This window comes from Haematobia irritans, chromosome 5 (assembly GCF_050003625.1).
Source record: "Haematobia irritans isolate KBUSLIRL chromosome 5, ASM5000362v1, whole genome shotgun sequence".
Taxonomy (NCBI): Eukaryota; Metazoa; Arthropoda; class Insecta; order Diptera; family Muscidae; genus Haematobia; species Haematobia irritans.
The window spans coordinates 75,310,638-75,448,632 of NC_134401.1; the positions used below are offsets into that span (position 1 = coordinate 75,310,638).

The following is a 137,995-nucleotide window of genomic DNA, read 5'->3' on the forward strand; positions in this document are numbered from 1 at the left end:
ATTGGATGGACAAGTGGGTTTCGGAGTATATTCTAATGATCTGGAACTTCAAATAGCGAAAAGATTACCTAATCACTGTAGTGTTTTTCAGGCTGAAATATTAGCAATAAGAGAGGTGGCGAATTGGCTGAGAAGTAATGTTCCAAAAAATGTGGGCATTAATATATACTCAGACAGTCAACCTGCAATAAAATCCTTGGACTCTGTGTTCCTCAACTCGAAAACGGCCATCGATTGCCGCAAATCTCTCAATGAGATGGCTGAGCAGTACAATATTCACCTAATATGGGTGCCTGGCCATAGGAACATACCGGGGAACTGTGAAGCGGATGAGTTGGCAAGGCTAGGGACTACCTTACATATTCCAGGGGAACTAGAATTTGTTGGTATGCCCCTAGCTACCTGCAAGCTCATGCTGCGTGAGAAGGCTGTTATGATGGCAAATGTTCGATGGGAGAATTGCAAGGGTTGTAACGACACCAAGCAAATATGGCCCCATTTCAACTTAAACCGCACACTAGATATGCTAATGTTCTCGAGACGTCAGGTATCACTCCTGATATCTGCTATAACGGGTCGCTGCCTGATAGGAGATTTTGCAAAAACTATTGGCGCGAAGTATAATGACTATTGTATGAGCTGTCATGATGCGGAGGAAAAAGAATCAATTAAACACCTCTTGTGTGAGTGTCCTGCATTTTGTGTAAAGCGCAAGCAACTTTTAGGAGCATATAGCTTCAGATTACTGGCGGATCTGGAAAACGTTAACTTAAGCAGTCTGCTAATATTTTTGGAACAATCTGGTTGGTTCAACAAAGAAAAATAATCAAGAAGGTTCAGCGGTTAAAACTAGAAGTGCCCATATGTAATAGGTACTTTTAGTTAATGTGGTATCACAATGGACTGAATAGTCTAAGTGAGCCTGAATCTTAATCGGGCTGCCACTTTAACCTAACCTAACCTAACCTAACCTAGGAATAGTTCATTAACTAGAATAAGGCATGGAATTTTACTCATACTATTTTCTTCGCAGGGTATAAGAATTTACTACTGAACAAGAAAATTTTATTCACCGATAACAAAGCATTCGTAAAAATAAACAAAAACCGAACTAAAACCAAGTTTCCTCAAAATTAGTAAAATTTCTTATAAAATGATAATTGCGACTTCCTTTATAATAGAAAGTTTTTCATACATACGCACAACACTTGGCATAGAAAAATATTTTAGTATGGAATCCTTTCAAAACTTAAGAAAACACACTAGTTAGAATATAGGAAATTTTCCTATATTTCTATTATCTACCTGTAATCGATACCTGCCATCGTAATCGATGTGTTTGCGCGTGGGTGTAATCGATATGTTTGCGCGTGGAATGTTTTTTTAGTTGAAATCGCGTTGTTGTGGTATACGGAGAGATTGTTAAAAAATAATATGGTAAAATAATATAATAAATAACAAATAAAACATATAAATATTAGTTATTTTAAATTAGTGAGAAAAATGTTCGTTTTTTGAAAATAAATCTATGAATGTTCGTGATGCTGTATAAAGAAAGAAAACACCAACAAAATAACAACCCTTTCATTTGTCATTTTGGAATCTTCAATTATCAGGTAATATTCAGTGACGCTAACATTTTGTAACAAAAATGGTTTATGATTTTTTATATTTGTACACTCAAAAAAAAAGTGAACCCTATATTTCACTAAAGCTGATTTAATTCTCTTTTAGTTCATGGAATTATTACGTTTTAAGAAAGTTTCCATGCCATCAACAATTTTTTGCGTACGTAAGTTAACTTAACTAAAGCAGAAGAAAAAATTATACACAATTGAAGTATAATGATGAACTAAATTCGTGTCTCCCACAAAATAGTTCAGAATTCCTTAATATTTGTAAATTTTACCAATAATGCGTCCATCATGAACTTCGTATGGCACTAAAGACATTTTTGCAATTTTTAACTCCAATTTTTTCCTTCAAACTACGAAATTTTCTTTAATAAATGAAAAATAATAATTTTGTCTAATAAATCTTCTTAAATTTGTCGAAAATTTTTTACTTGTTTTTGCGAAAGGACAGTCGATGCGGTTGATTCTTAATAAATATATTCAATATATTAATAAAATATGTCTTTTATTGAAGATAAAATTGCTTATATAAAAAAATAAAATTGTATTTAAAAACGAAGGTAAGCAGTTCTAATTATGAAGTAAAAGTTTTACCACAAATATGTAAGATTTGTCCAAATGAATGAAAAAATATCAATAAAATCATTCCATATATGAATTCAAATCAGTTAAATTTTTTCATTCTGTAGTATAGTTGTACATAAATATAGGAAAATGTTAACTAATATATGGAATGCATTCTACCTAATTTCAACGAAAATCACATCGTTCAAACAAATAAAAATGTCTTTGGCGCTATACGAAGTTCAACTTTCTTCACAATGAGTTCATTTTAACTTAAAGAAGGGGTCACTTTTTTCTGGGTGTAGAACATAAATTTGTATTACCAACACGGTTGTCACGTTGGTAGAATTCTACCAAAAATAGTAATGTTTTCTTAAATCTCTATAGAAAAATATTTAAAAAAACAATTAAAAAGTTTCCATAAACATTTTTTTTTTTGAGAATTTTCTATAGAAATAAAATTTTGAGAAAAAACTCCATAGAAATAAAATTTTTGAGAAAATTTTTATAGAAATAATATTTTGAAAAAAATTTCTATAGAAATACAATTTTGAAAAAAATTCTATAGAAATAAAATGTTGACAACATTTTCTACAGGAATAAAGTTTTGACATAAATTTCTATAGAAATATTTGTTTGGTAGATTTGTGGTAATCTTCAAATTTTGTTAGAATTTTTTTTGGCACGAGTGGTAACTGTTGTTACCACAAATTGTTAAAGATCAAGCCTTGCCGGCTTCTAATTTCCTCCTCTAGAGCCACCAAAATGTAAAAATTATTACAAATTGTGTTGAGTGAAAATGTCCCTACATTGTGGCCCTACGTCCTACAAGACGCTAAATATTAGAAAAAAAACTACATGTAGGGAATTTCCCCTACTTCTCTACACGGATGAAAAAGACTGTTTTTCATATGTTTGGCTATAAACATTATATGTTTGGAACACAAACACAATATTTTTGAGTGCAAGCATATAATGTTCATAAACTAGCATAACATGTTTGGGACATATATGTTAATATGTTAGAACATATTATGTTTGGGACATAAAATGTTTGTAAATATAATATGCTTGGATGCAAACATATATTAATTTAGAAATAGCCTATAAACATATATGTGTTTAGTAGCTTGGAGCGCTATTTAACAGGGAGCGATATTGAATTAAGTTGGTGGTTGTTGCTTGTTATTACAAAATTAACATTTTATTTTTCCTTGGGCAATTGATCAGCTACTTCTTTGATCCTTACAAACTGTGTGGTCCGCTGTTCGAATCCCCGTCCGGCAAAAGGTAAAATTAAAATAAAAAAATCATAAAATTGAATAATTTCTTCTACAATGTTTGTATTACAGAAAAAGGTGCTAAGAACTAAAAATCTCGTGGAAGTGAGAAAGATGTCGGGGAATATACAATTGGGCAGAAACAAAATTTTGAGCATTCAGGTCGAAAACCTATGTTGTTAGCACCTATATTACCTGTTTATTTTCATAATTCATTATGATTGTAAATATATAAATAAATAAATAAAATTTTGAGCACAATATTGTTTGGGAGAATTTTTTTTAAGCATATAATATTTTTGGGTGCAAAATGCTTCCAAACATATTATATGGTCACATAATAACATATTGTTTTTTGGAAGACAACATTATTGAATTTGGATGCAAAAATACAAAATGTTTGGAACTTAGACTACCCAAACATATATTGTTTAGACCAATATGCTTTCAAACATATTGTATATTGGTAGAGATCAAACATATAAATGTTTGGGCAATACCCAAAAATGTATATGCTTGAAGCAAAATATGTTTGGGAGTATATGTTACTGAAGCGATTTTTTGTGAGGGTGTAGCAACACTGGCTGTAGTTGATATTGCACCTACGGAGTAAGTATGCCACTAATAATATTGAGTCCATTATTAAAACAGAGAAAATCGCTCAATTATTGTGGGTAATAAATCCAAATTTGTAAAAATCGAGGAATATTCTTATGTAATAGCTACAAGTACGTATAAATACGATAGGTTAGTAAATCAAAATTTGTTACTCACATTGGTTAATAAATAAGAGTATTATGGCCAAATTTGGGAAAATCGAACGATGCATATATATGGAAGCTATATGTAAATCTGAACCAATTTGCATAATGTTTTGCGGGTTTGATTAATACCACAAAAGGTTACCTTGTGCAAAATTTGAATAAGATCAGTTAAAAAATGAGGCCTCTATGGTCAAACATAAGGTTATTAGGGGCAAATTTTTCATAATCGGGCGATACATATATGGGAGCTATATCTGAACCGATTTCGATGAAATTTTGCACATACTGTTAGTACTATAGAGGATTGGATCTAGCCAACTTTGAGTAAGATCGGATAATAAATAAGGGTTCTATGGGCAAATTTGGAAAAATCGGGCTATACATATATGGGAGCCATATCTCAATCTGAAGCGATTTCGATAAAATTTTGCACATATAGTTAGTGCTATAGAAGATTTGGCCAACTTTAAGTACTATCGGTTGATAAATAAGGGTTTTATAGCCAAATTTAGAAAATTCGGGCGGTACATATATATGGGAGCTATAGCTAAATCTGAACCGATTTCGATGATTTTTTGCACATATAGTTAGTACTATAGAAGATTACATTTAGCCAACTTTGGGTAATTGTATTTTGTATTTATTACAAAATTAATTGTATTTTGTATTATTTTGTTTTGTGGCCAAATTTGGGAAATTCGGAAATGTTGTCTTCCAAAGCTGGAATAGTTGCTGGCTTATTTCTGTAGACTTTAGACTTGACGTAGCCCCACAAAAAATAGTCTAAAGGCGTCAAATCGCATGATCTTGGTGGCCAACTTACCGGTCCATTTCTTGAGATGAATTGTTCTCCGAAGTTTTCCCTCAAAATGGCCATAGAATCGCGAGCTGTGTGGCATGTAGCGCCATCTTGTTGAAACCACATGTCAACCAAGTTCAGTTCTTCCATTTTTGGCAACAAAAAGTTTGTTAGCATCGAACGATAGCGATCGCCATTCACCGTAACGTTGCGTCCAACAGCATCTTTGAAAAAATACGGTCCAATGATTCCACCAGCGTACAAACCACACCAAACAGTGCATTTTTCGGGATGCATGGGCAGTTCTTGAACGGCTTCTGGTTGCTCTTCACTCCAAATGCGGCAATTTTGCTTATTTACGTAGCCATTCAACCAGAAATGAGCCTCATCGCTGAACAAAATTTGTCGATAAAAAAGCGGATTTTCTGCCAACTTTTCTAGGGCCCATTCACTGAAAATTCGACGTTGTGGCAGATCGTTCGGCTTCAGTTCTTGCACGAGCTGTATTTTATACGGTTTTACACCAAGATCTTTGCGTAAAATCTTCTATGTGGTCGAATAACACAAACCCAATTGCTGCGAACGGCGACGAATCGATATTTCACGGTCTTCAGCAACACTCTCAGAAACAGACGCAATATTCTCTTCTGTACGCACTGTACGCATTCGTGTGGTTGGTTTAATGTCCAATAAAGTAAACTGAGTGCGAAACTTGGTCACAATCGCATTAATTGTTTGCTCACTTGGTCGATTATGTAGACCATAAATCGGACGTAAAGCGCGAAACACATTTCGAACCGAACACTGATTTTGGTAATAAAATTCAATGATTTGCAAGCGTTGCTCGTTAGTAAGTCTATTCATGATGAAATGTCAAAGCATACTGAGCATCTTTCTCTTTGACACCATGTATGAAATCCCACGTGATCTGTCAAATACTAATGCATGAAAATCCTAACCTCAAAAGAATCACCCTTTATATGAGAGCTATATCTGCAGACTTGAAGGGCGATGAAAAAGATTACCTTTTGCCCAATTTGGTGACGATCCGTTTGTAAAAAAATCGGGCGATACATATATATGACAGCTATATCTAAATTTGATCCGATTTCTTCCAAATTCAACAGCGTTCGTCCATGTGCCCAAAAAACTCCCTGTACCAAATTTCATCAAAATCGGTTAATAATTGCGACCGGAATCCTGTAAACAACGAATGCATGGACAGACGGACGGACGGACGAACGGACACCAAGCGCTAGATCGACTCAGGAGGTGATTCTGAGTCGATCGGTATATATTTTATGGGGTCTAAAATCAATATTTCTGGTATGCACATTTTTTGGCAGATCAAACTAAAATATGGAAAATGTGAAGCGAGAGAAATTTTAATGTAATTGTACAAAAGAGCATTTATTTATGATTTATCAGGCGATACATATGTATTCGAGATATAGGACAATTTAAGTAATATTTACAATTTTTGCTATTCATCAGTGGCGATTTTACAAGGATATTGGTTAGATCTCGCCAAGATATGTGGTCATATGGGGAAATCATCGCAGAATTTTGTGTAAAGTGTGGGAATTTTGGCCATATTTGTATAAACCGGAAAAACGAATATATGGAGGCTTTATCTAAATCTGAACCAAATTAGATCAAACTTGGCACGCTTAAATATCATATTAAATATATTCGCTGTGGAAACTATACAGTCAATTGGAGGAAAATCCCATTGCAAATGGGTCTAAAATATGAAACCGTCTACCATATTTCCCCAACTCTGGTGTACGTATATATGGGAGCTACATATAATCTGAACAGATTTTGACTAAATTTGGCATGCATAGTTAGAATAATAATCTCTGCAAAATTTCACGTAAATGGGTGTATAACTTTGGCCGCCGTGGTCATATGAGTGTAAATCGGGCGAAAGATATATACGGGAGCTATATCTAAATCTGAACCGATTTCAACCAAATTTGGTACACTTACCGATACTATTAAACATATTCCTTGTGCAAAATTTCAATTGAGGGCAAAACTCTGGCTTTTGAGGCCATATAAGTCCAAATCGGGCGAAAGATATATAATGGAACTATATCTAAATCTGAAGCGATTTTAACCAAATTTGGCACACATAACGACACCATTAAACGTACCTCTTGTGCAAAATTTGAAGCAAGTCGGGGCAAAACTCTGGCTTTTGAGGCCATATAAGTGCAAATCGGATGAAAGATATATATGGGAACTATATCTAAATCTGGACCGATTTCAATCAAATTTACCAAGCATTGGTAGAATGTCAATTCTACTCTCTGTGCAAAATTTCAATAGGTGGTAAACTTTGGCCTCTGTTGCCATATGAGTCTAAATCGGACGAAAGATATATATGAGAGCTATATCTAAATCTGAACCGATTTGGCTGATACTTTGCAAGTTTTTCGAGACTTTCGAGACTAAAATATTCGGATGTACGGAATTTGAAGAACATCGGTTGATAAACACGCCAATTGTGACCAGATCGGACTTAAACTGCGACCTGTACTTTGCGCACAAAAATACATGAACAGACGGACGGACAGACATCGCTAAATCGACTCAGACTTTATTTCTAAGACGATCGGTATACTAAACGATGGGTCTCAGACTTTCCTTCTTGGCGTTACATACAAATGCACAAACTTATTATACCCTGTAGCAGAGTAGTGGTGAAGGACCAATTAAATATAAGACATCTCAAGTGAATTCACAATTCAGTGATTTTTTAATTTGGCTTTATTTTTGTTTTCTTTCCTTTGTTCTCTTGACGAAACACCAAATATTGGAAAAACATATAAAATTCTATACATCCACACCTTTTTTGTAATGCAAATTGACTGATTTGTACGATAATCTCGTTTTTCAAAAAGAAATTGAGTCACTTGACTGCGCAATTGAGTGGAATGACTGCGCTCTGCATATAAACAAAACCATGGTGAATTATCAAGGTATGTCTTTATTTTAATTGGTCTGTGGACATACTTTGATAATTCACCATAGTTTTGTTTAATTGCAGTGCGCAGTCATTCCACTCGATTGCACAGTCAAGTGACTCAATTTCTTTTTGGAAAACGAGAATTACCGTACAATTCAGTCAATTTGCATTACAAAAAAAGGTGTAGATGTATTGAATTGTATATGCTTTTACAATATTTGGTGTTTCATCAAGAAAACAAAGGAAAGAAAACAAAAATAAAGCCAAATTAAAAAATCACTCAGTTGCAGACCTCTACGGTGTGCAGACAAACTACAGCGCTGTGAATTCACTTAAGATGTCTATACCTTCCTTGGTCTATGATTTTGTTACCTCGATATCTGTTTACAACAAAAAAATCTAAAATACAGATTTAAAAAGACTCCGATTTGGTGTACAGCAAAGTTTCGATGTTTGACTGTTTGAAATCATTTTTAATCTGCAAAAGTTAAAACATGTTAATAGTTTTTATGGCCACCTTACAGCATTTTATGTAAAAAATAATTTTTACACAGCGTTATTAATATAGAAAAAATATTTAGCAATTACAATTAGTATATTAATTATAGAAGTGCACGTGATTCAATTAATTTTTTTTTATGACATCACAATAACTCTATTGACTCAGACATGATTCACGACTCATATCATTGCTTTTCACTTGCACATCTATACTCTACATTCATTGTTAACTTTCTTAAATCTTCACTTGACTGCGCAATTGAGTGGAATGACTGCGCACTGCAAATAAACAAAATCATGGTGAATAGTCAAGGTATGTCTCTATTTTAATTGGTCTATGATTGTAATCGATGTGTGTTAAAGTTAGAAAGTTAGACTATCCCCAATGTTCTGGTTTACGAATTCGCAAAATTTTGGATTGTCAATAACTTCTGAACCATTCCATATTTTACCAAAAAATTCTCCCAATAAATTTCCATATCCACAGGAACAGTGTGTTAAAATTTCGTGGTATATATCTTTTTAGTTCGAAAAATAGAGGTTAGGGGAAATTTAGTGTTTTGTGAATTCGTAAACCAGAACATAGGGCATGTTTTATTGAAAAAAAAAATCGATTAAAATTTGATTATTTCCATTTTAAATTGTTATTTTCTGATGACCTACCGCAGGAACAAACGAAACAAAAGCAAACGTGGTACTTAATACGAATTGTTTTAGACCGGACAGATATATAATCCCAAGTAATAATGAAAGTTCACCCAAAGAAAAGTAGACTTCTAAAATCAAGTTTCAAATTCTTATTTCTAGCTTAAAATTTTAAGTACGCAAATACTAAGTTATACTCATATTAAGTACAAAGTGATCTTATTTGTGCAATACAAGTACTTAAAGTTTGATGTAAGCTTGTTTTGAGTTAAAATAAGAACATTTTTACTTAATTCGTCTGTGAGTGTTAGCTAATGAGAGCGCAAAATAAAGTTTGCTCTCCTTGATACTCTCATAGATTTTCAACCCCCGAAAACTGTTTTTTATACCCTCCACCACAGGATGGGGGTATATTAACTTTGTCATTCCGTTTGTAACACATCGAAATATTGCTCTAAGACCCCATAAAGTATATATATTCTTGGTCGTGGTGAAATTCTGAGTCGATCTGAGCATGTCCGTCCGTCTGTTGAAATCACGCTAACTTCCGAACGAAACAAGCTATCGACTTGAAACTTGGCACAAGTAGTTGTTATCGATGTAGGTCGGATGGTATTGCAAATGGGCCATATCGGTCCACTTTTACGTATAGCCCCCATATAAACGGACCCCCAAATTTGGCTTGCGATTTGGTACATAGTGTTAGAATATGATTTCTAACAACTATGCAAAAATTGGTCCACATCGGTCAATAATTATATATAGCACCCATATAAACCGATCACCAGATTTGACCTCCGCAGCCTCTTGGAAGAACAAAATTCATCTGATTCAGTTGATATTGGTACGTGGTGTTAATATATGGCCTCAAACACCCATGCAAACATTGGTCGAAATCGGTCCATAATTATATATCCCCCATATAAACCGATCCCCAGATTTGACCTCCGGAGCCCCTTGGAAGAGCAAAATTCATCCGATTCGGTTGAAATTTGGTACGTGGCGGTAGTATATGATATTTAACAACCATACCAAAAGTGGTCCATATCAGTCCATAATCATATATAGCCTCCATATAAACCGATCCCGAGATTTGGTTTTGGAGCCTCTTAGAGGAGCAAATTTCATCCGAGTCAGTTGCAATTTGGTACATTGTGCTAGTATATGGCCCTTAACAACCATAACTAACAAGGTCCATATCGGTCTATAGTTATATATAGCCCTCAGATAAATCGATCCCCAATCACACAAAATTTGGTCCATATCAAGTTCATAATTGTATATAGCCCCTATATAAGGGATCCCCATATTTCAATTCTGGCTCCCTACGTACCGTGCAATACACGCACAGAAACCCCATGTTTGGACATGGTTGCCGCATTCATTTAATGCTTATCTAGAGCATGTAATTGCCGCGAAAACCATGTGTTTTGTCTTTGTAAAAATAGTATTCGAGCGGAGAAAAATGTATGGTGGCAATAAGCAATTGAATGGTTCTCAAATACCGCAAACATGTTCTATCATTTAAATGATAGAACCATTACATTTTTTTCGTGACCATTTAATTTTTAACTTTTTTTGCAGCGAAAACAATTTTATAAAAACATTGAGCAGGTACACACGATTTTCATTTTGCGCGTCAGTCATGTGTTGATTGTTTCTTGGAATGGACGGAGAAAAAGGATTTACTGTGTTTTGTGTTAATTTATTTATTCAGAAGTGGCACGTGGTTTTATGTGAACACAAAAAAAGGAAAGTGTAATTGAAAAAAAACTGTGTCTGTTTTTGTTCTGCATTTTGATATATGGTATAATTTAATTTTATTTGCAGTTACATGATGCCTGCGTTTGTATATTTGATGGGCACGATGTAAATATGGAATAATTACTTATTGTTGAAATTGAAATAATATAGAGTGTGTAAAAATATATGATGTTTGCTTGAACGGCATTATAAATACAAATTAACAATGAATTAGTTTATAAATAAATAAAAACAAGTAAATAAAGTTAATTTTGTGTTTTATTTTCTCAAGTGACGTCCTTTTTTCGACGGTGAAAAAAGTGACCATGTTCTTTTAACTAGAAGAAAAACATTTTTAATGAATACCATAACATTTTAAATCATGACCATTGTCTTTTCATTCAAACAAAATTCTTTTTATCAATATAATAACATTTTAGATGAGGACAATTATATTTTTCTTAGAACCATGTTCACTGAGCCAACAAGGTTGCAGGTTAAAATGTTACATGGTCGCCGCAAAAATAGATCCTATCATATTATTTTGCTCTTCGAATATGATTGTGACAATCATGTTTCTTCTCTGCGTGTAGTCCATATCGATTCGTAATTATTTGTAGACTTACCTACATATACCTTTTTTTGTCTAATAACAGGTTGGCTGATAAGTCCCCGGTCTGAAACATAGATGGCGTCGTTAATATTAAATGCATATTATTTTTATATAGTACCAACCTTCAAATGATTCGTGTCAAAATTTGGCGTCTGTAAGTCAATTAGTTTGTGAGATATAGCGTCTTTTGTGAAGCAACTTTTGTTATTGTGAAAAAAATGGAAAAAAGGAATTTCGTGTTTTGATAAAATACTGTTTTCTGAAGGGAAAAAATACGGTGGAAGCAAAAACTTGGCTTGATAATGAGTTTCCGGACTCTGCCCCAGGGAAATCAACAATAATTGATTGGTATGCAAACTTCAAGCGTGGTGAAATGAGCACGGAGGACGGTGAACGCAGGGGACGCCCGAAAGAGGTGGTTACCGATGAAAACATCAAAAAAATCCACAAATTGATTTTGAATGACCGTAAAATGAAGTTGATCGAGATAGCAGAGGCCTTAAAGATATCAAACGTCATTGTGTTGGCCATATCATTCATCAATATTTGGATATGCGGACGCTCTGTGCAAAATGGGTGCCGCGCGAACTCACATTTGACCAAAAACAACAACGTGTTGATGATTCTGAGCGGGTTTTTCAGCTGTTAACTCGTAATACACCCCAGTTTTTCCGTCAATATGTAACAATGGATGAAACATGGCTCCATCACTACACTCCTGAGTCCAATCGACAGTCGGCTGAGTGGACAGCGACCGGTGAACCGTCTCCGAAGCGTGGAAAGACTCAAAAGTACGCTGGCAAAGTAATGGCCTCTGTTTTTTTGGGATGCGCATGGAATAATTTTTATCGATTATCTTGAGAAGGGAAAAACTATCAACAGTGACTATTATATGGCGTTATTGGAGCGTTTGAAGGTCGAAATCGCGGCAAAACGGCCCCATATGAAGAAGAAAAAAGTGTTGTTCCACCAAGACAACGCACCGTGCCACAAGTCATTGAGAACGATGGCAAAAATTCATCAATTGGGCTTCGAATCGCTTCCCCACCTACCGTATTCTCCAGATCTGGCCCCAGCGATTTTTTCTTGTTCTCAGACCTCAAAAGGATGCTCGCAGGAAAAAAATTTGGCTGCAATGAAACTGAGGCCTATTTTGAGGCAAAACCTAAGGAGTACTACCAAAATGGTATCACAAAATTGGAAGGTCGTTATAATCGTTGTATCGCTCTTGAAGGGAACTATGTTGAATAATAAAAACGAATTTTGACAAAAAAATGTGTTTTTCTTTGTTAGACCGGGGACTTATCAGACAACCTGTTATATACCACGTACACCCAGAAAAAAGTGACCCCTTCCTTAAGTTAAAATGAACTCATAGTGAAGAAAGTTGAACTTCGTATAGCGCCAAAGACATTTTTATTTGTTTGAACGATGTGATTTTCTTAGAAATCAGGTAGAATGCATTCCATATATTAGTTAACATTTTTCTATATTTATGTAGCACTATACTACAGAATGAAAAAATTTAACTGAATTGAATTAATATATGGAATGATTTTATTGGACTTTTTTCGTTCATTTGGACAAATCTTACATATTTGTGGCAAACCTTTTACTTCAAATTTAGAAATGCCTTCGTTTAGAATTACCTTCGTTTTTAAATACAATTTTATGTATTTATATAAGCAATTTTTTCTTCAATAAAAGACATGTTTTATTAATATATTAAATATATTTATTTAGAATCAACAGCATCGACTGGCCTTGAAATATTAAAACACATTATTTTCTTCATCTAGTACCTTTCACTTTGAAAAAGTCCACCTTTTACAATTTCAATACCTACACTCAAAAAAAAAGTGAACTCTCTATTTCACTAAAGCCAATTTAACTTTATTTTAGTTCATGGAATTATTATGTTTGGAGAATGTTTCCTCTACTCTAATAATTTTTTGTGAACGTTAGTTAAATTAACTAAGACCGAGGAAGAAAATATACACAAATGAAGGATAAAGATTAACTAAATTCGTGTCTTTCACAAAATAGTTCAATATTTCTTTAAATTTGTAAATTTTACTACAAATGCGTCCATCGTGAACTTCGTATGTCACTAAAGACATTCTTGCAATTTTTAACTCCAATTTTTTCCTTCTAACTACCAAATTTTCTTTAACAAGCGAAAAAACTTAATTATGTCTAATAAATTTTCTTGAATTTGTAGAAAAATATTTACTTATTTTTATGTCATCGGCGTGATGCCATCGTTTGTTATACTGTTTAGTTAAAATTTTCTAAAAATATTCAAAATTTTCTAAAATTAACCGAAATTTTTCTTCCTGGTGGGTTCACTGTTTTTTCAGTGTACAAATATAAACAAAAAAAATTCTAAACTAATTTTTTCACAAAAGGTTAGCGTCACTGAATATTACCTGATAATTGAAGATTCCAAAATGAAGTCCAATGAAGGGGTTGTTATACTGCTGGTGTTTTCTTTTTTTATAAACCAATTTTCAAAAAACGAACATTTTTCTCACTCATTTAAAATAACAAGTATTTTATATATTTTATTTGTTTTTTATTATATTAATTTACTATATTATTTTTAACAATCTCTCAGTATACCATAACAACGCGATTCCAACTAAAAAAACAACCCACGCGAATTTTGTGTTTTACCGAGTTCCGGGGTTTTTTAAAAAAATTAAATAAAGGTGTACGTTGTGTTTCGATCAAATGCCCAGATCAGACTCATTCTTTATTTGTTTTCATTAAATGAACTTACTTCTTAATTTTACAATTTTGCTTACTATGCTAACGTTTGACTTAAATATAAATTCTGCTTATTATTTGAATTAAATGGAAATATTATGGTTTGCCCAATACCGGATACGGTATTGGGTTACTGTCTGGCTTTTGAATTTCTTTAAGCAATTCATCAATTTTATCAGGTAACTCATTTTTTATGTAGGTCTGGGGGTTTGCATATGTAACTACCCTCCCCTTTAGACCAGAATTCTCCTGAATTCTATTATTCAAGTTAATTTTAATTTTATTAAATTTTGTTTTCCACAAAATGATTATTAAGACAATTATAACTATGAGAAAAATATTACATGTGTATATGATTTTATTATGAATTTTTAGGTTTGAAATATTTTGAAAATTAATTTTATTTTCTTCATTTATTTGTTCAAATGTTAATTTTTCTGTAAAATTTTGTATATCATCGTATCGCAAACTCATAATATTTCCTTGTACATTTTCAATTAAGTTTGAATAATAATAATCATTTATTTTTATTGAACAATTATTAAATTGAATGATATAATTTCCACTTAAAATAGTATTATTTTTATTACATGTATTGTTTACAAATAAATTTACTGAATTTTTAACCATTATTGTTTTTTCATCTAAAGGTATAATTTCCAAGTCTTTATTTGTAACAAGTTTACAATTTTGTGTTATTATACAATGAGTGCTCGGTTTTAATTGTCTAAAATGTTTATTTTCTTCAAATCTCATAGTTTTATTTTTATATGTAAAAACTTCTTCTATTTGAGCATCTATTTCTTTTTGTTCTTTATTTGGTAATGGTATAATTTTTCTTATTTTAGCTTGTATAAATATTTTTGGAATTTTTATACCCAAAATTAAATAAGTATTATTAAAAGTTGCTATACCGAGTTGTAAATATTTTAATTTATTAAAATCAATATTATATTTGGTTATTTCTTTATTTGTTAAAATATTTGGGTGTATTAATCCGTACTTAGCAGAAACTACATTATCTTGTATTTGTTCTATTTTACTTTTTATCAATTGAACTTTTGTAATTTGTTGTAAATACATATGCTCTTGATATTCTTGATTTTCAAATTTATTTATTGCATTAAAACTTTTTTCAATTTCCATTCGATCATTTTTTACAATATTTTTAATTTGTTCTATAGCTATATTAAAATGATTATTTATAGATATTTGTTTATTTACTGTGTCGTCCGTCTGTAGAAAATGTTTTTGTATAGTCTGTCTGTCGTAATCGTCCATTGTACCAAATGTCCATTTTGATAATGTTCCTATAGCATTTATTAGTCCTCGTTTTTGTCTAATTTGTCTAGGTATAAGCGTCATTAGTTTATTACGAGCTTCTAATAATTCTGATTGTAATATGTCGTTGTTACTAGCCTTCATTAATATAATATCGTCTGTCATTTCATTAATGATATTTTCTATTTCTTTAACGTCAATTATGTGTAGTACTATGTCACTGTCCAAAACTATATCCCGATTTTTCAATTCCAAGTCAATAAATCCTGTTTGGTCCACTAATTCTGTCAATGTCATTGCTGTTTCAGTCTGTCGAGTCATTATCATCATTAGTATCATTATTAATATCGTATTTACTTTAAGATTTGCTACTTTTTTGTAAAGTTGATGGGGCTCTACATCTGGTCGATACCTCAGCTTCAGGGTTTCCTTGATCAGCAACCAGTTAACCGGTTCGGGGATGTTGATTATTACATTTTTTGCTGGTCCTTGAATAACTCTGTAGAATATAGTCCTGACTGCCTCTTTTCTAGTTTCATGGTTGGTGATTGTTGACAGCAAGTACTCTATGTTGCTAAAGAATGAATTTATGGTGATTTCTCCAACTCCGGTAAATGTGGGAAGGCTATTTATCATTTTTAGGATGCTTTCCCTTTGGCCTCCATCTACGTTGTTACGAAGTTCTAGATATGCCTGTCGCATTTGCTCCAGTTGTTGATCCTTTCTGGCTAGCTCCTCCACTAGCTCTACTGGTGGTAATTGAGTCTGTCCTTCGGTCATCCTGTTTTGATCGAAAGCTCGTTGCCTTTTATTTTTTTGTGAAAATTTTGTTTGTTTTCTAACAATTTAGTGTTCACTGCACAGAAAATTTGTTTTCTGTGACTTTAGTTTCTTTGGTGGTACTGCACAGAGATCTTTTTCTTCTGTGGCTTCAGTTGATATTCTTAAGTTTTCACTTCACCAATTTTATTTTCTTTTTAGCGTTCTCTTTAATTATAAATGTTCACTGCACTTCTTTTTCGAGTAGTGTTCACTTTAATTATTTAGTAGAGTTCACTGTAAAAAGCTTTCTTTCTTTATTTTCTTTTTAGCGTTCTCTTAATTATAAATGTTCACTACACTTCTTTTTGAGTGGTGTCCACTTTAATTATTTTTTAGAGTTCACTGTAAAAAGTTTTATATATATTTTTTTTTCACAACTTATTTATTTTTTTATTAACCCGATTCGTATCACTGGATCCTTATATACGTTTTATTAAGGATCCTACCGACTGCGCCAATTTTGTGTTTTACCGAGTTCCGGGGTTTTTTAAAAAAATTAAATAAAGGTGTACGTTGTGTTTCGATCAAATGCCCAGATCAGACTCATTCTTTATTTGTTTTCATTAAATGAACTTACTTCTTAATTTTACAATTTTGCTTACTATGCTAACGTTTGACTTAAATATAAATTCTGCTTATTATTTGAATTAAATGGAAATATTATGGTTTGCCCAATACCGGATACGGTATTGGGTTACTGTCTGGCTTTTGAATTTCTTTATGTAGGTCTGGGGGTTTGCATATGTAACTCGCGCAAACACATCGATTACATCGATGACAGGTATCGATTACAGGTAGATAAAAGAAATGTAGGAAATTTTTCTATACTCTAACAAGTGTGTTTCCTTAAGTTTTGAAAGGATTGAATACTTCTTAGTACGAATGAACTAAAATATTTTTCTATGCCAAGTGTTATTCGTATCTATGATAAGCTTTCAATAATAAAGGAAGTCAGAATTATCATTTTATAAGAAATCGTACTAAATTTGAGGAAACTTGGATTTAGTTCGGTTTTTGTTTATTTTTACGAATGCTTTGTTATCAGTGAATAAAATTTTCTTTTTCAGTAGTAAATTCTTATACCCAGCGAAGAAAACAGCCATGCCTTATTCTAGTTAATGAACTATTCCTAACTGCTTTCAGTTTAGGATTTTTTTTATTTCACACAAAAATTTAACTGAATGGAAATAAAATGCCTAAACTAAATTGATGAACATTTTTTCCTTTAGTTTCGAAGACACTTTTTTCTGGGTTTATGGACTAACTCACAATTTAGAAAACGATTTAAGATACCACAACCCAAGTAATTCGATTGTGGATTACAGTCTTTCGTAGAAGTTTCTACGCTATCCATGGTGGAGGGTATATAAGATTCGGCCTGGCCGAACTTACGGCCATATATACTTGTTTTTTTAATACTTACAGAGAAATTTCGATTTAATGTTTGGTTTTTAGTGTTAGTGTTGTTGTTTGGCTTGCATTTCGTTTGCTATACTAAGCCGACTACGGCTGAAAATAAGAAAACTTTAACTTGACATTCCTTTATGAGTCATAGCAAATCAGAATACAAAATATGTAAACTTTTTTGGTTTATCGAAATGTTTCATTTCGAGCTTGTGTTTTTTGGCTTCGCTTGCATTTTGTTTGCCAAATTCTTTTAGTATTATTATGTTCTTTGACCATAATTGACTGCGAACCATTTATTGTCTCCTTAAAAAAGGTGAGAAGGAAGATAATTAATAAATATTTAGAAAATGGAAGTGCATACAATATTTAAAAGGTAAGAAATATTAAAGTTTATTATTTTAAAAAGTGTTTTTCTATATATATTCCATGCATGTTACATTTTTCAGTTTTAAAGGAGCGTCAATGGATTGGTAAATAGGAACGCGGTTTAACCCATTAGCCTTCGCTTTTACACTTTCTATATCAAATTTAATGCTATGTGATTGAAGGTGGAAAATCCCCAGAATAATCCCCAAATCATAACGTTATCCCCAGTCAAATCCCCAAAGTGAAAAAATATCCCCAACCGCGAGAAAAAATCCCCAGTTTGGGGAAAAATCTCATGTCTAAACATGGTTTTTCTGTGCGTATGGAAACTATCTAGTCAATTGGAGAAAAATCTCATTGAAGAGTCTACCATATTTTCCCAATTTTGGTGTACATATATATGGGAGCTATATATAATCTGAACCGATTTTTACTAAATTAGACATGCATAGTTAGAATAATAATTCGGCTATCTCTGCAAAATTTCACGTAAATGGGAGTATAACTCTGGCATCCGTGGTCATTTGAGCGTAAATCGGGCGAAAGATATATATGGGAGCTATATCTAAATCTGAACCGATTTCAACCAAATTTGGCACACTTACCAATACTGTTAATGACACTCCATGTGCAAAAGTTGAAGCAAGTCATGGCTTTTGAGGCCATATAAGTGCAAATCGCACGAAAGGTATCTATGGGAGCTATATCTAAATCTGAACCGAAGATATATATGGGAGCTAAATCTAAACCGATTTCAACCAAATTTGGTACACTTGCCGATACTATTAAACGTACTCCTTGTACAAAATTTGAACCAAATTATGGCAATACTCTGCCTTTTGAGGCCATATAAGTGCAAATCGCACGAAAGGTATCTATGGGAGCTATATCTAAATCTGAACCGATTTCAATCAAATATACCGAGCATTGGTAGAATGTCAATTCTGCTCTCTATGCAAAATTTCACGAAAATCGGTAGTGAACTTTGGCCTCTGTGGTCATATGAGTCTAAATCGGACGAAAGATATATATGGGAGCTATATCTAGGTTAGGTTATGTTAAAATGACAGCCCGATTGCGACCTGTACTTTGCGCACAAAAATACATGAACAGACAGACAGACGGACGGACAGACAGGCAGACGGGCATCGCTAAATCGACTAAGAATTTAATTCTAAGACGATCGGTATACTAAACGATGGGTCTCAGACTTTTCCTTCTTGGCGTTACATATAAATGCACAAACTTATTATACCCTGTACCACAGTAGTTGTGAAGGGTATAAAAAGTGGTGGTGGTAGGAAAGACTATCTCATTCGTTTCAACTTCGTGTATCTTACAACTGACCTTCGTATAACACAAAGCTGTTCATAACAGGGCTGTAAAAGTTGGTAGAATTTTATTAAATTTGATACATTCCACTTCCCAAAAGTGCAATTGTACCACAATGACCTTTTGGTCCAATATAACATATATATTCAGCTTCTCTTAAAATGCCGTAGAAGTAACACTGGCAAAACGGGTTATATGGGTTAAATTTTCGAAAATTAAATGCAATATGGACTCTCCACATAGACCACTTTTTCTACAGCTTCAAATGGATTAAAAGAAAATATATTTAGGATAGTATTGACATTGAAAGTTAGTCTTGATACTGACGTCATGGATCACTCCGGAAGAAGATGTTTGCAAATGAAGAACCGTTCACTTAGTTAATAAAGAAAATATTTCTAATACTGAAATCCTGCTGTTATTAAAAGCGATATTATTTCTAATTTTTGCACAAACAAATCTACTGCGATATTCGGTTTAAATTTCCAAAAAAAAAAACATTGGAAGTAAAAAGATTTGGACTTTTGACTCGTTATGATTAAAAAAAAATACTCATTTCCCACGAATATCGAGGGTCCTTGATATTGTAGTTCTCCAACCTAAATATTCAAAAATATTAATAATAATAGTAAGTATTACGAAGAATAATTCTACAACTGTTACGATATTTGAAACAAAAAATGATTTTATGGTTTTCGGTTAATACCTCATTCACATTACACTTCTAAAATCCACTTTAACTAGATTTCAACTGTCATTTGCTTTATAAAAAATTGATTTCAAATCTACTTTTAGTAGATTTCGAGCCTAATGTGAATGGGGTATAATAGATCTTACTCTACTATTTTGAATTTGTGAACCCAAAAAGTACACTTTTTATTCTCGTTGATACAATTCAAAATTTTGACTTTTCATCCCTGGTTCATAAATATCGACACAACAGAGCCGAATAATTTTTTAAAGTTTGTTTAGGGGAGCCACCGTGGTGCAATGGTTAGCATGCCCGCCTTTCATACACAAGGCGTGGGTTCGATTCCTGCTTCGGCCGAACACCATAAAGTTTGTCAGCGGTGGATTATCCCACATCTCACTGAAAAAAAACAGTGAACCCAACAGGAATAAAACTTTCGGTTAATTTTAGAAAATTTTGAATATTTTGAGAAAATTTTAACTAAACAGTATTACAAACGCAGGCATCACGCCAGCGTTGCCAGAATTATTTCACCGAAAACCGCTAGATTTGCAAAAAAAAAATAGCTAAAAAAGCTAAAAAATAGCTAGAAAAAAAGCTAAATTTTTTTGTAGCAAAAGTCACATTTTTGATTGAAATTTAACAAACCTAAAGGCTTTATTTTACTTAAAAATGCATATTATTTTCATTTTAATTCCACTTCTGTGAGACTGTAACAGTATCTAAGGCATATTAGCACAATTTTTTTACTGGAAGTCCTTCGTTTTGTGGGAGCTACCTTCCCAACACCTCTTTTTTATTTACTTGTTATTTTAAAATATTAAATAATCTAAGCATGCTTTGGATTTGGTAAAAAAAATGATTTGTCATTTTTTTAAATAAAATTTTAGTTTGGTTTTGAAATTGTGAGAAATTCGAAATACATTACTTTTATTTAAATTGTAGAAAATACCTACAGTTTACATTTCCCAGTAAAAACATTTTCCTTTTCTTCATGAGCTATCAAAATGCTTTAAAAACGTGCCAACCTAGATTTCCAAATTCAGACTCGACTTCAAGTAGAAATTATTGTATGTATAGGTTTTTAAAATAAAGTGTTGAAAAACATCTTCTATTTTTGAACGCTATTTTGGTTTGTGGTCAAGATGCAAAACCTCCTCACATTTAAAGACTATTTCAGTAATTCTTCCTTCTTTCATGAAAAGATACCCATTTTTAAGTTGAATCACTTAATTATAAGGACAAAATGACTTTATCGTCTTTTGGACAAGGAAAACAGTTTATATAAGAGAAATTCACAAATGCTATTATAACCAAAATTCGCGTTCGTATTTTAAGGAGATGAAATCTTTGGCCTCACGACAATATTTTTTCAGTGCACAAAGCAATTCACACACCGAAAAAAGTGAACTGTTTTGTAGGAAGAATGAACTACCTCGAACGAAAATTGAACTAAATTTTGCTCCACATTTTGAGATTTCCACAAAGCGTTGATAAAACCAGGAAATTTTAATGCCCTGTTGTACTTTTTAACTGCAGTTCACGAAATTACATCCTCTCATAGAAGAAAAAATTAACTAAAAGTAAAGAAGAAAATCATTGGCGCCAAATCATGATCATTTTAACCATACTGTAGTTCATTCTTACTATTTTAGGGAATCGTACGAAAATCTTCTTTTGCTTTAGTTCATATTGAACTTATGTGTATGGTCATTGAACTTTATACTCACGATTAGTTCATAAAATTTTTGAGATATACTTAAAAAAAGTAAGATTTCATTAAGCTGTGGGAAATTTCGATAAAAATAATAAAATTTAACTACTAGCAAATAAATTTTTTGCAATAAAAATAAGTTAAATTTAGCGTTAGTTTAACTACGGAAATTTTTTCTGTGCATCTACTATTTTAATTTAGTAATAACTTTAGAATATTATAATAACATAAAAAGGATAAACGAGTCAAATGCTAATATTCTCAATAATTTACTGACAGTTTATCTAACAAATTTGTATGGTAATAGTAGATTTAAAGTTTACGATAACTTTTATGAATATGATGAAAAAACTTTACAACAAGGTGTATTTGCTACAAAAATGCCCGCATAATAGCTGGAATCATTATTAATGTTTCAACTGAGCTTTGAAATATGAAGTAACCCTTATTCTTGCAGCAAGGCTTAGATAAAAACGCCGTTTTATCCATATTGCAATAGAAACATGTCGAAAATAAAAAAAGCAAAAAATAGCTAAAAGGGTCATGCAAAAAAGCCAGAAAAAAAGCTAAAAGCTAAATGCATTTTTTCCCCGCTAAACGTCTTCAAAAAAAGCCAAATCTAGCGGGAAAAAGCTAAATTGGCAACGCTGCATCACGCCAATGTCATAAAAATAAGTAACTATTTTGCAACAAATTCAAGAAAATTTACTAGACATAATTAAGTGTTTTCACTTGCACCCAGAGAAGGAATATGATCACCTCAAACATGTTTTAAGAGCAAAATGTTCTTTTTGGGTGGTGACCATGTAACATGGTTTTCGCAGCCATGTTATTTTATCGGAAATCATGTATCTGATTTCGGCATGCAGGTTATATTTGACGAGAAAATAACATTTTAGTGACAAACATGTTACATGGCCACCGTACAAAAATAACATTTTGCTCTTAAAACATGTTTGAGGTGATCATATTCCTTCTCTGCGTATGTTAAAGAAAATTTTGTAGTTTGAAGGAAAAAATTGGAGTTCAAAATTGCAAGAATGTCTTTAGTGACATACGAGGTTCATGATAAACGCATTTGTAGTAAAATTTACAAATTTAAAGAAATACTGAACTATTTTGTGGTCTAATGGTGTTAGAATCTGCACTTTTTAATAAAAACAGAACTATAACTTATACGTTTTTTAAAGATATCACTTGATTTTTAATAAAAATATTTGAGAGCCGTTATTGTTTTAATTCATACGTTGACTGAACTACAAGAGCACCTTAACACATAGATGGAAAGAAATAACAAAACAAAACAATCGAAGAAAGAGGAAGCACGCTCAAAATAAACCCAGCCAAATGTACAGTATGTAACGGATATAAGCACATCTCATATAAGAAAATGTAGCAAAAACACCATGTCTTTTTGCCGTGTTTTGGTGCGAAAAATGTTTCATATAAAAATGTATAAAAACTGATAGAAGAACAATCTGGCAAACACACAAGACGATAATCGCACCATAAAAATTTCCTACAAGAATTTTTTTATCTGTAGAATTGTCTAGTTTATTGTTGTGCTGTTTATTTTATTATATTGAAGTTATTTAATAGCCTTTGTTACTTTTTATACCCACCACCATAGAATGGTTATGGGTATAAGTTCGGTAGGGCCAAATCTTAAATACCCACCACCATGAATCAAATATTATAGTTCCCTTTGAAATTTCAGAGGGGTTTGATGCATAAGCGTAGGAAGGCCTCTGGGGAGGGGGCTTAGACCCCCCAGAAAAATTTTAGCCCCCCCCCCAGAATTTGAAACTCTATTTAGGATTTTCCATTTTTCAATAAATGTCAATAGTTTTTTAATTTTTATAAAAATTAAACAAGTATATACAATCGCACAAAGTTCCTCTAAAGACTTTCATGAACAATCGAATTACTTGGGTTGTGGTAGCAGTTGCCGATGGCAATGTTTCAAGTCAGATATTTATGAAATAAAGCTGTGGTTGAACTTATGATTGATTTAGTTTAGTCAATTTAATTAAACAAATAGTAATTGATATTAAAACTATTTTTTCATAAATTAATATCTTAATAATGCTGCGAAAAAGCGTCGCCAAAAAAGTAGTGAAAATGTTCTTTTTGGTCTAGAAGTGGTGCAAAATTGGCGGAGAAGCAATGAATGTAATATGAGCTTGTCATAGGATAAATGTCCACCGTTTCAACAGTCGTTGCAATGAATTTGCATCACTTAAGGTAAGATCCGAATTCAGTGTTTTCAATGTGAATTAAAAAATTTTGTGATATTTTCCCAAATAAATAATTTTTATATTGTTTTTATGATTTTTAATGCATTCTGACGCTTGTTTGAAACGTTTTTCCTCGGATAATTTCCAAATTTATCGATTTTTCTATAAGGGATTTAGCAGTTTTGTGGCAAAATTTGAATAATTTGTACCAATTTATTTATTCTTACTCTTTTTTAAACTATTTGAAAAAAAAGAAAACAAAAAATTACACATTAAAATATGAAAAAAATGAAGTAAAAAAACTTCCTGTGTAGTTAAAATAATTGAGGACATTTTTGGAAGTACTTTTAAAGTTGTGCCTTAAGAACAACTCACAATTTTTTTGTTGGGAACTACTTTTAGTTGCTTTATTATAAATTAATTGTCGAGTTATTTTGATGTCTAATTTTCATTCAATTTTATAAAATAAAACATTAATTGAACCTATAAGTTCAGTCTATAAATTTTTAGCTAGGGGGGCTATAGCCCCCCCTAGGAAAATTGTCTAGCTACGCTAATGGTTTGATGACAGATATTCTACCAAACAGAGCAGTTCAACTTGTACACTTCCCGAAGATAAATTTAAAGATTTTACCTATGAAGACTATATTAGATTCTGGATTTATAAGAACCATTTTTGTTTGAGTTTTAGAGGAATCAATAACATCTCTTGTAAGTGTGATAGAAAATGATGAAATAACGCCTTGATTTGAAATCTAAAAATTTTACCCCAATTATTTAAATGATTGCGAGAAGTAAAATCTAGAAAATTTACATTCAGTAATTTTCATGATCAGTGCACCTTCTGTCCACTCAAGATCTGAAATCGGTCTATATAGAGGCCTTACCAAATGGACCGATAAAAACTAAACCCGAACACGATTTTGTGAATCTAAAATACCAGTATATTTAAAATTTCAGGCTAATCGAATATAAACTACTGTTTCTAGAAACCCAAGGAGTAAAATCGGGAGATCGGTCTTATGGGGGCTATACCAAAATACCAATACTCACTGTTTTCGGCACACCTCTTTATGGTCCTAAAATACCTCTAGATTTCCAATTTCATGCAAATTTGACAAAACCTACGGATTCTAGAAGCCCATGAAGTAAAATCGCGAGATAGGTCTATAAGGAGGCTATACCAAAAAATGAACCGATACTCACCACTTTTGGCACACCTCTTTATGGTCCTAAAATAACTCTATATTTCCAATTCCACGGAAATTGGATGAAGACTACGGTTTCTATAAGCCCAAGAAGTTAAATCGGGGAATCGGTCTATATGAGGGCTATACCAAAACATAGACCGATATTCACCATTTTTGGCACACCTCTTTATGGTCCTAAAATACTTCTAGATTTCAAATTTCAGGCAAATTGGACAAAAACTACGGTTTCTAGAATCCCACCTATTTATAGTCCTAAAAATTTCCAGATTTCGAATTTCGTGCAAATTGGTTTCTATAAGGCCAAGAAGTAAAATCGGGAGATCGGTCTATATGGGGGCTATACCACAACATGGACCAATACTCACCATTTGTGGCACACCTCTTTGTGGTCCTAAAATACCTCGAGATTTCCAATTTCAAGAAAATTGGATGAAAACTAGAAGCCCAAGAAATAAAATCGGGAAATCGGTCTATATGGGGGCTATACCAAAACATGGACCGATACTCACAATTTTTGGCACACCTCTTTATGGCTCTAAAATACTTCTAGATTTAAAATTTCAGGAAAATTGGATAAAAACTACGGTTTCTATAAGCCCAAGACCCCAAATCGGGAGATCGGTCTATATTGGGGCTATATCAAAACATGGACCATATACCTCATTTTCAAAACACGTAGTTGTGGTCCCACAATTCTTTTAAATTTCCAATTTGATAAAAAGTATGCATTTTAGAAGCCCAAGAAGTAAAATCGGGATATCGGTCTGTATGGGAGCAATATTAAAACATGGACCGATGCTCATCGTTTTCGGCACACATCTTTATGGTCCTAAAATACCTCTAGGTTTCCAATTTCAGGCAAATCAGATAGAAAATACGGTTTCTAGAAGCTCAAGGCCCCAAATCGGGGGGTCGGTTTATATGGGGACTATACCAAAACATGGACCGATATGGCCCATCTTCGAACTTGATCTGCTTGGAGGCAAAAAACGAGTTTTTGCAGAATTTAAGCAAGATAGCTTTATTATTGAAGGCTGTAGCGTGATTACAACAGACATCCAGAAAGACAGACGGACATGGCTATATCGTCTTAGAATTACTCCCTGATGAAGAATATATATACTTTATATAGTCGGAAATCGATATTTCGATGTGTTACAAACGGAATGACAAACTTATTATACCCCCGTCACCATTCTATGGTGGTGGGTATAAAAATCATTGTTGTCACAGAATCCGGAATTCCATCGGAAAATCAGCATTGCTAATGAGGCTTATTCCACTTAGGTGCCTGCGTCAATAAGCAAAATTATCCTATATGAAGGTCAGAAAGAAGGTCAAGAAGCATCCTCAGGTTACGACTGTTTGGTTATCTGGACAACGTTTGCTTTTAACAAGTACGCGCCACTCAAGCAACCAAACCGTTGCAATTTTGCAGGAAAGGCTTCCGGAAAGCAAGATATTGCGATTCAAAAACGTTTTAACTAAAATGTAAGTTACTTTCGCCGCCAAATATTTAGGAATGTATTATGTAACTTTGTTAAATAAATACGTTGCTTTTCCATCCGTATTACGAATAATTATACCCTTCACCACTACTGTGATACAGGGTATAATAAGTTTGTGCATTTGTATGTAACGCCAAGAAAGAAAAGTCTGAGACCCATCGTTTAGTATACCGATCGTCTTAGAATTAAATTCTGTCCGATTGTCCTAAAATTTCGTATAGGGTCCTGTTTCGGCTCAAAGACGATCCCTATTGATTTTGGTTAAGATTTAGATATAGCTGCCATATATATTTTTCACCGATCTGGTCATAATTGGCGTGTATATCAACTTGCAAAATATCAGCCAAATCGGTACAGATTTAGATATAGCTCTCATATATAGCTTTCGCCCGATTTACACTCATTTGCCCACAGAGGCCAAGTTTTTGCTCCGATTTAGTTGAAATTTTGCACAGGGAGTAGAATTAGCATTATAGCTATGCGTGCCAAATTTGGTTGAAATCGGTTCAGATTTAGATATAGCTCCCATATATAGCTTTCGCCCGATTTACACTCAAATGACCACAGAGGCCAATTTTTTGCTCCGATTTAGTTGAAATTTTGCACAGCGAGTATAATTAGCATTGTAGATATGCGTGCTAAATTTGGTTGAAATCGGTTCAGATTTAGATATAGCTCCCATATATAGCTTTCGCCCGATTTACATTCATATGACCACAGAGGCCAATTTTTAACTCCGATTTAGTTGAAATTTTGCACAGGGAGTAGAATTAGCATTGTAGCTATACGTGCCAAATTTGGTTGAAATCGGTTCAGATTTAGATATATCTCCCATATATAGCTTTCGCCCGATTTACACTCATATGACCACAGAGGCCAATTTTTAACTCCGATTTAGTTGAAATTTTGCACTGGGAGTAGAATTAGCATTGTAGCTATGCGTGCCAAATTTGGTTGAAATCGGTTCAGATTTAGATATATCTCCCATATATAGCTTTCGCCCGATTTACACTCATATGACCACAGAGGCCAATTTTTAACTCCGATTTAGTTGAAGTTTTGCGCAGGGAGTAGAATTAGCATTGTAGCTATGCGTGCCAAATTTGGTTGACATCGGTTCAGATTTAGATTTAGCTCCCATATATATGTTTTTCTGATTTCGACCAACATTTTCCTTGTAAACTCGCCACTACTTAGTCTAAAAGTTGTAAAAATGACTCTAATTTTCCTAAACTACTAATACATATATATCGAGCGATAAATCATAAATTAACTTTTGCGAAGTTCCCTTAAAATTGCTTCAGATTTAAATGTTTCCCATATTTTTTTACTAAAGTTGTGTTCCACCCTAGTGCATTAGCCATCTTAAATTTTGAGTCTATAGATTTTGTAGAAGTCTATCAAATTCTGTCCAAATCGAGTGATATTTAATTGTATGTATTTGGGACAAACCTTTATATATAGCACCCAACACATTTGACGGATGTGATATGGTATCGAAATTTAGACCTATAAAGTCGTGCAGGGTATAATATAATCGGCCCCGCCCGACTTTAGACTTTCCTTACTTGTTTTTTATATAAAGAGGTGTATGTCAAGTCTTTTTAATGTGTTCTTGATTTTTTGTAATATTTTGGACCGTAGTTTACCCCAACACACAAAAAAATAAAATATGAATTTGTACATAAATTTGTACATTTTTATAAATTTATGGACTTTTTCATAAAAATGTGTACACTTACATAAAATATTGTTTTCATAAATACTTGTAATGAAATTATGAATCTTTTAATAATATATAGAAACGGTTTCATAAAATTAATGAAATTTTACTTAATATATCAAAAATACTGGTTTTCTCGTAGCGTGAGAGAGCCACGACATAGAGTTACTCTCATATGTATACAATACAACCATATAATACGAGACAACAAAAAAACTAAACATAACGTTTTGAAGGTAACACGCGAGTTTGATGTATTTGAGTTTTTCAGTAAGTTTGAGTCGCCGTCGCGATTTGAAGATTTTTTATTGCTGTAAAAAAATTTACGAAAAAACAATATTAACTGGAGGCGTTGGTGGTCATGTTTATCAATAATATAAAATATTATAAAATTATGTTCTTTGCTGGCTGGACTTTAATGCAGGTTTTAATAAATGTGTTCATACATTTTGACCAATTATGCAGGCGTTAAGAACCAGGGGAAAAAAGTTAAAATAAAAGTTGCATATAATGCATGACGTTTTTAGTATATATTTTTCAATGACAAAAATATGTATACTTCATTCGTAATACTAAAATTTCCATTCAATATTATGTCCACATTCATAATCAATGAAAACCTGTAATTTTGATTTTATGAATTGTTTTCATATAATTTATGAATCCCGTGTTTGGAAAATTTTTGTGAACACTATTCATAAAATAAATGTATTATTTTTTGTGCGTATATTGTCAGATATGATGCTATATATACCATATCTTATTAGATATAGTGCTATACATGGTCCTATCCAAGCATATATTATTATATATGCGAGATATAATTAGATATTACTCTATATATGATGAGATCTGTGATTATATCTAACCAGATCTAGCACCATATATAGCATATTTTTGCAGATCTAATTAAGTCTGGACCAATATATGAACAAATCCAATTAGATAAAGTTTGATATTATTAGATAGAATTGGATCTTCCAATTTTTACATGGGAAATTATATTTTATCTTAATGGGGTATGATCAAAAGCAACAATTGAAAAAGTTCATTTTCTTTAAAATGAATTATTAAAAGAAAGTAACCGTGAAGTGCGATAATGCCAAGGCATTAATAGCGGCATTGTAGCGGAAAGCACAAACACATGATAGACGGATAACACAGATTGAACTTGCTATATCCTACTAATAGACGCAACTAACTTGTCTATAGAGATGTGCATGTGCTTTTCACTCACGCACACTAAGGATGGAGAATTTTTACGTACGCTCAATATTTGTGATAGAAATTACGCCCAAGTACACTCACTATGTGAAAATCTATTCGAGAAGAGGAAATCCTAGCAGTTTCATGGCTCACGATCACGAGTGTCACAATATTACGTGTTCAGTGCACTCTTCTACTTTTCGATATTTTTTATTATCATTGTGTTGTGTTGCTCTTCAATAATTCTTCGAATAAATTAAACTGATGAGTTCTCCATCCGTGTGATGGACTAAAGTACACAATGTTGTCGTAGGGACGGACAGCAATAGTTATTAGCACTTTTTACGCTTTTTTCAAGATCATGTGAATTGTGCGAACGATTCATTTCAAATGCTTTGAAGTTACGGCTGTGTCTTATGCTCTCCTCGTACATTTATTCTTATTCATTTTTATTGGAAGTCATTACATTCAAATTTATGATATTTTCCATGAAGTGCATAATTTCTTCAATTTATGAAACAATGTTTTCTTGTAAATTTGTTCATTATACTTAATACGCTTTAATACGAAATGTGTAAGAAAACGCAAATTCTTAACGCCGTAATCGAGCACTAGTCGACAACAAAATCGATATTTGTATTAAATTGTGTGCCCTTACTGAAAAGAGATATTTAAATAATATGATGCTTTTAATATGTATGACTGTCATAAGGAGTGACCTGATATCTGAAGACACTTGACCCTCTAATGCCCCACAGAAAAAAAGTGTCTTGTGAATTTAAGGACCATTTTAACTTCCACATAGTTCAACAAATTTACTGTAATATAGTTCATTTTTCGTAACCACAACGAAAATTAACTTAGCTAAAGGAAAACTTATAAAAATTCAGCAAATGTTTTTTAGTTCACTAACTACGAAATGGGAAGGATTTTTCCTTAAATAAATTTCCAACACAGTAGTTAATGCATCGTTGATTCTATTATAAAAATACATGAGCAATATAAAAATCTTACTACGAAATGTGGACAATTTACTAAGAAAAAATTTTGTATGGAAAAAAATTTTTGTAGTAAAAATTAACTTAACGACATTACCGATTCGTATGATGGCTACCTACAGATTATTTCCCTTTTTATTATAAATTGGAGTGTTTTTCCTCACATTGAAATTTTTAGATAATGTAGAATAAAATGTAGTTAATAAAGGGTGATTTGTTAAGAGCTTGATAACTTTTTTTTTAAAAAAAACGCATAAAATTTGCAAAATCTCATCGGTTCTTTATTTCAAACGTTAGATTGGTCCATGACATTTACTTTTTGAAGATAATTTCATTTAAATGTTGACCGCGGCTGCGTCTTAGGTGGTCCATTCGGAAAGTCCAATTTTGGGCAACTTTTTCGAGCATTTCGGCCGGAATAGCCCGAATTTCTTCGGAAATGTTGTCTTCCAAAGCTGGAATAGTTGCTGGCTTATTTCTGTAGACTTTAGACTTGACGTAGCCCCACAAAAAATAGTCTAAAGGCGTCAAATCGCATGATCTTGGTGGCCAACTTACCGGTCCATTTCTTGAGATGAATTGTTCTCCGAAGTTTTCCCTCAAAATGGCCATAGAATCGCGAGCTGTGTGGCATGTAGCGCCATCTTGTTGAAACCACATGTCAACCAAGTTCAGTTCTTCCATTTTTGGCAACAAAAAGTTTGTTAGCATCGAACGATAGCGATCGCCATTCACCGTAACGTTGCGTCCAACAGCATCTTTGAAAAAATACGGTCCAATGATTCCACCAGCGTACAAACCACACCAAACAGTGCATTTTCGGGATGCATGGGCAGTTCTTGAACGGCTTCTGGTTGCTCTTCACTCCAAATGCGGCAATTTTGCTTATTTACGTAGCCATTCAACCAGAAATGAGCCTCATCGCTGAACAAAATTTGTCGATAAAAAAGCGGATTTTCTGCCAACTTTTCTAGGGCCCATTCACTGAAAATTCGACGTTGTGGCTCGTTAGTAAGTCTATTCATGATGAAATGTCAAAGCATACTGAGCATCTTTCTCTTTGACACCATGTCTGAAATCCCACGTGATCTGTCAAATACTAATGCATGAAAATCCTAACCTCAAAAGAATCACCCTTTATAATCCTTGCCGGGTGTATATAATTTTTTATAGATTCCTCATAAATTTGGTATATATTTTACCTTTACTTATAGATAGAATTCCAACTATTCCAACTAAACGTGGTACTGGAAAATGAAGTGAGAAGAGAGTAATGAAATCATTGCATCATGTGAGGGAGTTTTTAGAGACATTTTGTGTATACCTCGTTGTTTGTGTTTGTTATTGCGTCATTTATGCCGTTGTTGGTTGCAGTGTTGCCAGTAGTTTCCGAGCTCTTGTCCCCAAATTGGATTGCTTTTATCCCCAAAAATCCCCAATTTAATTTAAAATTCCCCATAAAAATCCCCAAGAAATTTTTGGCAAGTTTTTGAAAAAAAAGTAAACGAATAGACTCTGCTGTAGAAAATCCGTACAAAACAAAAAAAAAATAAAAATAAAGAATAAAATAAAAATGTGGAATTGAATGAAGATTTCAAAACACAAAACCAGGAGACGGGTGCTCAAAATATCATCCGATACCAGCCCCTATCAGAGTTAATTATTGGTATAAAGAGTCATCGAGTCATCTTATGCAAATCCTCGCTCGAGAAATAAAAATGGGAGTTCGGTCAACATATAGGCAAGAAATAAAATTGACTTATCGATCAAAATGCGTTGCTGTCCCGATATGAACTCTACTCTGTATGTGCGGGATATGGGATACATGTTCAAAATCAGTGATGTACGCATATGAGTCCTTACGAAATAATTTCACAATAGGAAAAAGAGTAAATTGTAAAGAAGCTCTTGGGTAACCCAAATAAATTCCGTGGAATAAAGAGGAGGCAAGTTTTTTTTATTTTTTTGAGAGTCTCTGTACTTCTTTAAGCATTTTTTTTAAGCATGTAAAGAATTTCATATAAACCATAGTTCTTACTGTGATAATTACTCGTATACTGAACAAATATCGAAAATTCCCCACAAAAATTCCCAAATTTGTGGAAATTCCCCACCAAATCCCCAAGTCCCCAACTCGAAAATGTTGTCCCCATCCACGAAAAAATATCCCCGATTTGGGGAAAAATCCCCAATACTGGCAACACTGGTTGGTTGTTTTGATTCTAGAGCCAATGGAATGTTCCTTGTGTTTTGTTGGTATCTTTTGTGGTGAGAGTTGTTTTCTTGCAATAGCGAGATCAGAAAGGGATCGTGCGTGTGTGTGTGTGGAGTTGTTTTTCTTTACGGCAGGTGTGTATCCTTTATGCAGTGTTGCCAACTCCCCAAGGCCAAAAAGCACCAAAAATATATTATAAATTCTAACATACCACCTTCCACCACAAAATCGAAAATTAAATGCTCTACTAAAAAAAAAAACAAAAACAAAAAAAAAAACAAGTATAAACGGCCGTAAGTTCGGCCAGGCCGAATCTTATGTACCCTCCACCATGGATTGCGTCAATCGAATTACTTGGGTTGTGGTATCTTAAATCGTTTTCTAAATTGTGTGTTAGTCCATACGTGGTATACATTAGACAAAAAAAAGTATGTGTAGGTAAGTCTACAAATAATCACGAATCGATATGGACTTTTGCACGGTACGTAGTGAGGCAGAATTGCAATATGGGGGTCGCTTATATGGGGGCTATATACAATTATTGAGGGCTATATATAACTATAGACCGATATGGACCTAGTTAGGCATGGTTGTTAACGGCCATATACTAGCACAATGTACCAAATTTCAACTAACTCGGATGAAATTTGCTCCTCCAAGAGGCTCCAAAACCAAATCTCGGGATCGGTTTATATGGGGGCTATGTATGATTATGGACTGATATGGACCACTTTTGGCATGGTTGTTAAATATCATATACTACCACCACGTACAAAATTTCAACCAGATCGGATGAATTTTGCTTCTCCAAAAGGCACCGGAGGTCAAATCTGGGGATCGGTTTATATGGGGCTATATATAATTATGGACTGATATGAACCAATTCCTGCATGGTTGTTGGATACCATATACTAACATCACGTACCAAATTTCAACCGAATCGGATGAAGTTTGCTCTTCCAAGGGGCTCCGGAGGTCAAATCTGGGGATCGGTTTATATGGGGGCTATATATAATTATGGACCGATTTCGACCAATTTTTGCATGGGAGTTTGAGGCCATATATTAACACCACGTACCAAATTTCAACTGAATCAGATGAATTTTGGTCTTCCAAGAGGCTCCGGAGGTCAAATCTGGTGATCGGTTTATATGGGGGCTATATATAATTATGGACAGATGTGGACCAATTTTTTCATGGTTTTTAGAGACCATATACTAACACCATGTACCAAATTTCAACCGGATCGGATGAAATTTGCTTCTCTTAGAGGCCTCGCAAGCCAAATCGGGGGATCGGTTTATATGGCGGCTATATATAATTATGGACTGATGTGGACCAATTCTTGCATGGTTGTTAAAGACCATCTACTAACACCATGTACCAAATTTCAGCCGGATCGGATGAAATTTGCTTCTCTTAGAGGCCTCGCAAGTCAAATCGGGGGATCGGTTTATATGGGGGCTATATATAATTATTGACCGATGTGGACCACTTTTTGTATGGTAGTTTGAGATCATATACTAACACCATGTACCAAATTTCAGCCGGATCGGACCGATGGACCGATGTGGCCTCGCAAGCCAAATTTGGGGGTCCGTTTATATGGGGGCTATACGTAAAAGTGGACCGATATGGCCCATTTGCAATACCATCCGACCTACATCAATAACAACTACTTGTGCCAAGTTTCAAGTCGATAGCTTGTTTCGTTCGGAAGTTAGCGTGATTTCAACAGACGGACGGACGGACGGACATGCTCAGATCGACTCAGGATTTCACCACGACCCAGAATATATATACTTTATGGGGTCTTAGAGCAATATTTCGATGTGTTACAAACGGAATGACAAAGTTAATATACCCCCCATCCTATGGTGGAGGGTATAAAAACTTCCGAAGATGTACCTATTATAGAACTTTGTGAATTGAATTTTAAGAAGTTAAGGTGGGTATTAAGATCGAGTTTAGCTGCTAAAATAATCATTTTTTTGACAATTACAATTTCTTTAATAATTCATTTTAAGGAATACAAACTTTGTGAAAATTTGCTTTTGGCTATTCCCCATCAAGTTATAATAAAATTTGCAGCAAATATGCATACTTTTATGCCTTTTTTACTGATATAGTTTTCACTTTAGCGGCAAAACTCGAACTTAGTACTCACCATTATGAACCGCTATTCAAGTATACACTTTGATCAGTTTTAATGCTTTCGTCCAATTCATTTTGATTAGTGATGTTTTTCAACTTTCAAAATATTAATATATGGAAGGAGTCTATATTAATATATGGAAGGAGTCTTATTTCAGTTGTGCGTGCTTTTGTGAATTTAATACAAACGTTTTTAATGACATCTTTACCAAATTCGAAAATTCGACACTCATCGCTCAACTTTCCTACAGAATACCCTAAATAACAATATTAATTAAAAAATAATCAATACCAACTTCAAAACAAATAAATTATATTATTTGACAATAAATTTTAGTTTCTTCGGCTCTTGAAAGTCTAATCAAAATTTTTGTATCAATTAAACTTAATACTGTTCAAAATAAAAAAGCACCAAAAGCACTAAATGAAAATGCCAGAAAGCACCAAGTTGGTGCTTTTTTTGAAAAGGCACCAAAAAGGCAATTTGGTGCTTTTTAGAAATCAAAAAGCACTAAATTTGGTGCTAAAAGCACCAAATTGGCAGCACTGCCTTTATGACTATTTGTATATTTGAGTTTTATTGCTTCATTCAGTTCTGTTGATGCATTTATGAAGCGCACACGTGGATTTAATTTTGCAAAATTGTACGTGCGGTATTGGTGTTTATTAAAGAAAATACATTTATTTAGAAACTGAGAAGTGAATGATGTGATATTAGAGAAATCAAAAACGCTTTTTATTGATAAAAACAAATAACAGATTAGGGACCTTATATTTCTGTTAATAGTTTAAAATTAGTGCGGATTTTTAATTGATTTACACACCCAGAAAAAAGTGCCTTCGAAACTAAAGGAAAAATTTTTCATCAATATAGTTTATCCATTTTATTTCCATTAAGGTAAATTTTTGTGAGAAATAATAAAATTTACTGGTTTCAGTAAAAAAAATCCTAAACTGTAAGCAGTTAGGAATAGTTCATTAACTAGAATAAGGCATGTAATTTTACTCATACTGTTTTCTTTGCTGGGTATAAGAATTTACTACTGAACAAGAAAATTTTATTCACCGATAACAAAGCATTCGTAAAAATAAACAAAAACCGAACTAAAACCAAGTTTCCTCAAAATTAGTAAAATGTCTTATAAAATGATAATTGCGACTTCCTTTATAATAGAAAGTTTTTCATACATACGAACAACACTTGGCATAGAAAAATATTTTAGTTCATTCGTACTAAGAAGTATGCAATCCTTTCAAAACTTAAGGAAACACACTTCTTAGAATATAGGAAATTTTCCTATATTTCTATTGTCTACCTGTAATCGATACCTATCATCGTAATCGATGTGCTTGCGCGTGGGTGTAATCGATATGTTTGCGCGTGGGTTGTTTTTTTAGTTGGAATCGCGTTGTTGTGGTATACGGAGAGATTTTTAAAACATAATATGGTAAAATAATATAATAAATAACAAATAAAATATATAAAATATTTGTTATTTTAAATCAGTGAGAAAAATTTTCGTTTATTGAAAATAAATCTATCAATGTTCGTGATGGTGTATAAAGAAAGAGAACACCAGCAGAATAACAACCCTTTCATTTGTCTTCATTTTTGGAATCTTCAATTATCAGGTAATATTCAGTGACGCTAACCTTTTGTAACAAAAATGGTTTATGATTTTTTATATTTGTAGGTATTGAAATTGTAAAAGGAGGACAAAATCGTTAGGCAGCAACTTATTAAAAGTGAAAAGTACAAGAAGAAGAAAAAGTGCGTTTTACAGTTGATAATATCACATGGAAATGGAAATAGTGGAATAATAAACTAATATTTCAAGGAGATTCGATGCTGTTGATTCTTAATAAATATATTCAATATATTAATAAAACATGTCTTTTATTGAAGATAAATTGCTTATATAAATAAATAAAATTGTATTTAAAAACGAAGTTAAGCAGTTCTAATTATGAAGTAAAAGTTTTACCACAAATGTGTAAGATTTGTCCAAATGAATGAAAAAATTTCAATAAAATCATTCCATATATGAATTCAAATCAGTTACATTTTTTCATTCTGTAGTATAGTGGTACATAAATATAGGAAAATGTGAACTAATATATGGAATGCATTATACCTAATTTCTACGAAAATCACATCGTTCAAACAAATAAAAATGTCTTTGGCGCTATACGAAGTTCAACTTTCTTCACAATGAGTTCATTTTAACTTAAAGAAGGGGTCACTTTTTTCTGGGTGCATAAAAAATATACAACATGAGTGGTAATAGGATAATCTATATTTATTCTACATATGGATCACAGGTTGGAGATGCAACCATTTCTTTTAATCTATATTTTTTATGTTAGGTTAGGTTAGGTTAAAGTGGCAGCCCGATTAAGATTCAGGCTCACTTAGACTATTCAGTCCATTGTGATACCACATATTTTTTATGTTACAGCAATTCCTACAGGTGAGTACTAAGTTCGAGTTTAGCCGCTAAAATTAAAAATAAATTACTAAGAAAAGTATAAAATTATACGTCTTGGATACAAATTTAAATATAACTTGATGGAGAATAGCCCAAACCAATTTTTTTATAAAGATTATTTTTTTATAATGGATTGTTAACGAAAACTTATCATGAAAATTGCGATTTTAGCCACTAAACTCGAAATTAATATCCACCTTAAATACTAAATGCTATACTGACAAGTGGAAATTATGTCTAATTTTATAATATTTTTTATTTCAAATATATTCTGAGAATAATTTCAATAACGTCCCATTAGTCCATGGATATGATTCCAATAATGTACCTACTGGATGGATTTTTCAATGTGGTAAGTTTTTCTATAAGCGGTATTTTGTCCGTTTTTAATAAAACCAAAATTTAAATTTATTAAAAATAATTATTTTTACTTGCAGGTATACAGGCCTTGTAATGGTAATTTTTTTTTTGGAATATTCTTAATGTTTAATGCTAACTAAGCTGATATCCTTATTGGCTCTAGGAAATAATCTTGAAAACCGTAAGTTAAAAATCAATATGTACGATAGAATTTGATAATATTTTGTATAACTTTGCAATTTCAGATGCTTATAAGGCAAATCCGCCCAACAAAAGTTAGCCAAAATCGATGAAATTGGACAACAATTCAATGAATATAGCAACTTATGCCACATATATCTTTCATATGGATAGAAAACATGGAAATTTAAATTAATTAGTTTAGTCCTAATAACATAGAATATTACACATTTGAAAAAGCAATTACTAACTACCGATAAGTAACTGCATCCAACGCACGAATAAAAATATTTCCTTTATTGTATATCATAAGCCATAGTTTTGTGTAATATAATAAAATTTTTTTGAAATAAAATACTGGTGGTTATAGAAAATTGACTTGTTTTGTACGAAAAATTTCTTAGTTGTATACAGGCTTGTTGTACCTTTGATTCCTCAATTTCTCTACTTTTTTGAAAATTATACTGACAAACAGTTTATTTCAAACCAATTTCTTAATACAGGTTTCCCAAAAAATTGTTCATTTTTCCGGATAGCAGGAATATTTTAAATGAGTTTAAGTATATTCTTCCCACAGCATAGTAATAATGAACTAAAATACGATGCAATACATGAACTAATTGATAAAAAAATCATGATGAAAAAAATCTTTGGCGCCAAATCATGGTAATTCTTACTATGGGTTGGTTCATTTTTCATAAAAAATAGTAAAGTTTTTTTCGGTGCCCAATTTTTTCCCAGCTGATTAAATTTTTATTGTTAACGAGACAAAAGCAAGAAAACTAAACAAGAAAAATTTATACTGTAAAATTCAGTATAAATATGCTGCAAAGCTTCTTGAATAGTTTAAACTAAGTTTTCTTTCTATTTTACCCTATTTTGTTGTCTTAAGGTGTGTTTTACTAAAAGCTTCCTTATTAAATGAAGCCCGCCAAAACGTGGGATTGGGCATTAGAGGGTTAATTCTATGCTTCATGCGTTAAAAGACACTGGTCCAGGGACGATATTATTCCTTACCAATATGGGACGAATGCTTGGGGTCATTCTCTTGGACAAACACAAATCCGTCTTCCTTACCCATTTTTTGGGCAGATTCCGCCAATCTATTCTTCAGAATATGTAAATTATGTATTTTGTTTGGGGGTAAAAGATATTTTTTACCCTCAAAAATCCCCCTAAACGTGAAAAAACCCTCTAAAGTTGTGGGGGGAGGAAACCCATAACCTGGCAACTTTGCATAGTACCTACCTTTACACAAAATCCAGGACACTCACACAACAGGTGTTCAATTGATTCCTTTTCCTCCGTATCATGACAGCTCATACAGTAGTCATTATACTTCGCGCCAACAGTTTTTGCAAAATCGCCTACCAGGCAGCGACCCGTTATAGCAGATATCAGGAGTGAAATCTGACGTTTTGAGAACACTCGCATATCTAGTGTGCGGTTTAAGTTCAAATGGGGCCATATTTGCTTGGTGTCGTTACAACCCTTGACATTCTCTCATCGAAAATTTGAAATCATAACAGGCTTCTCACGCAGTAAGAGCTTGTAGGTAGCCGGAGGCATACCAACAGATTCTAGTTCCCCTGGAATATGTAAGGTAGTTCCTAGCCTTGCTATGGCCATGGCCAATCACCCACATTAGGTGAACATTGTACTACCCAGCCATCTCGTTGAGAGATTTGCGGCAGTCGATGGCCGCTTTCGAGTTAAGGAACACAGAGTTCAAGGATTTTATTGAAGGTTGACTGTCTGAGTATATTAATGCCAACATTTGTTGGAACATTTCTTGACAATTCGCCACTTCTCTTATTACTTATATTTCAGACTGAAAAACACTACAGTGATTAGGTAATCTTTTCGCTATTCCAAGTTCCAGATCTTTAGAATATACTCCGAAACCCACTGGTCTATCCAATTTGGGGCCATCAGTGTAGAAATCTATATAACGTTCACTTATGGGAATATGAGTTTCAAACTTTTTGTCGAAAAGTGGTTTCGCCAGGGTGTAATCCACCACGTTTGGCACATCTGTCCTTATTTTGAAGACCGAACTGAGGCCGTACATTTTTTCCGAACACAGCGACATCTCGCGCAACCGTTGTTGCAGCCAGGGATCCGGAGCGGTCCATTTTTTTCGCTCCGCTCCGCTCCCGCTCCGGAGAAATAAAAACCGCTCCGCTCCTCGCTCCGCTCCGAGAAAAAAAAAATCGCTCCGCTCCGCTCCACGCTCCGCTCCTCTTCGAGAAAATTATAGTACAAACATTGAACCGATTTCGATGATTTTTTGCACATATAGTTAGTGCTATAGAAGATTACATTTCGCCAACTTTGAGTAAGATCGGTTGATATATAAGGGTTTTATGACCTAATTTGACAAAATCGGGCGATACATATATATGGGATCTATATCTAAATCTGAACCGATTTCGATGAAATTTTCAGACTTAAAGGGTGATACAGAAGATTATTTTGTGCTAAATTTGACGACGATCGGTTAGTAAAAAAAGTGCAACGTGACCCCATTTGTCGAAATCGGGCAATACATATATATGGGAGCTATATCTAAATTTGATCCGATTTCTTCCAAATTCAGTAACGTTCGTCCCTGTGCCCAAAAAAACTCCCTGTACCAAATTTCATCAAAATCGGTTAATAATTGCGACCGAAATCCTGTGAACAACAAATACATGGACAGACGGACGGACGGACGGACGCCAAGCGCTAGATCGACTCAGGAGGTTATTCTGAGTCGATCGGTATATATTTTATGGGGTCTAAAATCAATATTTCTTGTAGGCACATTTTTTGGCAGATCAAACTTATTATACCCTAACCACTATGTGGTTTAGGGTATAATGACTTTAAAACAATGTGTTGAAATATTTTATTAATTTTGAAGATTTTTTCAGAAATATTAAATCCATTTTGACTTCATTAAAACGAAATTTGCATTCATGTTAGGATACACATTTTTATGTCGAATCACTTAGCTATAAGGACAAACAGACTTCATTGAAAAGTTTAGAGACTTTTAGACAAGGAAAAACTTTTTTTCAGAGAAATACGTCATCTATTCTAAGCAAAATTCGTATTCGTATTTTAAGCATGTGAAATATTTGGCCTCCCGACAATATTCTTTGCGGTGCACCATCTACTATTTAATATGTGATAGAAACCAAATTTATGAAAATGGACCAAAATGGACCAAATTCTGTTTGGTCTGACCATCGGACCAAATTTAAAAATTAGAAATCTTTTGGACCAATTTCGGTCCGATCGGACCAAAACGGCAACGCTGATTGGAATTGAAAGTCTATACACAGAGTAGAAGTAACTACTCTCCGAAAGTTTTTTTATACCCTTCACCACTACTGTGGTACAGGGTATAATAAGTTTGTGCATTTGTATGTAACGCCAAGAAGGAGTAATCATAGACCAACCTTTTAGTATACGGATCGGCTTAGAATTAAATTCTGAGTCGATTTAGCGATGTCCGTCTGTCTGTCTGTCCGTCTGTCTGTCCGTCTGTCTGTCTGTCTGTCTGTCTGTCTGTCTGTCTGTCTGTTGATGTATTTTTGTGTGCAAAGTACAGCTCGCACTTTTAGTCCGATTGTCCTAAAATTTGGTATAGGGTCCTGTTTCAGCTCAAAGACGATCCCTATTGATTTTGGAAAAAATCGGTTCAGATTTAGATATAGCTGCCATATATATTTTTCACCGATCTGGTCATAATTGGCGTGTATATCAACCGATCTTCCTCAAATTCCGTACATCCGAATATTTTATGAGTCTCGAAAAACTTGCAAACTATCAGCAAAATCGGTTCAGATTTAGATATAGCTCCCATATATAGTTTTCGCCCGATTTACACTCATATGACCACAGAGGCCAATTTTTAACTCCGATTTAGTTGAAATTTTGCACAGGGAGTAGAATTAGCATTGTAGCCATGCGTGCCAAATTTGGTTGAAATCGGTTCAGATTTAGATATATCTCCCATATATACCTTTCGCCCGATTTACACTCATATGACCACAGAGGCCAATTTTCAACTCCGATTTAGTTGAAATTTTGCACAGGGAGTAGAATTAGCATTGTAGCTATACGTGCCAAATTTGGTTGAAATCGGTTCAGATTTGGATATATCTCCCATATATAGCTTTCGCCCGATTTACACTCATATGACCACAGAGGCCAATTTTTAACTCCGATTTAGTTGAAATTTTGTACAGGGAGTAGAATTAGCATTGTTGCTATGCGTGCCAAATTTGGTTGAAATCGGTTCAGATTTAGATATATCTCCCATATATAGCTTTCGCCCGATTTACACTCATATGCCCACAGAGGCCAATTTTTAACTCCGATTTAGTTGAAATTTTGCACAGGGAGGAGAATAAGCATTGTTGCTATGCGTGCCAAATTTGGTTGAAATCGGTTCAGATTTAGATATAGCTCCCATATATATGTTTTTCTGATTTCGACAAAAATGGTCAAAATACCAACATTTTCCTTGTAAAATCGCCACTGCTTAGTCGAAAGGTTGTAAAAATGACTCTAATTTTCCTAAACTTCTAATACATATATATCGAGCGATAAATCATAAATAAACTTTTTTGAAGTTTCCTTAAAATTGCTTCAGATTTAAACGTTTCCCATATTTTTTTTACTAACATTGTGTTCCACCTTAGTGCATTAGCCGACTTAAATTTTGAGTCTATAGATTTTGTAGAATTCTATCAAATTCTTCCAGATCGAGTGATATTTAAATTTATGTATTTGGGACAAACCTTTATATATAGCCCCCAACACATTTGACGGATGGGATATGGTATCGAAAATTTAGATCTACAAAGTGGTGCAGGGTATAATATAGTCGGCTCCGCCCGTCTTTAGACTTTCCTTACTGGTTTTTTTACTAACATTGTGTTCCACCTTAGTGCATTAGCCGACTTAAATTTTGAGTCTATAGATTTTGTAGAATTCTATCAAATTCTTCCAGATCGAGTGATATTTAAATTTATGTATTTGGGACAAACCTTTATATATAGCCCCCAACACATTTGACGGATGGGATATGGTATCGAAAATTTAGATCTACAAAGTGGTGCAGGGTATAATATAGTCGGCTCCGCCCGACTTTAGACTTTCCTTACTGGTTTTGTTTTGCAACAGACGTAGAGAAGAGGTTTTGTTATATTTGTAATGTGTGTGTGTATGTTTATGTTTGCAACAACCTCCATCGACATCAGTCCGTGGTATACCTACGAATATTCTTACTCAGATCTAGTGTTACCTAATTTCGTTTTTTCCCCTTTATTGTATAATAAATGTATATGCACACATTTTTCAACCAAAATTGAAACTATCCATAATTTTAATTAAATTTTCGAGAACTAATATCAGAAATAAGAGAATGCTAGGATATAGTACAATAGTAAAGCAAATGTGAATGAAAAAAGGCATGCCCGGTTCCAAAGATTTTGTCTACTTTAACAGTTTGGGTATTAATTCCGAGCCAAAGAAGCAGAGAATATAAGTAAGGATACTTTAAAGACGTAATTCTCTTTTAAATTTGGGGGTTATGTACTTGCTTCTAGAAAGCAAATGTTAATTTTTAATTTTTTTAGATTTTTTCGTCAGTTGTTATCAAAATCCTTTAAAAACGAGTTAACGAGTTATTTTTTTTTCCATATTAAGACTCGACTTCCAGTAGAAATTATGCTATGTTTCAAGTAAAAAGTGTCTTTAAAATAAAGTGTTGAAAAACATGTCTTATTTTTTAACGATTTTTTGCTTTGTAGGCAAGATGCAAAAAGGAAACAAATTTAAGGACAATTTTATTAATTTTAAAGAATTTTTCTTAATTATTAAAGTCACGTTGACCTTACCTCAAAAATTTTATCTTTCATGTTATGATACACATTTTTAAGTAAAATCACTTAATTATAAGGACATTACAACTTCATTCAAAAGTTTATTGCCTTTTGGACAAGAAAAAAAAAACTTTATTTTAGAGAAATGCGTCTTCCATGTTAAGCAAAATTTGCATTCTTATTCTAAGGACATGGAATCTTTGACTTCACGACAATATTTTTTTCAGTGTAGAAAACTAAAAAATTAAATATAAATAAGATCGTTTAATTGCATTTATTTGACGTTCATTACAAATATCTTTGTAGTATTTAATACGGGATGAAATTGATCGAAAGTACTGTTGTTACTTTTACAACACATACTAGATATATATTTTGACATTTGCCGTTCTTGAAAACAATTACTAAAAACACGTTGTGTTTTCCCCAATGTGCGTACGTACAAAAATACATATCGTACATTTTAAACGTTTACTCACACTACGCTATATTTGAAATTACCTACACAGTGTAATTTCAAAGTTACACATTTCATTCAAGTAATATTTTATTCGGAGCGGAGCGCTCCGCTCCGGATTTTAGAAATGCCGCTCCCGCTCCGCTCCCGCTCCGACAAAAAAAGGGCTTGCTCCGCTCCGCTCCACGCTCCGCTCCGGATCCCTGGTTGCAGCTGACTGTTTGGCGAAAATGTCTAAAGGCAATAGATGCAGCATGACATTAAGGGAATCTGTTACTGAATGCGCCTGAGATACACAAGCACAACAACACCTTATCGCATTATACATCTAACCACTGCTGTGTATAGCCAATGCACAATTTTCGGTTTTAGTCCCCACTTTTTTTCCTATTGCCTTTTTGCACAAGTACAAAGCTACCGTAGTTTTTTCGCCTTTTCTTCAATATTAAGCTTAAAGTTCAGCTTCCTGTACACTCACCATAATGAATTTCAATACCCCCTAAGAATATGGACTTAATCGTGGGAATTTTGCGATCTTTGCAGTTCTGTCTTTGCAAGATTTACCCCAAGAACCCCATATATATTCGGATACTGCACTCAAACCAGGGATCCGGAGCGGAGCGGAGCAAGCCCTTTTTTGCCGGAGCGGGAGCGGTATTTTTAAAATCCGGAGCGGAGCGGTTTCCAAATGAAAAACCGCTCCGCTCCGAATAAAATATTACTTGAATGAAATGTGTAACTTTGAAATTACACTGTGTAGGTAATTTCAAATTTAGCTAGTACTTAGCGTAGTGTGAGTAAACGTTTAAAATGTACGATATGTATTTTTGTACGTACGTACATTGGGGAAAACACAACGTGTTTTTTTAGTAATTGTTTAAAAAAACGGCAAATGTCAAAATATATCTCTAGTATGTGTTGTAAAAGTAACAACAGTACTTTCGATCAATTTCATCCCGTATTACTACAAAGATGTTTGTAATGAACGTCAAATAAATGCAATTAAACTATCTTATTTATATTTAATTTTTTAGTTTTCTACACTGAAAAAAATATTGTCGTGAAGTCAAAGATTCCATGTCCTTTTCCTTTTTACTTGAAACATAGCATAATTTCTACTGGAAGTCGAGTCTTAATATGGAAAAAAAATAACTCGTTAACTCCTTTTTAAAGGATTTTGATAACAACTGACGAAAAAAATCTAAAAAAATTAAAAATTAACATTTGCTTCCTAGAAGCAAGTACATAACCCCCAAATTTAAAAGAGAATTACGTCTTTAAAGTATCCTTACTTGTATTCTCCGCTTCTTTGGCTCGGAATTAATACCCAAACTGTTAAAGTAAAGACAAAATCTTTGGAACCGGGCATGCTTTTTTTCATTCACATTTGCTTTACTATTGTACTGTACCTAGCATTCTCTTATTTCTGATATTAGTTCTCGAAAATTTAATTAAAATTATGGATAGTTTCAATTTTGGTTGAAAAATGTGCGCATATACATTTAAAGGGTGATTTGTTAAGAGCTTGATAACTTAAAAAAAAAAAAAAAACGCATAAAATTTGCAAAATCTCATCGGTTCTTTATTTGAAACGTTAGATTGGTCCATGACATTTACTTTTTGAAGATAATTTCATTTAAATGTTGACCGCGGCTGCGTCTTAGGTGGTCCATTCGGAAAGTCCAATTTTGGGCAACTTTTTCGATCATTTCGGCCGGAATAGCCCGAATTTCTTCGGAAATGTTGTCTTCCAAAGCTGGAATAGTTGCTGGCTTATTTCTGTAGACTTTAGACTTGACGTAGCCCCACAAAAAATAGTCTAAAGGCGTCAAATCGCATGATCTTGGTGGCCAACTTACCGGTCCATTTCTTGAGATGAATTGTTCTCCGAAGTTTTCCCTCAAAATGGCCATAGAATCGCGAGCTGTGTGGCATGTAGCGCCATCTTGTTGAAACCACATGTCAACCAAGTTCAGTTCTTCCATTTTTGGCAACAAAAAGTTTGTTAGCATCGAACGATAGCGATCGCCATTCACCGTAACGTTGCGTCCAACAGCATCTTTGAAAAAATACGGTCCAATGATTCCACCAGCGTACAAACCACACCAAACAGTGCATTTTTCGGGATGCATGGGCAGTTCTTGAACGGCTTCTGGTTGCTCTTCACTCCAAATGCGGCAATTTTGCTTATTTACGTAGCCATTCAACCAGAAATGAGCCTCATCGCTGAACAAAATTTGTCGATAAAAAAGCGGATTTTCTGCCACTGATTTTGGTAATAAAATTCAATGATTTGCAAGCGTTGCTCGTTAGTAAGTCTATTCATGATGAAATGTCAAAGCATACTGAGCATCTTTCTCTTTGACACCATGTCTGAAATCCCACGTGATCTGTCAAATACTAATGCATGAAAATCCTAACCTCAAAAGAATCACCCTTTATTATACAATAAAGGGGAAAAAAGCGAAATTAGGTAACACAAGATCTGAGTAAGAATATTCGTAGGTATACCACGGACTGATATCGATGGAGGTTGTTGCAAACATAAACATACACACACACACACATTACAAATATAACAAAACCTCTTCTCTACGTCTGTTGCAAAACAAAAAAAAAACTTTCGGAGAGTAGTTACTTATACTCTGTGTATAGACTTTCAATTCCAATCAGCGTTGCCGTTTTGGTCCGATCGGACCAAAATTGGTCCAAAAGATTTCTAATTTTTAAATTTAGTCCGATGGTCAGACCAAATAGAATTTGATCCATTTTGGTCCATTTTCATAAATTTGGTTTCTATCACATATTAAATAGTAGATGGTGCACCGCAAAGAATATTGTCGGGAGGCCAAATATTTCACATGCTTAAAATACGAATACGAATTTTGCTTAGAATAGAAGACGTATTTCTCTGAAATAAAGTTTTTTCCTTGTCTAAAAGTCTCTAAACTTTTCAATGAAGTCTGTTTGTCCTTATAGCTAAGTGATTCGAAATAAAAATGTGTATCCTAACATGAATGCAAATTTCGTTTTAATGAAGTCAAAATGGATTTAATATTTCTGAAAAAATCTTCAAAATGAATAAAATATTTCAACACATTGTTTTAAAGTCATTATACCCTAAACCACATAGTGGTTAGGGTATAATAAGTTTGATCTGTCAAAAAATGTGCCTACAAGAAATATTGATTTTAGACCCCATAAAATATATACCGATCGACTCAGAATCACCTCCTGAGTCGATCTAGCGCTTGGCGTCCGTCCGTCCATCCGTCCGTCTGTCCATGTATTTGTTGTTCACAGGATTTCGGTCGCAATTATTAACCGATTTTGATGAAATTTGGTACAGGGAGTTTTTTTTGGGCACAAGGACGAACGTTATTGAATTTGGAAGAAATCGGATCAAATTTAGATATAGCTCTCATATATGTATTGCCCGATTTCGACAAATGGGGTCACGTTGCACTTTTTTTACTAACCGATCGTCGTCAAATTTAGCACAAAATAATCTTCTGTATCACCCTTTAAGTCTGAAAATTTCATCGAAATCGGTTCAGATTTAGATATAGGTCCCATATATATGTATCGCCCGATTTTGTCAAATTAGGTCATAAAACCCTTATTTATCAACCGATCTTACTCAAAGTTGGCGAAATGTAATCTTCTATAGCACTAACTATATGTGCAAAAAATCATCGAAATCGGTTCAGATTTAGCTATAGCTCCCATATATGTACCGCCCGATTTTTCTAAATAAAATAAAACTCAATTGAACAAATAATACAATGTTTGTACTATAATTTTCTCGAAGAGGAGCGGAGCGGAGCGTGGAGCGGAGCGTGGAGCGGAGCGATTTTTTTTTTCTCGGAGCGGAGCGAGGAGCGGAGCGGTTTTTTTTCTCCGGAGCGGGAGCGGAGCGGAGCGAAAAAAATGGACCGCTCCGGATCCCTGACTCAAACAATAATTCTTTCCTTTCTAACGAAATTTTAAACAAACAAATATCGTTGCCAGTTGTTTTTCGTTCTATGGAAGATTCTTTGGAAGAAAAGTATAATATACAGTTTTTGTGATAATCGTTGTTTCTTTTACAGGATGTAAAAACAATTTCATAAGGACTAACTCAAAAATATTCTGGCGAACTGATCTTCCCTCACATCTTTCTCACTTCCACGAGGTTTTTTCGTTCTTAGCACCTTTTTCGTAATACAAACAATGTAGGAGAAATTATTCGATTTTAAATTTTTTTTTTTAATTTTTCCTTTCGCCTGGACGGAGAATCGAACCCTACATCTATCCACTGGGCTACGTAGCTGTTATTGTCATCAGCAGACAATTATCGCTATATCTATCAAGTCGCAAGAAACGCAAACAATCAATCAGTTATATTATAAAGTATAGTTTTCGGCGCCCACGAGCAGATGTAAAGAACATTTATTTGATAGAAACATACCTTTAGTTGGCCACTGTGGAGTAATGGTTAGCATGCCCACCTTGCATGCAAAGGGTCGTAAACCCTGCTTCGATCGAACACAAAAAAGTTTGTTTTACATATATTCCAAAGATATTCGGAAGATTCCGGAAAGATAAATCTTTGTACAAACATTTCTCTTTTCCTTTGCCAATTTCAAATCATCGATTTGAGTGCAGTTTGACTGGGTTTATTTTGAGCGTGCTTCCTCTTACTTCATTCGTTTTGTTGTTCTTTCATCGTCTATCATCAGCTCGCTGTGTATATGAAAAAACTTGGATGGGCAGTTATTGATCATATTACTAGATAAGCACATTATCTTTTACGCAATAAAGCAAAGTCAATTGAATTGAAATTAAATTGCCAAAAGTGAGGGAGCCACCGTGGTGCAATGGTTAGCATGCCCGCCTTGCATACACAAGGTCGTGGGATCGATTCCTGCTACGACCGAACACCAAAAAGTTTTTCAGCGGTGGATTATCCCACCTCAGTAATGCTGGTGACATTTCTGAGGGTTTCAAAGCTTCTCTAAGTGGTTTCACTGCAATGTGGAACGCCGTTCGGACTCGGCTATAAAAAGGAGGTCCCTTATCATTGAGCTTAACATGGAATCGGGCAGCACTCAGTGATAAGAGAGAAGTTCACCAATGTGGTATCACAATGGACTGAATAGTCTAAGTGAGCCTGATACATCGGGCTGCCACATAACCTAACCTAACCTAACCTTGCCAAAAGTGAATTTTATTTAATTTGGATTTTAGACTCGCACGTTACAAGTTGGAAAAAGCTCCTGCTTCACTATAAATTTTCGAAGAAATTCAAAAATCTTTAACAAAAGAAACACGTTTTCTCATTTGTGAGCCAGAACAATTAACTTTTTGTGTGTCGTGAAGTAAGTGTATAGTGTGGTGTACACTGTGGTGAGACTCAGAACAGGCATGAATATTTTTTTGCTCAAAATGCTTCCAAGTATATAATATGTTCACATAAAACAGGCTTGCGAGATGGGTATCTAGCATTTTCTTTTGAGTAACTTAATAATGTCAATTCCCTTAATCTTCCTGTCCAATAAGCTTGAATAAATATTGTAATTTCTAAAAAAAAAAATTAATTAAAAAATGCAGATTTTCATTGACTATGAATGTATACATAATATTAATGAAATTTCTAATAATATAAATAAAGAATACATATTTTTTGCATTGAAAAATATGTAGTTTGCATAATATACACCAAAAATAGCATACATTATATGTATCTTATCTGTCTTCTTTTGGTTTGTTTTCCCAATTCTTAATGCATGCATAATTTATCAAAATGTATGACCCCTTTCATTAAAAACAGCATTAAAGTCCTGCGAGTAAAGAACATAATTGTATGATATTTTATTACTTATAATCATGAGCACCTAGGCTTCTAATTACACGCAAAGAAAAAAACTTTTGGAAAACGTGTACCGAAAACGTTTTTCTGTTGTTAGAGATTTTTGAATTGCTTCGAAAATTGTACACTTTTATAGCCAAAAAAATTCGTTTGTTACAAAATTTTTATTTTTTCAATAAAAAAGTTATTTTTGAACCAACAACACAGTCCATTTCGTTTATATCAAACACTGTTCTTTTCTGACTTTAGGTCTTTAATAAGACACATTTTACAGTTCATAGTAAAAAATTATTATAGTAGAATGTAATGTTGAACATTTTTTCGGAATCTTCCGACCATATCTGTAAAAAAAACTTTGGTCGAAGCAGAGATCGAACCCACGACCCTTGGCATGCACGTCGGACGTAGCAACCACTGCTCCACGGTGCCCAACTAAATGTATTTTTCTGTTAAATAAAGCTTGTTTAATCGGCTCGTGGGCGCCGCAAGCTATGCTATATAAATATAACTTATATGGGTAATTGTCTATTGATGACAATAACGGCTACATAGCTCAGTGGATAGTGTGTTGGCTTACAAATTGAGTGGTCCGCGGTTCGATTCTCCGTCCAGGCGAAAGGTAAAAAAAATTTAAAATTTATAAAATCGTACAATTTCTTCTACATTGTTTGTATTACAGAAAAAGGTGCTAAGAACTAAAAAACCTCGTGGAAGTGAGAAAGATGTGAGGGAAAATGCAATTAGCCCGTTTGAGTTAGTCTTTATGAAATTGTTTTTACATCCTGAAAAAGAATAAACGTTTATCACAAAAAGTATATACTTTTCTTCCAAATACACTTCCTTTCAGCGAAAAGCAAATGAGAAATGAACTTTGTTTGTCTAAAATTTCGTTTGGGAGGAAAGAATTATTTTTTTTTGCGTGTATGTTGTGGCTCTCTCATGCTAAGAGAAAACCAGTATTTTTGGATATATTATGCAAAGTTTCATTAATTTTATGAAAGAGTCCATGCACATTATTAAAAATAATAACAAGTATTTACGATAAAATATATTACGTAAACGTACATCTATTTTATGGAAGAATCCATAAATTTGTAATAATATACAAATTTATGTACAATTTCATATTTTATTTTTTTGTGTGTAAGCTTCCTGCAAAATATGCTTGGAACATAATGGTCAGTTATCGATATTTTAAATATAGCAAATCTAGCAGGATTGAAATCAGAAATGGATATATTTCTACATAATAGCAAATTTTACAAATTTTCTAGCAATGCGACATCAAAATACCTACATTGTCATCATTGTTAGACATCAATGCAACATACACATGCTTAAAATAAGTTCATAGGCCGTAGACAAACTTATGTATGTAAAATTCATTGCTTCCGATGTGGTGCAACCACAGGGTTATCCGAAAACCACATTTTCATTCTTTTTTTGGCTACTCTTTTTGGTTATAATACAAGTATTAACTAATACTATTAGGTATTTGTTTTACAGAATCACACCCTTAACCAAACTGCCATTTGGAAAATGAAAGTAAACAATGAAACCATGACAACTTGTTACTTTACTTTCCAAACATTCCTTCTGAATATTGACAAGTTTTCAGGGAAAATTATGAAAGCAATCGTAGTCGTTGTTGCAGCAATTTAAAGTAAGAAGTAATCATGTTCTGGGGACTTAGCGAAGCGATTGATTTATTTGGTGAATATCTTGCAATTTCGAAGGAGCAAAATGATATCGATGAAGCAAGTGCCACTACTTGCGAGTTGAAACGAGACAAGGAAGTGAATATCTTACTTTTTGGCTCAAACGATCCACGCCATTTAATTGCAACAATGGCCAAGATTTATAGCCATAGAGCCAAAGGAAAAAATCCAGTTATAAATTTTTTTGTGATAGATGGGTGTATCGAGATTGTGGCTCGGAATATGGCTCTGCTTGCCATCGCATTGGAGAACTCTAATGCAATCAACATTCGAAACAAAACTCATTTATTTATGGATGTCTACGGAAATGCTTTAATACGCAAAGCTTCGCAACAGTATATTGCCTCTAAAACTAAATCGTTGATCAAAATGATTACCGATAGTGAGTACACGGCAAAAATAGCGCCGTTCTTAAACATTGAGGGTTTGAAGTACCGTGAGCGAGATGGATTGGAAAATACTTTTAATTTCTGGCTACCAAAAGAAGAAAATATCTACAATATAAAACAGTACTGGAGTGATAGAGTTAGAAGACATTTAGCAACACGATATGACTATCGCGAAGGACAATTCGATTGGGATCTTAATATGGTGTTGAAGGAGAGAGGAGGATCTCAGATATGCTCACAGGTAAGATTTTTTGGTAATCGCCGTGTTTGTATCTTATAATTTTTAATATTTTGTACACGGAAAGTAAACTTATTTTCTGATATAGGAAGCAAAGTTACTATTTGACGCAAAGTTACTATTTGACGCTTCTCCACTACTGTGGAGAAGAGAGAAAAACGTGATAGTCAAAATCATATTTGAAGAGCAAAATAATATAAAAGGAGCTATTTTTATGGTGATCATGTAACATTTTCACCTGCAACTATATTGGCTCAGTGAACATACACAAAAAAAATTGATTTCAATCATTTTTTTTTTAAATGAAACGTCTTCAATCACGAAAATGATAGTATCAATCACCCATTTTGATTGAAAACCAAAACGATTTTCAATTAAAAATTTAATTGTCTTTTGTCACGGAATCAATTAATTGTGTGATTGAATCAATTAAAACAGTGATTAGCTTTTGACATAAAATTCAATCAATGTTTTAAGTGAATCAATTAAAATTTAAATTAATTTCGCCACAAAAATCAATCAACATTTGATTGATTCAATTAAATAATTAATTGAAATTGGCAATAAATTTCAATCAAAAACCTTATATATATATATATATTGCGCTCCCAAAATATTATTTAGTTTTATTTGAAATAAAAGAAAATATGCGTTTCTTATGAAACATATTCAATACTTTATTTAAGCTAACTTAGTTTTTCTGAAAGTAAAAAGAATAATTAGATCTTTTTTTGTTCAATAAAAAATTAATTTGGTAAACATTACCTGCGTTCTTAGTTCCTTAGTTTTAACCTTCATTTGCCTTTATAGTCTTTTGGTATAAAAGGGTATAATTTAATTTTAGTAGCAATTCCTTTCCAAAATTCCCACACATTGAAGTCGTCTATTAAAATCTGAACCAATCAGAGACAACAAGTATATGCGGCCGTAAGTTCGGCCAGGCACCATGGATTGCGTAGAAACTTCTACTGAAGACTGTCATCCACAATCGAATTACTTGGTTTGCGGTAACACTTGCCGATGGCAAGGTATCTTAAAACTTCCTAACACCGTCTTCTAAATTGCAAGGTAGTCCATACGTGGTATATATTAAACTAAAAAAGGCCGATTAAATACGTATATAATTAAGTTTGACAAAATTTTCTATAGAAAAAAAATTTTGACAAAAGTTTCTATAGAAATAAAATTTTGACAACATTTTCTATAGAAGTAAAATTTGGACAACATTTTCAATAGAATTAAACTTTAGACAACTTTCTCTATAGAAATAAAATTTTGACAAAATTTTCTATAGAAATAAAATTTTACAAAATTTTCTTTAGGAATACAATTTTGACAAAATTTTCTATAGAAATAAAATGTTGGTAGATTATTTTTGGCTCGAGTGGCAACCATGATTATGAACCGATATGGACCAATTTTTGTGTGATTGGGGATCGGCTATATATAACTATAGATCGATATGGATCAATTTTGGCATGGTTATTAGCGGCCATATACTAACACCACGTTCCAAATTGCAAGCGGATTGGATGAATTTTGCTCCTCCAAGGGGCTCCGGAGATCAAATCTGGGGAAAGGTTTATGTTATATGGGGGCTATATATAATTATGGACCGATATGGACCAATTTTTGCATGGCTTTAGACACTATATACTAACACCACGTACCAAATTTCCAAATTGCAACCGAATCGGATGAATTTTGCTCCTCCAAGAGGCTCCTGAGGTCAAATTTGGGGATCGGTTTGTATGGGGGCTATATATAATTATGGACCGATATGTAGCAATTTTTGCATGGTTAAAGAACATATACCAACACCATGTACCAAATTTCAACCGAATCGGATAAATTTTGCTCCTCTAAGAGGCTCCGGAGGTCAATTCTAGGGATCGGTTTATATTGGGGCTATATATAATTATGGACCGATATATACCAATTTTTGCATGGTTGTTAGAGACGATATACTAATACCATGAACCAAATTTCAGCCGGATCGGATGAAATTTGCTTCTCTTAGAGGATCCGCAAACCAAATCTGTACACGCAGAGAAGAAACATGATTGTCACAATCATATTCGAAGAGCAAAATAATATGATAGGAGCTATTTTTGCGGCGACCATGTAACATTTTAACCTGCAACCATGTTGGCTCAGTGAACATGGTTCTAAGAAAAATATAATTGTCCTCATCTAAAATGTTATTATATTAAAAAAAAAGAATTTTGTTTGAATGAAAAGACAATGGTCACGATTTAAAATGTTCATTAAAAATGTTTTTCTCCTAGTTAAAAGAACATGGTCACAACCTAAAATATTTTGATCTTTATGAAAAAACTTTTTTCATCGTCGAAAAAAAAAGAAAATAAAACACAAAATAAACTTTATTTGTTTGTTTTTATTTATTTATAAACTAATTCATTGTTTATTTGTATTTATAATGCCGTTCAAGCAAACATTATATATTTTTACACACTCTATTTTATTTCAATTTCAACAATAAGTAATTATTCCATATTTAAATCGTGCCCATCATGTAACTGCAAATAAAAATAAATGATCCATATAGCAAAATGCAGAACAAAAAACAGGTACATTTTTTTCAATTACACTTTCCTTTTTGTGTTCACATAAAACCACGTGCCACTTCTGAATAAATAAATTAACGCAAAACATAGTAAATCCGTATTCTCCGTCCATTCCAAGAAACAATCAACACACGACTGACGCGCAAAATGAAAATCGTGTGTACCTGCTCAATGTTTTTATAAAATTCTTTTCGCTGCAAAAAAGTTAAAAAATTAAATGGTCACAAAAAAAATGTAAATGGTCTTTATGGCCATGTAATGGTTATAGACATGTCTATACTTAACCTATAAAAATACTTTTTTCCCTGTAAAAAAGTAAAAAAATTGAATGGTCAGGCACATGATTTTCCCGACCATTTAATGGTCTCAAATTCTATAATTTAAATGATAGAACATGTTTGCGGTAATTGAGAACCATTCAAATGCTTATTGCCAACATATATCTTTCTCCGCTCGAAAACTATTTTTACAATGACAAAATACATGGTTTTCGCGGCAATTACATGCTCTAGATAAGCATTAAATGGATGCGGCAACCATGTCCAAACATGGTTTTTCTGTGCGTGTATGAAATTTGGTTGTTGTTAGAGAAGATATACAGCAATCCCTCGATTTACGTCATGATTGGTTCCGGAATTTGACGACGTTAATCGAAACGACGTAAACCGAATTAAAAGTTGCTCATACTTACTCCTAAGTCCATTTAATTATGTATGTATGTGCGTGTACATAATATAAAACTTCAAAAATCAAGATAATTCAGTCCTTTATTCATAAAAAAATAAATGAATACATAAAAAACATCGCCACTTCGACAATTGTGTTATATATGCAATATCAATCATAATTTGTCGAATTTTCGGTAAGAATTTCAGAAATAAACGTTGGTACTTATTTTACTTATGGAAGGAGTTTCTGATAAAGTTGGCAAAAAAATCGACGACGTAAATCGAATGGCGACGTAAATCGAAGTTGGATAGAACAAAAAATGTGACGACGTAAATCGAAAAAACGTAAACCGAGTCGACGTAATTCGAGGGATTACTGTACTAATACCATGTACAAAATTTCAGCCGGATCGGATGAAATTTGCTTCTCTTAGAGGATCCGCAAACCAAATCTGGGGATCGGTTTATATGGGGGCTATATATAATTGTGGACCGATATGGACGTTAGAGACGATATGGTTGTTAGAGACGATATACTAATACCATGTACCAAATTTCAGCCGGATCGGATGAAATTTGCTTCTCTTAGAGGATCCGCAAACCAAATCTGGGGATCGGTTTATATGGGGGCTATATATAATTGTGGACCGATATGGACCAATTTTTGCGTTGTTGTTAGAGACCATATACTTACACCATGTACAAATAAAACATGTATTTTATAGAAGAAAAAATTGCTTATACAAATAAATAAATTGTATTTAAAAACGAAGGTAAGCAGTTCTAATTTTGAAGTAAAAGGTTTACCACAAATATGTAAGATTTGTCCAAACGAATGAAAAAAGTTCAATAAAATCAATCCATATATGAATTCAATTCAGTTAAATTTTTTCATTCTGTAGTATAGTGGTACATAAATATAGGAAAATGTTAACTAATATATGGAATGCATTTTACCTAATTTCTACGAAAATCACATCGTTCAAACAAATAAAAATGTCTTTGGCGCTATACGAAGTTCCAATTTCCATGTAATGTTACCAACTGTAAAACGTAATGGTTTTCTATTTCTTGTTCCTTTCACGTTTAATAAGATGCTGCGTAACGATTTTGTCCTCCTTTTACAATTTCAATACCTACGAATATAAAAAATCATAAACCAATTTTTTCACAAAAGGTTAGCGTCACTGTATGAATGTTACCTGATAATTGAAGATTCCAAAATGAAGACGAATGATGGGGTTGTTATTCTGTTTGTGTTTTCTTTCTTATTATTTATGTTTAATAATTGTGAAAAAAAACGAAAAATGTCTCACTAATTTAAAATAACAAATATTTTATATATCTTATTTGTTATTTATTATATTATTTTTTAACAATCTCTCCTTATACCATAACAACGCGATTCCAACTAAAAAAAAACAACCCACGCGCAAACATATCGATTACATCGATGACAGGTATCGATTACAGGTAGATAAAAGAAATATAGGAAAGTTTCCTATATTCTAACAAGTGTGTTTCCTTAAGTTTTGAAAGGATTGAATACTTCTTAGTTCGAATGTATGTATGATAAGCTTTCTATAATAAAGGAAGTCAGAATTATCATTTTATAAGAAATTTTACTAAATTTGAGGAAACTTGGTTGTAGTTCGGTTTTTGTTTATTTTTACGAATGCTTTGTTATCAGTGAATAAAATTGTCTTGTTCAGTAATAAATTCTTATACCCAGCGAAGAAAACAGTATTTGTAAAATTCCATGCCTTATTCTAGTTAATGAACTATTCCTAACTGTCTATTCAATTTAGGATTTTTTTACTGAAACAAGTAAATTTTATTATTTCACATAAAAATTTAACTCAATGGAAATAAAATGGCTAGACTAAATTGATAAAAATTTTTTCCTTTAGTTTCGAAGGCACTTTTTTCTGGGTGTAGGAGTAAAAAAATTAAAAGATTAATACGATAACCCACCTTTTGATTGCAAAAATATTCTGAAACTAGATGATTTTTTATTAAAATGATGGATTGCGCAATTTGACGAAATAAAATTGATCACTAAAGGAAATGAATAAAAAATATGTTATTTTAGTCCGTTTAATATAAATAGGCTTCAATGAAAAACTGTATTCACATTTCACAATTGCTTACCTTCAATAAATGTAAGTTGTGCTCCTTTCTTCCTTCCTTTACCACATGACCATTTATTGTTACACACATTATTTTTTTCGACCCTTTTGTTTGACTTGTTATTGAATATATTTATGCACACATTTCGAAATACGCATTCTCTTGTTCTCTTTTCGAACAGAGAGAATGTCGCCAATCATATCTTTCAATTTACGCGAAAAACAAAAACCCAACCGTTCGTTACGAGTTACTTCCACAGACTGATCTCACCATCACGCAGGGCTGCCAATTTTGCCGATTTATAGACATTTTTATGATTTTTGACTCAAAAAATAGCAAATGTCGATTTTCCGATTTTTGCCTCGAAAATGGCGATATTAGCTCCATTAAAATTGCAAGTTATTAAATAGGGATATTAAGGCCTTGTGCCCTGAACAAAGGGCACAAGGCCTTAATATTGCGAACGGAATCCTGCGATTAACAATTTCGTGGACAGACAGGCGGATAGACGGACAAAGGGATAGATCGACTCAGGAGATGATTCTAAGTCGTTTAGTATATATTTTATGGGGACTAAAAGCAATATTTCTAGTAGGCACATTTTTTGCAGATCAAAGTTATTGTACCCTAACAACCAGAGGTGTGTACGTGACACGAAATTGTCGTGACTCACGAGTCGCGTGATGTGGCAACGGCGTGAGTGTGACTAACCAACCAAATGTCGTGCGTGAGAGTGAGTCACGAAAATAATATCTTCGTGAGTGTGCGTGAGTAACGAATTTCAAAAAAACATGTTCACGAAAATAATCCCGCTTACGAACATAAAATGCTTACGAGTTGAATTCATTTATAATTTTAGTGACGTCCTAGGTGTTAAGAGTTCTATAACGCTCTCGATTGTAATCATACTTATGTTTTCAGTCAGGTTCTATAGGTAAATTACTCATAAGATTATTCGTGAGTCACGAGGTTTGTCGTCACGACATTTTTCGTAAGTCACGATATTATTCGTGAGTCACGACATCTAAAAAATGTTCGTGCGTGAGTAAAAATTTCATTTTAGTGAGCGTGAGTCCTTCCAAAAAATATCGTGCGTGAATAAGATTTCTCCGTCGTGAGTGTGCGTGAGCGTGAGTACAATATTACTTACGTGCACACCTCTGCTAACAACTATGTGGTTTAGAATACATTTATTGTTTTTATACCCTCCACCATAGGATGGGGGTATATTAACTTTGTCATTTCGTTTGTAACACATCGAAATATTGCTGTAAGACCCCATAAAGTATATATATTCTTGGTCGTGGTGAAATTCTGAGTCGATCTGAGCATGTCCGTCCGTCTGTTGAAATCAACTTCGCCAACTTCCGAACGAAACAAGCTATTGACTTGAAACTTGGCACAATTAGTTGTTATCGGTGTAGGTCGGATGGTATTGCAAATGGGCCATATCGGTCCACTTTTACGTGTAGCCCCCATATAAACGGACCCCCAAATTTGGCTTGCGATTGCTCTAAGAGAAGCAAATTTCATCCGATCCGGCTGAAATTTGGTACATGGTGTTAGTATATCTCTAACAACCATGCAAAAATATGTCCGTTAACAACCATAACTAACTAGGTCCATATCGGTCTATAGTTATATATAGCCCTCAGATAAATCGATCCCCAATCACACAAAAATTGGTCCATATCAAGTTCATAATTGTATATAGCCCCCATATAAGGGATCCCCATATTTCAATTCTGGCTCCCTACGTACCGTGCAATAGTCCATATCGATTCGTAATTATTTGTAGACTTACCTACACATACCTTTTTTGTCTAATATATACCACGTATGGACTAACAGTCTTGGATGACAGTCTTTCGTAGAAGTTTCTACGCTATCCATGGTGGAGGGTATATAATATTCGGCCTGGCCGAACTTACGGCCATATATACTTGTTTTTTTTTTTTAATGCCTATATAGACCAATGCCAGGATTTTCCCAAACTTCTGGAATTAATTTTTTTTTTAAATTTTGTGTTTTTAAAAATATGTACATATTCTGTAGATGGTTATTATCTACCCATATTTTGATGTGGTCTCTATATAGTCTTGTGTCGTATTTAAAATGTAGAGCTTTTACATCCCTAAAATGCTGAGGTTTGTCGTCGAGTCGTATCAAAATTTAAAATTAGACAAATAGAATACTTATATCGGTCTGAGATGAGATTTAGGTACACCACCTGGAGTCGACCCGGAGTCGGAGTCGAGGCTTATAAGAAATGCTGGAGTCGGAGCCAGAATCAAGCAAAATTAACTCGACTCCACAGCCCTGATACAAACATGTACTAATTATAATAGAGTTGTAGTACAGTACAAAAATAGACATACAGACAAAACTATAAATTCATACAAACATATCTCTTTTCCTATGCCATTGTCAAATCATCGATTTGAGTGCAGTTTATTTTGAGCGTGCTTCCTTCCATTCGTTTTGTTCTGTTATTGTTGGTTTTGTTCCTTAAGAATTGTTGTTGTTTTTTGATTTCAGCTTAAAACCATGCTTTGACTAAACTACAAGTGTAGCTTAACCAACAGAGGAAAAGAATGTTTGCCAAATTTATTTGGCAAATTTGAATTACCACATTCCTCATCAGCATCCTCTACTTGCGGCAAAACTATCAACCAATTATCAGAATAAATACAGGCAGTAATTGAATCAACTAACATATTAATTGAATCCGTTTCCATTGAAAATTAATTGAAAAAATTTCGGTGATAATTTTTTTTGTGTAATTCTAAAAATATAATTGCCTTCATCTAAAATGTTGGTATATTGACAAAAAGAACTTTATTTCAATTAATAGAAATGGTCACGATTGGCATTCGTCAAAAATATTCTGCCCCTAATTAAAAGAACATGGGCCCTACCTAATATTTTATGATCTACAAGAAAATAGTTTTATCCCAATTACAAGAATATTATCACAATTCAAAATGATATGATCTTTATGAAAAAACTTTTTTCGTCGGGGAAAACGAACGGCATTTGGGAAAAGAAAACACAAAAGTAACTTATAAAATTTATTTACCCTTGTTTATTTATATGTATAATGTCCTGAAAGCAAACATCACCTATTTGTATACCCTATAGTTTGGTTCAATTTCAATAATCAGTAATCATTTCAATTTCAACTACACTTCCCTTTTATTATGTTCATATAAAACCACTTGCAAGCCACTTATGAATAACTAAACACAAAACACAGTAATTCCGTACACACAAAAAATATCTTTAGTCTTCAATCAAGAAATTAATAGATCCAATTAATTTTTAATTGAAATGTCTTCAATCACAGGAATGATAGTATCAATCACCAAAGTAAATTAAAAAATTAATTGATGCAATTAAAAAAATAATTGATACAACTAATTTCGTCAATTTCATTTGACGAAATTGACGACAACTTTTCTTACAAAAATTCTGATTAGACTATCAAAAGCTTAAGAAACTCAACTACGAGTATATTTCCATGGAATTTTATTGTTATGATGGTGGTATTGACCGTTTTTTAATCAATATTGTTATTCTTTTTAAAAGTCTAGGGGCGAGTGCAGAATTTCTGAACTTGATAAAGATGTCATTAAAAACGTTAGTATTAAATTCACAAAAACAGTTATAATTGAAATAAGAAATAGCAAATATTAATATTTCCAAATTTAATTCATTTATTTTCTCCTCTGAAAAAACATATTACTGATAAAAATTAATTGAATGAGTGTAAAATAAGCCTTAACAATTATAAAGATGTACACTTGGATAGGCGTTCATAATGCTTCAAATAAAATCAATACCCAAACGTTGTTTTTTAGTAGTAGCACATTGAGTTTCACCTTGCTGGAGTATTTTTTTGTAGTGGGAACTGGTATGTTAGAATTTACAATATATTTTTGGTGCTTTTTCCCCTTCGGTATCATTGTCTTTATGACCACGACTAGCAAACTCAGCGAATTTCGTCCGGTTTTGCTAGCATCGTTTTACGTAACATTTCGTTTGGTGATTAAAAGATGAAGAAAAAATTTTTATTTTGTTTTATATTTGAAAAATATAAATTTTATTTCATTTCACAACAGTAATGAATTTATTTCGATTACAGAAATTAAGTGTTATTTAAACGGAATATAACTCAAAATCATTGTTATTCGTGGAATACATACATATTCACTGCGTATTTTCCGTTAATAATGGTTGCCTCAATCAAATTCGGCATAAGTCTTTTTACCGAAAGTTGAGTACCGTTGCAAAGTCGCGGTGGATTCAAATAACGCAATATCATAATAACTGTACGGAATCAGCGGATTTGTATGTTAGCAAATCGCCAGCAATTTTTGATTGAATGATTAAATTCAGTGCGTATACATCATTATTCTTTGCGGCAAGAATTGCTCGTTGGCTTAAACAAGCATAATTCTGATAATTCTCACTAATGTTTGGGAAAACATTTCTATAAGAGCTAATTGCGAGTCTACAAATCGGCAAAAGTCATTGGTAATTAACCCAGATGTAGCATCATCTGGGACTTTCCCATTTCCAACAGCTAACAATTGTTTGGAAAATTGTGCATCACTTTAATCATTCTGAAGTTTAACTCGAAGATCCTTCAGTGTGAAGTTAATTGCTTCAAGTGATTTCTTATGCATCAACAATTTTCCTATTACACTGGATCGAGAAATATTGCATGTTGGAGTATTGTGTTTAAATTGAGTGGCAACTTAAGCGCAGAATGTGCAGTACGACCGCCATCTAGAATAGTCACCGCAATTCCAGGTGATGCTAACGCAAAAGCTATGTCACATCTTGATCGAATAGTGGCCAAAATCAATGAAATGACAAATGTTTTCCCTGTTCCTCCAGGTGCGTCCAGGAAGAATAGACCACCAGTATTATTGTCCACCGCTTGCATTAATGTTTCGTATACTTGTTTTTGCTGTTTATTCAGCAACGGCACATTATTTCGAACGAATTCCTGCAATGTATCAACATTGTATTGCATCTCTCGATTTAATTCTTGGCGCAATCATTCCTACATCAATCAGTAGCAATAGTCAAGCATTGATCCTCAATCAGAATCAATTCTTCATTGTAGATTTCCTCGGTTATTTGGATGTCAGGATTATTCGTTTGAATGCGCAAGCGATGCAAAATATCTTCACATATGTTATCTTTGTATTTGTTCCATAACTGAATTGGTTTTGAAGGAAAACATGTGAGTGAAGATAATTGCGAACAGCGTTCGTATTTGGTACGCAAACAACTGAATCCACAAGTGTTAAATCCCAATGATAATCGTTCTCCAGCAAACCCAATAGTTGGCATGCTTCTCAATATGTTTGGCCTTGGTGGTCATTCACAGTTTTCAAATGCGCGAAAGATTTTGGTCCACGCATATTTACCAACAGCAGTCGCAAATAAAAACATTCATCATTTCTAGGATGAACAGTATACATGCGATGTAGGGCATCAGTGTAAAACACCTGTGGTCAATCTGGAACTGGGGTTCCTTGTTTGCGTCGTTGGAATTTCTTTGTTGATTGATTCCAACGTACATCAGCGTCGCTGCGAATGGATCTGCTTCACACATTGCAAAGAAGCTAGTCAATGTTGTCGATGGTGGTCTCTTAGCTCGTTGAGCCACATTACCTCAGTTAAGTAAACTCTTTAGTCATTTTCCAAATGCACTGCTAAATGTACAACTGTGGGGTATCTTTCATGAATTTGAAATGAGAATAATCGCCACAGTGCTTCATTAGTCGACCATTATCTTCTTTTGAACGGCGATGATAAAATGGATATCCATCGTTCCCGGTGACTGTTTCAGCAACGAACGGTGGCGGATATCGATTCGTGCACTTCCCAACAACACTGAGCAGAAAACATTGAGTAGCTGCCAAACAATGTATCACGCACCGGCGCCATCAACTTAAAATATTGGCTTGTAGTTAGGCTTGCCAGATGGCCGGGATTCGCCTGGTTTGTCCCGGAATTTCGTCTCCAGGAAGTGTCCCGAATCTTTCACAAAAATCCCGGAATTTCAATTGCTCAAGGCATTTTTTTAATTTTTTTTTTATTTCTTAGAAAAGTAAACTATTTCAAATTAAATCGATTTCACAAATATTTTTGGTTTTAGTTCGATTTTATCCCTATCACTGCCATAGACTCTTTAGTGACACTATAACAATTCCCAACTCTGATGCGAAATATCCATGGTGAAATCTAAAGTCCCAGTACCGAAAGGCACTACCAAAGAAGCAGCGATTGTCATCTCAGACATTAAGTTTTGCCAAAACCGAAAATTTTCCCAGTTCCTGAGGCTCCAATAAATTGAGGAATTTCAATGGCGTTTATGCAATTTTACCAAGTCATAATATATGGGCAACTATTTTCGAAAAATGTGACTGCTTTTTACTTGTCCCGACAAATCCGAGAATGTACGTCGCAATGTCCCGGATTTCGGCAACCATCATCTATGTTAGCAACCCTACTTGTAGTAAATGCTATGCATCAAGATTTTCCCGCTTTTCCGTTGAAACTTTTCTTGAATTTCTTTGCTATAAACATCACGGAGCCCGAGATAGTGGAAATCGTTTTGTGCGTTCTGGAGTTATAGCGTAAGCCGTCAAATTGACTGGCTTTGGTATAAATAGGTATTGAAATTTCTTGGTAAATCTAGTGTTAAAAATGTTTAGAGAGCACACCGCAAAAAGCTCATTTCATTTTTGGTTGAATGGATACAACAACAAGCTAAATTTCAATATTTGGAGCAGAGATAGTCCTCATGCACTACACAGTGGTTCCAAATCGCTGTTGTTTTTAAATAATTTTGCAACTTTTGAACGGATAAAGATCAACATAGTTGTTTCTTTGTGTGAACGCTGAGGTGTTTTCCTCTAAGTTGGAAAGTTTGTGGAGGTCCACGGGCTGATTTATAGGCGTAGCAAGTTGGTCACCTCGGTGTATGAAATTTTGTTTTAGCTCTCAAATCCGCAATTATTAACCGATTTCGATGATTTGCTGGATAGAACTTTGGAAACCGTAGGTTAGGTTAGGTTAGGTTACGTGGCAGCCCGATGTATCAGGCTCACTTAGACTATTCAGTCCATTGTGATACCACAGTGGTGAACTTCTCTCTTATCACTGAGTGCTGCCCGATTCCATGTTAAGCTCAATGACAAGGGACCTCCTTTTTATAGCCGAGTCCGAACGGCGTTCCACATTGCAGTGAAACCACTTAGAGAAGCTTTGAAACCTCAGAAATGTCACCAGCATTACTGAGGTGGGATAATCCACCGCTGAAAAACTTTTTGGTGTTTGGTCGTAGCAGGAATCGAACCCACGACCTTGTGTATGCAAGGCGGGCATGCTAACCATTGCACCACGGTGGCTCCCGTACAACCCGCGAATATCGAATGCGAATATCTCTTATAGTTCGTGAGATATGGTACTAAGCTTGCCAGATCCAATTTGCCAAAAAGCTTGACACTGACCCCAAAGAAGCTTGATTTTGAAAAAAAAAATTGAAATTTGTTGCAATCCTGAATAAAATTTATTCTTACTAATAGTTCAGCTTTTATTAGATCAAAGGTCATTCCATTCCTACCTCTGCACTATGGCTGAAATCGTGATTTTAGCGGAAAAGAGTCAAATTTTCAACTTTAGATTTTTAATATTTTCTAGATATGGTTTATTAACGAACATATTGATTGTAAAAAATCGAAATAAATTGTTACTGTTGGCAACCCTGTTTATGCACAAACAGCCGTTAATATTGACACAACTTTTAATAGGTGGTAATAAGAGTAAAGCAGCGCAATTTTCTTAAAATAAAAAACTGTATTTTAGATAAATATTTTTATAACAAAAAATATGTAAGTATAAGTTCTAATACTCAAGGAGAGTAGTTTAACTATATAAAAATACAATTCGAAAAATGTTTGTATTTCGTAGTTATTTTGATGGTTTTTGTGTGTACTTCGTAAACTTTTGAAGAGTTTTATCGTTTTTCGTGGAGTAAAACTAAAAATGTTTTGAAGTGTCATGGGAAATTTTTACATGTGATTGATTGTGGAAATCTCTAGTTTTATGCCATGGCAAAACTGTCTACATTTGACTGCTAATGAATCAATGAGATATTTTTTTCAGAAACACTCAGGTTTAAAAATTTTGAAATCTTTGAGTTTTTGGTTGGCAAATAAGAGAAATGAAGTCTGACGGTTTGAGATATGAATAAGTCGTTTGCATGCGTAGATTTGGCAGAAAAAAAACTCAAAATTAAAAGAAAAAGTTTTGGGTCTTCATTTCGAAAAACCGAAATAAAATGCCAGTGGGAACGGTGATGAAAACCATTTCTCGCACGAAAGAGAGAAGAGCATTTTCCGGAAACCGTAGGTTAGGTTAGGCTAGATTAGGTGGCAGTCCGATGTATCAGGCTCACTTAGACTATTCAGTCCATTGTGATACCACATTGGTGAACTTCTCTCTTATCACTGAGTGCTGCCCGATTCCATGTTGAGCTCAATGAAAAGTGACCTCCTTTTTATAGCCGAGTCCAAACGGCGTTCCACATTGCAGTGAAACCACTTTCAGAAGCTTTGAAACCCTCAGAAATGTCACCAGCATTACTGAGGTGGGATAATTCACCGCTGAAAAACTTTTTGGTGTTCGGCCGAAGCAGGAATCGAACCCACGACCTTGTGTATGCAACCATTGCACCACGGTGGCTCCCTACAGCCAACCTTAATTGCTTTCTCCTCGGAATTTGAAAATGGTACTCAACAGTCTCGTCGTCATTGCAATAGTGAAATATTTTTCACAAAATATGAATGGTCCCCAATGTCTGCCACAATATACAAAATATTAGTATATTTATCTCAAAGAAACTAGGTTTCAGTAGTTACTATAGATTTCCTTACAGAAAATTAATCTGAGGCCCGAAACAAGTGTTGAAAAAGGATCGAGCAGGTACCTTACGAGCAGGTACCGCTCGTAAGGATTCACAATATACTTCACATGCATCTCTGAGCATGGATAGCTCTGGCTCATATATTTCTTGTTTACAAGAACCTACACATACCATAATTAAAAAAAAAAAAAAAAAACAAAACAAAGAACATCAATTTATTCTGAAAGTCACTAAACGTTGTAAAAGGCTTGGATTACAAAAAAGCAACTAAAATTGCAAAAAAAAAATTGTTAGGAAGTTATCGTATGAACTTAGTGTTAACTAGAAACTTGTTAATAAATATATAGGCCACATTCCTTACCTTGATTGTTTGGTAAAATTTTCAATAGTTCATGAGCATGAAGATGAAATTTTTCCGACTTATTCAGCATATTTGTTTGCCTAGTCAAGAGCTACAACTTTGCTAAATGATGCAAAAACAAATAACACACTTTTTCGAGGTATTTGTAGCAATTACTCTAAAAAGGCGCGTGGCCCGCCCATTTTTTTATAAAATCTATTTCTTTTTAACTACAAATCTACTCACCAAATTTTGAGAAGCTAACTTGGTGGGAAGTATTTTTTGCCGCTAAAATCGTGATTTCGCCCACGGTGCTTTGGTATATAAATTACACTAAGTTACACTAAACACCAAATGACCGATTTACACTCTTACGACCATGGAGGCCAAATTTTACTCATTTTTTTAAATTGAAATGTCTTCAATTACGTAAATGAAAATTCTACATTTACAATCAAATCACAGTTGTATCATTCAATTTACTTTATTTACGATCGTTATTCGATTCCTTCTACCAAGAAAGTGACCATCGGTGATAGGTTCGTATTTATTTTTTAAAACTCCACACCCATTTCTTGACTTAAATTATTGTGTGTTTTAGAGGGGCTATAGACAGTTCGAATACCATCTATAAATATTAATATCCTATCCATGCTGTAGGTTAAAGTGGCAGCCCGATTAGGTTTCAGGCTCACTTAGACTATTCAGTCCATTGTGATACCACATTTAACTAAAAGTACCTATTACATATGGGCACTTCTAGTTTTAACCACTGAACCTTCTCTCTTATTTTCTTTTGTTAATCAACCAGATTTTTCCAAAACATTAACAGACGGCTTAAGTTAACGTTTTCCAGGTCCGCCAGTAATCTAAAGCTATATGCCCTTAAAATTCGCTTACGCCTTACACAAAATGTAGGACACTCACACAAGAGGTGTTTAATTGATTCCTTTTCCTCCGCACAGCTCATACAGTAGTCATTATACTTCGCACCAATAGTTTTTGCAAAATTGCCTATCAGGCAGCGACCCGTTATAGCAGATATCAGGAGTGATATCTTCTCGAGAACACTAGCATATCTAGTGTGCGGTTTAAGTTTAAATGGGGCCATATTTGCTTGGTGTCGTTACAACCCTTGCAATTCTCTCATCGAACATTGGCCATCATAACAGCCTTCTCACGCAGTAAGCGCTTGCAGGTAGCCAGATGCATACCAACAGATCCTAGTTCCCCTGGAATATGTAAGGCAGTTCCTAGCCTTGCTAACTCATCAGCTTCGCAGTTCCCCGGTATGTTCCTATGGCCAGGCACCCATATTAGGTGAATATTGTACTGCTCAGCCATCTCGTTGAGAGATTTGCGGCAGTTTTTGAGTTAAGAAACACAGGGTCCAAGGTTTTTATTGCAGGTTGACTGTCTGAGTATATATTAATACCAATATTTATTGAAACATTACTTCTCAGCCAATTCACCGCCTCTCTTATTGCTAATATTTCAGCCTGAAAAACACTACAGTGATTCGAATTTCCAGATCTTTAGAATATACTCCGAAGCCCACTTGTCCATCCAAATTGGAGCCATCAGTGAAGAAATCTATATATCGTTTATTCGCCGGGGTCTGTGTACACCACGTCTCACTGTTGGAAATTAGAGTTTCAAACTTTTTGTCGAAAAGAGGTTTCTCCAGAGTGTAATCCACTACGTTAGGCACATCTGGCATTATTTTGAGGACCGAACTGTGACCGTACTTTTTTTCCGACCACAGCGGTAGCTCGCGCAACCGCACATCCGTTGTTGCAGCTGACCGTTTGGCCAAAATGTCTAAAGGCAATAGATGCAGCTTGACATTAACCCTTTCACTACCGAAATAAACCTAATGTTAAAAACTTTAATTTTTCTTCTGTTTTTACTTGTACTAACAGCATGTTGAACAAAAATTGTCATTTTGAAAACCTACCTCAATTACTTCAAGAGCTATATGAGCTTGTTCTGAAAACTTGATTCTTTAATTGTGACCAAATGGCCTTACGAAAATAAGCGCTATTTGGCCTATAATCTTCCTCAAAGTGTGAGAAAAAATACAAAAAAGAAAACGAAAAAGTATCAGCTTTAGTTTTTGTACACGCTCACAAAAAATCGCTTCTGTAACATATACTCCCAAACATATTATGCTTCAAGCATATACATTTTTGGGTATTGCCCAAACATTTATATGTTTGATCTCTTCCAATATATAATATGTTTGAAAGCATATTGGTCTAAACAATATATGTTTGGGTAGTCTAAGTTCCAAACATTTTGTATTTTTGCATCCAAATTCAATAATGTTGTCTTCCAAAAAACAATATGTTATTATGTGAACATATAATATGTTTGGAAGCATTTTGCACCCAAAAATATTATATGCTTAAAAAAAATTCTCCCAAACAATATTGTGCTCAAAATTTTATTTATTTATTTATATATTTACAATCATAATGAATTATGAAAATAAACAGGTAATATAGGTGCTAACAACATAGGTTTTCGACCAGAATGCTCAAAATTTTGTTTCTGCCCAATTGTATATTCCCCGACATCTTTCTCACTTCCACGAGATTTTTTAGTTCTTAGCACCTTTTTCTGTAATACAAACATTGTAGAAGAAATTATTCAATTTTATGATTTTTTTATTTTAATTTTACCTTTTGCCGGACGGGGATTCGAACAGCGGACCACACAGTTTGTAAGGATCAAAGAAGTAGCTGATCAATTGCCCAAGGAAAAATAAAATGTTAATTTTGTAATAACAAGCAACAACCACCAACTTAATTCAATATCGCTCCCTGTTAAATAGCGCTCCAAGCTACTAAACACATATATGTTTATAGGCTATTTCTAAATTAATATATGTTTGCATCCAAGCATATTATATTTACAAACATTTTATGTCCCAAACATAATATGTTCTAACATATTAACATATATGTCCCAAACATGTTATGCTAGTTTATGAACATTATATGCTTGCACTCAAAAATATTGTGTTTAAAAATTTGTGTTCCAAACATATAATGTTTATAGCCAAACATATGAAAAACAGTCTTTTTCATCCGTGTATGAATGTCAATTTACTAGTGAAAGGGTTAAGGGAATTTGTTCCTGTCTTACTGAAAGCACGTGAGATACACAAGCACGCCATACGCTGAACTTTATCTAAACCTCTCGGTTGCTGAAGTGCCGGCCACCAGACTACAACACCATATAGCATTGTAGGTCTAACCACTGCCGTGTATAGCCAATGTACAATTTTCGGTTTTAGTCCCCACTTTTTTCCTTGCCTTTTTAAGCCTAAAGTTCAGCTTCCTGTCCAATATAACGCCAAGGTATTTTGACACTCACCAAAGGGAATTTCTTTAGGATAAACAAAGCATTTATGCATTCCTTGAATCTCTTTCGAGAGGGATTACCTCCTATTGATGTCGTTACCTTAAAAAAAGTTCGACTTGCCAAAGTGTCGCCACCTGTCGACCCGTCTAAGGTCGACTAATTGGGCCTGACTCTTGGTCACTGCCCAAATTTATAACTTTAGTCGATACCCCTCCACTGGGCCCTGAAGTTAGCAACCTAGTGGATGACTGAATTTCGCTGCATGGTGGCTTAAGTTTCCACCACACGTGAAATTCGTTCAGTTCGACGGTTGAATAATAATAATGCTAGAGGGTATACTTTTAAGGGTGATCATTTTTTATAATGTTATCAATATATTGTATATAAGTATATGTACATTTCAATCATCTAATATAATCTAATCTAATAAAGGGTGGTTAAAATTTCAAGGGCCGTTGTTGATTTTGAATAAAACACAAACTATTTAGGAAATTATTGTAATTTTATTATGATATATTGGTATTACTCAAACAAAATATCGGTCAAATGGGCGCCGCGACCTCGGTGGCACACCTTCATCCGATGGTCCTAATTTTCGGTGACGCTGAGGCATAATGGAGGTTCTATGCCGTTAATGTGCCGAATTATCTCATCCTTTAGCTCTTGAATTGTTGCTGGCTTATCGACGTACACCTTTTCTTTCAAATAACCCCAAAGAAAAAAGTCCAACGGTGTTAAGTCACATGATCTTGGCGGCCAATTGACATCGCCATTATGTGAGATAACACGGCCATTGAATTTGTTGCGCAAAAGAGCCAATGTTTCGTTAGCTGTGTGGCAAGTGGCATCGTCCTGCTGAAACCACATATCGTCCACATCCATATCTTCCAATACGGGCCATAAAAAGTTCGTTATCATCTCACGATAGCGAACACCATTCACAGTAACAGCCTGACCGGCCTCATTTTGGAAAAAATACGGCCCGATGATGCCGCCAGCCCATAAACCGCACCAAACAGTCACTCTTTGTGGGTGCATTGGTTTTTCGACAATCACTCTTGGATTCTCATTCGCCCAAATGCCGCAATTCTGTTTATTGACGAATCCACTGAGGTGAAACTGTGTCTCATCACTGAAGATGATTTTCTTCGAAAATTGATCATCCACTGTTGCCATTTCTTGGAACCATTTAACACGTTGTTGGATTGTGTATCTCTCCAAGGTTCAAATTGAGTAAGTCTGAAATAGAGAAATGTCAAATAAAATTCGGAAAAAACTTGGCGTTTAGGTGTTGTTCACATTCAACATCGGCCCTTACAATTTAACCACCCTTTATAAATAAAATCCAATATTTGCGGGACTTTGTTATTCAATTCGGTAATGGTACTTTAAAATTGCGTGATACAACCAAATGAAGAAGGTAGCCACGACCAATTTCATCGTCTGCCATAATTCGATTGAGTCGACCGAATTTGTTGGGTGACACAACTGCCGGCAGATAGTTGCTACAACTGCCAAAAGGAGGTTGGCAATGAATTCGGTTATCACAACCAATCTGTATTCGGTTTTGTGTTTGGACTAATATGGCCCCAGAGGTCAGAGTTTCACGTTAATTTGCTTCAAATTTTGTACAAAAAGTACACTTGATGGTATCATCGACAAATATGGTTGAAATCCTATTTTCAATGGGTTTTCACTCGAATTTACTTTAACCCTTTCGACTCCGATTTTTTTTGGCATCGCTAAATTTTTTTATTTTACTTCTAATCATGTTGAAGTCATTTAAGAAGCGTCTAGCCAAAATTTCGGATCGCCACGCAAGGCGGTAGAGAATGTTGCCTGTGGGCATTTGTGACTACAAAATAGTTTGTTTTGTAATGATAGACATATTACGTTTTATTTGATTTTTTGTTATTATACAGTAAATATATACTTAGATGCACGCGTGAGTGGAAGAAATATTTGTACTCACACACGCCATGTAGGTAGGAATTCACGCTAACCCAACGACAATTTAGTGGCCCAATAAAATTCTCGTAAATCACGAAATTTCTCGTGACTCTCGCTATTGAAATCTTAAGCGTTATTAAATAAGTAAAGGTGATTGAAGTCGGTGAGCTTGAATTTAATCGTGAACGTGAATTTGTTCGTGATTGTGACTTTTTGTGTCTCTGTTTTACGGTGAGTATGCATTTTATCGTGAACATGAATTTTATCGCGAACGCGAATTTTATCTTGAGCGTGAGTTGGGTCGTCAAAGTGAATTTTTATCGGGAGCGTGATTTCGGAGAAATCACGAACACAATTTGATTTGTACTCACACACCACACATTTTTGTTTAGTCCCGTGCACGCAAACTCACGAGATTTCGTTTAAATTTCATTCACGGCTTCGCGTGAATCACGCGTGACTCACGAAAATATTTTTTTGTTTAACCCATGTCAATTTAACTGGCGGTGTGAAAAACCAAATGCGCCGATATTCGTACTAATCCACTAGTATGTTGCCAAGAAGGTCGATATCTATGGCTTCCTCCCTTTTTACGATTCCTTCCAAATTCCTCCCTGCACTGCAGATATGTTTTCCACATCATCAACGCATTTCTCGTCACGGAGACATCCCAATCGAAGTTAAAATGTTTTCAATTTTTTTATTTTTTGCCCACAGGCAACTTTTCAATTTTAAAAATTTCTCATCTGTTGTTTTTTTTGCTTCCAGAAATATTTTATTTGACATGTACTACAATAGATTTAAAAACTTTCAACATTTTAGTTGAAATTTTTGAAAAAAGTCACATGTATAAAAACCTCTTTTTAAATTCGCAAATATTTTTTTCAGACACGTGCGTATTAATGAAAAAATTTTTGCTAATTGACAACCAAATTAGCTGATTTTTCATTCAACTTGAAGAAAACACTTGTAGCTTTCGATACTGTTACAGTTTTATGAACAAAAACAAAAACAACGCTGACAATGAGTCTCAAAACACAAAAAGTTGTCCACAGGCAACTTTAGGGTCGAAAGGGTTAAGTGTGTTGAATTTGATCCAATTCAGTTCAGATTTAGATAAAGCCCCCATGCATTTGTTCTTCCGGTTCAGGAAATATGGCCAAAATTCCAATTTCCTTATATTGTAGTTAAATCCTTCACACTGTCATACTTTCCACACAATGGTTGAGGTTTAGATAAGGCTTCGACTTCTGCAAATGTAGCTCGAATATCGCAACCCACAAGTTGTAAAAATGTCCAATACGCGTAATATATATTCATCGCCCGATAAATCATAAATGCACTTTTAGCAAATTGCATAAAAATAGCTTTCATTCCCATATATATACGTAAAGGGTATACTTTGGTACAGGGTATAATAAGTTTGTGCATTTGTATGTAACGCCCAGAAAAAAAAACAGTCATAGAGTCATCTTTTAGTATACCGATCGTCTTAGAATTAAATTCCGAGTCGATTTAGCGATGTCCGTCCGTCTGTTCATGTATTTTTGTGTGCAGAGTACAGCTCGCAGTTTAAGTCCGATCATCCCAAAATTTGGCATAGGTTATTATTTTGGCTCAAAGACAATCGCTATTGATTTTGAAAAAAATCGGTTCAGATGTAGATATAGCTGATATATATAGTTATCACCGATCTGGTGATAATTGGCGTGTTTATCAACCAATCTTCTTCACATTTCGTATATTTAAATATTTGGTAAATCTCGTAAATCTTTCGAAATATCAGTCAAATCGGTTCAGATTTAGATATAGCTCCCATATATATTTCGTCCGATCTATATGATATAATATGATCACAGAGGCCATAGTTTTACTTCGACTTACGTGAAATTTTGCACAGGGAGTAGAATACCATTCTTACTATGTATGCCAAAATCTGAACATTGAAATCGGTTCAGATTTTGATATAGCTCCCATATATAAATTTCGCCCGATTTACATTCATACGTGAAATTTTGCACAGGGAGTAAAATTAACATTATAAATACGCATACCGAATTTGATTGAAATCAGTTCAGATTTAGATATAGCTCCCGTATATATCTTTCGTCCGATTTACATTCCTATGGCCTTAGACGCAAAAGTGTTAGTCGGAGTTATCTGATATTTTGCACAGAGAGTAAAATTAACATTATAAATACGGATTCCGAATTTGATTGAAATCGGTTCAGATTTAGATATAGCTCCCGTATATATCTTTCGTCCGATTTACACTCATATAACCGTAGGTAAAAATTTCACTCTGATTTACTTGAAATTTTGCACAGAGAGAGAAATTAACATTCTTGCTATGCATGCCAAATTTGGTCAAACTCGGTTAAGATTTAGATATAACTCCCATATATATCTTTCGCCCGATTTAGATTCATATGACCGGATGCCAAATTTTGAAATTTTAACAATGTGTACCAAATTTAGTCAGAATAGGCTCAGATTTAGACAAAGACCCGGATATATGTTCTTCTGATTCGGGAAAGTAGGGCCAAAATACCCACATTTACCATGTAAAATCGCTACTGCTAAGTCGAAACTCTAATTCGTATGTATTAGCCGATAAATCATTAATGCAAATTTGCGAAATTTTATGCAATGGCTTTATATTTAAATATTTCCAATATTATTTACTAACATTGTGCTCCGTTCCGGTCATTAACAGATTTAAATTTTGAGTCTAGAGATTTTGTAGAAGTCTAAAAAATTTTGATCAAATCGGTTCATATTTAAATATTTGTATATGGGAATATAAATCTTTATATAACCAAAAAAAATTTTAAGAGTTAAGACGGTACCACAAATTTTGGTATACATAGTGGTGAAGGGTATAATATAGTCGGCTGCGCCCGACTTTAGACTTTACTTACTTGTTTTTATTAAAATTGTGTTTCTTTCCAAGGGTTAGATTTAAATTTAAATTGAAAACAAAAATTGTTCAAATTTAAATACATGTATATTCCAGACCTTTATATACACACAAAAAAAATTTTTTGATTTCAATCACGAAAATCGCGGATTCAATAATTTTTTTAATTGAAATGTCTTCAATCACGAAAATGATAGTATCAATCACCCATTTTGATTGAAAACCAACACGATTTTTAATTAAAAATTTAATTGACTTTTGTCACGGAATCAATTAATTGTGTGATTGAATCAATTAAAAACGTGATTGATTTTTAACATAAAATTCAATCATAGTTTTAATTGAATCAATTAAAATTTTAATTAATTTCGCGACAAAAATCAATCAACTATTTGATTCATTCAATTAAATAATTAATTGAAATTGGCTATAAATTTCGATCAAAAAATTTATATATTGCGACCTCAAAATCGTATTTAGTTTTTTTTCTTTTGAAATAAAAGAAAATATGTGTTTCTTATAAAACATATTTAATATTTTATTATTTTTTGAATTATGCAATAGACAGATAATTTTGGTTCTTGTCATTTGTATTTTGTTCTAACATAACTTACAAATACAACTACTATCAATAACAACTATAGGGTGAAAAAAATAAATTATATAAATCATTATCTTCCTTATAATAATAACCGTGTTAGCATGTTCCTTCTAGATTTCCAATAAATCAGCAGCCTGTAAGCTAAATTAGTTTTTCTGAAAGTAAACAGAATAATTCGAATTTCATTTTGTTCAATTAAAAGTTAATTTTGTTAAACATTACCTGCATAGAATATCAAGTTCAATTCATAGTTCCAGGTTGCAGATTTATAATCTTCTTTTGCAGTTGTAGTCTTTTAGCATAAAAATGTGTATTAAGGAGCTCGGTAATTTAATTTTAGTAACAATTCCTTTCCAAAATTTCCACACATTAAAAACGTCTATTAAAATTTGAACCAATCAAAGACAAAAATAATGGGAAAGCAATGTAATATTTGGTATTATATTGATGATACTTTGCAAATTCTGGAAATAGAAAAAAAATATAAATGGAAAATACATGTATTTATTATTTTCGGATATTTTTCATATTTTTAAATCCAAAAGAAAGAACTTTTTTACCATTACATAATTCAGCTCATTAGTTTATATACCAGATATACTGCTCTCTACTTGGGTTCAAACTGAAAAAGGCAGGTAAAACAAAAATGCAATTTAATGCCAACGCTACTTCGCAACTTCATGGTGAATCTTCCACCAAACCCATACCGCTCTTGGTTTTAAGAAAACTAGGAGTGAAAAAAATTTATAATTTTAAAAGATCAATACGGTACCCACTTTTTTATTGCAAACATATTATTATATATTTGATAAAATGATGGAGTTGATGGGATTGATTGGTCAATTTCATGAAATAAAATTGGTCACTAAAAGAAATGAATAAAAAATATATTATTTTAGTCCGTTTAATGTAAACAGGCTTCAATGGAAAACGGTATTCACATTTCACAATTTCTTACCTTCAATAAACGTAGATTGTTTTCCATTTTTACAATGCCACAAAACACAAACACAGGTAATTTCAAATGCGTTCTGTCATATATTTTTTTCAAACCTTTACCACGTGGCCGTTTGTTGTTGCACACTTTATTTATTTCAACCCTTTGCTATGATTTGTTGTTGCGTTCAAAATATTTATGCACACATTTTGAATGCAGTTTTTTGTGTGTACACACAAAAAAATTTTTTGATTTTAATCACGAAAATCGCGGATTCAATCATTTTTTTAATTGAAATGTCTTCAATCACGAAAATTATAGTATCAATCACCCATTTTGATTGAAAACCAACACGATTTTCAATTAAAAATTTAATGACTTTTGTCACGGAATCAATTAATTGTGTGATTGAATCAATTAAAAACGTGATTGATTTTTAACATAGAATTCAATCACAGTTTTAATTGAATCAATTAAAATTTTAATTAATTTCGCGACAAAAATCAATCAACTATTTGATTCATTCAATTAAATAATTAATTGAAATTGGCTATAAATTTCAATCAAAAAATTTATATATTGCGCCCCCAAAATCGAATTTAGTTTTATTTGAAATAAAAAAATATGTGTTTCTTATAAAACATATTCAACATTTTATTCTTTTTATACCCTTCACCACTACTGTGGTACAGGGTATAATAAGTTTGTGCATTGGTATGTAACGCCAAGAAGGAAAAGTCTGTTTAGTAGTTTAGTATACCGATCGTCTTAGAATTAAATTCTGAGTCGATTTAGCGATGTCTGTCTGTCCGTCTGTCTGTCTATCTGTCCGTCTGTCTGTCTGTCTGTTCATGTATTTTTATGCGCAAGGTACAGGTCGCAGTTTAAGTCCGATCGTCCTCAAATTTGGCATAGGGTCGTTTTTTGAAACAAAGACAATCGCTATTGGTTTTGGCAGAAATCGGTTCAGATTTAGATATAGCTGCCATATATATTTATCCCCGATCTGGTCATAATTGGCGTGTTTATCAACCGATGTTCTTCAAATTCAGTACATCCGAATATTTTGTGAGTCTCGAAAAACTTGCAAAATATCAGCTAAATCGGTTCAGATTTAGATATAGCTCCCATATATATCTTTCTTCCGATTTAGACTCATATGAACACAGAGGCCAAAGTTTACTACCGATTTTGGTGAAATTTCGCATAAAGAGTAGAATTGACATTCTACCAATGTTTGGTAAATTTGATTGAAATCGGTTCAGATTTAGATATAGCTCCCATATATATCTTTCCCCCGATATGGACTAATACGGTCCCAGAAGCCAGAGTTTTATTCCGATTTAGTTGAAATTTTGCACAGTGAGTAGAATTAGCATTGTAGCTATGCGTGCCAAATTTGGTTGAAATCGGTTCAGATTTAGATATATCTCCCATATATAGCTTTCGCCCGATTTACACTCATATGACCACAGAGGCCAATTTTTAACTCCGATTTAGTTGAAATTTTGCACAGTGAGTAGAATTAGCATTGTAGCTATGCGTGCCAAATTTGGTTGGAATCGGTTCAGATTTAGATATAGCTCCCATATATATGTTTTTCTGATTTCGACAAAAATGGTGAAAATACCAACATTTTCCTTGTAAAATCGCCACTGCTTACTCGAAAAGTTGTAAAAATGGCTCTAATTTTCCTAAACTTCTAATACATATATATCGAGCGATAAATCATAAATAAAGTTTTGCGAAGTTTCCTTAAAATTGCTTCAGATTTAAATGTTTCCCATATTTAGACCCTTCACCACTACTGTGGTAAGTTTGTGCATTTGTATGTAACGCCAAGAAGGAGTAAGCATAGACCAACCTTTTAGTATACGGATCGGCTTAAAATTAAATTCTGAGTCGATTTAGCGATGTCCGTCTGTCTGTCTGTCCGTCTGTCTGTCCGTTGGTGTATTTTTGTGTGCAAAGTACAGCTCGCAGTTTTAGTCCGATTGTCCTAAAATTTGGTATAGAGTCCTGTTTCGGCTCAAAGACGATCCCTATTGATTTTGGAAAAAATCGGTTCAGATTTAGATATAGCTGCCATATATATTTTTCACCGATCTGATCATAATTGGCGTATATATCAACAGATCTTCCTCAAATTCCGTACATCTGAATATTTTACGAGTCTCGAAAAACGTGCAAAATATCAGCCAAATCGGTTCAGATTTAGATATAGCTCCCATATATAGCTTTCATCCGATTTACACTCATTTGCCCACAGAGGCCAAGTTTTTGCTCTGATTTAGTTGAAATTTTGCATAGGGAGTAGAATTAGCATTGTAACTATGCGTGCCAAAGTTGGTTGAAATCGGTTCAGATTTGGATATATCTCCCATATATAGCTTTCGCCCGATTTACACTCATATGACCACAGAGGCCAATGTTTAACTCCGATTTAGTTGACATTTTGCACAGGGAGTAGAATTAGCATTGTAGCTATGCGTGCCAAAATTTGGTTGAAATCGGTTTAGATTTAGATATATCTCCCATATATAGCTTTCGCCCGATTTACACTCATATGACCATAGAGGCCAATTTTTTGTTCCGATTTAGTTGAAATTTTGCACAGGGAGTATAATTAGCATTGTAGCTATGCGTGCCAAATTTGGTTTAAATCGGTTCAGATTTAGATATATCTCCCATATATAGCTTTCGCCCGATTTACACTCATATGACCACAGAGGCCAATTTTTTGCTCCGATTTAGTTGAAATTTTGCATAGGGAATAGAATTAGCATTGTAACTATGCGTGCCAAATTTTGTTGAAATCGGTTCAGATTTAGATATATCTCCCATATATAACTTTCGCCCGATTTACACTCATATGACCACAGAGGCCAATTTTTAACTCCGATTTAGTTGAAATTTTGCACAGAGAGTAGAATTAGCATTGTTGCTATGCGTGAAATAGGTTCAGATTTAGATATCTCCCATATATATGTTTTTCTGATTTCGACAAAAATGGTCAAAATACCAATATTTTCCTTGTAAAATCACCACTGCTTAGTCCAAAAGTTGTAAAAATGACTCTAATTTTCTAAACTTCTAATACATATATAGCGAGCGCTAAATCATAAATAAAATTTTGCGAAGTTTCCTTAAAATTGCTTCAGATTTAAATGTTTCACATATTTTTTTTACTAATATTGTTTCCCACCCTAGTGCATTAGCCGACTTAAATTTTGAGTCTATAGATTTGTAGAAGTCTATCAAATTCTGTCCAAATCGAGTGATATCATAAATAAACTTTTGCGAAGTTTCCTTAAAATTGCTTCAGATTTAAATGTTTCACATATTTTTTTTTTACTAATATTGTTTCCCACCCTAGTGCATTAGCCGACTTAAATTTTGAGTCTATAGATTTGTAGAAGTCTATCAAATTCTGTCCAAATCGAGTGATATTTAAATGTATGTATTTGGGACAAACCGTTATATATAGCCCCCAACACATTTGACGGATGTGATATGGTATCGAAAATTTAGATCTACAAAGCGGTGCAGGGCATAATATAGTCGGCCCCGCCCGACTTTAGACTTTCCTTACTTGTTTAAATTATGCAATAGACAAATAAATTTGGTTCTTCTCATTTGTGTGTTTTGTTCTAACATAACTTACACATACAATTACTATCAAGAACAACTAAAGGGTGAAAAAATAAACTATATAATAATTATCTTCCTTATCATAATAGCCATGTCAGCATGTTCCTTCTAATATGTAGATCAGCGTTGCCAATTTAGCTTTTTCCCCCCTAGATTTGGCTTTTTTTGAAGACGTTTAGCGGGAAAAAAATGCATTTAGCTTTTAGCTTTTTTTCATGACCCTTTTAGCTATTTTTGGCTTTTTTATTTTCGACATGTTTCTATTGAAATATGAAAAAATCGGCGTTTTTATCTAAGCCTTGCTGCAAGTATAAGGGTTTCCACATATTTCAAAGCTCAGTTGAAACATTAATAATGAGTCCAGCCATTATGCGGGCATTTTTGTAGCAAATACACCTTGTTGTAAAGTTTTTTCATTATATACATAAATGTTATCGTAAACTTTAAATCTACTATTGCCATACAAGTTTGTTAGATAAACTGTCAGTAAATTATTGGGAATATTATCATTTGACTCGTTTATCCTTTTTATGTTATTATAATATTCTAAAGTTATTACGATATTACTAAATTAAAATAGTAGATGTGAATAGCTTTGTGCACTGAAAAAATATTGTCGTCTCCTTAAAATACGAACGCGAATTTTGGTTATAATAGCATTTGTGAATTTCTTTTATATAAACTGTTTTCCTTGTCCAAAAGACGATAAAGTCGTTTTGTCCTTATAATTAAGTGATTCAACTTAAAAATGGGTATGTTTTCATGAAAGAAGGAAGAACTAATGAAATAGTCTTTAAATGTGAGGAGTTTTTGCATCTTAACCACAAACCAAAATAGCGTTCAAAAATAGAAGATGTTTTTCAACACTTTATTTTAAAAACGTATATATACAATAATTTTTACTTGAAGTCGAGTCTGAATTTGGAAATTTAAGTTGGCGTTAGCACGTTTTTAAAGCACTTTGATAGCTCATGAAGAAAAGGAAAATGTTTTTACTGGGAAATGTAAACTATAGGTATTTTCTACAATTTAAATAAAAGTAATGTATTTCGAATTTTTCACAATTTCAAATCCAAACTAAAATTTTATTTAAAAAAATGACAAATCATTTTTTTTTACCAAATCCAAAGCATGCTTAGATCATTTAATATTTTAAAATAACAATAGAGGTGTTGGGAAGGTAGCTCCCACAAAACGAAGGACTTCCAGTAAAAAATTTGTGATAGTAATCAAAATGTATCGAATACGCAAACAGAGCTAATATGCCTTAGATATTGTTACAGTCTCACAGAAGTGGAATTAAAATGAAAATAATATGCATTGTAAGTGAAATAAAGCCTTTAAGTTTGTTAAATTTCAATCAAAAATGTGACTTTTGATACAAAAAAATTTAGCTTTTTTTCTAGCTATTTTTTAGCATTTTTTTACCTTTTTTAGCTATTTTTTTGGGCAAATCTAGCGGTTTTTGGTGAAACAATTCTGGCAACGCTGATGTAGATCATTATCTTCCTTATCATAATAACCATGTCAGCATGCTCCTTCTAATATGTAGATGCGCCTAGATTTCCAATAAATCAGCAGCCTGTAAGCTAAATTAGTTTTTCTGAAGGTAAACAGAATAATTCTAATTTAATTTTATTCAATCAAAAGTTAATTTTGTTAAACATTACCTGCATAGAATATCAAGTTCAATTCTTAGCTCCAGGTTGCAGATTTATAATCTTCTTTTGCAGTTATAGTCTTTTAGCATAAAAAGGTGTATTAAGGAGCTCGGTAATTTAACTTTAGTAACAATTCCTTTCCAAAATTTCCACACATTGAAATCGTCTATTAAAATCAAAGACAAAAATAATGGGAAAGCAATGTAATATTTGGTATTATATTAATGATACTTTGCAAATTCTGGAAATAGAAAAAATATAAATGGAAAATACATATTTTTATTATTTTCGGATATTTTTCATATTTTTAAATCCAAAAGAAAGAACTTTTTTGCCATTACATAGTTCAGCTCATTAGTTTATATATCAGATATACTGCCCTCTACTTAGGTTCAAACTGAAAAAGGCAGGTCAAACAAGAATGCAATTTAATACACTGTTAGAAAAATATGTTTTTCATATGTTCCGATATAAACAAAATGTGTTTCGGGCACTATTTTAAACCACAATATATTTAAGTGCGAACATGTAATGTTCCTAAACTAACACTAAATGTTTGGGACATCTATGTTAATATGTTAGAATATATTATGTTTGGGGCATGAATGTTTCATAAAAATAATATGTGTGAATGTAAACATATATAAATTAACAAATATAAATTAAAATTTTGATATGCTTAAGTCTAAATATTATTTAATTTGAATAAAGAGAATAGACAATCGGAACCTAGAGAATAGACATTTGAAAAACAAACTGCAATGTTTTCGCCTTGAGAGCAGCATTTGATGCATGTGTGAACATGTGTTTTGTTTATCATTTTGGCATTATGGGCACAATTTTTCGTTAAAATAAATCAGGGGTCTTCATAAAAATAACGAAAGGGCACTATACTCTTTTTAGAGTTGGGACAGTAAAATGAAATAAGGAGGAAATAGTAAAAAATTGCACAGTAAAATGTAAAAAAAACAAACTTTAGTTCCTCTTTATTAAAAAGTAGTCCACGAGGAGTTGACGGACACCATCAAATATAAAAGCGGGCATTAAGTTCGAGTTTTACAGCTAAAACAATTTAAAAAGTTTATTTTCTTTAAAATGAATTATTAAAGAAAAACAAAAGGAATTTTAGAGCGATGGTGTTAAATGCAAGTAAAAAACTGTTCACTCCTAAATAAATTTATGTTTATATTATAAAATTATGTATGTATGTTTATAAAATTATGTATGTATGTTTTTGAATTCATTCCAAATTTTAAAGTTTTATCCAAAAACAGTTTTTTATTACAATATTGTTATTTTTGCAATAAAAAATAATATTTTATCCAAAAATCAGTCAATTTCGTTTATATCAAGCACTGTTACTGACTATAAATCTTTAATAACGCACATTTCGAAGTTTCATTTAAAAAAATTTAATATAGTATAAATATAAATGTGTAAATTAAAAAAAAAAAAAAAAACAAAAAAATGTTCGGTCGGAGCAGGGATTGAACCCACGACCCTTTGTATGCAAGGCAGACATGCTAACCACTGCTCTACGTGGCAAACAAATGTATGTTTCTGTTAAATAATGTTATGTTTGCATGGGCTCGTGGGCGCTGCAAACTATGCTATATAAATGTAACTTAAAACGATAATTATCTACTGGTGACTATAACAGCTACGTAGCCCAGTGGATAGTGTGTTGGCTTACAAACTGTATGGTCCTCGGTTCGATTCTCCGTGCAGGCGAAAGGTAAAATTTAAAAAATTTATAAAAGTGAATAATTTCTTCAACATTATTTGTATTACAGAAAAAGGTGCCAATAACTAAAAAATTTCGTGGAAGTGAAAATTACGAGTATGTTAGGGAATGAGCACAATCGTGTTTGGGAAAAATTCTTCCAAGCATATAATATTTTTGGCTCAAAATGCTTCCAAACATATAATATGTTTACATAAAACAAACATATTAATGTTTCGGCAGTATGCAATAATATGTGTGCTTCCTGCAAAATATGTTTGGAACATATGTTAAAGAAGCGATTTTTTTTGAGGGTGTACCAACGCCACTTCGCAACTTCAGGTGAATCGTCCAACAAACCCATACCGCTCTTGGTTTTAAGAAAACTAGGAGTGAAAAAAATTTATAATTTTAAAAGATCAATACGGTACCCACTTTTTTATTGCAAACATATTCTTATATATTTCATAAAATTATGGAGTTGATGGGATTGATTGGTAAAATTCACGAAATAAAATTGGCCACTAAAAGAAATTAATAAAAATATATTATTTTAGTCCGTTTAATGTAAACAGGCTTCAATGGAAAACGGTATTCACATTTCACAATTTCTTACCTTCAACAAATGTAGATTGTTTTCCATTTTTACAATACCACAGGTAATTTCAAATGCGTTCTGTCATATATTTTTTCAAACCTTTACCACGTGGCCATTTGATGTTGCACACTTTATTTATTTCATATATAATATTTATGCACACATTTTGATTGCAGCAGACAGAATGTCGCCAATCATGTTTTTCAATTTATGCGAAAAACAAAAACGCAACCGTTCGTTACGAGTTACTTCCACAGACTGATCTCCCCCCTCATACATTGTTGAATAAATACCCATTCTCTTGTTCTCTTTTCGCTCTTTCCATTGCTCAAAATTATTCAATTTCAATCACAAAGGTGATTGGATCAATGACATGTGTAATTGAAAACGGAAAAATTTCAATCACGTTTGTAATTGACAATTATTGATTTTGTTAATCAATTCGGAAATAATTGAATCAATTAATATTTTAATTGGAAACGTAACAAATATCAATCAATTTTTTAATTGGTTTTTATTCGGATTTGATTAAATAATTAATTGAATCAATTAACATATTAATTGAATGCGTTTCCAAATTCAATTAAGTGTTTAATTGAAAAAATTTTGGCGATAATTCTGTTTTGTGTAGCTATCTATAAATTTGATGGATTTAAGATGGCTCCAAAAATGTTGGTCTACACGGCGGTGAAGGGTATAGTATAGTCTGCCCGCCCGACTTTAGGCTTTACTTACTTGTATTAAATTATAATGGCACAGAAAAAATATGTATCATATTAATCCTTATAAATACAACTATAGTTGTATTGATAGTAAAAATATGCTCTTTCGATGTTTTTTTTTGTAATATAAGTAAAACGATTGCCAGAAAGGAATTTGTTTAGATTTGGGAACAAGTAAAAGTCACTGGGAGCTAAATCAAGAGAATAAGGTGAGTGGTCAAGTAACTCGTACTTTAATTCGTTGATTTTAGCCATTGTTAAAACACTCTTGTGCGCTGGTGCGTTGTCTTGATGAAAAATTATTTTTTGTGTTGTAAGCCAGGACGTTTTTCTCGAATTTGTACATTTAATTGATCCAAACGGTTGCAATAGTACTTTGAATTTATTGTTTAGTCAATAAATAAAATACCTTTGAAGTCCCAAAAACCGTTGCCATAACCTTACCAGCCGATTGAATTGTTTTTGCCTTCTTTGGGGCACTTCCTCCAGCTTCAGTCCATTGTTTGGATTGTTCTTTTGTCTCTGGAGTATAGTGGTGGATCCATGTCTCATCAACAGTTATAAAAAGACGCTTAAAATCCATTTTATTTCGCTTAAAACGATCCAAACAAACGTGAGAAATGTTCATGCTTATGCGTTTTTGAGCGACAAATGCGGCACCCATCTTGCAGAAAGCTTTTTCATCTGTAGTTCTTCATGCAAAATTAAATGGACTCGATAATTTGAGATGCCCATGATATTAGCAATTTCACGCACTTTTATTCGTCGATCATTTAATACCATATCATGCACTTTGGCTACAATTTCTGTTGTTGTTGCTGTTTTTGGACGTCCACTACGTGGTTCATCTTCAATGCTTGTACGACCACGTTTAAATTCAGCAACCCAATTTTATACTGTTGCATATGAAGGAGCACTTTCACCTAATACATTCACCATATCATTATGAATTTCTTGTCCCGATAAACCATTTTTATGTAAATATTTAATAACAGCACGCATTTCTAATTTTTCCATTGTAAAAAAATTGCGGATGCGTCTTTTTTGAACACCTGTTTCTATATGAAGAAGTTGCCAGATTGAAACAAAATTTAACATGTGTTCATATTAGAGATGGAAGTTTCCAAAACACTTAACTTTTTTCTGTTTATACCGCGCTTTTTGTGCTAGGCTAAGAAGTTTGCGAACTGTCCACGTATGTTTAATTATCGAGACAACCAATATTTTGCTATTAGTACTAACCGCAAACCGTGAACAATTATAAATAAAACTCATTGAAACTATTTAATATTTTTATTAATTTATTGTGTATTCATAAAAACATAAATAAAAGCATATACACTTTTAATATGTAATAATCCCAAACAATAATTTCTTAACCAGTAGCAGATATGGATACATTTGATCATCAAACGCATCTGCTGGTTGTAAAATCTAAGAAATAGTTTAAAATCATTTAAAACAAGAAAAAAGTAAATATATTCTATTTAATTAGTGGTTGCGGTATCTGATAACACTGTGTGTAGGACAATGATCTTGTTCGATACCTAAATGCCGCATCAGAGTTACTCCCTTATTAGTTCCCTACACTGAAAAAGATATTCACTTTATATGAACGATTATGAAGAGAATGATTTTTTCCATTGAAATTAGAATGCTCGTCTTTGAAATTTTGGCACATTTTACACCATGTAAACTTAGGCCGATAGCCTGTAGTTGCTATAATAAATAAATTAATAAATAAATAAATAAAACATAATGTAAAATACATTTTACATTAACTGAAATGTTGAAATAAAGATTAAAAGCTTCAAATTTAGACTAATATTTATTTTAAAGATGTCGACTTGTTGATTTACTTTTTTGAAACTAAGAAAACGCACAGAAAAAAATATTGTCGTGGGTGCAAAGATTTCATGTCCTTTAGATACGAATGCGGAGTTTGCTTAACAAAGAAGGCGCATATCTCTGATATAAAGTTTTTTCCTTGTCCAAAAGTCGAAAAACTTTTCAATGAAGTCGTTTTGTCATTATAGTTACCACTTAGAGAAGCTTTGAAACAGAAATGACACCAGCATTACTGAGGTAGGATAATCCACCACTGAAAAACCTTTTTGGTGTTCGGTCGAAGCAGGAATCGAACCACGACGGAAAGCGGGCATGCTACCCATTGCACCACGGTTGCTCCCAAGTGATTCGACTTGTAACTACACCCTCAAAAAAATCGCTTCTATAACATATACCCCAAGCACATTTTGCTTCAAGCATACGTATTATGTTTCACCTTAGGCATACACTGGTAGGAAAAAATGTTGATGAAATTTTTCTTGTGTATATATATTTTTTAAGGCGCCAATTTGTTAATTCCATTCTTTTATTTGCAACATACTCTCTAAGTCTCTCTTTCTAAACACATATATGTTTATAGGCTATTTCTAAATTAATATATGTTTGCATCCAAGCATATTATATTTACAAACAGTTTATGTCCCAAACATAATATGTTCTAACATATTAACATGTATGTCCCAAACATGTGATGCTAGTTTATGAACTTTGTATGCTTGCACTTAGAAATATTGTGCTTAAAAATTTGAGTTCCACACATATAATTTTTACACCAAAACATATGAAAAACAGTATCTTTATATAAAAGGTTAGGTTAGGTTAACCCTGCTACTATGTTAGAAAAAACTTACAGATTTTATGTTGGGGTCATATCATGACCCACACTTAATTTTGTAAAATAAAATGAAATGTGTATCTAATTAAAAGGTTTTTTATAGTTTGGGATCATCTGAATAGGTTATGCTTTTATTGAAAGTTTTACTTTAATGAAAAAATTTACACTTTTTTAATTTACTCGCGCCTTTTGGTTGCAAAAAGTTGTATGTAGGTGGTAATGGGAGCTACCGTGGCGCAATGGTTAGCATGCCCGTTTTACAAAGGGTCATGGGTTCAACCCCAGTTTCGACCAAACACCAAAGTATTTTTTCAGCGGTTGGAATAATATATCTTCTGCTGGTGACATTTCTGAGTTTCAAAGCTTCTCTATGTGGTTTCACCGAAATGTGGAAACACGTGCAGATTTGGATTCATCGTCCCAAATAACTATAAAAACAATATTCAGTTCTTCATCAACAGAACCATAAAAAAAACTAACTTATTACATACAAACATTCACCCATTAGAAAATGTAATTTTTATACGGAAATCGCGATTTATATCAATTCAGTAAATCGTGAACAATATTAAAAGTCGTGCACCGATTGTAATGAAATAAAGCTCATTTTATTCGAAATATATTAAACTAACTATTTCTGAACCAAAACTGTGATTTTCGACCCATTTTTATTTTGTAGGAATTTTTAAAGAACAAATTTTTTTTTGTTAAAAATTTCAATTTTTTTTTTCAAAACTTAAACGATATCTCTAAAACTACTTAGAAAATTGAAAAGCAATGTAAAGACGGCTTAAAGATAATATTCTTAGGGATTTTCGGTTTGTTTTTATTTAAAATGGTGAACCGTTTTCAAATTTTTCCAATATATGTAGTGAAGTGCCTTAATTATGAAAATAACGGAATATCTCGAAAAGTCAAACTGATGGATAAAAACCAAGTGTATATTTGGATTCAGCGACCTCAAATTACTAAAATTTGCTATAAATTTCAAATCAACACAAAAAAGTTCGTGTTTGTTCCCCTGTGTAATATATGGGGTCATAAAATGACCCCAACCTGTTATGTGTATACACCAAGAATAAAAAGCCCTACGAACATAAAATTTTAACAAACCCTATTGAATTAAGTACATTTCACCAATTCATGCACTGAGTAGTAAGATCTTTTAATTATATTCCACCACAAAGAAATGGGGTAATAATAAATTCGATTTGGGTCATCAAATGACCCCAACATAATAGCAGGGTTAAAGTGGCAGCCCGATTAAGATTCAGGCTCACTTAGACTATTCAGTCCATTGTGATACCACATTAACTAAAAGTACCTATTACATATGGGCACTTCTAGTTTTAACCTCTGAACCTTCTTGATTATTTTTCTTTGTTTAACCAACCAGATTGTTCCAAAAACTTGACTGCTTGACTGCAGACTGCTTAAATTAACGTTTTCCAGATCCGCCAGTAATCTGAAGCTATATGCTCCTAAAATTTGCTTGCGCTTTACACAAAATGCAGGACACTCACACAAGAGGTGTTTAATTGATTACTTTTCCTCCGCATCATGACAGCTCATGCAATAGTCATTATACTTCGCGCCTATAGTTTTTGCAAAATCGCCTATCAGGCAGCGACCCGTTATAGCAGATATCAGGAGTGATATCTGACGTCTCGATAACACTAGCATATCTAGTGTGCGGCTTAAGTTGAAATGGGGCCATATTTGCTTGGTGTCGTTACAACCCTTACAATTCTCCCATCGAACATTTGCCATCATGACAGCCTTCTCACGCAGTAAGAGCTTGCAGGTAGCCAGAGGCACACCAACAGATTCTAGTTCCCCTGGAATATGTAAGGTAGTCCCTAGCCTTGCCAACTCATCCGCTTCGCAGTTCCCCGGTATGTTCCTATGGCCAGGCACCCATATTAGGTGAATATTGTACTGCTCAGCCATCTCATTGAGAGATTTGCGGCAGTCGATGGCCGTTTTCGAGTTGAGGAACACAGAGTCCAAGGATTTTATTGCAGGTTGACTGTCTGAGTATATATTAATGCCCACATTTTTTGGAAATTACTTCTCAGCCAATTCGCCACCTCTCTTATTGCTAATATTTCAGCCTGAAAAACACTGCAGTGATTAGGTAATCTTTTCGCTATTCGAAGTTCTAGATCATTAGAATATACTCCGAAACCCAATTGTCCATCCAATTTGGAGCCATCAGTGTAGAAATCTATATATTCTTTATTCCCCGGGGTATGTGTGCACCACGCCTCACTGTTGGGGATTAGAGTCTCAAACTTTTTGTCGAAAAGTGGACTCGCCAAAGTGTAATCCACTACGTTAGGCACATCTGGCATTATTTTGAGGACCGAACTGTGACCGTAACTTTTTTCCGACCACAGCGATAGCTCGCGTAACCGCACAGCCGTTGATGCAGCTGACTGTTTGGCCAAAATGTCTAAAGGCAATAGATGTAGCATGACATTAAGGGAATTTGTTCCTGTCTTGCTGAATGCGCCTGAGATACACAAACTTGGTGGCTGGTGAAGTGCCGACCACCAGACTACAACACCATATAGCATTATAGGTCTAACCACTGCCGTGTATAGCCAATGCACTTTTGGTTTTAGTCCACACTTTTTTCCTATTGCCTTTTTGCACGAGTACAAAGCTACCGTTGCTTTTCTCGCCCTTTCTTCAATATTAAGCTTAAAGTTCAGCTTCCTGTCCAAAATAACGCCAAGGTATTTTGCACACTCACCAAAGGGAATTTCAATACCCCTAAGGAAATGGGCCTAACCGTGGGAGTTTTGCGATCTTTGCAGTACATGACTAGTTCTGTCTTTGCAGGATTTACCCCAAGACCATTGTCTTTCGCCCATTTCTCAGTCATCCGGAGGGCCCTCTGAATAATATATCTGATTGTGGATGGGAATTTTCCCCTGACTGCTAGAGCCACATCATCTGCGTATGCCACCACTTTTATCCTTTTATTTTCTAGGGTAACCAGAAGGTTATTTATAGCAACATTCCAAAGGAGAGAACTCCTCCTTGGGGAGTGCCTCTGTTCACATACCTTTGTATGTTTGCTTGTCCTAGTGTGGCTGAAATACGTCTCTTCATTAGAAGTTCGTCTAATAGCCTAAGTATACATGGATCAACATTCAGAGTTGTCAGTCCATTTAATATCGAGCTCGGATGGACGTTATTGAACGCCCCTTCGATGTCTAGAAACGCCACGATTGTGTTTTCTTTGACAGATAGTGAGCTTTCAATAAAGCTGACTAGTTCATGTAATGCGGTCTCAGTAGACCTGCCCTTCGAGTATGCATGTTGTCGTTTCGAGAACAAACTTGATACGATGCTAGTTCTAAGATAAATATCTTATACTCTCCAGAGTCTTAAGTACGAATGAGGATAAGCTGATTGGTCGGAAATCCTTCGCCCTCGAGTGAGAGGCTTTTCCCGCTTTAGGTATGAAAACGACTTTTGTTTCCCTCCACTTTCCTGTGATATATGATAAGTTGATACATCCTTTATATATCGCCGACAACCAGGGGATAATTTTGTCAGTCACTGCTTGTAACTCCGCCGGAGTAATTCCATCAGGTCCGGGGGATTTGAATGGTCCAAAGCTATTTAACGCCCATCTTATTCTAGATTCCGATACAATTTCCTAGGAAACGACCGCTGAGCGACTGTGGCACCGCCAGAACCTGATTCAACCGTCTGATTTCCAGGAAAATGTGTGTCCAATAGTACCTCCAGCGTCTCCTCACTGGACGTTGTCCAATTGCCCTCCGATGTTTTAATGAAACCTGGAGCGGAGCTCGTGGATGCTAGCACCTTAGGTGGTCTGGAAGCCTCGGACGTATTCTCAATGCTGCTGCAGTAATCATTCCAAGAGTTATGCTGAGCCTTTCTCAGTTCTCGCTTGTATCCTCTCAGATTCTTCTTGTAAGCGTCCCAATCCGCAGGAGCTCTGGTGGACTTTGCTTTGTTAAAGAGCTTCCTGCACGATTTCCTCATATTACCTAACTCCGTAGACTACCATGGTGGTCGATTTTTCCCCCTTGGCTTCCCTTTAGGGCATGCAGCTTTCAGTGAAATGTTGAAGGCCTTAGTAATCCTCTCCACTGCGTGTTCGATAACTTGCGCAGTGCTCATATTTGTCTCTGGTATTTCCGGTATCATCACCTATTCCAGTCAGCTATCCTAACATTTGGCGGAAATATGGTCTTGGTGGTATGAACATCAAATTTGAAACTGATGTAGCGATGATCTGAGAAGCTGTGTTCACTTAAAACCTGCCACTCAGATATCATTTCATTCAGTTCTTGCGAGGCCAAGGTGATGTCAATACCTCTTGCCTGTTTTTAGTGACAAAGGTTGGGGCATCTCCCTTGTTGCAAACTACCAGATTAGTACGCAAAATAAACTCTATTAGCGACTCTCCCCTTGCATTAGTATCACTACTTCCCCATATAATATGATGCGCATTCGCATCGCATCCCATAATGAGTTTCGTCTTTGTTTTCAGTGACTCCTCAACTAAGGTCTTAACAGCACATGGAGGCATCTCCCTGTCATGTCCCATATAGACCGAAGATACCCAATATTTGCATTTGGCTATTTCTAAATTGGCAACGACAGTGTCTGCATTGCACATTGAAGGAAGCAGAAACAAGTTAAGCTCGTTTTTACCAATTATAAGGCTCGATTTACATCATTACCAGTATACTACAATAGTTTGAACCCCGGAGTACTTAATTCACATATATTGTTTCTATAAACGTATGGTTCTTAAGTAAGAACTAAGTCTATGCCCCCTTTCATCAGGAGAACTTTTAAGGCAGCACATGCAGCCTTACAATGATGAAGATTTATCTGGATGATCCGTAGGACCATCGAGATTTTCAACAACCGTCACATCAGCCGCTTCAATCGAGTCATCAAGAATGTCCTCTTCAGAGATATCGGTGACTCTCGCAATAACCATAGCTTCAACTTTGGTGAGTTCTGAGGCAGTAGAAGCCTCCTCACGCATACGGTATCTATCCATGTCTTCAACTTTGGTATCCCCCTCAACTTCGCAAGAGGATCCGCTTACTTCTGATTCAGACATAGGCTTGTCCATTTCTGAATCCTTCAGCTGATCGTTTTTATACACCTTCATTTGAATATAATGAAAGCCATAACATACACGGCCCTGGGACTTTGCTAGATGTGGCAAAGACTGAGTGTTCAATATAAACACTGCATGCCGTCTTGGCCCATCCACTTCATCCAAACGGCCAACCTTCCAATCAGCTGTTGGAAGATCTGGATTGCATCGTTTCAGCCTATTTAAAATAGATTCAGGGTCAGAAGTGTTTGCAGGTATCCACGCATGTGCTCTAGGTCTAGCCGGTATGTCTTTCTTCTCGACTAACTCTAGAGCAGCTCCTTCCCAAACTTCACCAATTAGTATCAGAGCAGCTTTAAAACATTCTATAGACCTCTGGTCCTCAAATGCGACTAGCTTAAATCGTCCTTGATACCAACCAGCCTCTTGGTGTCGAGGATCTGGACCGGGAAACATTTCCAGCACCTGTGAGTAGACGACAGACAGAGCATTCTCAATTTCCCTCCATTTTTGCTTTGGAACCATACCGTCCAATGCTCCTTTATTAATGATAGCCATCAAAAGGCTGTCTTTAGCAACTGAGGCAAACGATCTTTGATCCCTTTTGGAGGATGGCAGCTCATCCGGCGATCGTTCCCTTTTTCCAGTCTCAAGAATTCCTTGAGTCCATTTTAAGGAATCGCTTTGTTTAGCCGACAGCATGCTTGGGTCGACTGATCCTAACTTCTTTAGGATAAACAAAGCATTTCTGCGTTCCTTGAATCTCTTTCGTGAGGGATTACCACCTTTTGATGCCGTTACCTTGGAAAAGGTTCGACTTGTCAAATTGTCGCCACCTGTCGACCCGTCTACAGGTCGACTAATTGTGCCTAACTCTTGGTCATTGTCCAGATTTATAACTCTAGTCGATACCCGTCCACTGGGCCCTGAAGTTAGCAACCCAGTGGATGATATGGAATTTCGCTGCATGGTGGCCTAATATCCCACCACACTTGAAATTCGTAGTAGGTACCTATTACGATGAGTTTATCCGCTATTGAAAAACACGTCCGTTCCGTTCGACGGTTGAATAGAGAATATCTTTACACGAAAGAAAATTTTGTTCGACTAAGGCCATTTTGGCTTTAATAATTCTGAAAAATTCTTTAACATTTTTTGGCTTCTTGTATATTGACCACAAAATAAAAAAGCGCTCAAAAATAGGACATGCTTTCATCGTTTTATTTTAAAGGCGTTTTTTACTTGAAACATATCATGATTTCTACTTGAAGTCGAGCCTGAATTTGGAAATTTAAATAGTCGTTTTTAAATGACTTTGATGCACATGAAACAAAAGCTGGAGAAACGAATAAATTAAAATTTGTTTCCAGAATCAACTACGCAAAACTCAAATTTAAAAGAGAATTATGCCTTAAAATTATCCTTCTTTCGATTTTCCACTTCTTTGGCTCGTAATCAATACCAATATCCTTAGTGTAAAGACAAAATCTTTGGAATCGGACATCCGTTTTCCAATCCATGTTTTACTTTGAGGTGTCTATTACGCCTGCTAAGTCTGCTAAAAACAGCTGTCGATGTCTGCTGTTATATTTTTGTACTTCAGGGCCTAATGAACAACAATTCATAAAATTTTTAGTTTATAAATTTTGCCCAAAGCATATTTAAGAACCAAAAGTAGTTTTTGGTATATTTTTGCACTGTAATATACTTACAAGCTCCTAAATACGATCAGCAAACATTTTGTTTGCTGTTATGCCTCAATTCGATAAATATTCAGATTTTTGGTCAAATACTATAGATATTCATAAAATATTGTGTTAATTATGTTAGGATAGCTCCTAAGTTGACATTTTTATTTGTTTTAGGCAAAATAAAACATGTTTTAGCGTAATCGAGCCTAAAAATAGCAGGAAGTGTTTGCTATTTCAGTAAACAGTGACTGCTGTCCTTTTTTCAGCAGACTTTCTGCTGTTTTAGCAGACTTTTCTGCTGTCCCTACTAACAAATATCTTTGGGTGTATAATAAGGATTTTTAAACTGACATTTAGTTTCTTGTGAAGAGCTTTGTTCATAGACCCTCAAAAAAATCGCTTCTCTAACATATGTTCCAAACATATTTTGCAGGAAGCACATATATTATTGGATATTGCCGAAACATTATTATGTTTGTTATGTGAACATATAACATGTTTGGAAGCACTTTGAGCCCAAAAATATTATATGCTTAGAAGAATTTTCTCCCAAAGAAGATTGTGCTCAAAAAATGAATTTCCGCCTAATTGCATATTCCCCCACATCTTCCCGACTTGCACTAGATTTTTTAGTTCTTAGCTCCTTTTTCTGTAATACAAATAATGTTAAAGAAATTATTGAATTTTATAAATTTCTTAAATTTTACCCTTCGCCTGGATGGAGAATCGAACCGAGGACCATACAGATTGTAAGCCAACACATTATCCACTGGACTGCGTAGCTGTTATTGTCATCAATAGACAATTACACTAGTTTACACTGAAAATGTACACTTGATGAGAGTCGACTTTTCTTATGTATTTTGATGTGCAGAATTCGAAAGAAAAATGAAAAATGTTTAAAAAATTTTATGTAACAGTTTTTGAGATATCCTGTTATTTTTAGTTTTTCGCTCTTTTTCTCTAAACAAATTATGTCTCGAGTTAGAGTCCGGTTATACACCGAAAAAAAAGTTTACTATTTTTTATGAAAAATGAACTAACTCATAGTAAGAATGACCATGATTTGGCGCCAAAGATTTTTTTTCATCTAGATAAGTTCATGATTTTCTTATAAATTAGTTCATGTATTGCATCGTATTTTAGTTCATTATTACTATGCTGTGGGAAGAATATACTTAAACTCATTCAAAATATTCCTGCTATCCGGAAAAATGAACAATTTTTTGGGAAACCTGTATTAAGAAATTGGTTTGAAATATACTGTTTGTCAGTATAATTTTCAAAAAAGTAGAGAAATTGAGGAATCAAATGTACAACAAGCCTGTATACAACTAAGAAATTTTTCGTACAAAACAAGTCAATTTTCAATAACCACCAGTATTTTATTTCAAAAAATTATTATTATATTTTACGAAACTATGGCTTATGATATACAATAAAGGAAATATTTTTATTCGTACGTTGGATGCAGTTACTTGTCGGTAGTTAGTAATTGCTTCTTCAAAAGAGTAATATTCTATGTTATTAGGACTAAACTAATTAATTTAAATTTCCATGTTTTCTATCCATATTAAACATATATGTGGCATAAGTTGCTATATTCATTGAATTGTTGTCCAAATTAATCGATTTTGGCTAACTTTTGTTGGGCGGATTTGTCTTATAAGCATCTGAAATTGCAAAGTTATACAAAATATAAGAAAAATATTATCAAATTCTATCATTCATATTGATTTTTACCATACGGTTTTCAAGAGTATTTCCTAGAGCCAATAAGGATATCAGCTAAGTTAGCATTAAACAGTAAGAATATTCCAAAAAAATACCATTGCAAGACCTGTCTACCTGCAGTGAAAATAATTATTTTTAATAAATTGAAATTTTGGTTTTATTAAAAACGGACAAAATACCGTTTATAGACAAACTTATTACATTGAAAAATCCATCCAGTAGGTACATTATTGGAATCATATCCATTGACTAATAGGACGTTTTTGAAATTATTCTCAGAATATATTTGAAATAAAAAATATTATAAAATTAGACATAATTTCCACTTGTCAGTATAGCATTTAGTATTTAAGGTGGATATTAAGTTCGAGTTTTGAGACTAAAATCGCAATTTTCATGATAAGTTTTCTTTAATAATCCATTCCAAAAAAAATAATCTTTATTAAAAACTTGGTTTGGGCTATTCTCCATCAAGTTATATTTAAATTTGTATCGAAGACGTATAATTTTATACTTTTCTCAGTGATTTATTTTTAATTTTAGCGGCTAAACTCGATCTTAGTACTCACCTGTAGGAATTGCTGTAACATAAAAAATATAGATTCAAAAAAATGGTTGCATCTCCAACCTGTGATCCAGATGTAGAATAAATATAGATCATCCTATTACCACTCATGTTGTATATTTTTTATGTAAATCAATTAAAAATCCGCACTAATATTAAACTATTAACAGAAATATACGTTTTTGATTTCTCTAACATCACATCATTCACTTCTCAGTTTCTAAAATGTTTCGAAATAAATGTATTTTCATTAATAAACACCAATACCGCACGTACAATTTTGCAAAATGCAGCAATAAAGCTCAAAGACACAAATAGTCATAAAGGATACATACCTGCCGTAAAGAAAAACAACTCCACACATACGATCCTTTTCTGATCTCGCTATAGCGAGATCTTGCAATATATTGCAAGAAAACAACTCTCATCACAAAAGATACCAACAACACACAAGGAACATTCCATTGTCTCTGGAATCAAAACAACCGACAACAGCATAAATGACGCAATAACAAACACAAACAATCATACGAGATTTCTCACTTAATTTTCCAGTACCACGTTTATTGATTAGTTGGAATTCTATCTATAAATTAAGTTAAAATATATACCAAATTTATGAGGAATCTATAAAAAATGATATACACCGGGCAAGGATTATATTAACTACTTTTTATTCTACTTTATCTAAAATTTTCAATGTGAGGAAAAACACTCCACTTTATTATAAAAAGGGAAATAATCTGTAGGTAGCCATCATACGAATCGATAATGCCGTTAAGTTAATTTTTACTACAAATTTTTTTTCCATACAAAATTTTTTCTTAGTAAATTGTCCACATTTCGTGGTAAGATTTTTATATTGCCCATGTATTTTTATAATAGAGTCAACGATGCATTAACTACTGTGCTGGAAATTTTTTAAGGAATAATCCTTCCCATTTCGTAGTTAGTGAACTAAAAAACATTTACTGAATTTTTCTAAGTTTTCCTTTAGCGAAGTTAATTTTCGTTGTGGTTACGAAAAATGAACTATATTACAGTAAATTTGTTGAACTATGTGAAAGTTTAAATGGTCCTTAAATTTACAAGACACTTTTTTTGTGTATCGTTGCTTATAACTTTGTCATTTTTCGGTCGATTTTCTTCTAGTTGGTCTTATTACTTACGTTAGAGTATCATCTATACACCCAAAGAAAAGTAGACTTCTAAAATCAAGTTTAAAATTCTTATTTTAGCCTGAATCCCAACTTAAAATTTTAAGTATGCAAATTCTATGTTATACTCATATTAAGTACAAGGTGTGCTTATTTGTGCAATTCAAGTATTTAAAGTTTGATTTAAGCTTGCTTTAAGTCAAAACTTTTTAAAAAAATGTTAGTTAATTCGTCTGTGAGAGTTAGCTAATGAGAGCGCAAAAAAGTTTGCTCTCCTCCATACTCTCACAGATTTTCAACCCCCGAAAACTGTTTTTTGTCAGAGAATTTTCAATTTAATGTTTGGCTTTTAGTGTTAGTGTTGTTGGTTGGCTTGCATTGCGTTTGCTATCATAAGCCGACTATGGCTTAAAATATGAAAACTTTAACTTGATATTCCTCTATGGCTTAAAATAAGAAAACTTTAACTTGATATTCCTTTATGAGTTATAGCAAATCAGAATACAAAATAAAGGTTTTTGGTTTATGTGTGCTCGCATGTATGAAGCATCCCAGCAAAAAAGCGTCGCCAAAAAAGTAATGAAAATGTTCGTTTTGGATCCGGAAGTGGTGCAAAATTGACGCAGAAGCGATGAATTTAACATGGGCTTGTCATAGGACGGAAGTCCTCCATTTCAACAGCCGTTGCACTGAAATTCCATCCCTTCTTTAGGTGTGATCCGAATTCAATGTTTTGGATGTAAATTAAAAAATTCTGTTATATTTTGTCAAATAAATAATTTTTATAATTTTTTATAATTTTTAATGGATTCTAACGCTTGTCGGAAACGTTTGACCTCAAATATTTTCATTTTTTCGACAAAATTTAAATGATTTGTACCATTTTATGAATTCTTACTCTGTTTTTAACCTATTTGAAACAAAAAATGTTAACATTACCTATTAAAAGTATGAAAAAACCAAGTTATAAAAAATTGAATTAAAAGAACTACCTGAGTAGTTAAAATAAAGAACACCATTGGGAGTGCATCGTCCGGAAGTGCTTTTAAAGTTGTGCCTTTGGAAGAACTTCACATTTTTTTTGCTGGGATTGTGAGTGTGTATGTGTATAATGTTTGATTTCGAGCTTGTGTTTTTGGCTTCGCTTGCATTTTGTTTGCCAAATTATTTTAGTATTATTGTGTGCTTCACCGTAATTGACAGCGAATTGTCTCCTCACAAGAAAGTGGGGAGGAAGATAAATTAATAAAAATTTGTCAAATATATTCTATGGGATTTACATTGATTGTGCATACATATTTACACTTAAGAAAAGACGGCGCAGCTCCTCTAAAAGTTCAACAACCGAAATATCAGAGGTCTTCGTGCCCTCAGTTTCAAAGCGTTAATGGATTGGGCCGACGTATGTGTAAGTAGAGGCAAACTTACTATTTAAGGCAACAAGACCTCCAAAACTTGAATTCCGCCCAGTTTCTTGCTTCTTAGTCCAAATTTTATCATGCTGCTGGCTTGGTAAATAAGTATAAATATTTTTATTTTGTATTATATTATTTATTTCATTATTTTTAATATATTTGTTTTTTATTAACAAACTGTATTTTGTATTTGAATCAATTACAGATATTATAATTTACAGATATATATTATGTATTGTCCTATTTTATGTATTTTGTTTCATTACAATATATGTATTGCTATAAACAAATAATAATAATAAATAATTATATATCATGTTAGCTTGTTACCGAAACAGGCAATTAACGTTCAAATGCATTATATCTAATTTTACAATTATTAATCGAACTTTATGGACAGATTTAGATTAAGGAACATGATTAAGAGTCATTGAAAAGAAAACGCCAGATACAAATCTATACACGCCTGGACTGTACATTAGATAGGGTCACGGCCTAAAGGGAAAAAAAGTTGATGCGGTCACCCCCCAGTTTTGTAGCATATTCGAAGACAATTTCAGAACACCAAAACTTTTTTTCGTGCACCCTACGACCCCCCCGAAATACAATTTATTGTGCTGTGTCGTCATTTGAAGTCCGATCGAAAAGAAACGCATATCGTTGTTCGTGGTTAATCAGGGGCTATATTTCATGCATTGGTCATTTTTGACTCCGACGTCAAATTTGATTTTTAATTTTTTTATTTCGCTTCGTATACCACTATAATGCCCATTTCTTATAACCATTATAAAGATCTCAACCATTATAAAGATCTCAACAAAATATGAAACTTTTAACTTATATTCATAAACAAAAAAGTTACAGAGATTTTAAAAAGTCAATAGTTTTTGATGTGTTGTCATGATGTCCGATCGAAACCACATAAACATCGTTATTCATATCTACGAAATTAATTTATAAGGCATTTAGAACACAAAACCTGTTTATCTGTAAATTTCTAACGGTACCTTTGTATACATACTCGTTGTTTGCCAACCACTGCACACTATGTAACCTACGTGAAATCGAAAATATACAACATTTCCTTGGGAAGTGTCCCATACTGAAGATTATAAGAAGACACATTTTTGGAAAGGACTCACTACAACACCATGAAGTAATACAAATACTTGATGGAAAATGGCACTCGAACTGGAATGGATTGGTAGAATATCTGAAATCTGCATGTTATTATCGAAATCTAATAATGAATGAATATGCATAACAAACAAATACTTCATAACCCTAAGGTACATTGGATAATACAATGAGCCGGCAGACGACATATACATGTCATAGCCGTAAAATCTTTAAAATCAAACTTGTCAAATTAAAATTAAAATTGAAACTAAATGAAATATTAACTTCATATCGAATATTTTAATATTTATCAAATATTTTTATGAATTCATTATTGTAAATTGTTTGAAATAAAGATTACTACTACTACTACTCGTTGTTTGCACTACGGCATTTTCTGCGTTATGCAAAGTGCATGTGTTTTTGTTAGAACAATTTGAGAGCCTACTGTTTTAAAATTCTAACAATCACTTTCGCTACATGATTTTTTAAGTCTGTCCATATTTTTGTGAGAGAAGGCTGTTGATAGTATTTGAGAAAAGTGAAAACAAAATGAAATTCGAAACTCGGGATATCGACAAAACTAAATTACCAACAAATCATCAAGTTATTGAATTCCTTTTATATTTAAAGAAAGCAGGCACCGCAAGTGTTAAAAAAAATAAAAAGCTTACATGTTATATACAAGTTGCAATAAAAGTGGTAACAGAATTGTGGAAAATTACGGAAATTCAAACTGTCGGAAATACATCAATTAGAAAATTATTAATAAATCTTATAAATAAACATGATGAAAACAGTAGGCTCTCAAATTGTTGTCAAAATTGTCAAAAACACATGCACTTTGCATAACGCAGAAAATGCCGTAGTGCAAACAACGAGTATGTATACAAAGGCACCGTTAGAAATTTACAGATAAACAGGTTTTGTGTTCTAAATGCCTTATAAATTAATTTCGTAGATATGAATAACGATGTGCATGTGGTTTCGATCGGACATCATGACAACACATCAAAAACTATTTGGTGGTGTGTACACGCTCACAAAAAATCGCTTCTGTAACATATACTCCCAAACATATTTTGCTTCAAGCATATACATTTTTGGGTATTGCCCAAACATTTATATGTTTGATCTCTTCCAATATATAATAAGTTTGAAAGCATATTAGTCTAAACAATATATGTTTGGGTAGTCTAAGTTCCAAACATTTTGTATTTTTGCATCCAAATTCAATAATGTTGTCTTCCAAAAAACAATATGTTATTATGTGAACATATAATATGTTTGGAAGCATTTTGCACCCAAAAATATTATATGCTTAAAAAAAATTCTCCCAAACAATATTGTGCCCAAAATTTTATTTATTTATTTATATATGTACAATCATAACGAATTATGAAAATAAACAGGTAATATAGGTGCTAACAACATAGGTTTTCGACCTGAATGCTCAAAATTTTGTTTCTGCCCAATTGTATATTCCCCCACATCTTTCTCACTTCCACGAGATTTTTTAGTTCTTAGCACCTTTTTCTGTAATACAAACATTGTAGAAAAAATTATTCATTTGATTGTTTTTTTTTTTTTATTTTAATTTTACCTTTTGCCGGACGGGGATTCGAACAGCGGACCACACAGTTTGTAAGGATCAAAGAAGGAAAAATAAAATGTTAATTTTGTAATAACACGCAACAACCACCAACTTAATTCAATATCGCTCCCTGTTAAATAGCGCTCCAAGCTACTAAACACATATATGTTTATAGGCTATTTCTAAATTAATATATGTTTGCATCCAAGCATATTATATTTACAAACATTTTATGTCCCAAACATAATATGTTCTAACATATTAACATATATGTCCCAAACATGTTATGCTAGTTTATGAACATTATATGATTGCACTCAAAAATATTGTGTTTAAAAATTTGTGTTCCAAACATATAATGTTTATAGCCAAACATATGAAAAACAGCCTTTTTCATCCGTGTAGGGTGACCTATTGACTTTTTAAAATCTCTGTAACTTTTTTGTTTATGAATATAAGTTAATACTTCAAAAGCAAAAGTTTCATATTTTGTTGAGATCTTTATAATGGTTATAAGAAATGGGCATTATAGTGGTATACGAAGCGAAATAAAAAAATTAAAAATCAAATTTGATGTCGGAGTCAAAAATGACCAATGCATGAAATATAGCCCCTGATTAACCACGAACAACGATATGCGTTTCTTTTCGATCGGACTTCAAATGACGACACAGCACAATAAATTGTATTTCGGGGGGTCGTAGGGTGCACGGAAAAAAAGTTTTGGTGTTCTGAAATTGTCTTCGAATATGCTACAAAACTGGGGGGTGACCGCATCAACTTTTTTTCGTGACCCTATCTACTGTACATGTTTCGATTAGAGCGAATGAATCTTTCCACAGCCTTTAGTATAGATCTGGCTGGGAGAGATAACTCAATTTTGGGCTCTTTATGCTAACTCCTTATAGAGAAAACATTTGGAAATTTTCCTCTTACAAATTGAATCATCTTTTCTCCCACTGTACATCATCTTTTCATATAACTACAAGTCCCTTAATCTTATTTTTATTTCGTTCTGTTACACAGTAATGCAACAACACGAAATTTATTTTTAGAAAGCTTTTTGCATCTTGGCTACAAAGAAAAAAAAACGTTCAAATATAGGACATGTTTTTCAACGCTTTATTTTAAAGACGTTTTTTACTTGAAACATAGTATAATTTCTACTGGAAGTCGAGTCTGAATTTGGAAAATAAAGTTGTCGTTAACTCGTTTTTAAAGGACTTTGATAGCATATGAGCCACCGTGGTGCAATGGTTTGCATGCCCGCCTTGCATACACAAGGTCGTGGGTTCGATTCCTGCTACGACCGAACACCAAAAAGTTTTTCAGCGGTGGATTATCCCACCTCAGTAATGCTGGTGACATTTCTGAGGGTTTCAAAGCTTCTCTAAGTGGTTTCACTTGAATGTGGAACGCCGTTCGGACTCGGCTATAAAAAGGAGGTCCCTTGTCATTGAGCTTAACATGGAGTCGGGCAGCACTGCGTGATAAGAGAGAAGTTCATCACTGTGGTATCACAATGGACTGAATAGTCTAAGTGAGCCTGATACATCGGGCTGCCACATAACCTAACCTAACCTAGCATATGAAGGAAAAAAGCTGAAAAAAAAAATAAAATTTGCTTCCTAGAAGCAAGTACACAATACCCAAATTTAAAAGAGAATTGTGTCTTAAAAGTGTCCTTACTTGTATTCTCCGCTTCTTTGACTCGGAATCAATATCAAAATTTTTAGAGTACAGACAAAATCTTTGGAACCGGGCATGCTTTCTTTCAGTGTGGTTAGGACAAGTACAGATAGCTCTTGGATCAAGCATAGTGGGATTATATTCAGTAATAAAAAAGATTGATCCAAGCCTCCATTATGCTTAAAACAAGTTCGTTTTGGCTAAAGTTAAGCGCTAATTTGGTTAATATAATCTTAAATGTGGATTGAAACAAGTACAGATTAGAATTAAATAGAGCTTCACTAGACTTGAATCAAGCACTTTCCGTACTTAAAGGAAGCACAAACACGATTGAAAATTTCTAAACTTAAGAAATCTGTACATAACATTTTCAGGATTAAATTAAGAATTTTCTTCTTGAATTTAACAAATCCGTACTTACCGTACTTTTGACACCGTTACGGCTTGAATCAAGTAAACTTTTCTGTTAATTTTTTGGGTGTATATTAAATTTTTACAATGAAACTTCGAAATGTGGGTTATTAAAGATTTACAGTCAGAAAAGAACAGTGCTTGATATAAACAACTGAGCTTTTGCATAATATATTATTTTTTTATTGCAAAAATAACAATTTTGGAACAAAAAATGTTTTTGGTATAAAAGCTTGAAATTTTCAAAGAAATTAAAAAACTCTAACAAAAGAAGAACGTGAAGTCGAGTATAAACATAAATAATTTTACAATATACACATAAATTAAAGCGTGAACTATTTTTTACCACTTACTTGGACTACTAATTAATAAAGAGTAACTAAACTTTGTTTTTTATATATTTTATTTTACTTTTTAATTGTTCACTGTTTCCCCCTTTTTATACCCTCCACCATAGGATGGTGGGTATATTAACTTTGCCATTCCGTTTGTAACACATCGAAATATTGCTTTAAGACCCCATAATGTATAAATATTCTGGGTCGTGGTGAAATTCTGAGTCGATCTGAGCATGTCCGTCCGACCGTCCGTCTGTTGAAATCACGCTAACTTCCGAACGAAACAAGCTATCGACTTGAAACTTGGCACAAGTAGTTGTTATTGATGTAGGTCGGATGGTATTGCAAATGGGCCATATCGGTCCACTTTTACGTATAGCCCCATATAAACGGACCCCCAAATTTGGCTTGCGAGGCCTCTAAGAGAAGCAAATTTCATCCGATCCGCCTGAAATTTGGTACATGGTGTTAGTATATGGTCTCTAATGACCATGCAAAAATTGGTTCATATCGGTCCATATTTATATATAGCCCCCATATAAACCGATCACCAGATTTGACCTCCGGATCCTGTTGGAAGACCAAAATTCATCTGATTCAGTTGAAATTTGGTACGTGGTGTTAATATATGGCCTCAAACTCCCATGCAAAAATTGGTTGAAATCGGTCCATAATTATATATAGGCCCCATATAAACCGATCCCCAGATTTGACCTCCAGAGCCCCTTGGAAGAGCAAAATTCTTCCCATTCGGTTGAAATTTGGTACGTGATGCAGGAATTGGTTCCTATTAGCCCATAATTATATATAGCTTCCATATAAACCGATCCCCAGATTTGACCTCCGGTGCCTTTTGGAGAAGCAAAATTCACCCGATCTGCTTGAAATTTGGTACGTGGTGATCGTATATGATATTTAACAACCATGCCAAAAGTGGTCCATATCAGTCCATAATCATATATAGCCCCGTATAAACCGATCCCGAGATTTGGTTTTGGAGCCTCTTGGAGGAGCAAATTTCATCCGAGTGAGTTGAAATTTGGTACATTGTACTAGTATATGGTCGTTAACAACCATACCTAACTAGGTCCATATCGGTCTATAGTTATATATATCCCTCAGATAAATCGATTTCCAATCACACAAAAATTGGTCCATATCAAGTTCATAATTGTATATAGCCCCCATATTTCAATTCTGGCTCTCTACGTACCGTGCAAAAATCCATATCGATTCCTAATTATTTGTAGACTTAATTATACATAACTTTTTTGTCAAATATGTACCACGTATGGACTAACTCACAATTTAGAAAACGATGTTAAGAAGTTTTAAGATACCACAACCCAAGTATTTCGATTGTGGATGACAGTCTTTCGTAGAAGTTTCTACGCAATCCATGGTGGAGGGTCCATAAGATTCGGCCTGGCCGAACTTACGGCCGTATATACTTGTTTTCATTGTACTGTCCCGATTCTAAAAAGAGTATAGTGCCCTTACGTTATTTCTCATGAAGATCCCTTTGTGTTTGACGAACCAAGAAAAAAATTGTACCCACACTGTTAGAAAAATATATTTTTCATATGTTCCGATATAAACAAAAGTGTGTCGGGCACAATTTTTAAACACAATATATTTAAGTGCAAACATGTAATGTTCCTAAACTAGCACTAAATGTTTGGAACACATATGTTAATATGTTAGAATATATTATGTTTGGGACATTAATGTTTCATAAAAATAATATGTGTGAACATATATAAATTTACAAATTTCGAGTAAACATATATATGTTGTGATATTTTATTCAGAGAGCCACAGAGAGAGAGAGAGAGAGTATAGAGAAAGAAACAACGATGGAAACAGGGAGGGTTGACGAAAGATATCAACATAACACAATTTTTGTGAAACCGCTTGTATGTTGTTTCGGAAAACTGTTTTATGATAAGACCAAAAATTTGATATGCTTAAGTCTAAATATTATTTAATTTGAATATTAGAATAAGTATTAAAGAGAATTGACATTCGGAACCAAGAGAATAGACATTTGTCCCCGGTCTGACACATAGATGGTGTCGTTAGTATTAAATGCATATTATTTTTATATAGTACCAACCTTCAAATGATTCGTGTCAAAATTTGACGTCTGTAAGTCAATTAGTTTGCGAGATAGAGCGTCTTTTGTGAAGCAACTTTTGTTATTGTGACAAAATTGGAAAAAGGAATTTCGTGTTTTGATAAAATACTGTTTTCTGAGGGGAAAAAATACGGTGGAAGCAAAAACTTGGCTTGATAATGAGTTTCCGGACTCTGCCCCAGGGAAATCAACAATAATTGATTGGTATGCAAAATTCAAGCGTGGTGAAATGAGCACGGAGGACGGTGAACGCAGTGGACGCCCGAAAGAGGAGGTTACCGACGTAAACATCAAAAAAATCCACAAAATGATTTTGAATGACCATAAAATGAAGTTGATCGAGATAGCAGAGGCCTTAAAGATATCAAAGGAACGTGTTGGTCATATCATTCATCAATGTTTGGATATGCGGAAGCTCTGTGCACAATGGGTGCCGCGCGAGCTCACATTTGACCAAAAAAAACAACGTGTTGATGATTCTGAGTGGTGTTTGCAGCTGTTAACTCGTAATACACCCGAGTTTTTCCGTCGATATGTGACAATGGATGAAACATGGCTCCATCACTACACTCCTGAGTCCAATCGACCGTCGGGTGAGTGGACAGCGACCGGTGAACCGTCTCCGAAGCGTGGAAAGACTCAAAAGTCCGCTGGCAAAGTAATGGCCTCTGTTTTTGGGATGCGCATGGAATAATTTTTATCGATTATCTTGAGAAGGGAAAAAACATCAACAGTGACTATTATATGACGTTATTGGAGCGTTTGAAGGTCGAAATCGCGACAAAATGGCCCCATATGAAAAAGAAAAAAGTGTTGTTACACCAAGACAACGCACCGTGCCACAAGTCATTCACAACGATGGCAAAAATTCATGAATTGGGCTTCGAATTTCTTCCCCACCCATCGTATTCTACAGATCTGGCCCCCAGCGACTTTTTCTTGTTCTCAGACCTCAAAAGGATGCTCGCAGGGAAAAAATTTGGCTGCAATGAAGAGGTGATCGCCGAAACTGAGACCTATTTTGAGGCAAAACCGAAGGAGTACTACCAAAATGGTATCAACAAATTGGAAGGTCGTTATAATCGTTGTATCGCTCTTGAAGGGAACTATGTTGAATAATAAAAACGAATTTTCTTTATTAGACCGGGGACTTATCAGCCAACCTGTTATGTATGTGTGGACTTGTGTTTTGTTTATCATTTTGGCATTATGGGCACAATTTTTTTCTTGGTTCGTTAAGAGCAATCGGAACGTACGAAGAGTAAGTCAAAATATTCAGACAAAGGAAATTAAAAAAGAAACGGTGGGAAATATATAAAAATTACAAAGGGATCTTCATAGAAATAACGAAAGGGCACTATACTCTTTTTAGAGTTGGGACTGTAAAATGGAAAAAGGAGAAAATAGTGAAAAATTAAACAGTAAAATGTATAAAAACAAAGTTTAGTTCCTATTTATTAATAAGTAGTCCAAGAGGAGTTGACGGACACCTTCAAATAGAAAAGCGGACATTAAGTCCCAGTTTTGCAGCTAAAACAATTGAAAAAATTATTTTCTTTAAAATGAATTATTAAAGAAAAGTAAACGGCAAAACAGGGTCAGTTTAGAGCGATAATGCCAACTTAATACCGGCCTTAAAGGTAAAAATGAAATTAAGTACAAAATACGATAAGTTTTCAACGAATTTAAAATGGTGGCCTAAATAAATTTAAGTGTATATTATAAAATTATTTATGTATGTTTATACTCGACTCCACGTTCTTCTTTTGTTAGAGTTTTTGAATTCCTTCCAAAATTTCAAACTTTTATACCAAAAACAGTTTTTTGTTACAAAATTGTTATTTTTACAATAAAAAAATAATATTTTATCCAAAAACTCAGTCCATTTCGTTTCTATCAAGCACTGTTATTTTCTGACTGTAAATATTTAATAACTCACATTTCGAAGTTTCATTATAAAAATTTAATATAGTACAAATATAAATGTGTAAATTAAAAAAAACATGGTGTTCGGTCGGAGCAGGGATTGAACCCACGACCCTTTGCATGCAAGGCAGACATGCTAACCACTGCTCCACGTGGCCAACAAATGTATATTTCTGTTAAATAATTTTATGTTTGCATGGGCTCGTGGGCGCTGCAAACTATGCTACATAAATGTAACTTATAACGATAATTGTCTACTGGTGACTATAACAGCTACGTAGCCCAATGAATAGTGTGTTGGCTTATAAACTGTATGGTCCTCGGCTCGATTCTCCGTCCAGGCGAAAGGTAAAATTAAACAAATTTATAAAATTGAATAATTTCTTCAACATTATTTGTATTACAGAAAAAGGTTCCAAGAACTAAAAAATTTCGTGGAAGTAAAAATTATGTGAGGAAATGAGCACAATCTTCTTTTGGGAAAATTCTTCCAAACATATAATATTTTTGGGCTCAAAATGCTTCCAAACATATACTATGTTCACATAAAACAAACATATTAATGTTTCGGCAGTATCCAAAAATATATGTGCTTCCTGCAAAACAACAATGCTCGCAGGAGTTATATTAGCTAAGAGTTATGTCTTGCCAGGATTGTTGTATGGAAGTGAACTATTTTCGGGTTGCGATGCCGGAAGCAGACGGAAGTTGAATGTTGTTTACAATAATATTGTGAGATACGTTTATGGATTGAGGCGCTTTGACCATATCACCAGATACACACTGTTAGAAAAATATGTTTTTCATATGTTCCCATATAAACAAAATGTGTTTCGGGCAGAATTTTTGAACACAATATATTTATGAGCAAACATGTAATGTTCCTAAACTAACACTAAATGTTTGGGACACATATGTTAATATGTTAGAACATATTATATTTGGGGCATGAATGTTTCATAAAAATAATATGTGTGAATGTAAACATATATAAATTAACAAATTTCGAGTAAACATATATATGTTGAGATATTTTATTCAGAGAGCGACAGAGAGAGAGGGAATAGAGAAAGATACCTAGATGGAAACCGGAAGGGTTAACGAAAGATCTCAACATAACACAGCGAGAGAATGAAAAGAGAGCAATTGACGGACACCTTCAAATATAAAAGCGGGCATTAAGTTCGAGTTATGCAGCTAAAACAATTGAAAAAGTTTATTTTCATTAAAATGAATTATTAAGAAAATTAAAAGGCAAACCAGTGTCATTTTAGAGCTATACTGCACTGAAAAAAAGCATACTCGGTTCCAAAGATTTTGTCTTTACTTTAAAAAATTTGGTATTGATTCCGAGCCAAAGAAGCGGAGAATACAAGTAAGGATACTTTTAAGACACAATTCTCTTTTAAATTTAGGTTTTGTGTACTTGCTTCTAGGAAGCAAATTTTAATTTTTCGCTTTCTCAGCTTTTTTTCTTCATATGCTATCAAAGTCCTTTAAAAACGACTTAACGGCAACTTTATTTTCCAAATTAGGACTCGACTTCCAGTAGAAATTATGCTATGTTTGAAGTAAAAAACTTCTTTAAAATAAAGTTTTGAAAAACATGTCCTATATTTGAACGATTTTTTGCTTTGTAGTCAAGATGCAAAAAGACAACAAATTTAAAGACAATTTCATTAAATTTAAAGAATTTTTCTGAATTATTAAAGTCAAGTTGACCTTAGCCCAAAAATTTTTTCTTTCATTTTATGATACCCATTTTTAAGTGAAGTCACTTAATTATAAGGACAATATAACTTCATTGAAAAGTTTATCGACTTTTGGACAAGGAAAATAACTTTATTTTAGAGAAATGCGTCTTCTGTGCTAAGCAAAATTTGTATTCGTATTTTAAAGACATGAAATCTTTGACCTCACGACAATATTTTTTTTCAGTGTGCCAACTTAATACCGGTCTTAAAAGTAAAAATAAAATTAAGTACAAAACACAATAAGTTTTAAATGCATTTAAAATAAATTTATGTGTATATTATAAAATTATTTATGTATGTTTATAACCGACTCCATGTTCTTTTTTTGTTAGATTTTTTGAATTCCTTCCAAAATTTCAAACTTTTATACCAAAAACTGTTTTTTGTTACAAAATTGTTATTTTTGCAATAAAAATAATATTTTATCCAAAAGCTCGGTCCATTTCGTTAATATCAAGAACTTTTTCTGGCTGTAAATCTTTAATAACCCACAATTCGAAGTTTCATTACAAAAATTTAATATAGTATAAATGTAGATATAAATATAAATCTGTAAATTAAAAAAAAATGTGTTCGACCGGACCAGGGATTGAACCCACGACCCTTTGAATGCAAGGCAGACATGCTAACCACTGCTCCACGTTGCCAACAAATGTATGTTTTTGTTAAATAATGTTATGTTTGCATGGGCTCGTGGGCGCTGCAAACTATGCTACATAAATGAAACTTATAACGATAATTGTCTACTGGTGACTATAACAGCTACGTAGCCCAGTGTATAGTGTGTTGGCTTACAAACTGTATGGACCTCGGTTCGATTCTCCGTCCAGGCGAAAGGTAAAATTTGAAAAATTTTTAAAATTGAATAATTTCTTCAATATTATTTGTATTACAGAAAATGGTGCCAAGAACTAAAAAATTTCGTGGAAGTGAAAATTATGTGAGGGAATGAGCACAATCTTCTTTGGGGAAAATTCTTCCAAGCTATAATATTTTTGGGCTCAAAATGCTTCCAAACATATAATACGTTCACATAAAACAAACACATTAATGTTTCGGCAGTATCCAATAATATATGTGCTTCCTGCAAAATATGTTTGGAACATATGTTAGAGAAGCGATTTTTTTGAGGGTGCAGGGAACTTCTTTATGGCGTGTCATTCGATAACTTGTTGAGAATCCGACAACTTTTGTTCCTTCATAGAATTATTTATACACGCGAACCTAGGTACCTATATGAGAGGCTTCGCTTCGCGAGGTCTAACAGGGGTAAGAAATTAGTTCCTTTGCGGCATCGAAGTCTGGTTTCAACTTGGCATTTCTTCACACATGCGATAAGTGTCTGGAATGTACTCCCTCATAACATACAACGAAACAGCAACACATTAGATTTCAAAAACATATTATTTTCCCATTATTCAAATTTATTATCAAACTAATCTTAACAGCATATGCTATATTTCTTTTCCTTTGTCTTAATAATTATAATAATTTAATAATTATTTTTGTTTCCTTTTAAATTATAATATTTTCTCTTAATTCTTTAATTGTATTTTTAGATTTTTTGTTTCGATTTTCTTTATTTATATGAACCTAACGTAACTTGTTATTAAATTACTAAGAGGAAATACTTTTTAATGCAAATTCCTGTACAGTAAATATAAGTCGTAAGTCTTGTTGTGTAGGATAAATAAATAAATAAATAAAAAAAATGTTTGGAACATATGTTAGATTTTTGCATAATTGCATAATGCCAAAATGATAAACAAAACACATATCCACACATACCTAAAATGCTGCTCTCAAGGCAAAAACAAATACTGTTTTTTCAAATGTCTATTCTTTGTTTCCGAATGTCTATTCTATTTACTCTGAATACTCATTTTAATATTCAAATTAAATAATATTTAGACAATTTTTTGGCGAAGCCAAGCGCATAGCCAAAACAAATGAACACATAAAACATTTTTCCGAAACAACATACAAGAATTGCTCTCTTTTGATTCTCTCGCTGTGTTATGTTGATATCTTTCGTGAAGCCTCCCGGTTTCCATCTCTACTTCTTTCTCTATACTCTCTCCCTCTCTCTGTCGCTCTCTGAATAAAATATCACAACATATTAAACATATATTTGTAAATTTGTAAATTTATATATGTTTACATTCACACATATTATTTTTATGAAACATTCATGTCCCAAATATAATATATTCTAACATATTAACATATGTGTCCCAAACATGCAAGGCTAGTTTAGGAACATTACATTTTTGCACTTAAATGTATTGTGATTAAAAAATTCTGCCCGAAACACGTTTTGTTTATATCGAAACATATGCGAAACATACTTTCTAACAGTGTATGTATTATAACGAGAATTGATAATTCGATTAATGAAATCTGTATCCTAATTTCAAAATCATACGGTCTAAAAATGTATTTATTTAAAATAATAGAAGATCAAAAACATGTTCACAAAAACGTCTAAAAATGTATTTATTTCAAATAATAGAAGGTCAAAAACATGTTCACTAAAACCAGATTTTTTTCGTTTTCAGGAATACAGATATTGGCGTGAAACTGGGATTGCGTTTACATTTCCAGAGTACGAATACAACGTTCCCAACAAGACATTTTGTGCCGGATTAGTACGAAATGGTAATACATTCATGCATCGAGGTTATATAGGCGATATTAAAACAGGCCCATTCGTATCATTTGGCCTAAACACTTCTGACAAACGTATGTTGAAATCAGTTCATGGAGAAAATGACTATCGCTCAACCGATGTTACAGAACGCAATGTTATGGAAATACTGCATGAGCTATCAACAGATACGCCGTATGAACATGACCTTAATCAATCACGCAAATATGGATGCACCCGTCTTCAAATGGCTAAAAGTTTAATCAACTACGACGAAGAAGATTTGAGATCCTTGAATGACTACGATGATCCGTGGATCAACGTTAAGGGAGTGACAATAAATTTCCTCTCTTGTGATGATATATACGCGATACAAAATGGCAACAATCGCTGGATTAATTACTTTGATGTGGTATTTGTGGCCCACAACTATTTTCCTTTTCTTAAGGCCACATTTCTTAATATCCTTCGCCCGTTATCTTCCATAATAATGGAGACGAAACTCATGAGTACTGAGAGAAAGGACGTAATTGAAGAATTCGAAGCAAAGTTATTTGCATTTGCTAAAAGTGGAAATTTGCGACCAGTTCTAAATTATGAGGCGTTAAATACAAGAAGATTTTATCTGAAGTTTATGAAGTATCCATTTTAAAAAAAAAATCGCCATATTCGAACCATTATATGATGCAGAACTTCTTCATATTATAATATTGCGTTTAATTATCCCAAGGAGCACATAGTCAGAACTGATAGTTTACGATGTCTGTCTGGTAGTTTTTATGATACATATTTGCTTTAAATATATATGATTGTAATTATAAACAATACATTTCGAAAAATCAACGTTAACAACTTAGACGTTAGTTAGAGTTTTCGTTACTTAATACCTTTATGTGCTATTCTTACGATGGGGCGCCTATGTATCTACATCTACATTTTCATCCCGGAATTTGGACTTTCACTCCCACTATAGCCAAAAACACAACTAAAATGTCCTTTTCCGGAAGTGGTACCAAATAGTATCACAAGTAATGAATGAATTTTACATGGGCTTGCCATAGCACGGATGTTGTCTTTTTAAGCAGACTCTGCATTGATTTCGCATTACTTCTTCAGATGTCATGCTATCACAGTATTTCGGATTTAATTACAAAACAAATATATATACGGCGGTAAGTTCAGCCAGGCCGAATCTTATGTACCCTCCACAATGGATTGCGTAGGATATTTCTACTGAAGGTTGTAAGTTTAAAATTGCAAGAATGTGCCGCTTTTTAGGCCATTAACTAGTACTAAAATAAATTTAAATTGGCTTTAGCGAAATAGAGAGTTCACTTTTTTTGAGTGTATCGTTTTCTAATTGTACTTTTGCTATATGCGGTATATGTTATACAAAAAAGGCATATTAAACACCCAGAAAAAGTGTCTTCAAAACTAAAGGAAAAAATGTTAATCAATTTAGTTTAGCCATTTTATATCCATTAAGTTAAATTTTTGTTTGAAATAATAAAATTTACTTGTTTCAGTAAAAAAATCCTAAAATGAAAGCAGTTAGGAATAGTTCATTAACTAGAATAAGGCATGGAATTTTACTAATACTGTTTTCTTCGCTGGGTATAAGAATTTACTACAGAGAATAAACAAAAAATGAACGAAAACCAAGTTTCCTCAAATTTAGTAAAATTTCTTATAAAATGATAATTCTGACTTCCTTTATTATAGAAAGCTTATCATACATACGAATAACACTTGGCATAGAAAAATATTTTAGTTCATTCGTACTAAGAAGTATTCAATCCTTTTAAAACTTAAGGAGACACACTTGTTAGAACATAGGAAATTTTCCTATATTTCTTTTGTCTACCTGTAATCGATATGTTTGCGCGTGGGTTGCTTTTTATTTGGAATCGCGTTGTTATGGTACACAGAAAAAAAAGTGTCTCGTAAATTTAAGAAAATTTTTACAATAATTTATTACAAGAATTTTCCAGAATTTTAGTTCATTTTTCGTATCTTCAACGAAAATTAACTACTCGAAAGGAAATTTTACAAATTCTAAGTAGCAATCGTTTAGTTCATGACCTACAAAATACGATGGAAATTTCCTTAAAAAATTTCTTAACTGGTAGTTAAAAATTCGTTTGTCATGCAATAAAACTACTTGTGAAATGTAAAGTATTTTCTAAATAATAAGTGCAATTTACTATAAGATTTTTTTGTATGAGAAAATATTTTTTTACGAAAAATGAACTTGAAAGTGGATAGCAATTTCTTACTGACAATTCCTATAGTTAATAATTGTTGGTAAAAAATTACCCAATGAAATATTTTTAGTTCACATTTAATTAAATTTATAGACATTTTCGTCAAAAATGGTAGATAACATTTCGTGAAAATTTTGCAAATTTTAACTTAAACGTTTCATCGTTCATAAACTGGTGTGCCTTTACGAATATTATTCTTGGAGTAAATTGTCAGCAGATGCTATGAACTAATGCATAGTACAGAGATCTTTATCGGCATAGTGGAATGAGATTAATGTAAAGATGATGTTACTTGAGTTTTGTTGTGTATACATGAGCGTGGGGTTGTTTTTATTTTTGTCCATTTAGTGGTTTGTGTGTGTGTGTTTGTTATTCGTGGATGGTTTATTTGGCTGGTTGAGGTGTTGTTTTCAATAAAGGCACATGTGTTTTTGTTGTTGTAGGAATGTTTTGGCATTGCTTGGTTTTGTTTGGCATGCTTCAGTTGTATAGTTGGCGTTGGCGTGGGTTGTTGCATCTTTTAAGCAGGTATGCAACAAGCGAATATAAAGGCATGGAATATTTTGGATTTTTGAGACATATATTGGTGTTTGTTTATTAAACCTTTTAAATGAAAGTTATTAATATTTTATCGGTAGTTTAGAAAAGAGTTATTAAGAATATTTAGTAAAATATGTTGAAATTTAAAGTGTATTGAAATTTTCATTATTCAATGTAAAAAATTAATATTCAATTCCTGATGAATGTGAAAAATTTTTGTTATATCTCAGCGTATAGTTTATTCATAAATTGGTAAGTATCTTTTTAATATGACTTTCTTTTAAAAAGAATATTTTTTATGTATATTATTATTTGTTAATTAATTTTTTTGGAAACCAGTTCAATGTTTTTCTTTGTTGTAAAACAATATTTAATTTCAGAGCAACTCCAGATGGATTCGAACAAATTTACAAAATAGAGAATTGGTAAGATTTCTTTTAAAAATTGGCTTTATTTCAACTAGAATATTTACGTTTTTGTGACCTTTTTATCATCAAAATTACAGGTTTTTAATGCCTTATTTTAGAATTTCTTTAATCAATTTTTTTTGGAAAGCAATGTAATATTTTTAATGTAAAAGACAAATATTTAATTTCAGAGTAACCCATTAAAAATTTGGAAACATTGCTAGTACTCCTTTGCTTGTAATTTAATAGTGAATTGGTAAGGATTCTTTAACTTTCTTTTAACCCTGGACAGTCATCCTTATTTTTTGTACATTAACGTCATCCTTCGTCATTTTGACTACGGCTCATTTCACGACGCAATAATTTTCATCGTGAGCGAAAAAGTGAACGAAACTTTAATTTATTTTCACATTCAATTTGGTTTTAATTAGTATAAAACAAAAATTCATAAAACAGTCTAATTAGTATTACTTAAATTTACCATTTCCCAATAGACTAAAATGCATTATAAATCGAAAATGAAATTACGTGTCGTCATTTTGACGAATAATGAGGGTTGTCAAGAATATTTGGTTTTTTTATGCATATTATTATTTTTTTCATTAAATTTTTTGAAAACCTATTTAATAATTTTATTTAATGTAAAAAATAAATATTTAATTTCAGAGTAACCCAAATAAATTTGGACAACTTTTTATATTTCCCCTCAGCGTACAATTTAATAGAGAATTGGTAAGTTTTATATTAAAACTTTGGCTTTCTTTCAACTAGAATATTTATTTTATTATATCTTTCACATCGATAACAACACAGTTTTATGAGTTTATTTAGAATACTTCATTATTTCTCTAATTGTTTCAGGTACAAATTTTATGAGATACGTTTTCCAAAGAAAAGTTGAATTCCTTATACCATTTGATAAAATGCCCCCAAATATGGTAAGTTACAAGCTAAAATGAAGAATTAAAAATTATATTTCATTACATGGTGTTAATTTTTAACAATTTCCATTATTGTTTCCATTTTTTCCAGCAAGATATGTGAAAAAATTACCTACGATGAATAAAAAAAGGATAAGTCAAAATGTCCAAACAGCGAGTTCAAATGAACTACTCTCTGTTCCACGTGGTCATAATTTTTATTCACAAAAAACATTGTATTAAGAACTTTCATCATAAGTTTTTATAATAAAGTACTTTTGCTTAAAGAAAGTTTAATTTTAATGTATGAAAATTTTCATAATAGTAAAACGGTTTGTTGTTCCTTTAATTATTTAATTTCTCTGTACTGTGGAATGATTGATTTAAAAATAGTTTAGTCGTCGACATTTTAAAGAGACTGTTACCAATTTTTATTATCGGGTTTCTCACAAAATAAGCAAGTAAACCAAAATAATACTGACTTTTTAACTTGGTAGGGGTATATAAATCTTATGGTGTTGTAAAAATGAACTAAACTACAATGTTATAGATGAACTAAAATTTAAGAAAATTATAAACTAGACAAGTTGAAAAAAATCTTAAGGGCTAAATCATGGTTAATATTACTACAGTTTAGTTCATTTTGCAATGGAAAAGGGTTCACTGTTTTTTCAGTGTATACTGAGAGAATGTTAAAAAATAATATAGTAAAATAATATGCTAAATAACAAATAATATATATAAAATATTTTAAATTAGTGAGAAAAATTTTCGTTTTTTTGAAAATTATTAAACGTAAATATCAATGTTCGTGATGGTGTACAAAGAAAGAAAACACCAGCAGAATAACAACCCCTTCATTCATCAGGTAACATTCAGGACGCTAAACTTTTGTGAAAAAATTGGTTTATGATTTTTTATATTTGTAGGTATTGAAATTGTAAAAGGAGGACAAAATCGTTAGGCAGCAACTTATTAAAAGTGAAAGGTACAAGAAGAAGAAAAACATTACGTTTTACAGTTGATAACATTACATGGAAATTGGGAATAGTGGAATAATAAACTAATATTTCGATGATGTTGATAATAAATATATTTAATATATTAATAAAACATGTCTTTTATTGATGAAAAAATTACCTATAAAAATAAATAAAATTGTGTTTAAAAACGAAGATAAGCAGCTCTAATTTTGAAGTAAACGGTTTACAACAAATATGTAAGATTTGTCCAAATGAATGAAAAAAGTTCAATAAAATAATTCCATATATGAATTCAATTCAGTTAAATTTTTTCATTTTGTAGTATAGTGGTACATAAATATCGGAAAATGTTAACTAATATATGAAATGCGTTCTACTTAAATTTCTAACAAAATCACATCCTTCAAACAAATAAAAATGTCTGTGGCGCTATACGAAGTTTAACTTTCTTCGCAATGAGTTCATTTTAAGTTAAAGAAGGGTCACTTTTTTCTGGGTGAATTCTTTTATAAATCAGTTTTTGAACGGTATATATAGGAGAGTCTATAAATAATTACCAGGCTCAAGAAGTAAATCCTGGGGATCAGTTTATCTGGAGGTCATATAATTATGAACCAATATGGGCCAATACACACAAAAGAATTATTTCTGATTCAATCACAAAATTAATCGATCCAATTAATATTTTAATTGAAATGTCATCAATCACAAAAATGATAATATCTATCACAGTTTTAGTTAGACATTACAAAATACTCGATTAAAATAATTATTTAATTCATTCAATTACACTGAAAAAACAGTGAACCCTTTTCCATTGCACAATGAACTAAACTGTAGTAATATTGACCATGATTGAGCCCTTAAGATTTTTTCAACTTGTCTAGATTATAATTCTCTTAAATTTTAGTTAATCTATAACATTGTATTTTAGTTAATTTTTACAACCCCATAAGATTTATATACCCTTCCAAGTTAAAAAGTCAGTATTATTTTGGTTTACTTGCTTATTTTTTGGGAAACCCGATAATAAAAATTGGTTAACAGTCTCTTTAAACTGTCGACGACTAAACTATTTTTAAATCAATCATTCCACAGTACAGAGAAATTAAATAATTAAAGGAACAACAAACCGTTTTACTATTATGAAAATTTTCATACAATAAAATTAAACTTTCTTTAAGCAAAAGTACTTTATTATAAAAACTTATGATGATAGTTCTTAATACAATGTTTTTGTGAATAAAAATTATGACAACGTGGAACAAGAAAGTAGTTTATTTTAACTCGCTTTTTTGACATTTTGACTTTTCCTTAGTTTTTTATTCATCATAAGTATATTTTTCACATATCTTGCTGAAAACAACGGAAGGAATAATGAAAATTGTTAAAAATTAACATGTAATAAAATATAATTTTTTAGCTCCTAAAAATTAGCTTGTAACATACCATATTTGGGGGCATTTTATTAAATGGTGTAAGGAATTCAACTTTTCTTAGATAATCGTACCTCATAAAGTTTGTACCTGAAACAATTAGAGAAATAATGAATTAAGTAATATATCAACTCATAAAATTGTGTTGTTATCGATATGAAGGACATAATACAATAAATATTCTTGTTAAAAGAAAGCCAAAGTTTTAATATAAAACTTACCAATTCTCTATTACATTGTACGCTGAGGTTAAAAAGTTATCGAAATTCATTTGGGGTTACTCTGAAATTAAATATTTATTTTTTACATTAAATAAAAAACATTAAATTTGTTTCCAAAAAATCTAATTAAAGAAATAATATGCATTAAAAAAAACTAAATATTCTGGTTAAAAGAATGTTAAAGAACACTTACCAATTCATAAAAATGTTTCCAAATTGTTATTCTGAAATTAAATATTTGTTTTTTACATTAAAAATATTAAATTGGTTTCCAAAAATATTTGATTAAAGTAATACTAAAATAAGGTATTAAAAAATGCAATTTTGATAATAAAAAGGTCATAAAAACGTAAATATTCTAGTGAATAGAAAGCCAATTTTTAAAAGAAAACTTACCACTTCTCTATTAAATTATACGCTGAGGAGAAATATAAAAATTTGCCAGAATCCATCTGGGGTTGCTCTTAAATTAAGTATTTTTTACAACAAAGAAAAACATGAAACTGGTATAAAAAAAATAATAATAATTAGCAAATAATAATATACATAAAGAATATTATTTTTTAAAAGAAAACCACATTGAAAAATGGACACATACCTATTTATGATTAAACTATCCGCTGAGGTGTAACAAACAATTTTCCAAATTCATCTAGAGTTACTCTGAAATTGAATATTTATTTTTTACATTGAATCATAAAAATTAAATTAGATAAAACAATTTCAATATACTTTCCATTTCAGCATTTTTTCCTAAATATTGAAGATTCTTAATAACTTTTTTCTAAGCTACCGACCATCCCTTCGTCATTGTACACCTCATCGCTAAAATATTAATAACTTTCATTTAAAAGTTTTAATAAACAAACGCCAATATATGTCTAAAAAAAACAAAATATTCCATACCTTTATATTCCCTTGTCACATACTTGCTAAAAAGGTGCAACAGCCCACGCCAACGCCAACTATACAACTGAAGCATGCCAAACAAAACCAAGCAAAACCAAACATTTCTACAACAACAAAAACACATGTGCCTTCATTGAAAACAACACCTCATCCAGACAAATAACCCATTCGTGAATAATAAACGCACACACACAAACCACTGAAACAAAAATAAAAACCACCCCACGCTCAGATATACACAACATCCCCATCACTTGCTACCATTTCTCATTATTGCATTGCATGCTCTCACTCTCAAAAAATGTCGAGTAACATCATCTTTAAATTAAACATATTCCACTTTGACGAGAAATATCTCTGTACTATGCATTAGTTCATCGCATCTGCCCACAATTTACTCTAAAAACAATACTCTTAAATGCATATCAGTATAAGAACGATGAAACGTTTAACTTAAAATTAGCAAAAACTTCATGAAATGATATCTACCCATTTTTGACAAAAATGTCTATAAATTTAATTACATGTGAACTAAAACTATTTCATTGAGAAATGTTGTACCAACTATTATTAACTATGGGAATTGCCAGTAAGAAATTGCTATCCGCTTTCAAGTCCAATTTTCGTAAAAAAAATATTTTCTCATACAAAAACTCTTTATAGTAAATTACACTTATTATTTAGAAAGTATTTTACATTTCATAAGTAGTTTTATAGTATGACGAAAGAATTTTTATCTACCGGTTAAGAAAATTTTTAAGGAAATTTCCATCGTATTTTGTAGGCTATGAACTAAACGATTGCTACTTAAAATTTGTAAAATTTCCTCTCGAGTAGTTAATTTTCGTTGAAGATACGAAAAATGAACTAAAATTCTGGAAAATTCTTGTAATAAATTATTGTAAAAATCTTCTTAAATTTACGAGACACTTTTTTTTCTGTGTAAAAATGTAATTGATTTTGATTGCAAAACTCATTTTATTTTTCCGTTAAAAAAGTCACTATTTTTTATTACCTTCTTAACAGACTTTGTTTTTATGAAATAAATTTTTAGTTAAAAATTAAAAAAAAATCCATCACTTTTTTAATTAACTTAGTTTTCCGAGTTTGACTAAAAAGTTATTTGTATCGATTAATTTTTTAATTAAAAATTTTAAAATTGTCAATCATTGACTTGATTAACTTAATGTTTCAATCTTGATTAAAAATTTAATTGTATCAATTTATTAATTGACTTTTTAATTGGAAATATTTTAGTGATATTTTTCCTGTGTATGCCAAGACCATGTCAACCTGTTCAGATAAAATTTGCTCCTCCAAGAGCTCCGAAAGCAAAATCTGGGGATCGGTTCATATGAGGGCTATATAATTATGAACCAATGAAGAAACGTATTCTTCTGTGGTTCGATATACTTCGATTCGAATGGATGCAATAACTGTTTTTCTGCATATATACATATGTATGTTATAAACACCCAGCAAAAAAAATCTTTTAAAGCGCATCCCGGAATCCCCCACTTGCAATGCAGTCCTTTGGACAAGTCCACAAACATTCCTTTTAAGCGCATCAAGTCTTAGAAAGTACACTGAAAAAACAGTGAACCCTTTTCCATTGCAAAATGAACTAAACTGTAGTAATATTGACCATGATTTAGCCCTTAAGATTTTTTTCAACTTGTCTAGTTTATAATTCTCTTAAATTTTAGTTAATCTATAACATTGTATTTTAGTTCATTTTTACAACACCATAAGATTTATATACCCCTACCAAGTTAAAAAGACAGTATTATTTGGTTTACTTGCTTATTTTTGGGAACCCCGATAATAAAAATTGGTTAACAGTCTCTTTAAAATGTCGACGACTAAACTATTTTGAAATCAATCATTCCACAGTACAGAGAAATTAAATAATTAAAGGAACAACAAACCGTTTTACTATTATGAAAATGTTCATACAATAAAATTAATCTTCCTTTAAGCAAAAGTACTTTATTATAAAAACTTATGATGAAAGTTCTTAATACAATGTTTTCGTGAATAAAAATTATGACCACGTGGAACAAGAAAGTAGTTTATTTTAACTCGCTTTTTTGACATTTTGACTTTTCCTTAGTTTTTTATTCATCGTAAGTATATTTTTCACATATCTTGCTGAAAACAACGGAAGGAATAATGAAAATTGTTAAAAATTAACATGTAATAAAATATAATTTTTTAGCTCCTAAAAATTAGCTTGTAACATACCATATTTGGGGGCATTTTATTAAATGGTGTAAGGAATTCAACTTTTCTTAGATAATCGTACCTCATAAAGTTTGTACCTGAAACAATTAGAGAAATAATGAATTAAGTAATATATCAACTCATAAAATTGTGTTGTTATCGATATGAAGGACATAATACAATAAATATTCTTGTTAAAAGAAAGCCAAAGTTTTAATATAAAACTTACCAATTCTCTATTACATTGTACGCTGAGGTTAAAAAGTTATCGAAATTCATTTGGGGTTACTCTGAAATTAAATATTTATTTTTTACATTAAATAAAAAACATTAAATTGGTTTCCAAAAAATCTAATTAAAGAAATAATATGCATAAAAAAGTAAATATTCTGGTTAAAAGAATGTTAAAGAAAGCTTACCAATTCATAAAAATGTTTCCAAATTGTTATTCTGAAATTAAATATTTGTTTTTTTACATTAAAAATATTAAATTGGTTTCCAAAAATATTTGATTAAAGCAATACTAAAATAAGGTTTAAAAACCTGTAATTTTGATAAGAAAAAGGTCATAAAAACGTAAATATTCTAGTGAAAAGAAAGCCAATTTTTAAAAGAAAACTTACCACTTCTCGATTAAATTACACGCTGAGGAGAAATATAAAAACTTGCCCGAATCCATCTGGAGTTGCTCTTAAATTAAATTTTTTTTACAACAAAGAAAAACGTGAAACTGGTTAAAAAAATAATAATAATAATTAGCAAATAATAATATACATAAAGAATATTATTTTTTAAAAGAAAACCACATTGAAAAAAGAATATACTTTCAATATACTTTCCATTTCACCATTTTTTCCTAAATATTGAACATTCTTAATAACTTTTTTCTAAGCTACCGATCATCCCTTCGCCATGGTACACCTCATCGCTAAAATAATAATAACTTTCATCTAAAAGTTTTAATAAACAAACACCAATATATGTCTCAAAAAACCAAAATATTCCATACCTTTATATTCCCTTGTTACATACTTGCTAAAAAGGTGCAACAGCCCACGCCAACGCCAACTATACAACTGAAGCATGCCAAACAAAACCAAGCAAAACCAAAACATTTCCACAACAACAAAAACACATGTGCCTTCATTGAAAACAACACCTCATCCAGACAAATAAACCATTCGCGAATAAACACACACACAAATCACTGAAAGAACAAAAATAAAAACAACCCCACGCTCAGATATACACAACATCCCCATCACTCGCTACCATTTCTCATTATTGCCTTGCATGCTCTCACTCTCAAAAAAATTTCAAGTAACATAATCTTTACATTAAACATATTCCACTTTGACGAGAAAGATATCTATACTATGCATTAGTTCATCGCATCTGTCCACAATTTACTCTAAAAACAATACTCTTAAATGCATGCCAATATAAGAACGATAAAACGTTTAACTTAAAATTAGCAAAAACTTCATGAAATGATATCTACCCATTTTTGACGAAAATGTCTATAAATTTAATTACATGTGAACTAAAAATATTTCATTGAGAAATGTTATACCAACTATTATTAACTATAGGAATTGCCAGTAAGAAATTGCTATCCGCTTTCAAGTTCAATTTTCGTAAAAAAATATTTTGTCATAACAAACCCTTTATAGTAAATTACACTTATTATTTAGAAAGTATTTTACATTTCATAAGTAGTTTTATAGTATGACGAAATAATTTTTAACTACCAGTTAAGAACATTTTTAAGGAAATTTTCATCGTATTTTGTAGGCTATGAACTAAACGATTGCTACTTAAAATTTTTAAAATTTCCTTTCGAGTAGTTAATTTTCGTTAAAGATACGAAAAATGAACTAAAATTCTGGAAAATTCTTGTAATAAATTATTGTAAAAATCTTCTTAAATTTGCGAGACACTTTTTTCTGTGTACGGAATTAGGCCGTTTTGGACAATTAAATTTCGCAAAAAAAGAATAGAAAATCAATAAAAAAGTAAAAAATAACACAATAAAAACAATAAAAACAACAATAAAAAAATCATCCCCGCTGGGATTTAAACCTGTGTTGTTTGACTTGTTCACTTCCATGGTTCAAGTTCTTTTGAGGTTTTGCAAATTACGATAATTTTTAATTTTTTGTTTATTTTTAATGGAAACAATATATTTATACAAAAATATATGCCGAAAAACATAACAAAAACGGAAAATACTTAATAAAAAAAATTTCCGCTGGTGAGATTTGAACCAGCATTCTTTATTTTTTCATTCATAATAATAAAGAACAACTCAGGCAGTAGTTAGAATGTCATGCCGTGGTGTCATATTAGGTTCATGTTACAAACATTTGAATAGACGTTTCGATGCATCGTGTTCAATGTCGTTTGTGGCTGAGTGTGCTAAGGCGTTCTTGCAAGGCACGACTTCTAAAGCAATGCAAAGCATCCAAAAATGGAGTACTTCCGTCCTATGACAAGCCCATGTAAAACTAATTGGAGATGATACAAGTTTGCAGTACTTCCGGATCACAAATTGGGTATCCAAACTACTTTTTGGAAGCTCCTTTTTTGCTGGGCAGAGGATGCACCACAACTGTGCACTGAGTTAGAGGAAAACCTAAGACTACGCCAGAAGAAGATCATATAATAAAATGAACTATGCAACAATTCACTCAAATATAATCTAAAGATCTCAAAAATTATATTAAAGTGGATATATCCAAAGATTATAGATTTGAGGAAGATGGGAGATTGGCTTGCGTCATACCAAATGTTGCATTTACCAGATTAGTTTAAAACATGTTTGTAATATTTTAGTTGTTTTTAGTTTTTATTTTTTAAATGAAAAATGTAATTTTCTTAATGAAACAATGTTAAATTTTAGGCAACAATAAAAAAAATTACATTTTCCCCTTTATGGAAATTTATTTCGTGCTCTTAATTTCTTTTTATTTGCATTTTAATGTTATGTCAATACTTGTCGTATACGCGTTTGGTTCGAGTATTAAACTAATGTGGTAAATGGTTTGATGTGCTCAGTAGCCAATTTCCCATCTTCCTCTTCTATAATCTTTGGATATATCAACCATAAGCATCAGATGTATGGATTTAGAAGCCGGAGAGCGATAACACAAAAATGTCAAAAACGCGAAATAAAGAAATTGTAAGAATATTAAAATCTATACAACGTGTTTTACTGATACTATTGGTGCCCGGATTATTACATGGTGTCAGAAGTAAATCCAAAAAAATCTTGTTATTGTGCAGTCATCGATTTCTAATAGTTGCTTTAAAAAGAAGAAATTGACAGGACATATCTGAGCTGCGTGAAATTTCTTCAATAGAGAGAATAAGAATGTCAGGAAACGAGCGTATTCCACCAGAGCTAGATTGCTCCGATCTTGCTAATCAGTGGCCAAACTGGAAACGTAATTTTATGGTTTACTTGATAGCAAGCGGCAAGTCAACTAGTCCGGAGCCTACTAAAATTGCAAGTTTTCTTTGGTTAGTTGGCTCGCAAAACTCGTTACTTGGCACAGGAACATTGGACGGCAAGACAAGTCAGCGCTCCCTGAGTGAAGTATTGGAACAGTTCGACAAGTATTGCATACCACAAAGAAATGTAGCGATGGAATCCTACAAATTTAACATTATTTCGCAAAAAGAAATGCAAACTTTTACAGAATTTGAGACAGAACTCCGAACGCAAATTGGACGCTGTGATTTCAAATGTATATGTGGAAAGTCGTTCGAGAACCGCCTGTTGCGAGATAGAATCATTGTGGGAGTGTCGGATAAAATACTTCAACTAAAATTACTCGACGGAAAAAATGAGGAATTAGAACGGGTCATTGAAACATGTAAAACTTATGACTCCGCCAACTTGAATAAAAATATTTTGGATTCGCAACATCTCGCAGTGAGAGAAATAAAAGTGGAAATGGAACCAATGCTACATCAGTTAATGCGATTCAGCGTTTTTGTTATAATTGTGGCGGTTCCTGGAAATATGGGCATATGGATGAATGTAGAGCTAAGAATGTTATATGCCGATCGTGCTCCAAGAAGGGTCATTTCCAAAAAATGTGCCGTAAGCCAAGAAAACAACTTACTGAGATGAAACGTCAAAACGAGGCCGACGGAGATCGGGGCAAGCAGAAAATTGATGGAATCGTGTGTGCGAGGTAAAGCGTGTGCAACGTATTATAATTCAAGTAGTTTATTTAATAGTAAAAACTCCCTTAGATTAAATTCAGTTGGAACAGGACATAAGCGCTGGTCGAAAGATTATTGCATAGATGGAGAGATTGTGACATTCAAGATTGACACGGGGGCAGACGTTAATTATGTACCATTAAATTTGATTGAGAAACTAAATATACAATTAGGAAAATCAAATTTAAATGTGAGTGTCTTTGACTATAATGAAAATAAAATCGATGTTTTTGGTATAGTGACGCTGGAATGTTTTGATAGAGATCGTCAATTAAGTCTATCTGCAGAATTTTTGGTCGTCAGTGATAAATGCGAGCCGATCCTTGGTCTACAAACTTGTGTTAAATGGGGATTGATAAAAAGGCTTGATGTAGGGAGTGTTTGGGTTAAAGAGTCAAAGGAATCATTTTTGTTGAAATATTGTGATGTTTTCGACGGTGTTGGCAAATTTCCAGGAACATTTTCGATACATTGAAAGAGTGACTCGAAGCCGGTGCTTCATTATAGGAAGCGAATTCCAAACTCGTTACTCGATCGACTTAAATTAGAATTGACTAAAATGGAATAAGCCAATAGTGGTACAGACAGATACATCCAAAGACGGATTGGGTTGTGTGTTGATTCAGGACGGTCATCCAGTGTTGTTTGCATCGAGAACTCTTACCAGAAGTGAGCAAAGGTGGGCACAAATCGAAAAGGAATTATTAGCAATTGTGTTTGCGTGTGAACGTTTTCACTACTATCTGTACGGAAGGGAATTTACGGTCGAAAGTGATCATAAACCATTAGAATCATTGGTAAAGCGAGACATTGACGATGTGACAATGCGACTGCAGCGTATGTTCATGTTCCTCCTCAAATATCCATTAATGCGTGTTAAGTATGTGCCGGGGAAAGAAATGTTACTTGCGGACTGCTTATCGAGGGCACAATTGCCACATATGTCGGAGATTGAGGGCCTATCGGGAGTGATTCATGCTGTTACAAAATCCGTTTGTTTGACAGAGGACAATTATAAATTATATAGACAGTTTATTGATAATGACAAGGAGTATACCCAAATTTGCCGGTTTGTTAGGGATGGTTGGCCGAACTTTCGTGCACTTAATACAATTGGAAAACAATTTCACAAATTGAAATCGGAATTACATTTTGAGAATGGGCTATTGTTGTACAATCATAGGCTGGTAATACCGACAGAAATGCAACGGAAAATATTAATTTGGCTTCACATGCCTCATCTCGGAGTTGAGAAAACACTCGCACGGGCAAGAATGTTGTATTATTGGCCGGGGATGAATAAACAACTTAAGGAAGTAGTTACAATGTGCAAAGTCTGTGAGAAATTTAGAAAGGAGAATCAGAAGGAACCGTTGCGTCAGGAAGATATTCCGAAATACCCTTTTCACATAGTAGCAATTGACATTTTTCATTACGGTGGACGTGATTATAAAGGGTGATTTGTTAAGAGCTTGATAACTTTTTTAAAAAAAAAACGCATAAAATTTGCAAAATCTCATCGGTTCTTTATTTGAAACGTTAGATGGGTCCATGACATTTACTTTTTGAAGATAATTTCATTTAAATGTTGACCGCGGCTGCGTCTTAGGTGGTCCATTCGGAAAGTCCAATTTTGGGCAACTTTTTCGAGCATTTCGGCCGGAATAGCCCGAATTTCTTCGGAAATGTTGTCTTCCAAAGCTGGAATAGTTGCTGGCTTATTTCTGTAGACTTTAGACTTGACGTAGCCCCCACAAAAAATAGTCTAAAGGCGTCAAATCGCATGATCTTGGTGGCCAACTTACCGGTCCATTTCTTGAGATGAATTGTTCTCCGAAGTTTTCCCTCAAAATGGCCATAGAATCGCGAGTTGTGTGGCATGTAGCGCCATCTTGTTGAAACCACATGTCAACCAAGTTCAGTTCTTCCATTTTTGGCAACAAAAAGTTTGTTAGCATCGAACGATAGCGATCGCCATTCACCGTAACGTTGCGTCCAACAGCATCTTTGAAAAAATACGGTCCAATGATTCCACCAGCGTACAAACCACACCAAACAGTGCATTTTTCGGGATGCATGGGCAGTTCTTGAACGGCTTCTGGTTGCTCTTCACTCCAAATGCGGCAATTTTGCTTATTTACGTAGCCATTCAACCAGAAATGAGCCTCATCGCTGAACAAAATTTGTCGATAAAAAAGCGGATTTTCTGCCACTGATTTTGGTAATAAAATTCAATGATTTGCAAGCGTTGCTCGTTAGTAAGTCTATTCATGATGAAATGTCAAAGCATACTGAGCATCTTTCTCTTTGACACCATGTCTGAAATCCCACGTGATCTGTCCAATACTAATGCATGAAAATCCTAACCTCAAAAGAATCACCCTTTATGTCGTTGATAGATGCATATTCGAATTACTTGGTAGCAGAGAATATAAAGGGAAAGTCGTCTAAGGATGTCATTGAAGTAATAACGCGGTTATGTGACAGGGTGGGATATCCCACGATAGTGAGATGGATCATCAGAATTTGAGCGATTCCGAAATGAGTACAATGTAGTGTTTAGATTTTCCAGTCCGGGATATGCTCAAAGTAATGGCTTAGCTGAAAAGGGTGTTGCTATTGCCAAAAACATCTTAAAGCGCTGTATTGAAGCGAATGATTACAATAATTTTCAATATCGCATATTAGAATATAACACAACACCTTTAACGGCAAGACAAATTACCCCGTCTGAACTATTTTTTGGGAGAATTGTAAAGACAAAGTTACCAATATCTTCATCTATGTGAACAAGACAATCTACTAATGAAAAGCAAATTCAAGACAAAATTAGAAAGAAGAATAAAATACAGAAGTACTATTATGACCGAAACGCGAGAAAGTTACCCCTATTGAGAATTGGAGAGGGTGTAATATTTAGAATGAATAACAAAGAATGGCGTTATGGTTCAATTATCGAAAGAGTAGGAAGCAGGTCTTATTTGATAAAGGATAATTTTGGAAAAAGTTTCCGAAGAAATAGAAGGCATATTAAAAAGTCCAGGAATAATGATGTATTTGCTAGTGATTTATTCTTTCGATCCAATCTAAAAGATGGTAGAAATGAGGAACAAAGTACAACTGCCGACGATACTAGTCGAACATCTCAATGTATTTTAGCTTTTGATGGGTGTCAAAGAAACCAAACAGTTGAGAGTTCTGAAGAGACTAATGTGGATGAAACAGTGCCTTCAGTAATATCTGAGCATATCACAACAAGTTGTGGTCATGCCATGATTCCTGAAAGTCCAGCTTCAGAAGCATTAGAAAGTCATAACACAATACAACCGTCAATGACAAGAAGTGGAAGAGTCATTAGGCCTCCATTGCGTTTTGGCAGGGATTATGGAGTAGATTAGTCAAGCGCAATCATGGTAAATTAAGAGCACTTGTAATTATAGTATTGTAAACCTTATTAAAGAAAAAAGCGTGTAATGATTGTGAACAGGGCTAGTATTAAGTAAACGTCAAGGAAATATAAGATGTAAACAATTGCGAATAACGGATGTAAATATAAAAGATAATTGATGTTTGAAGGAAATTAATGATATGAAGGAAATTGATGTACAACTAACTTCTGACACTTGAGTACCAAACGTTGAAGGTGATAGAGCTAATAAAGAAATTGTAAGAATATTAAAATCTATACAACGTGTTTTACTGATACTATTGGTGCCCGGATTATTACAGGAGCAGCGGTAATATGTTATATTTTCCTACGACTCAAAGTTTAACTTGCATGGATCGGATGGTAGAAATTTAGTACAAAGGCTGCAAAGAAAGCCTTAATCCATGACCTCCAGCACACGTGTTAGGTGGTAAAACAATGGATTCCGATGAAAAATTGCGGGTGCTTGACTGGCCAGCTCAGCCTCCTTATGTAAAAGTTATAAAATAACCTTTGGAAAGTTGTAAAACGAAAAATTGGTATTAAATTTTTGCAAAAGGCTTACGAAATCTATTTGCATAGGATACCATTGAACATTTAATCCTAACCAATGGCAAAAAGATGCGCAGAAGTAATCAAACGGCATGCCTATAGTGTCAACTATTTGTTCAAAATAAATATCTTTTGAACATGAATACGAAAACGGCGACAATAAAAATAGAGACGCATTTGTTTACTTAGGATCGCCATAAAATCATTGTACTAGCTGATAAGAGCGCATGTGTGTGGGATCTTATAATGTAACAAAGTAGATAAGAATTAGCTGTGTGCGACGATCAGTTGGTCTGATGCACAGGCAGTTTAGTTTGTAAGTGTATATAAGGAAGAATATATTTATAAACAAATTAGTATCAAAAGTATACTCACCTAGTTTGGTTTATTATCCAAACACTATTAAAATTTATCGTTAAAAGTTACAAAAACTTTAATGATTTTTAAATATACGAGGGCGGTTTGGAAACTTCTTAGCCTATCAATGAAAGAGAATAGTTAGTTTTTCAAAAATATTTTTATTTTCCTGAAACTTCAATACACTTAGTCCAACGCTTTTCTAGCAATTCTATCCATTAATTAAAATAGTTTTCCTTAAGGTCTTCAAAATAGTGGTTTACAACTGTAATTGCATCTTCATTGGAGATAAAACGCTTGCCAGCAAGGATTTTTTTAATTTTGGGAACAAGTAAAAGTCACTAGGAGCTAAATCAGGAGAATAAGGTGGGTGGATTTTAGCCATTGTTAAAACACTCTTGTGCGCTGGTGTTGTTAGCCAGGACGTTTTTCTCGAATTTGTGCAATTAATTGATCCAAATGGTTGCGATAGTACTCTGACTTTATTGTTTTACCCTTTTGCAGATAGTCAATCAATAAAATACCCAAAAACCGTTGCCATAACCTTACCAGCCGATTGAATTGTTTTTGCCTTCTTTGGGGCACTTCCTCCAGCTTCAGTCCATTGTTTGGATTGTTCTTTTGTCTCTGGAATATAATGGTGGATCCATGCCTCATCAACAGTTATGAAACGACGCTTAAAATCCATTTTGTTTCGCTTAAAACAATCCAAACAAGCTTGAGAAATGTTCATTCTTATGCGTTTTTGAGCGACAAATGTGGCACCCATCTTGCAGAAAGCTTTTTCATCTGTAGTTCTTCATGCAAAATTAAATGGACTCGATAATTTGAGATGCCCATGATATTAGCAATTTCACGCACTTTTATTCGTCGATCATTTAATACCATATCATGCACTTTGGCTACAATTTCTGTTGTTGTTGCTGTTTTTGGACGTCCACTACGTGGTTCATCTTCAATGCTTGTACGACCACGTTTAAATTCAGCAACCCAATTTTATACTGTTGCATATGAAGGAGCACTTTCACCTAACACATTCACCATATCATTATGAATTTCTTGTCCCGATAAACCTTTTTTATGTAAATATTTAATGACAGCACGCATTTCTAATTTTTCCATTGTAAAAAAATTGCGGATGCGTCTTTTTTGAACACATGTTTCTACACACAAAATTTTTTTTTATTTCAATCACAAAAATAGCGGATTCAATCATTTTTTTTAATTGAAATGCCTTCAATCACGAAAATGATAGTACAATCACCCATTTTGATTGAAAACCGACACGATTTTCAATTAAAAATTTAATAGAATTTTGTCACGGAATCAATCAATTGTGTGATTGAATCAATTAAAAATGTGCTTGGTTTTAGACATAAAATGCAATCACAGTTTTGATTGAATCAATTACAATTTCAATTAATTTCGCGACAAAAATTAATCAGCTATTTGATTGATTCAATTAAATTATTAAATGATATTGGCAATAAATTTCAATCAAAAAATGTATATATTGCGTCCCCAAAATCTTATTTAGTTTTATTTGAAATAAAAGAAAATATGCGTTTGTTATAAAAAATCTTCAATGTTTTATTTTTCTGAATTATGCTATAGACTAAAGAATTTGGTTTTTGTTATTTGTGTGTTTTGTTCTATCACAACTTAGACATACAATTATGATCAATAACAACTAAAGGGTTAAAAAAATAAACTATATAAATCATTATCTTCCTTATCATATTAACGATGTCAGCATGTTCCTTCTAATATTTATATGATTTCCAATAAATCACAGCCTGTAAGCTAAATTAGTTTTTCTGAAAGTAAACAGAATAATTAGAATTTAATTTTGTTCAATTAAAAGCTAATTTTGGTAAACATTACACTCAAAAAAAAGTGAACTCTCTATTTCACTAAAGCCAATTTAACTTTATTTTAGTTCATGGAATTATTATATATGGAGAAAGTTTTCTTTACTCTAATAATTTTTTCGTATGTTAGTTAAATTAACTAAAAAACGGGAAAATTTTATACACAAATGAAGTAAAAAGTTTTACTAAATTCGTACTTCTCACAAAATAGTTCATCATTTCTTTAAATTTATAAGTTTTATTACAAATGTGACCATCATGAACTTCGTATGTCACTAAAGACATTCTTGCAATTTTGAACTCCAATTTTTTTCTTTCAAACTACAAAATTTTCTTTAACGTCTAATAAATTTTCCTGATTTTATCGAAAAATATTTACTTATATTTTTGTAATACTGTTTAGTTAAAATTTTCTAAAAATATTAAAAAAATTCTAAAAATAACTAAATGTTTTCTTCCTGGTTGGTTCACTGTTTTTTTTGTGTACCTGCATAGAATATCAAGTTCAATTCTTAATTCCCGGTTGCAGATTTATAATCTTCTTTTGCAGTTGTAGTCTATTAGCATAAAAAGGTGTATTAAGGAGCTCGGTAATTTAATTTTAGTAACAATTCCTTTCTACACATATTGAAATCATCTATTAAAATTTGAATCAATCAAAGACAAAAATAATGGGAAAGCAATGTAATATTTGGTGTTATATTGATTATACTTTGCAAATTCTGGAAATAGAAAAAAATATAAATGGAAAGAAAGTACTTTTTACCATTACATAATTCAGCTCATTAGTATATATATCAGATATACTTCTCTCTACTTGGGTTCAAACTGAAAAATGCAGGTAAAACAAAAATGCAATTTAATGCAACTTCAAGGTGAATCTTCCAAAAACCCCATACAGCTCTTGGTTTTAAGAAAACTAGGAGTGAAAAAAATTATAATTTTAAAAGATCAATACGGTACCCACCTTTTGATTGCAAACATATTCTTATATATTTGATAAAATGATTTCACGAAATAAAATATTTTTTCAAACCTTTACCACGTGGCCATTTGTTGTTGCACACTTTATTTATTTCAACCCTTTGCTATGATTTGTTGTTGCGTTCAAAATATTTATACACACATTTTGAATGCAGCAGACAGAATGTCGCCAATCATGTTTTTCAATTTACGCGAAAAACAAAAACCCGATCGTTCGCTACGAGTTACTTCCACAGACTGATCTCATCATACATTGTTGAATAAATACCCGTTCTCTTGTTCTCTTTTCGTTCTTTCCATCAAAATTACTAAATTTCAATCACAAATGTGATTGGATCAATCACATGTGTTATTGGAAACGGAAAAATTTTCAATCACGTTTGTAATTGAAAATTATTTCCGAATTGATTAAACAATTGATTGAATCAATTAATATTTTAATTGGAAACGTCAAATATCAATCATCATTTTTTAATTGGTTTTTATTCGGATTTAATAATTAATTGAATCAATTAACATATTTGTTTTGTCTTCCAAATAACAAAACGATTTGTTAAAAAGTTCAAGTTTTTGGTTTTGCTTTTTTTCACGTTTTTATTGATTTAGTTTTTATTCAGTTTAACAAAGGTAAGTATATGGTTTCCAATAGGTAAGTTTTAGGTATAAAAAGTTAAGTGTAATTTGGTAAGTATAGGTTTATAATTAACAGGTAAGTTTTAGGTTTAGAATTAACAGGTAAGTTTTAGGTTTTAACAATTTGTTTTTTTTTTTTTTGTAGGTAAGTATATTCTATGAGTTCAAAAAGGTAAGTTTTGTTTTTTCTTCTTCTTTTTTTTACAGTGTATTTTAGTTATACAGTTAAGTTTTCATTTATTACAGCTTATTTATTTCAAGTTTTCTTTAATTTACATAAATGCTCAATTAGAATTAAATAACAATTGATTTCACTTTATTTCTTTAGCTTAGCTCACTTTATTTCTTTAATTTAGCTCACTTTATTTCTTATTTATTGATTATTACTTGCCACGGGGGAGCGATCTTATTGTGTCGGCGCAAAAAAACATACCCAATAAACACAGGATGAGCGTTTTTCAAATGCAACACCTTTTCAGTTAGAGGGTAAATATCATTTTCAACATAAATTCAACTTGACTTGAAACAGCTCATCTTGAATACATCTTCAAATTGTTGCGAATGCTATAGACTAAAGAATTTGGTTTTTGTTATTTGTGTGTTTTGTTCTAACACAACTTAGACATACAATTATGATCAATAACAACTAAAGGGTTAAAAAAATAAACTATATAAATCATTATCTTCCTTATCATATTAACGATGTCAGCATGTTCCTTCTAATATTTATATGATTTCCAATAAATCACAGCCTGTAAGCTAAATTAGTTTTTCTGAAAGTAAACAGAATAATTAGAATTTAATTTTGTTCAATTAAAAGTTAATTTTTGTAAACATTACACTCAAAAAAAAGTGAACTCTCTATTTCACTAAAGCCAATTTAACTTTATTTTAGTTCATGGAATTATTATATATGGAGAAAGTTTTCTTTACTCTAATAATTTTTTCGTATGTTAGTTAAATTAACTAAAAAACGGGAAAATTTTATACACAAATGAAGTAAAAAGTTTTACTAAATTCGTACTTCTCACAAAATAGTTCATCATTTCTTTAAATTTATAAGTTTTATTACAAATGTGACCATCATGAACTTCGTATGTCACTAAAGACATTCTTGCAATTTTGAACTCCAATTTTTTTCTTTCAAACTACAAAATTTTCTTTAACGTCTAATAAATTTTCTTGATTTTATCGAAAAATATTTACTTATATTTTTGTAATACTGTTTAGTTAAAATTTTCTAAAAATATTAAACAAATTCTAAAAATAACTAAATGTTTTCTTCCTGGTGGGTTCACTGTTTTTTAGTGTACCTGCATAGAATATCAAGTTCAATTCTTAATTCCCGGTTGCAGATTTATAATCTTCTTTTGCAGTTGTAGTCTATTAGCATAAAAAGGTGTATTAAGGAGCTCGGTAATTTAATTTTAGTAACAATTCCTTTCTACACATATTGAAATCATCTATTAAAATTTGAATCAATCAAAGACAAAAATAATGGGAAAGCAAGGTAATATTTGGTGTTATATTGATTATACTTTGCAAATTCTGGAAATAGAAAAAAATATAAATGGAAAGAAAGTACTTTTTACCATTACATAATTCAGCTCATTAGTATATATATCAGATATACTTCTCTCTACTTGGGTTCAAACTGAAAAATGCAGGTAAAACAAAAATGCAATTTAATGCAACTTCAAGGTGAATCTTCCAAAAACCCCATACAGCTCTTGGTTTTAAGAAAACTAGGAGTGAAAAAAATTATAATTTTAAAAGATCAATACGGTACCCACCTTTTGATTGCAAACATATTCTTATATATTTGATAAAATGATTTCACGAAATAAAATATTTTTTCAAACCTTTACCACGTGGCCATTTGTTGTTGCACACTTTATTTATTTCAACCCTTTGCTATGATTTGTTGTTGCGTTCAAAATATTTATACACACATTTTGAATGCAGCAGACAGAATGTCGCCAATCATGTTTTTCAATTTACGCGAAAAACAAAAACCCGATCGTTCGCTACGAGTTACTTCCACAGACTGATCTCATCATACATTGTTGAATAAATACCCGTTCTCTTGTTCTCTTTTCGTTCTTTCCATCAAAATTACTAAATTTCAATCACAAATGTGATTGGATCAATCACATGTGTTATTGGAAACGGAAAAATTTTCAATCACGTTTGTAATTGAAAATTATTTCCGAATTGATTAAACAATTGATTGAATCAATTAATATTTTAATTGGAAACGTCAAATATCAATCATCATTTTTTAATTGGTTTTTATTCGGATTTAATAATTAATTGAATCAATTAACATATTTGTTTTGTCTTCCAAATAACAAAACGATTTGTTAAAAAGTTCAAGTTTTTGGTTTTGCTTTTTTTCACGTTTTTATTGATTTAGTTTTTATTCAGTTTAACAAAGGTAAGTATATGGTTTCCAATAGGTAAGTTTTAGGTATAAAAAGTTAAGTGTAATTTGGTAAGTATAGGTTTATAATTAACAGGTAAGTTTTAGGTTTAG

The 137,995-nt window shown here is 32.9% G+C and overlaps 1 protein-coding gene, 1 long non-coding RNA gene and 1 pseudogene across 2 annotated transcripts; 1 reads left to right on the forward strand and 2 right to left on the reverse strand.

The window, feature by feature from the left end:
* Positions 1-51,968: 51,968 nt before the first annotated feature.
* Positions 51,969-114,684, forward strand: Dnaaf3 (Dynein axonemal assembly factor 3). The gene is made up of 2 exons (XM_075312849.1): positions 51,969-52,715; positions 113,411-114,684. The coding sequence occupies exons 1-2, from the start codon at positions 52,044-52,046 to the stop codon at positions 114,149-114,151; spliced, it is 1,413 nt and encodes a 470-aa protein (XP_075168964.1). The 5' UTR covers positions 51,969-52,043; the 3' UTR covers positions 114,152-114,684.
* On the reverse strand, positions 63,175-67,219 carry LOC142237730 (uncharacterized; annotated as a pseudogene).
* Positions 76,136-76,884, reverse strand: LOC142241115 (uncharacterized). The gene is made up of 3 exons (XR_012723490.1): positions 76,786-76,884; positions 76,448-76,689; positions 76,136-76,380 (listed from the first exon to the last, which is right to left on the reverse strand). It is a non-coding gene; the product is annotated as an uncharacterized LOC142241115 (long non-coding RNA).
* Positions 114,685-137,995: the final 23,311 nt, after the last annotated feature.

Coding starts and splice junctions, on each gene's coding strand:
- Dnaaf3 (XM_075312849.1), top strand. CDS start 52,044: ATGTTCTGGGGACTTAGCGAAGCGATTGATTTATTTGGTGAATATCTT. Junction 52,716..113,410: donor GATCTCAGATATGCTCACAG/GTAAGATTTTTT, acceptor TTTCGTTTTCAG/GAATACAGATATTGGCGTGA.